Source organism: Nelumbo lutea, chromosome 6 (assembly GCF_056320005.1).
Source record: "Nelumbo lutea isolate HS-2025 chromosome 6, American lotus-T2T, whole genome shotgun sequence".
Classification (NCBI taxonomy): Eukaryota; Viridiplantae; Streptophyta; class Magnoliopsida; order Proteales; family Nelumbonaceae; genus Nelumbo; species Nelumbo lutea.
The window spans coordinates 17,960,033-18,104,211 of NC_142689.1; the positions used below are offsets into that span (position 1 = coordinate 17,960,033).

Here is a 144,179-nt window from a genome sequence, read left to right on the forward strand (position 1 = left end):
TTTGCATCTTTGAAACAATTAAGACCAAGACCAACTAATTATGTGCATGTATATTGGCATATTACGAAGAAGCCCCAGTTTAATGCCTATTTTTTTATGATATATTTTTAATATAATAGTATTATGATATCCAAATGTGTCAAGTTAACTTATAAGTAGGTTTACTGTCAAAGTATAAGTTAAAAGCATAACTACCAAAACATTTCAAATAAAAAATCTCTCTCTCTCTCATTTGTATTGATCAACCCGAAACGTAATGACAATACAACACCACTGTACCAAACACCTCCTAAGTTAGGATGCTTAAAATACATTATTAGTATAGTAAAAAATTAAACATAAACATCTTTTCATATTTTTACTCTTTTATATTTAATTTTTTGGTATTTATAACTATAGGCCTGGAACCTGGCCCAGTCCTAGTCTTATAATTTCAGGCCCGGGGTCTGTGCCCGATCCCAAACTAGAGCCCTTAAGACAAGTTATAAGCCTGGATCAGGCCTGACCAAATCTGGATTTGCTCCGTACAGAGTATACTTCACATGGTCACACACTCACACCAACCTCATAGCACTCAGTCGTGCACAGGAAACATTTTCTGTATTTGTACAGTTGTATGATGTCATTCATGAGAGATGTTTCCAATGCACGACTGCAATGTGGTGTGATGTTGGTGTGAAGCATGCTCTATGAGATGATCTTGGCACAACCAAATCCATGATCATCCAACCTAACCAATGGTTAGGGTCAATCTTAATCAGGTTTTGGGTTGAGGTGAACCTCTCCCCATCTATCCCATTGACATGACACCATTTAGAAATTTGTATTGTTAGTGGTGCAAGGCGGGTGGGCTGGGCTTGGTTTAAGCTCAACCTAAGCGCCAATCCCGAGAATAAGGTCAAGCCTGAAAGCTGAATTGTCCAATAACAGCAGTCGGGTGGGCAGGTGTTTCATCTTCTTCTTTGGGGGGGTTTGGAACAGTAGGTTGTGAAGCTGAACCTGAACGAACCGAGTTAGAATTCGCAACGGACCCAGTATTGCAACCCGATTTGTTCTTTGACATGGACGAGTTACTGAAGACCTTGTCTGACCCGCTTACACCAGAAGAACCCACCGATTTGAACATTGATCAACACCAACAACAGCAGCTTGGCCGAGGATTTGAGAATGGCGGAATCTTGTTTGAATCGACCGCAGAGAACCCACTGGAGTTTCCATCATATCATCGCTCTCTTACTCGACCTTTGCAGTCTAGGGCGTGAATAGTTCTCAGGAATCTCTTTGATATTTGGTCAGTCGCACGATCGACCCGATGAAACTCAATTTAATTAACACTGTACAGATGTACTAATCAAATTGGCTATATATAATGGTGTGTAAATTTTATCTTAATTTCCTTTTCTTGGTCCAGTCCGGATGATCTGTAGACAACATTATATACAATATACACCCGGCTAAACTACCTATCACGGTTGAATACACCAGTGCTCACTGTAGTTCATTCTGGTGTATATGATTTTATCTCCAGCTAATCCGCTCCCTTGCTTGGTCAATATCATTGAATTGTTGTGAGAATTTTCTTCGTATGTTCTTTTTATATCCGATTTTATTTTAATAAAAGATTGTTATATCCAATAAATTACTGTTAATTCTCATTGGTGTACAGCTAGATTTTTTAACCAGCTTCATTGCTCATATCTCTTTTTTATTTTTTTTTTTTGACAAAAAGAGGAAACTCTATTCATATAGAAAAGATAACATGCGGCGAATGTTTGTAGTTATGTAAGTTAAACTTGACCTTAGACGATATATAAGCAAAAAGATGGGCTATCTCATTATATTGTGTTAAGATATGTACAAAATATATAGATTCAGATGACTTCTATGCAGCTGCTCGAACCAGTGAGTTACTCGGTCTGTATTTGTAAAATCTACTAAGGCAGCATTATCTAAATGTACCAAAAGACGTGTTATGTTATTAGAGAGGGTCACAAGTAATCCACTTAATAGGTCTCGAATTTCAGCATCATAGCTGGTGAGTAGGGGTGGTTGCGAGTCGAACACTTCATGAGCTACTCGAGCTCGACTCGAAAATTGATTTGAGTCAAACTCGAGCCCAATTTACAGGCTCGGTTGATAAACGAGCCAAGCTTAAGCCTAATAGAACTCAGCTCGTGATGCATCAAGGTTCAAATTGAGCTTGAGCTTGAAAATAAAAAATATTTTTTCTCAAATAAAAAATATTTTCATACATAACTTTTATTTTTATAAAACATTTTTTTCTCAAATTGAGCTTGAGCTCAAGGTTCTAGTTCGAACCAAGCTCTCGAGCTTGAGCTCGAACCTTATACTTCTTAGGTGAGTCGAGCTCGAGCCTCGTACTATTCGACTCGACTCGACTCGAATCCACCCCTACTAGTGAGAGCCCAAGAGGACCTGCCTTCTGTAATGGTATATTGTTCATTGGCATGTTAGAGAATGAACCCTCATCCTGCATTACCTGAATCTAGATCAAAAGAGCCATCAGTAAGCGAGGATGGAATATTAATGAAAGATAATAGTTGAAGACGAGGTTGCAGTGGCCGAGATAATGGGTACTCAAATTGGTAATTTAGTGCTGAATTTACCACTTGTAAAGGGTCTTGAATAATATTCTCTACTTACAAGAGTCTTTTGTCAGGTTAAGCTAAAGCGTTCAGCTAATCCCAATTCTCTTACATGTGTACCCAACAATTGACGTCTCTCGTAAGTGATTGCGTGGACTACAATAACAAGTTTATATATACAGCTGGATTACAATGTTGGGCAGTAAATCAATGTTTTAAAAACTTATCCATAACAAGTCAAATCATTTTTAGGTCAATGATTTGATCATCCGATCAAATGGATGGCTTTTTTTAATTAAAAAATAATTAAATAAAAAAAAACAGACAAAAATTCATCAATAATTTGACAATTTAACCACCTAGGTCAATGTATTATTGACCAAGTCAACGTTGTTTGGTCTAGGAACAGGTTAAGGATGAAACAAGCCCGGATTAATAGTGATTTGAAAACACTGCAACAAATAGCATGGAAGTGTAAGGATATCTTCCATGGAGTATCTACTCTTCCTATGCATTGCAAGAGATTCATATCCCACCTTCAAGACTAATCAGATACTTTTGCTCCCCATATTTATAATCGGGTTCCCCATAGACTCGCTAAACATGATTTGACTTGTTATTCAGCGCACACTTGGTCTGTAGCACCTACTTTTTTTATTCCTAATTGAGTAATTGTTGAATAAATTAGCCTTCAGGCATTTTCAAAAAGAATAACATGGATTTAGAGTGGTGAACAATCTTAATAGCACTCCAACTGCTGACTTGAGCGATCAAATCATTTAAATCATCCAGCATTTTTTGGTTGTTTTTAATATTTTTTAAATTTTTATCAGAACAGACCGTCCATTCGATTTGAACGATCATACCGTCCGACCCAAAAATCAGATCCTGAACGGTTGATTGTCCTGTTCAATTTTAAAAACCTAAACCTCATGTATTAGTTTATAAAGCATGTAAAGGGACAGGAGACATTTATATTAACAGCACGCAGGGGATATGTGTATTAAAACTTGTATTTGTATGCCTTATTAACCAATTAGTTTGGCAAAAAAAAAAACTAAATAAAAGGATAAATTAACTGCACTCCACCTCAGATAGGTTGACTGCACTCAAAAGAATAAAAAAAATCTGTTACCGACAAGACACTACAGTCTGAGATGATCCTGACATATATTTGCAGGTGTCTGGTGGGAGGCTTGCGGGTAGCGTTATGGTGAATATCTAGACTCTCTGACTCCCAAGTCTGAACCCATCCTATGTTGTATTGGGTTGATAAAGTAATAAAGGCTTTAACCAATGTTGGCCAGGCTTCTCTATCAAAAAAAAAAAAAAAAGGCCAGGCTCAAGTTTCGAGGTTTGGGTTAGGCTCGGATTGTCCCTTACCCCAGCCTCACCCGTAATAACTTCCAGTCTTCTGAAATAAGAATTCAGCAGCAAAGTTTAATGGCTCAAGGTAGGGGGATTCACGGTTTGGTTAATTGAATCGTAGGTTTACTTTTGGAACTGAATTGGTATTATTGATTTTTGCAAGTTAGTAATTGAAATTGAACCAAAACCGATCAGTTAACTAGTTGATTGATTCGATTCATTGATTTTTTTGGTTTTTTATATTTATAATATATTATAAAAAATATAATAAAAATCATAAATATATATATAATATTATAAATAATAAATATATTAAATATTATAAATATATATTTATATATAATCCATATTTATTAATTTATAACATATAGAATATATATATACAATGTGCATAAATATATCTAAAATATATAAAAATATATGTATACCGGTTGGTTCAGTTAACCACCGGTTTTTTATATTAGTTAACCAAAACCAAATTGGAACCTTTAGTTTTTTAAAAATACTGAATCAATTGGTTCGGTTAATCGGATTTTCGATTCAGTTTTTTGGTTTTTCTTGCTCACCCCTACCTCAAGATAATGCAATATTTATTCTTCATCTACCATACAAATTCCAAACTTTGCTTGTTCTTGCCCACATTGAAAGATTAGGAATGGCAATGGGGCAAGGTGTGGCCAGGTTTTGTATGTCCTATCTTTGACTCCCAACCCTATCAGGCCTAGAAATCTTAACCCCATCCCCTTTCCCATGTGAATGGGAATCCCTGAATTTGCCCAGCCCTGCCTTATCATTCTTGCTTACATACTTACAAATTTATTTATTTATTTGAGACACATCTAAAATTTTGTATTTTATAATATAATACACAAAACCCCAATCAGTATAAAAAAAAAGGGATAAGTGGACTGTAATCCATCTCAGAAATCTGAAATTGCAGCCCCCTCCTAATCTATTGGTAGTCCCCCCTATAAACCACATCCTGCCTGTGGATTTAGCATCAATCCACGGTCAGGATTCAGTCCACCCCTAGAAATCTTATCTCCACCCAAGGGGTGGACTGAACTATAAAAACCCCTAAAGAAACCCACCCCTAGGATGGGATGAAGCCCCCAAAGGAATGGGTCAAATTGCCATCTCTAACTAAGGGCCCATTTGGTTCACAGGAATAGGGTATGGAATTGGTCGATTCCAACTGTTTGGTTGGGTGGAATCGGAATCCCATTCCCATTGCTGCTGGAATGGCATTCCCCCATTTGAGGAAATGGTCATTCCCTGCCCCTCCCTTGGGAGTAAAATTCCATTCTTGCTGATTTTAATTCTCATTCCCATTCCTATCTGAACCTAACAGACTATAGGAATGAACCATTCCGATTCCGACTATGAACCAAACTGACCTTAAGAACATACATAAAGTCCACAAAAATATAACTCCTCATTTTTACAGCAACGAGGGAAATCCAATGCCTTTTGAGAATAGGGAACTCTTTCCACTATATTCTGATATTCAAGTCATTTGACTCAGGCGACCACATCACATGGAAGGTATAAGAAGTTTTTCCACAATCCAAAATCAACTCCCCTTTTAACCTTTTTCAAATACACTTCAAGGCAATTGGAGTTGAACCCACTTGCCTCAACTACCTTATTAAAATTATTAAAGATCAAAATTAATAAGTTTCAACTTTCCTATCAAAAATTAGCTCAAATGGTAGAGCGCTCGCTTAGCATGCGAGAGGTATAGGGATTGAAATTCCGCATCTCCATTTTTATAAAATTTTAAGGTGCCGATTAAAATTTAAGGTTTAAAAAATGGGTTTAGACTTGATTAAGTGCATTAAGATATAAATTTGATGTTTCTATCATAAATGTTAACACCAATCCCATGCATAAGTGTTATCTGATGTGATATGATAAGATAATTTCTCAAAATTTTATATCGATAAATCCCAAAGGTTTCTAGTATAAATAGCAATGATACCAAACAAAACCATAATATTCCATATATGTGGTCTACAGTGCTTTTATAAGCTAAGGCATGCAACAAACATATGTGAATACTTAGAATTGCTCAAAAGTTTAAACCATCTAATTCATGAAATTAAGGCTTAGGGCATGTTCCTTTCCACTTTAACTCTAATCTCTTAGGCTCCATTTGGAAGGAGTACAAATGTAGAGCTGAAAACCTTTTTATTTTGTATTATTTTGTATGTATTTGTATTGTATATATTTATATTTGTACTCCTTCTAAACTAAACCTTAAGAGGAAAATGGGTGTTCTATTTTTCTTATCTTTTACTTCTAAAAGAGAAATCTCCAAATTGAGCCTAAACATTTAATTTAGAGATTCCAATTATGCCTTTATAGTTTCAAATGATGTTTCGTAGGTTCTAGTAAAGTTGATAAAGGACACATGTGAATTGCACTCTTCTCGATCATTTACTGAACCATTGGAAAGTTCTCACGGTGAAATATTAATGCATATGTTAAGCCAAAATAAACTAATGTAAGAAGACTTGTGGATGACTGCCATGCTAATTTCATTTTGTATAAAATAATTACTAACCCTATAAATTATGCACTTAAGTCCTAGTTTGGACTTTGGAAGGAGTATAAATATAAATACATATAGAACAAATACATTCAAAATAATACAAATTAGATGATTTTGCGCTCTATATATTTGAATTCGCACTCCTTCCAAGCCTAAGGCCATGTTTGGTTGCAGTGCAATTTTATTTGCACTAGTACAAAGGCATAGAAGTGTAAAGTGCACCTCACACGGTCACACCAACCTCATATCGCTTTCATCCGTGCACTGGAAACATCTCTAGTACTTGTATGTTGTCATCCATGGGAGATGCTCCCAAGGCACGATTGCAATGTGCTGTGATATCGTTGTGAGGCGTTTTCCATGTGGAGAAAATCCAATCTCGGCCGAACCAAGCCCATGATCATCCAACTCAATAAGGAACTGGGTCAATCTTAATCAGGTTTTGGGTTGAGGTGAAACTCTCCTAATGGAACCAATTGACATTGCATATTTTGTATTGTTATGGATGCAAGTCAGGCGGGTTGGGCTGGCTTTAAAACTAAACCTGCCATCAAGCTTGAAAGCTGAACTGTCCAATCAAGGCCTAATCATAATTGAAATTTAATGCACTTGGGTTGGGTTCTAGGGGCCGGGCTCAAATAGGTCAATCAGTCTAATCTAAAATTCAAAATAAAATAATAGATATATGCATGTATCCATGATTTATCCAAAATTAGCATGCAAATATGATTGTATGCATACAAATATTTATTTATAGATGCATATATGTATATGCATGTACGTAGTCAGATTGGACTTGGATTAGGATAAGGTAGGGCCAAGCTTGGATGAGTTTAGGCTATTTGAAGACTAGGCCCAGGCCTGACAAAAAAATAGAAAGAAAAGCTCAAAATTTTAGACTCTTACCAGTCCGAAGACAAAAAAAATCCAAGCCTAATTCGTATAAAACTGTACACTGGGTCTAGCCGGGAACGAATTGGGCCGCCCAAATTGAACCGCTATGTACTGTAGAGGTGTGTTATACATGTGGGATGGATCAGCTCGGGAACGTCGGTTTGGGTTGATGTTCACCATCCGACTTGGCCACTTCAATGAACATCATCCTCTCTACTCTAAATCATACGATTGGATGTCTAGATATTCCTTGATTTATGTTACCACCTTGTATAAACTAACCACTAATGATCTGACCGTCCGATCACAAGTCTATTTTTGGATTGGATGGTCCTAGGAATTATTGGAAAAAGAGGAGCCCATCCGATTGAAGAGACATGAATTGTAACGGAATTAACGGTAGAGATGGTTACTCTACCAACTACCAAGTACTGTAGTCAGTACTCCTAATTCATTTCTAATTTTATGATGAGTAATAAGTGATTGCATTTTACCGTTGATAAAATCTTGACCGAAGAAGGGCAAATTCGGAATTTTGTATTGTTCACGAGACGTAGGAGCGTAGCGTAAAGATAGACGAGTCCGAAACTTTGTAAGCAGTTGTTCATCGAGGCTTTCTATTTCCAAATTAGGACTCAAAATTAACTCAGCTCATGTAAATGTATCATCATCTCTTTCCCTCCGGTGCAAATAACAAACTAGTCTTTCGATTGATTCCTTCGGCAGAAATAAAACTTTGATTTTCTCATTCTGAAACTCTCAAAACCCTAGCTCTCGCATTCTGTGTCGCTTTCTCGCAAATTTTCCTATTTTTTCATTCTCACTGTTCTGTCTTGAACTTGTAGTCAGTCAGAGTAATCGTGATCAGTCTACAATTCTTGATTGCGCAATGGGTCGTAGAAGGATCAAGATCGAGAAGATTGAGTGCAAAGAAAAACTTAATGTATGCTTTTCGAAGCGAAGAACGGGATTGTTCAAGAAAGCTAAGAAACTAGATGATCTCTCCGGTTCCAAGACTGCGACCATCATCTTCTCTCCCACTGGTAAAGTTTTCACGTTCGGCGATCCGGTAGTCGACTCCTTAATCGACCGCCACCTCCTCCTTCATCACCATCAACCGCAACTTCTTAACCAAAGCAGTGTAGCCATTGAAGATGATAACGGAGAAGTTGATTTGAACGATTCTGAAGATCGGATGCAAGAAATCGAATCTTTATTGATGAGAGGCAAGGAGAATGTAATGAAACGTGTATTGGAGCAACAACAGAAACAGCCTGTTATGCCTTCTTCTTCTTGCTTTCAGTCAGCCTTGCTTCCGAATGAATCATTATCTGGAATTTCGTTTTATTCGTCAAGCTCATCACTGGAAACTTTTGGCGTTAACGGTTTTGATAATCCGGTTCAACTCGAGCAACCTGAATCAGCGAGCGCAGGTGTTTCATCTTCTTCTTTGGGGGGGTTTGGCGCAGTAGGTTGTGAAGCTGAACCTGAACGAACCGAGTTAGAATTCGCAACGGACCCAGTATTGCAACCCGATTTGTTCTTTGACATGGACGAGTTACTGAAGACCTTGTCTGACCCGCTTACACCGGAAGAACCCACCGATTTGAACATTGATCATCACCAACAACAGCAGCTTGGCCAAGGATTTCAGAATGGTGGAATCTTGTCTGAATCGGCCGCAGAGAACACACTAGAGTTTCCATCATATCATCGTGCTCTTACTCCACCATTGCAGTCTTGGGGCGTGAATAGCTCTCAGGAATCTCTTTGATATTTGCCCAGTCGCACGATCGACCCGATGAAACTTAATTTAATTAACACTGCACGGCTGTACTGATCAAATTGGTTATATATATGCTATGTAAATTTTATTTTAATTTCCTTTTCTTGGTCAGTATCATAGAATCGTTGTGAGAATTTCTTTTTCATTTTCTTTTTATATCCGATTTTATATTAATTAAGGATTGTTATATCCAACAAATTCCTCTAATTAATTCTCATTTGCCGTTGTGTTTGTGGTAGGCTTGTGGGTAGCATTATGGATAGACCACGCAATTGGGTTGGGTCAATAAAATGCAAGTTGAATTTCGGGTTGGATCAGCAAATGCCTAACCCTAAATGTTCGGGTCAGGGTTGACCCACAAGTCAATTCGGGTCATCCCTAAAAATAACAAAAAATGTATAAAATAAAGAAAAGATACATAAAAATTTTAAAATTAAAGGAATTTATCTTAAAATTTCAACATAAAAAAAAAACTAAAACATTCAACAATTCAAAGAGTAAAGGGAAAATTTCTTAAACCGCCATTGTTTACTTAATTGACTAACTATACCCCTATTGTTTAACTATTGTTTTGTGCTACCCCTACTGTTTGTGAAAATTGACATGGCGTGAAATGCTAATGGAAAGAAATGAAATATCAAATTTGCCCTTCACTATTCTTCAAAATTTCAATATAAATTAAACTGATGAATTGAATATGCTTTTAGTGGATGAATTCGAAATATCTTGCACTACCCAAATGGATTGGATATGCTTTTGGTTCATTGTTACTCTTGAACCACTTGTCAGCTTGAATTCATCCACTACTCAAGTAGAGCTTGTAAGTAGGGATGCAAACGGATAGGATAGGATTCAAATCAAGGTATATTCAAATCTGATCCAATTGGATCTGATAGGACTCGATTTGAATTCGAATCCTATTGGTAAGTCGGATCTTCAGATTTGATCTAGTCCAACTTGTTTTCTTTAAAAATTAATTATAAATTATTAAAAGAAAAATAAAATATATTAATTTAAATAAAGTAAAAACAAAAAAATACAAGTATTTTTAATTATTTTCATCATATATACATATTTTCTATAAAAAAATAAATAATATAATAAATTTATAAATAAATAGCATATATGTGTATTATATATATTTATATTTATAAATATATAATATACTAGATAGGGGTCATCCGAATCTGATCAGCTTTCTAATTGGATCCTATTAGTCAATCTGATCCTGTCCAATCCAAATATTCGAATAGGGATGATTCAAAGTCGACCAAATAAGATCGAATCGGTGATCCATTTACACCCCTAGTTGTAAGTGGGCGGGAAAATATTCTTCTACTAGAAATTTTGAATATATTATCGGATTTTATTATCGATCTTTCGTTGTCAGCTTTACCAATTGCTCTTCCCTATGTTGGAAGCTTCTCAACGTAACTTTGAATGTTCTACGAAAATTTTCAATTGTCGGTTGTATCTATAACGGTTGCATTTGGAATCAGTGTAGTACGCCGATGATGTTTTACACTGAACTGTCATTAAGTGACCATTGTATTTTTGAAATACGTGGTGCAATTGGTGTAAAGTTTTATGTTGATTTTATCGATGTAGTATTTACATCGATAAAATCGATGTAAAACTTTACATATGAAGAGGATTTACACTGATTTACAATGTAAAACTCCACTCCATCCAAATGTGCACAAAATTAAACCGGAGTGAAGTTTTACATCGATCATTATTACACACTCTTTCTAGACATGAACAAAATTGAACCGATGCAAATGTTTACATCGTTCATGATTTACATCAATTTCAAACGCAGCTTAAGATTATATTGACATTCTCCCCCAAGAAGAAAGAGCATACCCCATTGAACACGGGAATATAGTACAACTCTGTACTCCGCCCTTTTCACGGAGCGATACATGGACATTACTGCACTCATACAGCTCCCAACCAGAGAACAATTAACCTGATCTAGGGAACGATATCAGCAACACCAATGATTGAAAATTGGCCAGGAGCGACATCACTAGAATCAACCCCTCTCTCTCTCTCTCTCTCTTTCTCTCTCTGCAGAATGTAGGTAATCTCTTAAGTTTGAAGACATTGGATGTGTGGTGCTCGTACGCACTGTGGGAGGCAATTTCCGACTATGGCCGACGGTTCGGGGAGTGGCATTTCGGCAGAAGCTATTGAACACCATCATATCCTATTGTTATTTTCTTTTACATTGTAAAACAATTTCATGAACCGTTGCAAAGTTTCCTCAAATTTTGGAAAGGTAAAAAGCTTTTGGTTCCTTCAAACCATTTCGGGAAACTTTTTTGCCTGAAAATCGTAAGGGTTAATCTAGACTTCAATGGGTTCTTGTTAAATGGTTTTACTATCGCTTGAATAGGAAAACGACAACCGAACTCCATGACATTCAAGAGCCAATTGCTTTTTTAATAAGTGACTAAGAAGAAGAATTGGATATACTCATTCGCATACCTTTGTGATGCAAAGGTTGGAGCTTTATGACGGAGCATCAATAGTCACCCAGGTCCAGTGTCGGTACTAGAGCCAAAGATTTTCAGCATCAACTCGAGACCGAATCAGCCCCCCACAATGTCCCACAATACATCCCTGCCATGTATTTGGGAACATCTCTCAATGATGACATCATTATTCCTGGTATTATCATCAGGAGATGTTCCCAATACACAGTGGGGATGTGCTGTTGGACGTTGTGAGGGGCTGATTTGAACTCCATCAACTTGCTCCTCGTGTTTATACCAATGACTGGTTCAACCATAAAAGAGTATTTTATGGCAGAATCGTCTTGCCCAAACGAAAAGAGCATTTTCAATAAGGGTAAGTTAGGGATTTTTTTTTTGAAATTATAACAGTCACGTGATGTCACATTTGAATGGATTATGACGAAACATTAACGGTAAGGGAGGAGTTAGGCAATTGTTAGAAACACTAGGAATAACACAAGACAATAGTTAAACAGTAGGGATATGTATAGTTAGTCAATTAGCTAAACCAAAAAGGTAGTTTAAGAAATTTGCCCAATAGTAAATGATAAAGCGTAAAGACTAAATAGTAAAGATGAAAGAGAGAAAGCTTCTAAGAATACACAAATAGTCCCAATTAGACCTAACAATTGGGTCAGTGGGTTTACCCATGACCCAATCCAACCCAACCCAGTTTTTTTTTTCTTTTTTCGGGTTGAGTCAAGTTGGATCATTCTCAAATTCAGGTAGCTAAATATGAAACCCTAACCCCGTTTTTTCAGGTTGGGTTAGGTCAGGTACACCGGTTGGGTAAACTTTTTGTCAGGTCTTGTCATGGGTGACATATCTAGACTCTCTCACTCTGAACCCATCCTATGTTGTATTGGGTTGACAAAATAATCTAGGCTTTAACCTGAGTTGGCCAAGCTCGAGTTCGAGGTTTAGGTCTCTAGGTTAGGCCTGGATTGTCCCTTACCCCAACCAAACCCACCAAAGTTCCAGTCCTATGAAACAAAACTCAACAACAAAGTTTAATGGCTCAAGCTAATGAAATACTTATTTTTCATCTAACACACAAATTCCAAGCTTTGCTTGTTCTTGCATCTCCACATTGAAAGACTAAGAATGGCAATGTGGTCGGGCCAGGTTTTACGTGCCCCATCTCTAACCTCGTACTCAAATGCTCCACTCTGAAATCCATCAGGGTTAGAGATCCTAACCCCATCCCCTTCTCTAAGGGAATTGGGATCCCCGAATTTGCCCTGCCTCGCCCCATCACTCTTACTTGCATATTTATAAATTTATTTATTTATTTGAGACTTACTTAGAATTTTGTACTATATAATAAATATTGTATAATATAATATATATTAACAGTTTAATATGTATTATATCATATAATAAAGTCGGGTTTTTCCCAAAATCTGCCGTAAACCCCAATCAATGTAAAAAAACCACCCTGGGATAGGACGAGGCCCCAAGGGAATGGTCAAATTGCCATCTGTAACCAAAAACATACGGGAAGTGAACAAAAAAATATAACTCCTCATTTTTACAGCCACGACCCACGAGGGAAATCCAATGACTTTTAAGAATAGGTAACTCGATATTTAAGTTATTTGACTTACCTCACATAAAAAGGCGATTACGTATACAATTCAAGGCGGAGCTAAATCAACTTGCGTCAATCATTTATTTGGTGGGATAATTAGATACCACAATACATACATCTCAATGTTTTTATTAAAAATGTATGGGGATGTAGCTCAGATGGTAGAGCGCTCGCTTAGCATGCGAGAGGTACGGGGATCGATACCCCGCATCTCCACTTTTACAAAATTTTAATTGAAGTAGTTGCATGTTTTGATTTAACTTTTTAACATTCATTAATTATTAAAACAGTTATCCGATAAAGAACAACCATCCTATTCAAATTCGTTAGTACATAAAGCTTCTTCACAAAGACTTGAAAACTTTTCAAATTACAATTAACATGATGGCTCTCTCGGTTTTCCACAACCCATCCCTCACCCTAAACACATGAATCGCACCTTGTCCCTGCCTCATACTTTGGCGGGAAAATTGGAGATTTTCCATCCCCGAAAGGGAGTGGAGTGGATGCCTCGTCTCAAACTTGCCTTGCCATTAGGGACGAGGCCAGGACGGTATAATAAGGGTGTCAATGGATCGGTTTTGGATTGGACTCCGTTTAGTCTAAAATTAATTTGAACGGATCAATAAAATATATTGGGTTGGATTAGGCCAATATCTGGCCCATTGATATAAGATAAGAATATATGTTAATAGACCATGTTTCAGTTGAAATCAATCTAAATCAAAATGAATTTTTCTAGATTGGACAGTCCGGACATTGAATTGTACCTGATGCATTTATAATGAACTAACATTGAACTGAATCGGATTGGACCAAATCTAGTCCAATTGACACCCCTACGGGGTAGAGTATCTTGTCCACAAGGAGGAGGGGTGCTCCACCTCAAACCCGCCCCATTGTCATTCCTACAAGCCCATTTGCCAGATCAATGCAACTCGCTATGGTACATGGGGCCATGCCAGCCCCGCACGGCCCACATTACACCTTTAATTGCAACCCAAGCATTATTATCGGATTATATATTGTTAGATAAAGTTGTATTAATTTTTATATTTAATGTTTATTAATTTTTATTATGGTTAAATAAATTCTTGTTAATTTTTATTATTCTAAATTGAATTTAAATGAATTTTATTTTGTATCAATCTTATTATTTTTGTTGGATATTTTTTTTATTTTTACTATTTTTATTCAATTCTATTCATTCCATTCATTTTAAATGGAATTTAAAAATAGGTGCACCATAGAAAAATAATTTAAAATTAAATGGCTAGTTCAAAAACTTAATGAAATATATACTTACTAATACTTGTTATCTTATTTTAATATTATTTATTAATACTTATTTTAATTTCCTAATTTATCCTATTAATATTTTATTTTGCCTAACTACATGTGTTGGTATTGTATACTATTAATTATTTTTTTTTACTACTATTACATATCTAAAATTTTTATTATTTTAATATGTTGATATGATGGCGGACTTTAAGAATGGCAACCGGGCAAGCTCAAGGTGGGGACCATACTCCCACTCCTTTTCCCCAATTTCTAAATAAAATCCCATCCCCATTCCAAATCCTTGTTAGGGAGAAAAATCAACCTCCATCTTAAGGTGATCGGTTTCCCATCCGAATTGGAATAGTATATTCCCATAATCTGTTTGGAATGGTTTATTCCCCTGATGAAATATATACTTACTAATACCTGTTATCTTGTTTTAATATTATTTATTAACATTTATTTTAATTTCCTAATCTATTTTAGTAGTATTTTATTTTTCATAACTTCATGTTTTGGCATTGTATGCTATTAAATATTAATTTTACTACTATTACATATCTATTTTATTATTACTTTAATGTGTTGGCATGGTGAACTTTAAGAATGGCAAAGGGTGTGCTCAAGGTGGAGACCATACTCCCACTCCTTGTCCCCAATTTCTAAATAACATCTCACCCCCATTTCAAATCCTTGTTGGGGAGAAAAATGAGCCTCCACCCCGACGGTGACCAATTTCCCATCGGAATTGGAAGGGTCTATTCCCATAATCATTTTGGTTCAAACAAAAATTGTGATTGTTCAAAGATTCTTTTCTGAATCAATACCTTCCTCTGCCTCATTACTCTTCAGAAATTATTTAAGGAGTGTGAATCAATCAATTGCATACACAAGGTTCGAAAATCACTCTTGTCTCTCTCAGTCCAATCTACTACTGTCTCACATAAGATTTTTTCGGAGACTCTTCAACTTTGTTGGTTGCAAATTCCCGTCCAACGCTCTGTTGTATCCTAGGAACAAATTTTCCTGTAACCCAATAGCAAACTCAGTGGAACTAAATGGGGGCAAATAACGTTTTAAAGACATTGTTTTCGGACACACCTCAGAGCTTCTCCTCCAAGATTCAATGACCCCAATTTCCCAAAAAGAGTGGGGCATCTTTTAGGTTATTAACCGTGGCATACCCAATGAGGTCTTTTAGAGACTAGAAACAGTTAGCAGAGAGTTCTTTGAGATGCCACAAGAAGAAAAGGAAGCCTACACTAGGCCATTAAGCACTTATTAATGATGAAATACATTACCTAGTTGATCAGTTCATGGTGAAGTTCCACCCCTAGTACAATGAAAAGATGATGGAGAATAACAAAATGAAACATGAAAAAAACGGGAAAAAAATTCTACTAAATTGATCACTTAAAGATGAAAAAACAAAAAATAGGAAAAGCAATGATAGGGTCAAATGGCCAAACCCTATGTTTTTGGACGTTCAAAGGGCATGAGTGGTATTTTGAAATCTAACTGGGGACAATTTTGGAATCAAAATTTTGAACAAGTGCTTATTGTACAAACACTTAAAAAGTTGGAATTTTGGGCTTCTCCAATAAGAACTTATTTCAAGCTTATCGCCCAAATGCCAATAAGTGCTTAATTGTGCGGTCTCAACCCAAAATAAGTCTAAACCATTTTTTGCTTGCCAAAGAAAATACCACATGATAGCCATCCAAGCCGATATAGAATTAAATTGGTAAACATCTAGATTAAGACTTAAGAAATATATCAAGAACTGAGTTAAACTAGGGAAGCCAATGGAATCAAAATTCAATGTGCAAGGACTTGCAAAAAATGGAGATCTAACAAAGGGATAGCATAGGAAGATGTGACACACAAACTCTGCCTTAGTGTAGCAAAAAGGGGCATCCTTCATCTGGATTAAACTATGGGTGGTCACAATTCAGTTAACCGAACCTTGGGCTTATTCTTTAGATTGAACTGGTAGTACCGATTTTTGGAAAATTAGTAATTGAAACCAAACCAAAGCCAATCAGTTAACCAGTTGACCGGTTTGGTTAGCCATCGGTTCATTGATTTTTTTAGTTTTTTACATTTATAATATATATTATAAAAATACATTAATATATAATTTAAAACTAAAAATATATATAAAATATTACATTATAAATAATGAATAATATTTATATATTATAAATATATAGTTATATATAATGCATATATATATATTTATAATATAGACAATATAAAATATATATAATATACATACCTATACTACTTTAAAAAGTACAGATGGCCTCAAGAATATTTATGGAATTTCCTAAGGACAAAATTTACCTCTCTTTTTAAATTTATTGATAAAAAATGAGGGCAAATAGGGTAACCAGTTCTTGATATTAAATGAATTGAAAAGAGGTATTTTAAAAATATTCAATGCATTCAATTCTCTCTCATTAAATCCAACACTTAAGTTATTAACTTGCATTCATGTTCATTGAATCATATTTTTAAGTCATTTTTATTTTTCTCATCATTAAGTTTTATTAATTAAATCCATACTTAATAAATTAATAATTCCAATAACATAAAAACTTATACTTTTAAAATCTACCTAGCAAAAATAGTATTTTCATCTAAGTGGTGGTAAGAAATTAAATCATTTTGGGTCAAATGGGTTAGTCCATGTAGCCATGATTAAATAATAAAATTAAAAAAATTGGGAATGTTTTAAACATACATATTAAACAATAATAACTATGATAAATAAGAAATGTTTTTTATTAATGATGAAAATGGAATATAAAATTTAAAACCAAATGGAAATAAAATTATTTTCCTATTCTCTCTCATTATATTTAAGATATATTTTTCTCATTATTAAACTCTTGTAATTAAATCCATAATATTAATTTTAATAGTATACAAATAAATATTTAAAAAAGTAATTTGAAAACAAAACCATTTTCTTCTCTCTCGGTGGTGGGCAAACAATTCGACTATTTGGGATCAAATGGATTAATAAATAATGCCATAATTAAATAATAAAATTTTAAAATAAATAATTATGAATGTAAGAAGTATTTTTGTTAATGATGAAAATGGAATGCCAAATTCAAAATCCACATGGAAATTAAATAATGTCATAGTCAAATAATAAAATTTTTAAAAATAGAAAATACAAAGAATCACCAAAAAAATAGAGAAAATTTTGACACTTATCTAATGTTATATATTTATAAAAAATAAAATATTGGTACATTTCTAATATTGTACATTCATTATATTGAACAAAAATAAGTTTTATACATAAGAAATAATTTTATCAATGATGGAAATGTAATACAAAATTAAATGACAACATAGAAATCAAACAATTTTTATTTTTAGATGGTGGGTTAGTGGTTTTGAATAAAATGATACCATAGACAAACAAAAATTAAGTGTGATAAGTAAAAAATATTTTATATAGTATTAATGAAATATATAATTTAAAGGGGAAATTATAGTCAAAGTCGGTTGCACATTTTAAATTAGGTTGTAGGTTGATCCACAGAAACCAACAAAACTCTGACAACCGGTTCTACATTTCAAATTATAAAAACCTCTGCCATGTCACCGGAGGTTTATGTGGTTGTTGCCAACATGGGATTCTTATTCCATGTTGGACATAGCGAAAAACATATATCAAAATTAGGTTTTAGTTTTCTCCCACCTCCTTTGTCTTCGATTTCCCTTCCTTCTCTCTCACTCTCATAGTCATCTCTCGATTTCCTTCTCCCTTTATCTCTCCCATTCTTTTAGCTTCGATATGTAGCCAAATCAAAACCTCTATTTCTATTGTTCTCCCTCAATCTTTCTCATTCTTGTCCCTCACTATCCTTCTCGGTCAATATCTCCTTCTCCCTCAATCTCTATCATTCTCCAGTTGGTGTAAATTTCATAACCAAGAGTTTCTTGTGAATTTTTATCAAACCGGTCTAATAATTTTTGAACCATACCAAGTTGGTCTCATGTTTTTTTATACAATCTAATTAATACAATATAAGTGTGTAAGAAAATAAAAAAAAAACGATATAGGGAGTAGGAGAGAAACTAAGGGAGAACGATAGAAATTAAGGGAGAAGGAGAGATCAATTGAGAAAAAGAATGAGAGAGATTGAGGGAGAACGACATGTAGAGAGAGAAAACAAGAGAAATTGATATAGATCACATAAATACAAAAACCAAAAACCATTTTTATTTATTTTCAAATCACATAGTCGTTGAGAAAATAAAGATTATTGTGAGTGAGATGTGTGAGGGAGATTAAGAAAGAGAGAGAGAGAGAGAGAGAGAGAGAGAGGGAGAAACTAAAAACTCTTTTTCTTTTTTCCAATCAACTAACATTAAAAGGCAATTTTAGTATAAGCTTTTTGTTGTGTCCAATATGGATGTTGGCAACAGTCAGCATAACCCTCCGATGACATGGCGAGAGTTTTTATAATTTGAAATGTAGAGCCGGTTGTTAGAGTTTTGTTGGTTTATTAACCAACTTGTAGCCTAATTTTAAATGTACAACCAATTCCGACTATAATTTTTCCTAATTTAAAACTATTCCAAAAGCAATGCTATTTTCTTATCTATATGCTAGGTCAATAATCCAACTTTTCAAAGAAACCCATGATGCCATAATTGAATAATAAATATTTAAGTTTATTTTTAATCTTATTGTTACTTTTGTTAATTTTCAATTTCTATCTTAACTATGATACATCTAAAATTCACGTAATTAATATGAAGAAAAATTTCTCACATGCAACATGTGTGCTTAATTACTAGTAATATATTAATTTATGTATATCAATTGGTTCGCTTAACTGATGGCTTTTTATATTGGTTAATTGAAACTGAACCGATGATACCTTCGATTTTTGGAAAATATCGTACCAAAACTAAATCGACTGGTTGGGTTAACCAACCATTTTGGTTTGGTCTCATTAGTCTTGTTTTTTATGATCACCCCTAATTAAAACCCTTTTTCAAACAACTTTGTATTAGTAATGATAAAACCCCGACTAAGTCTCCGCATGAAAAGCTTAAATCTAGGGGTAGCTTCAGTTTCCATATCCTTCTAATACCGACCAATAGGTTTCTATCCAAATGTCCATTTTCCTGCTGCCAAATCATAGTACAAAAATCCTTCATTGTGAATTTTCCTATTGGTTTTTAACCCATACCATTTTATCAGATTGTCCATTAAATATATGGGTCTCGTTTACTACTTGGATATCTACTTTGAGAGAAGGATTTTATTCAATCTTTGATCATTCCAATTGTTCACTTAAATCTATATATATTGGATCTACAATTTTCAAACCCAAATGGTGTTAGATGTAAAAAATGGGCATCTTTTGAACAACACAAGCTAGGTTTCTCTCGCGTGAGGTAAGTAGGGCCATGTTTCAAGAATAGATTGGAAATTTAGAAGATAAAAATAACAAATTTTCCACACAATGTACTATAAGAAAAGCTAGGAGCAGGATAATATGTATAAAAAATGGTGAGAGTAATTGGATTAATGATCAACTAGAATTTTCAAATCATTTTTGCAGTCAATTTGACCATTATTTTCAAACAGATGGTACAAGAAACAATGAAAAGGTCATTAATGGTATTAAGACCTACATTAGCAATGAGCATAATTATGAGATAAGTAGGGATGTCTCGTATGAGGAACTTCTCAATGCCCTATATTTAATGAAAGAACTTAAAACCCTGGGGCCCGATGGTCTTAATGCCTTATTTAAAAAAAGAAAAAAATTCTGGAACATTATTAGAGACTCAGTATGCAAGGTTGTGAAAGCTTTCTTTCACTCAGGGAAGTTATATAAGATCCTCAGTAAAACTTTTATTACTTTTATCCCAAAAAAGAACAACCCAAAACCAGTGGATAATTATAGATCCATAAGTCTATGCAATGTCATTTACAATTTTTTTCCCAAGATTCTTGTCAATAGAATCAAATCTCTGTTGGATAAAATCCTTACTAAAACTTTTATTACTCTGATCCCAAAAAAGAACAACTCAAAATCAATGGATAATTATAGACCCATAAGTCTATGCAATGTCATTTACAAATTTTTTCCCAAGATTCTTGTCAATAGAATCAAATATCTGTTGGATAAAATCCTTAGTAAAACTTTTATTACTCTTATCCCAAAAAAGAACAACCCAAAATGAATGGATAATTATAGACTCATAAGTCTATGCAATGTCATTTACAAATTTTTTCCCAAGATTCTTGTCAATAGAATCAAACCTGTATTGGATAAAATAGTTTCTCCAATTCAAAGTTCTTTTCTTCCTAGTAGACAAATCAATGGCAATATTTTGATTACCTTTGAAATGATCCATTCTATGGGGAGGAAGAAAGGTAGATATGGAATGCTTGCTTGAAAGATTGATGTAAAAAAAGCTTATGATATATTAGAATGGGATTTCATTGAGGATGTGCTAAGAAAATTTGGTTTTCATGAGAGGTGGGTGGGCCGGGTTGTGGAATGCATCAAATCTATCTCATATCAGAATTTGATTAATGGCAAGCCCTCAAAAGAGATCTATCCCACTAGAGGCATAAGACAGGGTAACCCTCTCTCTCATTACATTTTTGTTTTATATGTTCTAGCCTTTGCTAAAAAGTTGGATCAGGAATATGAAGATTTTGGGGATCTCAATTGGATGCAAAATTTCTAAGGATGGCCAAATATTCCTATTTTACAATTTGCGGATGAATGTCTAATATTTGTTGATGCTACTATTCAAGCATGCTTTAAAATCAGATAAATTCTTGATGATTATGCTAATGCATCAGGACAATGCCCTAACTTTGCCAAATCAATGGTCCCTTTTTCAAAAAATATGCCTATGAAGTGTAGGAAAATATTGGCTATAATTTTGAAATTTCCCCTAGGTAAAATAGATAATTAGTAAAATGCTTAGGGCCCCCCATTAATAATTATAGTATTTATTAATTAACAGTAATTAAGTCATTATAGTATTTTATTAATTAACAGTATTAATTAATAAAATATTTTTTGTTAGAATGGGTCATCCGTTCAAACCGGACGATTAAGCTGTCAACCTGGAAACTAGTGGCATGAATGGTTCCAATTCCAGGTCGGTTTTTAAAACATTGGCTAGAAGTATTTATTTTAAGTCGCGTCACACATGAGCTTAATTTTTTCAATATCATCTTTTTTCGGTATCATAGTCAAACCCATGTTTTTATTTTTTTAGCTTTAATCTATCTATATATAATAAAATTGGACGGTCCATGTCTACATGCCTCTTCTTTGAGAGAATTTATTTATCTATTTTCTCCATTTTTTGCATTTTTTTCAATTTTCTTTTGTTTTAAAAATATAGAAAAGTAATAATTGCCTATTTTGATTAGATTAATAAATTTGCACATTATTAGAGAGAGGGAGAGAGACCTTTGGGTTTTCCAAGTCCTCTTATTTTATTGCATGCTATTATTACATTTAATAAAGACATTAAAGAGAGAGAGAGAGAGAGAGAGAGAGAGAGAGAGAGAGAGAGAGAGAGAGAGAGAGAGAGGGAGAGAGACCTTTGGGTTTTCCAAGTCCTCTTATTTTATTGCATGTTATTATTACATTTAATAAAGACATTAGAGAGAGAGAGGGAGAGAGACCTTTGGGTTTTCCAAGTCCTCTTATTTTATTGCATGTTATTATTACATTTAATAAAGACATTAGAGAGAGAGAGGGAGAGAGACCTTTGGGTTTTCCAAGTCCTCTTATTTTATTGCATGTTATTATTACATTTAATAAAGACATTAGAGAGAGAGAGAGAGAGAGAGAGGAGGGAGGGAGTAGTAATAATATTTATTGTATTTTAAAATTTACAATATTTTTAATAATTAACATTATTTTTATTAATTTACAAATTTAATCGTATTTATTAAAATTAATGTATTTATTAATTATCAATGTTTTTAATAATTACAACATTTTATAAATAATTGCCGATATTTATTAAAAAACAATATTAAATAACATAATGCAACTTATAATTTATTTAAAAATAGTATTAACAATTGTAGTATTTATTAAGTAATAGCAATTAAATAATTATATATTTTATTAATTAACAATATTAACTGTACTTTTAATTAATACAATATATTTTTGTTAGAATGGGTCATTCGTTCAAACTGAACGGTTGAGCCATCGACATGGAAACAAGTGACGAAAACGGTTCCAATTCCAGGCTGGTTTTTAAAACATTGGCTAGAAGTATTTATTTTAAGTCATGGCAAACATGAGCTTAATTTTTCCAATATCATCTTTTTCGGTATCAGTCAAACCCATGTTCTTATTTTTGTCAACTCTAATATATATAAAGTTGGTGAGTCCATGTCAGCATATCTCTCCTTTGAGATAAGCTATTTATCTAGTTTCTCAATTGTTTGCATTTTTTCCTATTTTCTTTTTTTAATATAAAAAAAGTAATCATTGCTTATCATGATTAGATTAATAAAGATACACATTATTAGAGAGAGACCTTTGGGTTTTCTAAAGCTTCTTATTTTAATGCGTGCCATCATTACATTTAAAGAAGACATTAGAGAGAGAGAGAGAGAGAGAGAGAGAGAGAGAGAGAGAGAGAGAAGGAGGGAGGGAGTAGTAAAAACAATTATTGTATTTTAAAATTTACAATATCAGTAATAATATAGTATTTTTAATAACTAATAGTATTTCTATTAATTAACAATATGAATCATGTTTATTAAAAATAATGTATTTATTAATTAATACTATTTTTAAATAATTATCATTATTTATTCAAAAACAATATTAAATAATGTACTTATTAATTAATATAATGCAAGTTATAATTTATTAAAAATAGTATTAAAATTGAAGTATTTATTAATTAACAATAATTTAATAATTGCAATACTTTATTAATTAACAACATTAACTATACTTTAATTAATACAATATTTTTAATAATTATAGTATTATTAATTAATTAAAAGTATTTATTAAAATACTGAATTTATTAATTAACAATGTTTTTAATTAATATAGTAATTTTAACAATTACAACATTTTTAATAATTACAGTATTTTAATTAATTAAAATTATTTATTAAATATAAGGGAAAATTTCTGATTAGTACCCTATACTTTGAGCATAGTGACAATTCTGTCGTTAACTAGTTGTTAACCAGCCGTTAAGTGACATTTGAAAAAGACACAAATGCCCTTCAAGTGTTATTTAGTTTTCTTTATCAACCATCTAAACGTTGACAAAAAATTAACAATCCCAAATCACCTTTAAAATTACTTTTGGAAAATATGTTCTAATTATCAATTAACCTTCAAGAAATAAATGTAATTAGTTCATAGTGTATTTAAAATACTTTTTTTTTTCATATAAATTATAAATTATATAATTTAAACATTATAATCCTTGCCTATGATGATTTTAGTTCATAGTGTTACAATAAAAATACAAAAAAAAAATGTCTTTACTATTATGTATTTCCATTATTTCACTTTCACTCAACAAAGCCTGTGCATCGCACGGGTCCCCACTAGTATTTCTCTAAAGCTCAAGATCCTTCTAGAGTTTATTTATTAAGTGTTTGATGACTGATGAGTCAATCTTGGGTGTGGTCAACCTGATCCGAGTCCAAGAACAAGTTCTGCTTGTTGGTTTCATGGTTTATTGAATAAGGAAAATTCCACTTTAGTACCCAGAACTTTGGGGATAGTGTTAAGTTAGTACCCGAACTTTTAAACATGTCACTGCATTATCTAAACTTTCAAAAAGTGTCAATTTAGTCCCTAGTGCTAATAATCCATCAGTTATCTTATCATGTGATGTCATGTAAAATTTAAAAATTTTCAAAATGTCAAAACTACATGGAAAACAAAATATTGTTCATTAATCAATATCTTCTACCTTAAAACTGAACCATAATAACACTGAGCCATAGTTGGACTGACTTGATGAGAGGATAGAGGACGTGAATTCATGAATTTGAACTCATGAACACCGACACTTGACCCATGAATTTGCCTCATTTCGTTTCGCTTCATAAACTGTCCGATACAGAGCATATTTTTCTTCGTCAGTGTTTGAATCTCTTTTCAGAAGCATTTGGTTGTGTATTTATTGATCTCGTATTGGGATTGAGGATTAACTCTAACCTCATGTTCTTTAACTAGCAACAAACTTCTCAAGGTTAGCTTTACTGTAAAAGATGTTTTTCTTTAAGCAAAAGATGTTTTTTAGAATTCTTATAATCCGATTTTTTGATAATTTTATCATTTTTTGGCACTTTTTGAAAGTTTGGGTATTACAATGACATGTTTGAAAGTTTGAATACTAATTTGACACTACCCCCAAAGTTTAGGATACTAAAGTGGAATTTTTCCTATAGAATATTGGTCTATAACTTAAAAGCTGCCACCTCAGCGGTGGGTTTGAAAAACACAAGGTATATTTTGAGAATTTGAAAGAAAATGAAGGATAAAAGAGTTACAAGAACTTATTTAAGTGCTCATGGAGAAAAAGACCACCAAACGCCCAATATGAAATAAGTGTTTATTCTTTAAAATAAGCACCAAAAAAGTTGGGTGCCAAATGCAAATAAGTGCTTATTCAAATAAGTGTCTGTTTTCAAGCATTTATTTTTAACACAAGCACTCCCAAATAATTTCAAAATAAGTGTTTATTTTAAAAATAAATACTTATTATAGAAGCCCAAAATTCTAGCTTATTTTAAAGATATAAATTGAGAGAATTAGGTGGGAAGATCTCTAGGGTCTCACTACCCCTCATCTTTGTTAGTGCCCTCTTTTCATTACCAAAAACAATTCCATCTTATTGGCCATGTTTGGAAGTGCTTGTGTTAAAAACAAGTGCTTATTTGAATAAACACTTATTTGCATTTGGCGCCCAACTTTTTCTAGTGATTATTTTAAAAATATAAGCACTTATTTCATATTAGGCATTTGATAGCCTTTTTTTCCAATAAGCACTTAAATAGCAATTATGGCTATTTTGTCCTTCATTTTCTTTCAAATTTTACGAAAGTAATTTTATAAAAGTACTTTTACAAATGTATTTTTATGAAGGCACTTTAATAAAAACATTTTTATCAAAGCACATTTATAAAAGTACTTTTACGAAAGTACTTATACAAATGACTTTTATAAAAGTACTTAAAAGAAATCGCTTTTACAAAAGCACTTTTACTAAAATACTTCTATAAAATTCAATTATGGATAGTTTCATAAGTGGTATTTTAAAATTCAACTAGGGATAATTTTGGAAGAAAATTTTGAATAAGTGCTTATTATACAAGCACTTAAAAAAGCTGAAAATTTGGGCTTAAAAAAATAACCTTTATTTTTAAAATAAGCACTTTTTTGGGCTTATTTTTCAAACACCAATAAGTGCTTAATGATGTAGTGAACTCTCAAACACTAATAAATGTTTATTCAATAATCACTTATTGGATTTTTTTCTTTCAAAATTATCCCCACTTAACTTTCATAATTCACTTTTGAGCAAATTTCTTAAAGCACCCCTAAGTTTTAGAAAATTGACTAACTCCACCCCTACTATTTACACATTGTCTTCAAGTACCCCGAAGTTTTTTAATAATTAACTAAATCCTCCCTTGTTGTTAGTGTCTGTTAATTTTTATCACAATGTGACACCACGTGACACATAATTTTTTAAAAACCCAATAATACCCTTTGTGGTCGAGTTTGCACTATATCATTCTTTTTCAAACTATAATTCAATAAGCTCCAAAATAAATTTCAGCCAAGCATCAATGTGGTTTATTGTCTCCCTTTTATTTGAACTCAAATGTGTTAATTTTCCCTAATTGGCTTTCCAAATAATAAAAAAAAAACAAACTTTACTCAGGTGGCGTTTGATAACACTTTTCAAACCTCTGAAGACTGAAAATGTTGCTTTTCAGACGTTAGAGGTGTTTGTAAGTGTATCTAAATTTGTGTAAAAATTATTTTCAGATTTGAAATAATAAGACATGGGCTAGGTGCTAGAAGCATTCAGATGCGTTTTAGACTTGGCCAAAAGTCCAATATACCCTTGAAAGTGTTGCTTGCATTTCTCCCTCTCACCGTTCATCTTCTCCAATTGACGTAGCGGTGAACTAGTGACAACAAGTGACTCCTTCGGCGAACTAGTGGCAGCGAGTTCTGGCCTTCTCTCTCTCTCTCTCTCTCTCTCTCTCTCTCTCTCTCTCTCCCTCCCTCCCTCCCTCTTTTTCTTCTTTCTTCTTCTCTTGTCGATGCAACTCCTCCAATGAACTAGTGGTGATGATGAGTTCTGACCTTCTCTCTCCATCTCTCATTTCTTCTTCTTCTCTCGCTGCTACAACCGAATAGTCTAATTTAGGGGTAAAATAGTAAAATTAGTGAATTTTAGATGCTGATGTAGCGCGATCTGGCTGCTCCCTCGTGTCAGATGACTCAGATGATGATTCAGATGGTTCCTTGTTAGGGCCGAGCTGATGTGCTCTGCAAGAAAGAGGATTAGAATGCCCGGTTGTCTTTACCCAGGGTGGGCACTCTGATGCTTAAGTCAAAGAGTGTTTGAGAGTCTTTAGAAAGTGAGAGAGCTTGAGAGCTTGTAATCGTACGTACCTTTATCGGTAGAAATGTGTGCCTTATATAGGTGTCAATGGTCTGAGTCCCCTTACAACGGGTCTAATCTTCTCGCGGAGCCATTTTCGCTTGATTTGGTGAGTTTTTGCATCGGTTACGTGTTTTGTGCAAGGGTTACAATCTGTCCAAGTAACTTTGGGGCGTGTGGTGTGGTAGGCAAGTCTAACGGTTGAGGCATTAATATTCTGGAGATCTCGAGTTGGTAATGTCTCTTCAGGATAAGCTAATGAGCTCGCTCGCAAGTCACCATAAATTCCTATAGCTTAGCCAATCTTTGAGGCAGGTCACTATGAATTAGGAAACCTATCAGTTTGGCTCAACCGAGGTGGAGGTTGGCCTAGACGAGGTGCTTGGGACTAATTTGTCAAGCTGGTTTGTCTGGTCAGCGTCGAGGTGTTGCCTTGAAGGCCACGTGTCGCAATGTGATTTGAAGGACCAAATTACCCCTCATCAGATGCTAAAGGTTTGATCCAACACAAACAACCTTCTTTATTCAAAGCGTCTAAAAAGTCAAAAAACAACAGTCCATTTTCAGATTCCAAACACTTTTAATATCTTTTAAACTTTTCAGATTTCAGATTTCAGATTTATCAAACGCCACCTCACTAGCAGTGTATCTTCTTCATTGGGAAAGGTTGGGCATGCATGCCTGAGCTTAGAGCCTAGAAAAAAAAAAGAGATTGTTAAAGATAATATCTTAATGTTATGCTAGTTCAAACCCGATAATGAGGTCATCTGAGGCAATATGGCAACTACAGCAGTCTTCCTAGATGCATCTCATCACAAGAAGCCTCCAAAACAAGCACAAATCTAAAAAGAAATTGAAGAGATGATTGTTAGGGGTATGGTGCAGTAGGTTTGGTGCTTTCATTTCTATTAACAATAAGTTCATTCAAATGTTTTATTTTGAAAATTTACAGAATAATGATGAATAAAATAGTTTTTTCCATCTTTTCATTAATTGGCACTAATAATAAGGAGGATATAGTTGATTGTCATAAAATTTAAGGATATTTAAGACACAATAGGGATAAAATTAGTCAATTTCGTAAAACTTAGGGTACTTTAAGAAATTTTCCCTTCGAATGTAAAAAGCTAGTTTCTCTTATCGAGCTTCTATTCTCCTCTATAGCTGATAACCAGGTAAGGTTTTCTTCTCATTTTTTGGGGTAAAATACAAAAGCCTCCCCTGAAGTTTCTAACAATCATAAAAACCTCCTCTATAATTTCACTTTAATAAAAACACCTCCTGAATTTTTAAAGAATTTGACAAAAACCTCCCTTCCATCACTAATTTAGACAGAAAACCATTAAATTACAAAAGGGCATCATTAAAATATTTAAACATACTGGAATTGTAAAATTTTCAAAACATTGGTTCCTAATTGAGCTTTAAAGAAGCTTATTCAGTAGTTCATTTTGTTCCAACAACCGAATACCAGTGGCTTGAACAGGTGGTAGGAGTCATGACATTACAAGAACGATTTTTGTTGGCAGTCTGGCAAGTGTAGAAGCCATGAAAATGCTTGCGAAGTTTTTAGCCGATGGCTTGCAAAAGAGACGGGTGAAGAGAGGAAGGTCGCTTATGAGATTCAGTTACTTGTAAAATCAAGCATATTCAACATGTCTTGCTTGGCAGATGCAACGCAATCCCCAATTTATTAAAGCTTCTATCCACGACTAGTCCATCAATACAAGAGAATGCCATGGCAGCCCTGTTGAACATTTCCAGACATTCCAAAAGCAAAATGTTAATTGTCAAGAACAATGGGTTGGGATTGATTTTGGACGTTTTAAGAGGAGAAATTACAAAACATTCTAGCAGTTGCTACATTTTTTTTGTATCTTTAGTTGAGGAGGACAAGAAACTAATTGGAGAAATGCCAAATGCAATCTCTTCCTTGGTAGAGCTGATGAGGATTGGAACAGCTCGTGGGAAGAAGAATGCTTGTGAGGAGAAAGCAAACCACCACTACTGAGATTTGCAGCGGTGGTCAAAAGAAACAAAGGAAGGGAAAACATAAAGAAGAAGAAGAAACAAAAGATTGGGAAGAAGATAAAGAGAGGAAGAGAGAAATAAACGAAAAAAATAGGAGAGGGAAGAGAAGAGCGGAGAGAAAGAGAGAGCTTTGATGAGGTTGTCGTTGCTAGTTGCCGAAACTTTGTTCACTACCGCTGTGAAGAAGATGAATTGTGACTTTTGGTTGCTCTGGCTTGATGGAAGAGAGGACGGACAATGGAGACGGAGAAGAGAGGTGGAGAATGAAGAAATCAAGGACAAAAACCAGTGAGGGGAGATTAGGGGAAGGATTTCTTGGCATTCCCTCGTTTTGCAACAAGAGTAAGGGGAAGCAAGGGCAATTCCAGTATTTTGAAATATTTTAATGATGCCCTAATGATTAATCGGCGGCACTCTTGTAATTTTAATGGTTTTCCATCTAGGTTAGTGACGAAAGGGAAGTTTTTGTTGAGTTCTTTAAAAATTCAGGGGAGGTTTTTATTAAAGTGAAACTATAGTGGAGGTTCTTATGATTGTTAGAAACTTTTGGGAAGGTTTTTGTATTTTATCTTTTTTGGATAAATTTCTTAAACTACCCTTATGGTTTATCTAATTAACTAAGTATACTCTTACTGTTTAAAAATTGACTAACACTACCTCTATTGTTTCTGACAATTAATTAATACTTCTCTTACCGTTAGCGTTTGTTAATAAAAATACAGAAAATGCTATTTTGCCCTTTATTCTTTTTCAAATTTTCAAAATAAGATAGAGAAAAAGAGTTTTGGACTCATCCTGAATCGTTTCCCATCAACATTTCCTCTGATTGTACCCACAGAAATCAATTAATCCGCATTAAGAATTAATTCCTCCCACAAAATAGCTTGTCTATGTCTGAACCATAACAAAATGGCGAGAAAGGAAATTATCCCTCCTACCATTCAAATTATTTCCTTAAATAGTTAAGTAGTAAAGATTCAGCAACATTCCCTAACTTTAAACCAGGCCTCAAAACCCAAACATCGAATTCTAAGAAAAACCCAAATTAAGTGTTAACTTGTATGAAAATAGGGGAAAATTAAAAAAAAAAAAAAAACAGAGCACCGAAGCTAGAATCCAAATATAGTATACCAAATCCAGCAAATAGTCCAAAAACCTTTGAAGGTTGTCAGCACTGCAAAGGCCGAAAAGAACCAGGTGAGTGTTCTCCGTCTCACCGTCTCCATTAAATAACGACTTACCGAAAAGAAAAAAAAAAGAAAAACAAATCGATCATATAAAACACAATTGAAGAAAGAAAACACCCAAAATATATCAGGACAGAATCTTGAGCTTACCTAATGCTAGAAGGTGAGGACGTTGGACTTAACAGCACAACCAGGTGGGCCATAGTCATAAAGACCAGGAACACCATGATACATGTTGAAGGAGGGGATGTAGACCAAGCGCCGCTCTAATGTATTAACGGCAGCTTGGCGGAAAGCATCCCAGTTAAGAGTGTTATGTCAGACTAGAGCAGACGACTGTAACGAGGGAGAAATGCAATCTGTGGAGAGTTGCAGTAGAGGGTTGAGTTCCAATAGGGTTGGAAGTTATAATAAGGGTAAATTGGGTATTTTTTGAAATTATAAGAGTCACGATATGTACATTTGAATGGTTTATAATGTAACTTTAATGGTAAGGGAAATATTAGTCAATTTCAAACAATATGGGTGCACTTAAATTTCCCCTATAATTTTATTTTACCCTAAATTATTTTACCCTAATTGGCGAAATGCAATCTGGGAAATATTTTACCCTAAAATTTACCCTTTTAGGGTAAAATACAAAAACCTCCCTTAAAATTTCCGACAATCATAAAAATTTCCCTTATAATTTTATTTTAACAAAAATCTCCTTTTACTTAAAAAAAAGTCAATAAAACCCTCCCTCCGTCAATGATCAAGACAGAAAACGTTAAATCCGTGATATTTTTTCAAAATGCCTATTTTACCTCTTCAAAAACCGATGGGAACAATGATGGAAACCATCCACCGGCAACTCTATCATGGGCTTAAACATGACGAAGACAGGAAATCTCGTGCTCTTCGATGGAAACAATGGAGCCGTTTGGTAGTAGAAGGGTAGAGGCTCATAGTCAGCATCTCATCTTCGAACTGGTCTACAAGTGTCCTAGTAATGGTTTGTTTGCTCTTGCTCTAAATGCAGGACCGTGCCATGTTAGATTCCTGAATGGAAATCTTTCTCTCTACATATTATCTGCCGAGCCATGCCAGCTTGATGATACAATTCCTGTGAAACCAACAACCTTGATACAGTACATTAAATTCGGGTCAGATGGGTATGTGAGAGTTTAGGAGTGGAACTCAACCTCAGGGTGGACGGAAGTGGGCGATCTTCTGACAAAAGATTTATCTGATGGAGAGTGTAGCTACCCAACTGTTTGTGGGAATTATGGTATTTGCTCAATTGGGCAGTGTAGTTGTCTTGGAGGAACTGGTAGCAACGATAGCTATTTTAGGCAATTACTCCATTTCTTGTGAAGCTTCTGAAAATCACAATTTTCAAGAGTTAAAGGATGTAACTTACTTAATCTTTTTCATCAGTGATGCAAACACAACTGGAACGAGTTTGGAGAATTGTAGGCAGGCATGCTTGAATAACTGTTCTTGCAAGGTTGTTTTGTTTTTGCATCATACCAATGCTTCCGCAAGTAGTTGCTTTTTGCTAACCAAACTTTTTTCATTGATGAACAATGAAGAAAGTATAATATGTCTGCATTCATTAAGGTGCAAATACCAAATGTTTCTTCTGCCCCATCCCTTCTTCTTGAAAAGAAAACAAGCCAGACTGCAATAATATTAGGATCTAGTCTTGCAGCTCTGTTTTTTGTTTTTATTGTAGTTTGTATCTTGACTATTCTTTATAGGAAGAAAAATGAGGAGGATGATTTACACCGAGTACCATAATTGCCCAACCCAGGAGATTCTCTTATCAAGATCTCAAAGATGCAACAGAGAATTTTTGTAAGAAGCTTGGAGAAGGAGGATTTGAATCGATTTTTTAAGGGACTCTCGGAAATGGCACAAAAGTTGCAGTGAAGTGTTTGGATGGTTTGGGTCAAGTCAAGGAATCGTTAAAAGCTCTTTCGATGCAGGAAGTATGCATAATATGAAATTGTTCCTTCTTCCAAATCAGGTCCCAGGTTCATGACGATTCCTTACCCTAAACTCAAAAGTAGCGGGAAAAGGTCGGTATTGGTATTACCAATATTCGCACCATTCCCGTAGTTGTCACTGGAGTTGTATGTCACGGGCTTCATTTTTCTCCACATCTATGCAGCACTTGTATATCGAAATCGAATGCCGTCAATCGCTCTAGTGAAGAAATTGACCAATCGGATAAAGCATGGCCATCGTTCGGTGAAGAATCATTGACCAACAGATGAAGCATGGCCATCGTCCGGTGAATAATCATCGCCGAAAGATGTAAAAATATTTCGTGAAGTGAAATATTTTGATAATTCTTCCTCGTTCGTTTTTCACCCATGCTCATCTTTAGATTGCATAAAAGATGAAACTACGAAGAGGGGGGCAAAGGGCATTTTAGTTAAAATAGGTGTACAATAAATCGGGTAAAATAGGTATTTTGAAAAAATTATCATGGGTTTAACGATTTCCGTTTTGATCATTGACGGAAGTAAGGTTTTTATTGATTTTTATAAAAATAAAAGGGAGGTTTTTGCTAAAGTAAAACTATAGGAAAGATTTTTATAATTGTCAAAAACCGGAGGTTTTTGTATTTTACCTTTTTTTTTTTTATATATATATATGTAACAGGTTTCTTCTCATTTCGTTTAACGATCAATCCTCTTTTTCCTTTTTTTTATTTTATTTTTTTTATCGTTACGATAGATCAACCATAATTTGTTTTTGTTCTGCGATTCAACCTGGCTAATCGAGCTTCTCTTCTCCTCTTCTCCAACTAGCGGCGGCAACTTCTCCTTGACCGATAAACAGGTAAGGTATTTTTTCATTTCGTTTTTTTCTTCTGTCGTTTTTTTGGTCCAGCAATCCTCTTTGGTTTTTGTTTTGTTCGTATACTCTGTTTCGATCGACCTTTTTTTTTTTCTTTTTTTTTTTTTTATGTTGGGTTTTCACAAGTTTGAAGTTGGATCTGCGTCCAGGTTGGTTATACGTTGGTTTTTTGTTTTTCGTTTTGCCCCAAATCCTTTATTTGTTTTGAATTCGAATCTCTGTTATTTTGCCCTAATCTCTAGCAATGTAAATGATTGGAAAACACTGTATTCTCATTCTCAACATGCTATGGAGTAGAAAACACTTTGTGTCATTGTCTCAAGGAAAGCATTCTTTATCTGTTATTTCTTAGAAGAATCATTAAGGTCTCAAAACAATTTTAATGTATTAGCACTCAAATTGACTTGCCAGTAAATTTGGATTCTTATCTGAATAGAGGAAGAGTTTAATATATACTTCAAACTTGGTGCGTATGGGAGACTTATGAAGTAAAATCTTGCAGCATCTGTCTGCTGATCTACTGTGGTACAAAAATCAAAGAAGGGAGGGTAGGAAGGTTGTGCAAGAGAAGAAGGAAGACATTGAGAAAGGGAAAAGGATACTATAGTTATTTCCGTTTTTTCAGGTACAAGTTTTTTTACCGTTTGGAAGATCTCACACTTTCGGTCCTCCATTAGCATCATCACTCGCGTGTCTAACAACCACATACTCCAAAATTGGGGTCTGAGGTACCTGACGCACACTAGGTACGTTATCTTCCTCCTCCTCCTTTCACTTTCCTCCTTAAAAGTTGTGTATGATCTATCATTGTGTTAGTTGGATGGAAAAATACATTCTTAAGTAGAGATTTGTAACTTGCAAGAGGAGATGTATATGTTGCCTCCTTTCGGTTTCAACAGTCTAGGAGATGATGGCAAAGTGTGTCATCTCAAGATGTCAACTTGTGGGATAACACAATCTCCAAGAGCCTTGTTTGATCAGTTCAGGGATGTAGTCAAGGATTGATTATTTTCAATCAAATTGTTGATCATAAACTCCTTATCAAGAGAAAGAGATCTTCTTTGGCAGTTGTGTTAGTGTATGTGGATGATATTGTAGTCATAGCCTCATGTGTATTAATCATGTTGAGATTTTGTAGCTAAAAAATTCTCAAGAAGTTAATTTGTGGGTTCCTTGGAAACTTGCCGCTCGAATCTCACTAGATAGACAAAACCCTAGATGTATCAGCCAAAGCGATTTAGAGGCAACATAGAAGGATTCAGTCTCAGGCGAAGAAGGTACAAGTGTTATTGATTCAGAAGATATTGTAAGCCTGGGGAGTGTAGATTTAACTCGTTCAATGAGTCTCCTGGAAGCGGACAATCATCAAATTGAGCTTCTCTTTTCAAAGGAAGCAGTAGAAGGCATTAAGGAAGTTGGGGAGGACGCCGTAGCTATGAATGACCGTACAATAATTAAGAGATCAATAGAGATACCTCTAGCCGTCCACAACAGACTCAGGAATAGGGAATGGGTTTAGACTGGAACTTGACCTTTGAAACCCTTGATCCGAAGATAGGTCCCTCGACTCCCACTCAAGCAGGTAACTTTGTCCTTTTTGTTTTGGCTGTTGATGTGTGTATTGTGCTTGTAACAGATATTCTAACATCCCGGTTGAATAGACCAGAGCAGGAAGGGAGGTGTGAATTAGGAGCTATGAGTAGTGAGAATGTGAGATGGGTTTGATCCTAAAGAAGAAGCAAGAGGAGTTGGAAGGATTATGGAACCAAATTTGTGCCTTATTGGAGGAGTATAAGAAGAAGGAAGAGGAATTAGAGTCACCTAACAAGACTAGTGTGGGGGAGAGGAGAAAACTTCAGCTAGGAAGCCTAGGACATGACAACCTATAATCTCTTAGGTTATAGAAGAATTGGCAGTTGAAGGAGAGTTGATTAATGTGAAGCAACAAAAAATGAAATGCAAAAAGAAGAAGAGATCAAAGGTGGAAAAATTAATTTCTGATATTGAGGGAGACATTGAGTTCAATGGCAAAGGAAAGAGGAGGAAGGTTCCATGTTAAGGAAGCCTCAAGCTTAAAGAGGGACCTACGGTTAGTGTGTGGCTAGACGAAGATTATTAGCTAGAATGTGAAAGGCTTGGGAGTGCAAGGAAAAGAAGGGTGGTTAAGGACCTCCTAAGGAGAGAGAGAGAGAGAGAGAGACCTAGCATAGTTTTATTGCAGGAAGCTAAGTTGCAGAGTTAGACAAGAGATGGGTGAGAAGTGTGTGGAAATCTAGGGGAGTGAATTGGACTCGGGCTCCTTTTTGGGGAGCCTCTAGAGGTTTAGTTGCTATGTGGAGAGAGGATGTGGTGGAATCAATAGAGTAACTCATAGGAAGGTTTTCTATGTCATTCAAATTGAAAAACTTGGACAATGGTTTTACTTGGGTCTTAACTAATATGTATGGACCAAATAATTATAGAGAGAGGAACAAATTGTAGGAGGAATTGTATGGAATCAATGGGTTATGGGATGGTCCTTGGTGTCTAGGAGGAGATTTTAATGTCATCAAATTTTACAATGAGTCCAATAACCCTTGAGGTGTGATCACAACGATCATGAGAAAATTTAATGATATCATTAATACTTGTTGGTTGAAAGAGATCTCATTGTTGGAAGCTAGTTACACATGGTCCAATTTTTAGGAAAACCTTCTTTGCTCTAAACTAGATAGATTTCTCTTCAATGAAGGGTGAAATAACCATTAGAGGGATTTGGTGGCCAGGGCTTTTCCTAGAGCAACCTCTAATCATTGCCCTATCCAGCTAGGCCAAGAACTCTTAGGATTCAAACCTTGCTCTTTTAGATTTGAAAAGGCTTCATTGCTATCCCAAATTGAGGAGCTCAATATTAAAGAACCACAAGGGACTTTGGATGAGAAGGGAGAGAGCATTGAGAAGAAAACTCAAGAAAGATTTGGAAGATGCTCTTTTGAGAGAAGAAATCACTTGGAAACAAAAGGCTAGGCATAAATGGATAAATGAAGGAGATGGGAGTACTAAGTACTTTCATGTCTTAGCTAATGGAAGTAAGAGGAAGAACTTTATGGCAAAATTGGAAGTTGATGGTGAAGAGATTACAAATCAGGAAGAAATAGTAGGGAGATTTGTGGATCATTTTCAAGTCTTTGTTGATTAGGCCTTTGAATAATAGGTTCGGGATGGAAGGATTCGATTGGCCAAGGTTAAGTGAGGAGAGTGTGAATTGGTTGGAAAGGGATTTTGAGGAAGAGGAGATTAGATAGGCAATGTTCCTAATGGTAGATCAAAAGCTCTTGGCCTGAATGGTTTTACCATGGCTTTTTATCAGGATTGTTGGGATGTGGTGAAAGAAGACTTACTTGGGGTCTTTAGGGAGTTTGTCAATAGACATCAAGTGAGTTGGGGAGTCAATGCCACCTTCTTGGCCCTAACTCCTAAAAAGATATATGCAAGTCACCCTAAGGATTTCAAACTGATTAGTCTGATAACAAGTGCCTACAAATTCTTGGCTAAGGTTTTTCTTTGAGGTTAAAAGCAATACTACCTCCTTTAATAAGCTAAACTCAAGGGGCCTTTGTGCAAGGGAGACAAATAGTTGATCAAATACTAATAGCCAATGAATGTGTGGAGGAAATGAGGAGGTTAGGCTAACATGGTGTTTTTTTTTGTAAATTTGACCTTGAGAAGGCTTATGACTTGGTGGATTGGAGTTTTACTAATTCAGATCCCAAGGAATTGTGGCTTTGGTGATAGGTGGTGCAATTGAGTGAAGAGTTGCATTAGTTTCGCTCACTTTTCAGTGTTGGTAAATGGTGTGGTTAAGGACTTATTTCCAACCTCTAGAGGATTAAGGGAGGGAGACCCCCTCCCCCCCGCCCCCCCCCCCCCTTTCTTTATCCTTGTAGTAGATGTTTTCAATAGGTTACTCTCAAAGGCAGATAGGGAAGAGACAATAAGAGGCTGGAGAATAGGAAGGAATAGAGTCTCAATGACTCATCTCCAATTTTCTGATGATATTATTTTTAGGGGGGGGAGGACTAAAAAAGTGAGGAATCTTAAAGATTTGTTTAATTACTTTGGCTCAAACCTGAAGACAAACCTGGAGAAGAGCAGCATGGTAGGGATAAACTTTGATGAAGGGTTATTGAGTTTATGGCAGAATGTTTAAGTTGTCATGCCGCCTCTTGGCCTCTATCTTATCTTGGGCTTTCTCTAGTGGCTAACCTAATCCAATCCTTGAAAACTTTGAAAACAAATACTAGCGGCTTGGAAAAAGGGCTATATCTCTCTAGGAGGTAGAGCATCTTCTAACCTAAGGAGATTATAAGATTGTTATGGGCCGGTTAACAGACCCAGGCTCAGTGATTTGGTGCTACAATGGTTTCCTAAAGAAGGCAAGCTGGTTAACAAGTAACATGATTGTTAGCTCACATTGGGTAAGCAGGTCAGCAAATGCTTTGGCTGATTATCTTGATAAACAAGGGGTATTGAGAACATCTAAGTAAACATTGTAATGCTTTGTTTCTGGTGCATTGTTGGTTTACTTTCAAGGGAGGTCACACCTCGTGCCTCTCCTTGGGGTGCTTGTAACTTTTCTTATATATTGTTAATAAATCATTTTTCAACTATAAAAAAAAAATGATAGAAAGGAATTGATAAAAAAATTGAGATAAAGGAACTAGGAAAATTGGATTATTTTTTTTAATATCATAGTGCAAGTTTATTAAAGTATTAAACCTCTTGAAGGAAATTGGGAAATTGGGAGTTAAACTTCTTGATACTCTAATTAGCTTAAACCATTAGCTGAGTGTGGATCAAGGATAGCTCCTTGAGGACAAAGGAAAATTTCAAAGGCTTAATTGGATATCTAGTGAGATAGCATTGAGAATCCAATGGGAAAGAAGGTTGGTTAATGGAATGGAAAATGCTCTAGCGAACAAGTGGTGATTAGGAACCAATTGTGTTGGATTTTGTAATCTTCCTGGATAGAGAGGAACGAGAGAGAAGAGGAGAGGAGAGGAGAAGAGACGAGAGAGAGGGAGATTTGATTGGGAAAACAAAAAACTATTGCTGGCCCATCCCAGCATAACATTTATATTGACTTAATGTAAAGAATAAGAGGAAAATACAATTATGCCCCTAGCAACTCCCTACTAACAAACAAATAAGAAGAAAATAAAAGGCACGTGCTAACAGCATATCGGGCTGACAACATGCTACCAACAACTGTAAAATAAAAATAAACAACTCTCACAACACTCCCCCACAAGTTGGGTTGAATATGTCTATCATGCCCAGCTTGTCACATAACTCATTGTGCTGAGAGTATGAAAATCTTTTTGTGAGGATATCAGTAAGTTGTTCCTTGGAATTGACATAAGGGATGCAGATTTCACTTTTTTCCAAATTTTCCCTTATGAAGTGTTTGTCCACTTGAATGTGCTTGGTCCTCTCATGTAGGACAAGATTATTGGCGATGTTTATGGCTGCCTTGTTGTCACAGTAAAGAGACATAGGATTATGAACAACAACTCCAAGCTTCCCTAGAAGGTTCTTTAGCCAAAGAACTTCAGCCACCCCATGTGCCATAGTTCTATATTCCGCTTCAGCACTTGACCTTGCTTCCACACCTTGTTTCTTGCTTTTCCAGGTCACTAGATTTCCTCCCGTGAATGTGCAATACCCACTTGCCGACTTTCTATCATCCACAACACCTGCCCAATCAGCATCTATAAAGACTTCCACCTTTAGGTGATTATGTTTATTGAATATTTGACCTGTCCCCGGATACTTTTTTAAGTAAATGACTCTCTCTGCTGCATCCATGTGTGGTTTCTTAGGAGAGTGCATGAATTGGCTCAGGACTCCAACTGAATAGGCAATGTCTGGATGGGTCATGGACAAATAAATCAACTTTCCCACTAACCTTTAGAACTGTTTCACATCTTTCAGAGGTTCACCATCATAGTCACCCAATTTATGATCAACATCCATAGGAGTATCTGCTAGCCTTGCACCTAACTTGCCTGTGTCTTGTAACAGATCAAGGGTGTACTTCCTTTGAGAAATGAAGATGCCCTTTTTTGAGCGGGCAACTTCAATTCCAAGAAAATACTTTAGAGGACCTAAATCTTTTACTTCAAATTTATATGCAAGGAATTGTTTCAACTTTTGTATTTCTGAACTCCAATTTCCTGTAATGATGATATCATCCACATACACTATCAATACAACAACTTGTTCCCAACATCTTTTCACAAAGAGTGTGTGATCGGACGGACGTTGCTTGAACCCTACTTGCTAAACTGCCATATGAAACTTACTGAACCAAGCCCTAGGAGATTGTTTTAAACCATAAAGAGACTTCCCTTGGCATAGAATCCAAGGGGTTGAACCATGTACACCTCCTCCTCTAGGTCACCATTTAGAAAGCCATTCTTTATGTCCATTTGGTGCAATTCCCAGTCAAGGTCAGCAGCTAATGATAGAAGAACTCGAATTGAGTTCATCTTAGCTACTGGAACAAATCTCTCATCATAGTCAACCTCGTACACTTGAGTGTACCCCTTGGCTACTAATCTTGCTTTGTACCTTTCAACTGTCTCATTCGCTCTATGTTTAACTATAAACACCCACTTACACCCCACGGGGTCTTTCCCCCTTGGAAGATCCACCAATTCCCAAGAATTTTATGAAGGGCATTAATCTCCTCCTTCATAGCATCTGTCAATTCAAGGAATTTTAAGGCCTCTGCAACATTTCTGGGTATAGGGATGCAATCAACTGCATATAGGAAGGCTCGGTATGAGGGGGAAATGTGATCATAAGAGACATACTGGGTAATGGGGTGTTTGGTAGTACTTGACCGGACTCCCTTTCTTTGAGCAATAGGAATGTTAAGGTCATCCACAGTAGGTGCAGGGGTATCAATAGGTGCAATAGGGTTTGGACTTACCTCCTGAGAGTCTGATGGTGTTGGTTGCTCAATGTTTGGTAGCTCCACATCTCTGTCACATTGCTGATCTCTACGGCGTGTATGTTGGAAGACACGAAAGGGGGCAAGGTCCAGAATAGAAGGAAGAGAGACTTGGCGGACCTAAACTTGCTTCTCCTCTTCCACACTACTCTCCCCTTAAGGAGAAGCGGGGAAGAACGGTTCAAATTCAAAAAAAGGCACATCCGTAGAGACAAAAGACTTATGACTGATGGGATCAAAGCATTGGTACCCTTTTTGAGAGGAGGGATACCCTAGAAGGATACAAGGAATGGACCGAGGGTCTAACTTACCATGAGACGGAGACAAATCATGGACAAAGGAACGACAACCAAATACTCTCATGGGAATGGAAAATAAAGGAGGCTAGGGGAACAACAACTGATGAGGGGCCATATAGTTTAGTACTTTGGAGGGCATGCGGTTGATGACACAAGCAGCTGCAAGTATAGCATCCAACCAAAACCTTTTTGGGACATTCATGTGTAACATCATCCCTCGAGCTACCTTAAGGAGGTGTTTGTTCTTTCTTTCTGCCACACCATTTTGTTGTGGTGTTCTTGCGCAAGAGCTCCTATGAATAGATCCATGGGAGGCAAAGAACTCATTGAGCTCACCATGAAAGTATTCCTTTGCATTATCTGATTGAAAGATCTGTATTTCAACATGGAACTACATAAATACCATCATCTGGAAGTCTTTCACAATCTTTGGAACTTCATCTCTACTATGCATGGGAAATACCCATGTATAGCGGGAGAAGTAATCAATCAATGTGATAAAGTACTTATATCTTCCCTAAGAGATTATAATAGTAAGCCCCCATACATCAGAATACACATTATGAAAAGGAAAACTAGATCTTTTATTACTTTAATGAAAAGTTGTTTTCTACATTATTTGCTCAATTGACGCATTTGACACTGGAAATCTGACACTAGACATGACTTAAATAAAACTGGAAACAAAGACTTTACTATTTCAAATGAAACATGACCTAACAGACTATGCCACTAAAAAAATTGACTCTTATTTGACTGAATATATGATTCTGAGGACGACACCGAGAGACCAGCTTTGTTGTCGAGAATGTAGAGACCATTCACTAGACTCCCTCTACCAATCGTCCTCCCAGAAGTTAGATCCTGAACAACACATGAGCCAGGAAAAAATGTTATACTACAGTTTAAAGAATTTGTAATGCTATTGATTGAAAGCAAATTTATAGGAAGTTGAGGGACATGCAATACACAATTCAGGTTAAGGCCATGGGGAATGGATATTGATCATTGGCTTGCAATGAAGGAGAATGATCCATCTGCAAGCCTCACTTTATCCCTTCCTGACAAAAGGTTATAAGTTTGAAACAAGTTTGACTTACCGGTCATGTGGTTAGAGGCCCCTAATGACCCAAGGGGAGTCAATGGTAGTGGTGACATGGAACGCAGAGGCCGCATTACCTGATGTAGACGTGAATGAGGTAGGAGTACCAGTAACTGAACTATCCATTTGTCGCAAAGCCCTACCATATGACTCCAAGTGGTCTCTGAAGGAATTCATGATATCTTCCTTAGGGTTAGAACCAATCAAGTGTTCCTGTGTAGTACCAACAAACTGAGTATCCTTGGTTGCCACATGTGCTGCATTATGTGTTATATTCTGTTTCTTTTAACCTTGCACTTTGCCCTGTTTTTGGTTCTTCACTGCCCACTTGGGATTTCCGTGAATCTCCCAACATGTGTTACGAGTATGTCTCGAGCGCCAATAGTGGGTACAAAACAACTTATCTTTATCATTAGCCTTCTTGGAGTCACTTTTCTTGCCCATATTGTTATTACCCATTGCAGCCAATGCTACTTGTTGCTCTCCCTCAGTTGTAACCATCACACTCTGCCTACTTTCCTCAAAATGAACAAGAGCATACACCTATTGAACCGAAGGCAACTCTTTACTTCCTAAGATCTGAACTCTCAAGGGTTCGTAAATGGGGTTGAGTCCCAACAAGAATGCAAAAACACGCTTCTGAGAAACCTGTTTCTTATAGGCCTTAGCATCACCATCATGTTTCCATTCTATAGTCTGATAGTAATCCAATTCCTTCCACACTGAAGTAAGGGCTGAATAATAGGCAGATAAACTATGGTTCCCTTGTTTACAGGTTGAGGATTCAGCTTGCAACTGGTAAATCTTGGTATAATGCCTTTGCTTGGAATATGTGGTTCTGGCATGTTCCCAAATCTCACTAGCGGTGTCTACCCACATAAAGTTCTTTTTCACATCGGGTTCCATGGCTGCAAGGAACCAAGACATCACCATACTATTTTCTTGGTCCCACCTATCATGTTCAACTGTCTCACACTTGGGTTCTTTCACTCTTCCATTTATATAACCAGCTTTTCCCGTTGCTGTTACATAAAGTTTCACACTTTTAGCCCACTCCAGGTAGTTGAGGCCATTTAGAGGGGTAATTGGCATGGGAAACATCAAGTTTTCACCACCCATACCAGCTGTGCTATGGGTTGGTGTAACCCCAGATGATGCTGGATTATATAGTTTGCCATTGAGGGAGAAGGTCTACACTACAAAAAACAGAATCACAAGTGTACCAGGCCTGATCCTACACAATCAGAATGCTAAACCCCCAAGAATTCTACCTCTGGAATGAGGGAAAAAACACTGTTGAAATCAGTCCAGCAAGTAGGCTAATTCCACTACAGCAACCAGTAATCAGTTCAGTAATGATTTGGCCATTAGAGCATTAGAACTATAGCCCAGAAATCAGTTCAGTTCAGGTTCGGCCATTAGAACATTAGGACTACAGCCCAGAAATCAGTTCACTTCAGGTTCAGGGCATTAGAAAAGCCCAGAAATCAGTTACAGTTCAACTACAGCACATACTCCTGTCTAACACTTGTACGAAGGTGTAAATCAAAAAACCAAGGCTTCACTGCATTGGCCACAGAGGAAAAAAAAAGGAATACATACCCCTGTCAAGGTGCAAACCCAGAAACTTATTCTCACTGCATCGAACTGTCAACTTATTCTCACTGCATCGAACTGTCCAGCATCTGTTCGAAGGTGCAAACCCAGAAAACCCAGAAACAAACTCTCACTGCATCGAACTGTCAACTTATTCTCACTGCATCGAACTGTCCAGCATCTGTTCGAAGGTGCCAGAAAACCCAGAAACAAACTCTCACTGCATCGAACAAGGGGAAGAAGGGTGTTTACAGCATTGCCCTTCTTCTACCAGGGCTTCCTTGGTGTTACGACCAAGGGGGACCCCAAAGAAAACAGTGGCTAGTAGCCTGAAGCCTGATCAGTCTGATTAGGTTTCTTTGTCCTCCACACGTCCAAGAGATCACGAGAGAAAGAAAGGAGATTCTTTACCGCCCAGAACCTGGCTCTGATACCATGTAATCTTCCTGGATAGAGAGAAACGATAGAAAAGAGAAGAGAAGAGAGAGAAGAGACGGGAGAGAGGGGAGATTTGATTGGGAAAACAAAAAACTATTGCTGGCCCATCCCAGCTTAACATTTATATTGACTGACTTAATGTAAAGAATAAGAGGAAAATACAATTATGCCCCTGGCAACTCTCTACTAACAAACAAATAAGAAGAAAATAGAAGGCACATGCTGACAGCATGCTACCAACTACTGTAAAATAAAAATAAACAGCTCTCACAACAGGTTCAATTGTAATTTTGGGTTTGCTGCTAAGGAGAGGTTGCACGTCAGACATCTCCTTCAGCAGTTGTATCTTTTGTGATTTCTCTTCTTAATTAATTTGCTCTATTTTACTTATGGGAAAAATAAAAAAGGACAAGGAATATTTCAGAGGCTTATAGGATGATTACTTTATCATTGCCTATGCACCAAGTGTGATTAGTTAGTACATGCATTGTTACACTTATTTCATCTAGAAACATCAGAAGGAATCACCATATTTGGATTTGTGAGACAATCAATATTTAGAAAAGACATGGTAAAAAACAAACTTACAAGTATTGGACAAGCTGAGTATGAAATAGCTATGCTCAGCTTGAGGGGGACTATCAAAGTGCATATATGCCCACATAAGGGCAAGCTTGTAATTTTACTTTACATTGAGCTACTATTTATTTATACCCTGTTAATTGTCTGCGAGAGTTAATTGCGAACTCAACCTTTCCCTCCCTTCTACTTCTCTACTTGCAATCACTCATATCCAGCAAGATAAAATCCAAGTAGTACATTAGGACGAGATTATGTTATCCTATTCATTTAGCCATCTGCCTCACCCATATTTATAAATGTCATCTTGTTGTTTAAGTAACAAATCTCCGGAATCACTTCCCTTCTATTGCCTTATTGAATTCCTTATTCTTTCTAAAGTCAATCTTCTAAACCTTTTTAGTCTAACTTATCCATATGATTGTATTTCTTGGATCAGGATTATGGACTGATCCTTATGAATAGCTTTAACATGCTTATGAATATCCAAAACGGGTCTTTTCTTAATTGAATTCAATTGAATTTGAATTAGATATCCATTAGTCTAATTGAATTGAATTGAATAGGGGAATTGATATATCCATTGCGCGAAGTGAAATTAAGTGGACTGGTTGACTCTGGTTACTATCGCTTTATTGAATTCAGATAAATAAAAGAAGTGAAAGAAAATGGCAATTGGATTGGAGAAATGTTCTCTTATGGGAATCTCTGTTAATCGTTGCTTGAGAAGCGGCATTGTATTTCATCGACAACTTCTACACAACGGCCCAGACACAGTAGAAGAGCTATTGGAGAGACACGTAGTGAAGAAAGAAAAGAGTTATGATGACGAGGATGAGCTTTTGGCAAGACAACGCCTCACTAGCACCCGCCGAGAGGCTCTCAGCCTCTACAGAGATATTCTCAGGGCCACCCGTTTCTTCGTATGGTCGGACTCGCGAGGTGTTTTGTGGCGAGATATCCTTAGAGAGAATGCTCGACAAGAATTTGAAGAGGCTCGATTAGAGAGGGACCCGGAGGTCATCACCAGATTACTCATTGGTGGACGATATGCCGTTCAGGCTGCCATTGACAAGCTTGTTGAGAAGCAAAAACAACAGATAACACAAGATCAAAGAAATGGAGATCATTGATGATATTGGTAGACCTGTATGTTGTCCCAGTCTATGTAAGAGATGATGTTTTCCATTTCCCTTTGTTTTCTAGATATAATGAAACAAGTTTTTTTTTTTTAAGAAACAAGGGTTTAGATTAATGTAAATCATGCACTTATTTTCTCTGTAAATTTGTTTTTTATTTGTTATGGGGGATAAGTAATGATTATTTTTTTTCTTTGTTTTTTTCCTCCACTTTATCATCGTTTGGGAGAGATAATTCAAGAAAACTAATCTTGTTTGAACAATTCATAGGTGTTTCTAGGAATCAATGTTTTGTTAGTGGATGTTAAATTGAGGGGAGGTTATTGGCTGGATTTGGGAACTAAACAATACAGTAGATTTAGTTATTTATCTTGAGAAGCCATGATGTGAATGCTAAAATGGATGTGTGGAAAAGGATGGGAATATGGGATTAGGAATCAAGTTATCCATAGGAACCTAGGAGTAGTTCCAATAGGTGATAAAATGAATAGACTAAGATGGTTTGGGCATGGGCATAGAAGACTACCAACTGTGCCATTTAGAAAAAGGTGATATGTTACACATTGAAGGGTCTAGAAGAGCTTGGGGTAGGCCAAAAAGGGCATGGGTAAAAATAGTAAAAAATTATTTAAGCACTAATAATTTAATAGTGGATATAACTTCAAATAGAATGGATTGGCAAGACGGGATTCATGTAGCCAACCATGTAGTTGGGATAAGGCATGTATCCTCATCATCATCATCACGATCTTGAGTAGCCAAGAATCTTACGAAAAACATTGCGGAAATCCAAATTCCAAAGGCATCAATATCATAGTGTTTGAGATACAATCAATAAGTGCTTATTCATTCAACACCTTAATTTATTCATTCAATTCAACTTTTTTGTAGATCCAACCTTTTGCATTGCATATCTGATATTTACATTTTACCAAAAAAAAATCTGATATTTACATTGATTTGAGAGGAAAGAGCGTGATGGTTCACCAAGGACAAGATAAACTCATCTTAGTGCTTGATAATCATCTGTAATCGATTAAATAAAAGTTCTCTATAATCTTGATTAAGCTGTATATCTGTTAATGTTTCTGATAGTTTGACTTGTTTGGACATTGAGAGGGCTCGTTACGAAGACTGTGCTCATTAAATCTCCAAGCATGAAGCACCATATGTACTGTTGACTAACCAATGAACCTATAATCAATTTTGTGATCGATCTGAAGAACCAATTCTCTGAAATAAATTATTCATATTTTAGATCAAATCCCTTACTTAAAAACATTTGACTTGTCTTTTATCAAATCATGTCTTGAACCTAATGAAGATGTTTTAAGCTTATTGTTTCTGATTATGTATCATTCTCTGAACCAATATGGAGACAAAAATTAAATGCCCTACTCATCTAATTGATAAATCTTTTCAAAGTCAACCTTTGGTATTGTTATGGCTCATTTTCTCTTAATTGCTTTAGCTGAGCTGGTATGGTTAGTAATCATGTTGTCGGTATGGTTTTATAATCTGACATAGGATTGGTGATAAACATAAGATGATCAACTCCTCAATTGAGAGGTACGTCTTTTTCTTTACTGTTGTTTTCAAATACAGTTTGGAAGAAGGGGAATTCTCTTAGGTTTTGGCCACCTTAAGGAAGAGTTGGTACGTTATATTTGCCCCTTCAAGTAGTGATATCTTAGTCCTCACTGAGTCACCTGACCATACAGGTCTTAAAATGCTAAAATAATCTTCCACATCATTTCTTCCGAGATTGGCTTCTATCAGGGCAAACCTGTGCTCACACCATTCTAATAGTTTTTTTGCAACCTTGCATTTAGAATATCTTTCAATAAAATAAGACACACATGTATGGAGATATTCTCAATGCATAGCATTAAAGGCTGCTCGAATGGGCTTTGCCCTGACTGAAGCCGAACTCATTTTTTCCATGCTATTCTTTGGCAGTTTTATGTTGAACTTTTAAGAACTACTGTTTTATTTTATCTTTTCTTTTGCTGCTGCTATATGATTTATTTGAAAGAAAAAGCCAAATACCATATACCATTTTGATGACAAACAGGTCTTTTGTGTTCTTAATATCCCTCTTCTTTTTACTGTCTTGCTTTAGAAAATGCATGGCTTAAGTTCTTTGTTTTGTTATTTGTTGGAGCTTATAAGGCTTAGTTCTGAACCTTTTATCTGTTTTTACTGGATGGTGAAATCCCATAGGTGTTTTCAAGTAGGGGCAGAGTTCTTAGATACCATGGAATTGATAAAAAGCTTATAAGAAAAGTATGAGGTTTGTCTTTTTATTTATTGTTGTTGGATTTTAATCTCTAATGAGATTAAATCCAATGGGTTTGATTGGTCAATTACATGAGAAATTACGCCTGCACACTTGTTTTAAAATATAACTTTTTTCTTATTAAAACCAATTTTGAACTTGTCCCACAATAGAAAAATACAAGTTTTGTTTTGAATTTTTTTAATAGGAACTGATTTACACTCCTTAGAAATAATAAATGAGAGTATGGAGATTTGCTACCGCGCAATGCGCGCACTTCACTCGCACTTCGCTTGCACCCGCGTGGCTTGCGAAGGGCAACTTTGGCCTTTTCGTGTGATGCTAACTATTGATGTGATCAACATCTACGATTCAATCAGATGTGATCAAAATGCATAATTCAAAGTTAACAGTAATGACCGTTAACTACCTTTTAAACAATCACAATGTTTGAAATTGTGATTGTTCAAGGTGCCTTTCTTTGAAAGAGTACCCACATTTTCTTCATAACTCTTCAGAAACTATTTAAGGAGTATGAATCAGGCTTTTCACACAACATTTTTCGAAAATCTCTCTCTCTCTCTCTCTCTTTCTCTCTTCCGTTTTACTACAGTTTCACAAAAGGTTTCTTCGGTGACTCTTCAATTTTGCTGGTCGTAGATTCTCACCCCAAAGACTCTGTTGTATCCTGAGAATGAATTTGCCTGTAATCCAACAACAAACTCAATGAAACTGAGTGGGGGCAAATAACGTTCTAAAGACAGTATCTTCAGATACGCCTCATAGCTTCTCCTCCAAATTTTAGTGGCCCCATTTTCCAACAATTATTTAAATTAGAGGTTAGAGAAGACACTAGTCTTTCTTGGCTTTTTGCCTTTCAAGTTCAAACAATCCACCCAAGCTGGCCTGACCCAACCCAATCTGAGCCTAAGCCTAACTTGAGTTGTGTTACACTTGAGGACAAACTCAAGTTTATCAATTCAGGCCCAACCCAAGTTATCTTTGGCTAAGCTTAGGTTGGGCCTGAATTGATAAACTCGGGCTTGTCCTAGGATCGGGCCACACTCGAGCTTAAAGTTTGTATATCTTAGGTTGGCCTTGGTTGACCATCAATCCAACCCAATCCGCCCAAGTTGCATCTCTACGTGGCGCCATTCCGTTGGACACGAGGGAAAATTAGTTTAGCTTTCAACGCAGGCAATCCGGAGTTTGATGTATTTATCATTGATGGTTTAACTTGGTCCATAAATGCCTTTCTCCCTACCTTTTACCTTTTATGGAGGATGAAACATCAAAACCTTTTGAGGCGCACTTCCCCCGGTATAAAAATAAAAGAAAAAAAGAAAAAGGGTAAAAGACTTAACATATCATGAGTTTTCAAAAATTTATTTAAGCATATCTGCGTTTTTAAGATAGTTTGTGAGTTACTCCCATTGGACTTAAACATTTGTCGATAAACGTTAGCATGTGGCATTAAATGATGTCTTTAATATTTTAAAAGTCCTATCATGCCCTTCAAAATTCTTCGTAGTTTAACCACGGCATTTCTTTATGTCTGGTTCTGCTGGGTTTCTTTGTATTAGAAAAATTTGGGAGTACGATTGCCTATTTGCCTTGCTCTGTCAAATCACATGAACTTCATTCAAAGTTGCAGAATACAACTTTATACTAACAATAATGTTTCAACCACTAAGTTCTAACATTGAATGATAAATGTTGAAAGACCAATTGACCGTACAAACAATGGTAAGGTGGGGTAATTAGAATTACGACGGTATAGGCAAAAGAGATCAATCTATAGAGGATGTCAAGAGTAGCTAAAATAAGCAAGATAACAGCAATAATACTTAAAAGATGTTTTATATATAATTTTTTTTTTGTACGTAGGGTTAAAGTTTTTTTAGAAAGAAAGTTAAGAGAAAAATACAAAGTGATTTTGGTGTGATAGTAGGTTTTTTTCTCTTATTTTTGTTCTTCGGGTTAAGAGGAAAGGGAGAAGGGGTGTATAAGGGTTAAAGGTTGATTTGGGCTGCAAGTCACGAGATACTTGTATTATTTTTCAGTTTTTTTTCATGGTAAAGAACAAGTTTCCCCTCTTCTGTGGACGTAAGTGTAAGTACATGTTCACCATGACAGCAATGACAATGAAGGCACTAAACCAATACTAAAGAAACACCTGCAATGAGTTCACAACTCCGCACGAACTTGCAATGAGTTCAAAATCATCACAGATTTGCAATGAGCTTAAAGTCATTGCAGGTTAGCGATGAACAAAAAATAATGGTTAGCCAAAAAAACGCTTGCGGCAAGACGTCCAACAGGATTAAGTTGGACACGTCAAACCAGTCTTGACATCATTTGCATCATGTCAGCCCAAGAGACCTGCAAAATGAAGTATCACATGTATATTATGATAATCCTCAAACGAAAAGAAACTTCGTTCTAGAGAGATCTCACAAGACATGTGGCGAACCCCTAGAAGTGTCCCCTTGACAACTGACACTGAATTAAATATTACCTTTCCAAATGGGAATATGACTCTCTTGTCTCCTTCCTTTTGAGACCTCAGGATCTCTCCCTACTAAAGGATGCATGAATCATAACAAACACATGACTCTGTCGATAGAAGTTCCTAGCCTATCCTTATTCCTAGCCTTCTTTTATCCTTCAAGGAGACCACCACTCCTAGCCCTACCACACCATTCAAAGTAGGCGATAAAGTCAAACCACAATCTTTATGTTCTTTGTAGGGCTTGTTTTTATTTGTCTTTGATTGAATTTCAGCATTTTTGCTACTATTAATTTTCTCGTAGTTGCTATTTCAAATACCTTGTGATTTTATACTGTGAATTGTTGTTGTGAGACCCCAACAACTGGGAAATTGTTCTAGAAGCTTAAACAATGATGTTAAACAGAAATTTTGTGTGAGATTAAAGTATCAACAAAGAATTTCAGGGGGGGGGGGGATACAAAGAATAAGGGGAGGTGGGTTGGGATGCTCTCAATTAATTCTTCATGGTCCCTATAATACATAAGGTACATAAATCCACCATTTTTCATTTGACTTCTTCCTGCAATGCATAAGGGTCATTGTTTGCTACACTATCACCGCAGACCAACATGGGTTGTTGTTTTGGAGAAGCCTTGCTTTCTTTAGTCTTCAATTGCAATTAGTTTTTATAAAATATGTGAAAATTTTGAATTTCCATACTAAAGGTACTTATTGATGGTGGGTTGCATTGGACTGACTTTAAAAGCAAAAACGACTCCAAATATAGACGATCCAGGGCGGATGACTTCATATCTTTTTCAATCTACAAATCCATAAGCAAGCCTTGATTTCTCTCTGGTTTTTATTTTATGATTTTGTTTTATTATTGTAAAAATAATAAAGGGTATAATAGGATTTAATGGCCATATGATATATTTGATTTCACTTGAAAAACTCAATTCAAACTCCAAATAAACTAAACAACAACAATAAAAAATCTTATTCCAATTCTTGATTGAACCAAATAGGTGATTCTCTAAGCCTAACACTTGTATTTATTTGTTGTCTTCGTGAGTTTTTTTAATGATATGATAGGGATTACTGAAACCGCACTTACATTCTTATAAAATGGATTGGATCTATGTTAGATGAGTAATTAAACTAATAATCATATTTCACCATTACATTCTCATAATATATAGGTTATCAAATTTCTGGGAAAGAAAAAAGATAAAAATAATGAATACCTGGAGTTTTTCTTCGGCCGCCGGTATTAATAGTCACTAGTAATGGTTGCTGGTCGCCGTCAGTTGGAGAGAGTGAGAGTGAAAAGGATGGGTTCAATTTGGTGTGGTAAGTGAGAGCAATCTGGCGAGAGAGGAGCAGAATGTATGAGGAGCTAATGTCGTTTAATCCATCTTGCACGTTTCAAGCACACATATTTCAAAGATGCGTGGCGCATCCTCATGGTGCGCACATGAAGTGTGTCATGATCGAAGTCGGACTTATATGTTTTTGCTTCTATAATCTCAACTATCCATTTAAGGGACATTTTTCGGGAATGGCTGATTTCTTAGGATAATGTAAGTTTTATACTACACATAACACTATTATTTATTAAAATTTGTAACCTTTTATATGATCATTAATGAGATTTGCATTATTAGTTTGTTAAGCTATGCATATGTAGAGTTCTCATCACCCCCCCACCGCGCCTCGCCCCACACGGCGTGCGACTGATACCTGTCTAGTCACACACGATGGGGGCGTTCCCACGTGCAACGCTAAATGGATGGACGTTAACCCTACCCATTAGCTACAAAACTCATTCATAAGGGCCTTAGTCCGCGATTCTACAAGCTTTTCCCATATTCCCACCCCCTGAAGCTTAAATTGGACCCTCATTCTCTGCCCGAGCTCGGATCTCCACCCCCATCTCCAGCATCGGCAATCACTCCGGTCATCAAGTAAGCTCTAACCCTTGTTTTTTGTCTAGGGCGTTGGCTTTTTCATTAAACCCTCCTTTGATGTTTTGTTTTTCTTTTCAAACCATAGAGTTTTTTTACCCTCTTCCACCTCCCTCTTCGGCACCGGCGATCGCTCCGACCACCGTTTTTTAATTCAACAGATGCTTGGTACAGCATTTGGTTTCTTGTTGCCTTGAGGCAATGAATTCCAACTTTTCATAAGCCCGGTATCTCCCCTTCCTCTAATTCCTCCTCCATGGAAAACATTCCACTGTTATGAAGGGCATCTCTTATTCCTTCCAATTCCATTTCTTCATCAAACCGACCTTCCATGTCAAGAAATCTATTAGGATTGACTTGTTCTATGAGGCCTGAGTAAGAATTTCCTCCATTTCCACTGGTTTTTTACTATAAACAAACCCATCCTCTCCATTGCCTGGACACCCACTTAGGAATGCCAATGGGGTGGGGATCATATTCCTTGTCAAAATAAATTTACTTAAAATAAATAAAAATTGAAAATTAAAAATAAAATTTTAAATATGTTTTGGTATATATAATATAAATAATATATGTATACATAATATCGGGGTCGGGGTCGGGGTCGGGCGGGGACCTCAATCCCCATCCCTGACCCCAACCCCGATCAGGGATTCCTACTAATCCCCGTCCTCGTCCCCACCCCACCAAAACAATCCCCATCCCCTCCCCCATTGGGTCGGGGAAGTCGAGTCCCCTTTGGTAGGGCTGTTCATAAGAATTCCCAACCCGACCAAACCGACCAATTCGGACCAACCCAACCCGAGACAACCGGGTTTTCATCAGTACCAGTCGGTTTCAGGTTGAAAAAATATATAAATCGATATATCGGGTCGGTTTCGGTTTTCTTGTGTGAAAACTAAAACTAACCCGACCCGAACTGAACTAGTCTAATACTAGTTCGGTAATTCCTAGTTTGAGTAGCTTCTTACTTAACTATAACTAGTCTTCTACTAGAACTAGAAGGCCCATTAGGCAATTACAATTAGAATAGGCAATCTATCATAGTTTCTAACTTTTTATAATCTTTTACACCAAATAGACAACCCATTAGGCAATTACAATTAGAATTCAATTAGGTGTCCTTTTGTACAGGAGCAAAACCAAAACCGACCCAACCCAACTCAAACCGACCATATCGGTTTGGCCTATCAGTGGATTAGTTTTGGTTTCCACCTTAGGTAACCCGACCAGGTCGGGTCGATTGGAAAAACCCCAATAAACTGACCCAACCCGACCCATGAACACCCATACCCTCCGAGGATGGGGAAAATTGCCATCCCTACACCCACTATCCTCCCTTAAATCGTCAAAATAAAAAACCGGATTCTAAATGGCAAGGCTAGGACTGTAAAGTGTCCCTCTACAGAGAGGGCATGTCTATACAGTTAATATGAAAAGCATGACTACACATAGGAAGCAACTTTAGTTTGTCTTGCTGTTAAAATTCACATAGGCAATCTGCACAGTCAAACGGCTCTTTTAGACCCATTATCTCTTTGTAGTGGAAAATAGGGAGAGCATCTATGAAAGGTTGATCTAGACCAGAGTCATGCAGCTGGAAGAGCTGTTGCAATTGCCTGTAGAGAGCATCGGAGCCAGAAATTTCCGGGTATCTGTTAGACTGAGATGTCGAAGAGGAAGATAGTTGCTTTATAAGGAATCTGACAAGCAGGTGGAGCAGGCCAGAGATGAAGAAAACAACGGCTGGAAAAACTATAATAAAAAGAACAGCAGGGCTGATTCTACTGCTAGATGATGATGAAGGAGTTGATTCTTTCTGGTAATTATTGTTATTATAAGGAGATGAGGATGAAGATGAAGAGGAAGCAGAAATAGGAGAAAGCAAAGGAGTGAGAGGAGGTGGGTGGGTCAAAAGGCCAACTTTTTCCATCATTTGAATCTGGTTCCAAGACATTTTTAGGGGATGGGTGGGCTCAAAAAACCATCTTTGTTTTCAGCTTTCCCAAAACACAGGCATTCGTAGCTAGGCTAAGAAAAACATATTTTCACGAGTTATGTGTAATTGAAAAACCGGAGAGGGAGGTGAGGGTAAAAAAGGTCTATGGTTTGAAAAGAAAAACAAAACAATAAAGGAGGGTTTAATGAAAAAACCAAAGCCCTAGACAAAAAAATAAGGGTTAGAGCTTACCTGGTGACCAGAGTGATTGCCGGTGCCAGAAGGGCGGAAATCCGAGCTCGGGCAGAGAATAAGGGTTCGATTTGAGCTAGGGGGGGGGGATATGGGAAAAGCTTGTAGAATCGTAGACTAAAGCCCTTTTGAATGAGTTTTGCAGCCAATGGGCAGGGTTAACGTCCGTCCATTTAGCGTCGCACGCGGAAATGCCCCACCGCGTGTGACTAAACAGGTGTCAGTCGCACGTCGTGTGGGGCGGTGATGCGAGGTCGCATATGTATATCAATGTTTCCTTGGAACATTCCAATATACATCTCATTTTTAGTATGAAATTACATTTTACATAAAGTCATAAATTACTAAAATACATTTTTCTTATTCATAAAATTATTAGAGATGTAAATTATATAATTCATATATTTTAATATATATTTGAATTTCCATGATTTATCTATATGCATCTTGAATTTTCCATTGAACCTTGTATCTAAATATATTTCTTTAATTTTATTTTTAATATTTTTTACAATTTTCAATACTCTGGACTATCCAATTTTACATCATATAAGTAAAATGTGATGTTACACTTAAAAAGAAATAACTTGCTATGCTAATAATGGGATACTAAGGATCACTCTCTAACACACCAACTCTCAAAATAAAAAAAAATGTTTTATTATTTTTAAAACCCAAACCTCCCCACCTCATTTATCTTAAAACCCCACCTCTTATACTCACTAATTCATTTTCTTATTTAACTTGGCCCTCCAAAATAAAATTTCGGCTCTGCCACTGATTTTAATCTAAAATCTCAGACCCGTCTCAGGCCCTGTAACGTTTTGATAAACCTCCCATTAAGGTCGGGATCGGGATGGATAGAATACCTTAAAATTCCCGCGAAATTTTCATACTGCGACAGAAGAAACATTGTTCGTTTGGTTTTTGCTTTTGGGTCGTGGGTTTTGGTTCGAGGGACTTCTGAAAATTCGTATGTCTTGGGAAAGCATTTGACACAATCAGAACATGTTTTTATTTTCAGACCAGAAAAACGATCACGTTTTTACTTATTTTCTTCTTTCGCTGTTTTCTCTTGCAGAGCGTATTAGGTTTTGCATAACCGAAAAATGCAATTGTTAGCAACGTTTGGAGATTTTCTTAATTTTGCTGAATGTCTGCTAAGATAGGGTTTATGGTTCAAGGTTGATACTGGGGTTTAGAGACGGAAAGCTTTGATATCAGACATGGTGAGTTAGGGTTTCTGCACAGTTTCTGGATTTTTTTTGTCTTCTTTTTTTGATTTTTCCTGTCAATGTAAGTTGTTTCATTTTTATTCGACAGCAGTCGGATATCCGGAAGTGGTTCATGAAAAAACATGACAAGGGCAATGGAAATGCAGCTAAGCCCGAGAAGTCTAATACAGCCACCTCACAGCCTGAAACTTCTCCTCCAGCTGCAGCTTCACCAGATAAACCTGTAAGTGTCCTGCATTGTCTCTTCTGTTCGAAATACTTGTATAGTTGTATTCAGTTCCAAGGTAGTTCTAGCATCTGGGTTTTAGTTGAAATTTATTTGGACTAAATGGGCGTCCTTTTTTTTTGATCAGTAACAAATAAAAAAATTATTAAAGGTATAGAACAGAGTATACAAATTTACAAGAGGGCAGTCTAGTATGCACTATATACGCCATAAGCTCTTACATTAGGTTTCCTTTGGTACTTCCTCCCAAAACAGATCTCTGTTCATCTTTTGTCTGGCTAAAATATCATCCATACTGTTTGTGCACACCGACACCCACTGAAACATGGCCATCAATTCTGTTGCTAACAATCCGATTTCCCTTGGTATGCATCTATACTCCCATGTTTCTGGTGCTTTTCTTCTTAACCATCCCACTTATCACTTTGGAGTTCCCTTCCATTATGATGTCTTATACCTTAAAATTTTTTCCAGCCTTGGCCCATTCAAAACTGCCATCAGCTCTGTCCTTGCAATAGGGCCTGAATACAAAGCCAATACCTTCCCTCCTCACTTCTGAAGAATCTGGACACGCCTTCACAATCGAATCTCTCAGGATTTCCTACACTGCAGCCATCAAAGTTCATCTTGATAAAATATGAGGCAGGCGGCCTCTAAGAGTTCCTTGCTCCTGGCTTAGCATAAGAAGAATTGCCAACAGTTCTAATTTATAACCACATCATTAAATGATAAACATATTTTTTTGGGGTAATAGAAATAAAATTTATTAATCAGAAAAAGAGAGTACAAGAGGGGAGTGACCAGAAGTCACTCAAGAGAGAAAAGAGAAACAAAATCCAATTCTCAAACAAGAAACCAACCCATCCGAGCCTCAAAATCACCAAAATCCTAGAGCCAAAAAGACCACTAAAAGGCAATCAGAGACCAAGCAAACTCAAAAATACAAAAACTCGACTCAAAGAAAGCACAAATAGAACACTTCAAAACCCACGAGAAACAACAACCTCCCTCAAACAACCAACACCAAAACCACCCTCAGACACTGCAACCTCTAAACTACTAACCACTAAAAACTTGTAGTGGTTTTCTTGGTCTTCAAAACCTTCTTGCTTGGTTTAATCCCTCAAACATCTCGATGTTTTCTTTGTTTTTTAATTCTTCTATTTGCTAAAATGCATGTCTGGAAATCCAATGAGCAAGAGGGGTTCTCTTTTATCATTTCCAACTCAAGCACTATGTTTTTTTCAAAGAACTGGGCATCAACTGAAGCTACAGTTTTTTCACTAACATCCTCTTCCAAAGTAGCTGTGGTTAAGTTATTGTGGCCTTCATCAATTGGCGGTGTATGCAGTTGAAAGTTGAAAATCTCTAGCATTCTCCCTTTAAGGCATCATGTAGTGTTCCTCCAGATCTTGGAACATTTTCCTTGTAAATGGTTCACCTCCCAAAATAAACAAGCCTAAAGCTTTACTTACATCCCCGGCTGTGTCTACAACCTTATTCACTGTGTCAATCTGATGAGTCTCATCTATACAAACTTCTTCCTCATCCTCCTCACTTAGATTTCTCTCCTCATTGGAAGAAATAGCACCATCTTGAATCCTTTCAATTACGGTCTCTGTGAAAAGTCTTGTTTTATATGTTCTTTTCCCATTATAAACTTTCATTCTCCCATCAGTTTGGGTTTTTTCCTTTAGTTCTTGCCCCATTCTTTAATCCCTTCTCCTCCGGAATAGGAATCAAAGCTGGATAGGACTTTTGAGCCTTCACTATTCTTCTCCCACCGACATCTGGATTCAGCACTAGAACCTGATCTACGCCCTCGGTCAACAGAGAATCAGCCCCCAAATCCTTTGGTTGTATACTCTCTAAAATTTCTTCCCCATATTAAATTCAGAGAAATAGAAGAATCAATTTAGCCCAACTCTGATGAACACTTGTGTTCCACAACACTGCAACTGAAGGCAATGCAGTCAACACGCTCTTTCTCTGCCCCCAAAAGCAAAAAAGAGTCTTCCTCACCTTTTCTTCCTTCATGAGGTGAAGTGGAAACAACTCCCAGACCTTCGTGACCCTTTTTCTATTCACATGTCTTCTCCAAAATCATTCAACCTCTCAAGTTTTCTTGGAAAGCATCTCTTCTACTCTTAGAGCACTCACCATTGGTGTAGGAATGTCTCGTAACAAAGCATTTGTATTCGGCTATTCACCCCTTCCAAATATGTTCGTTGTCTTCCTTTTTTTTTGATAGATATGTTCGTTGTCCTCCCTTAAAGTTGTCTCAAACCTTCTTTGGCGGTCTCTGTGATTTCTAAGCCTTGGCTCCCCATCGAAAATTCTCTGTTCAGAAAAGGAATAGATTTGGACCGCAGTAGGGTCGAACTGGCCTTTGACCCGATCCTACTCGGTTCATCAAAAAGACCCCCTTATCAATTGGGCTGGCCCCTCTTATCATTAAATGAGAAAGACACAAAAATTGGGGAAGTTTTAACCTGATTTATCATCCTGACCAAGATATTTTCATCAAATCTTCCTTTGATTGGCATTTATAAAGGAAAGTCCTATTCTATTCCTCCCACAAGACTTAATGAGTGTCCTATGTGAATTTAATCTTTCCGTAGAGATGATGGGTTTGGTTGAAATATATGGTTAGCTCTTCTTGAAGGGAATGGAATAAACATTACTATAATTGATTTCTCGATTCATTGTTTTAAAGATTAGGTTTCTTCTTTTCAATTGTTTCAAAGGAACACTAGAAAGTGTTTATTCATTTTCTTCAGTTTATTCTCCACGAAAGGCTGAAATTACAATCTTCACACAGGTACATGAAAGTGGAGAAGGTTCAGGAAGAAGGAAAACTAGCAAATATTTTGCTACTGATTCCCAGAAGCCAAAAGATGAAAAAGAGATAGAGTGCACTCCAGCTAAAAGAAAGACTGAGAAGAGTAGGGAGGAATTGAATTGTGATGTGAAACCCCCATCTGCAAAGAGAGTTCATAAGGGTGATGAGGATGAGGACTTTGTCTTGCCCAGCTTGAAGAAAAACTCAGCCAAGGACACTCCAACCAAGAAACTTAAGAGTGGGTCAGGCAAGGGTATTGCTCAGAAATCTGTGGATAGTGATGAGAGTGATGAAGATGTCCCTGATGATAAAACTGCAAAGTCTCCTTTTAAGGCTGCTGGAAGGGGTGCTGGTGGAAGAGGTGCAGCAGCAGCACCAGCTGGTGGAAGAGGGAGAGGTGGTGGTAGGGGTGGATTCATGAATTTTGGTGAAAGGAAAGATCCTCCACACAAGGGAGAAAAGGTGAGAAAAGTTTAGCACCTCCTAATTTGTTAAATGGAATGACTTTGTACTTTTTTTGTGAATTTTGATACATGGATGTTGATGTATTCTTTTAATTGCGTTCCAGGAAATTCCAGAGGGTGCTCCTGATTGTTTAGCTGGTCTGACTTTTGTGATCAGTGGGACTCTTGACAGGTATTGTTTTTGCATATGTAATAAGCAGTTCATATACATAGCCTTTTAGGAATATTGTGATCATTATCATTTCTCCTGTCCTACTTTGATGGGTTTGGCAACATGGTCCTGTTTCTCTCTTTCTCTCAATTTGAAGCGTTATTTTCTGTTAAAGATAATACGTACTCTCTATGTTTTGATTGTTAACGTGAGAACAATTTTATTGAATTGCAGAAAAGAGTAGATGGTATATACAAAACTGATTGTGCCAAACACCACACAAATTGCATTGGGCAGCCAATCTCCCTACCGAACCTATCCCCTTTCTTTGATTACACGTCTTGTTATGATTCACTATCAGTGGATCCCCAATACAATTTATCCCTGATAATCCCATGTCTGGTTAGTGCATCCGCCATGCCATTTGGTGATCTTTGTTTCTATGTGAAAGTAGCTATCATCTCCCTTGCTAGATGTCTCACTTTTCTCCAAGTGTGCCTACAGCACCATGACCCTAGTTCTATTTTCTTTTTCCTTTTCTTTTTGTAAGCAACTAAGTTATTTCATTTAATATGTACAGAAGTATGTACTAGACTACTAGTCTTTCATACAACCCAAATATAGGCTAGAGCAACCGACCAGGCCCGTATTTTATGTAAAGCTCCTATTCACCCCTTGTGTGCTTAAGGCATTAAACATACCATTTATCAACCTCTCAACCCACTGTGATGCACCTCTATGTTTCTTGTCAGCCATCTGATTTCCTTAATATTTTTGATAATAAATAAAAAAGAAAATTTATTAAGAGAAAAGAGGAGTACAAGAGAGGTGACAAGATATCACCCACAAGTGAGCAAAAGAAAAAAACCAACAACCCTCCCTCTCCTATGCAAACTATCCAAATCCCAAACAAGTAGATCAATCCCACACCAAATACATTAAAAACCTCAAAAGAAGAAACCACTAGCCCAAGATCAACCCATTTTCAAACCCTATCTACTCTAGTAACTCTACATGCCACCAAAAGTTCAACAGAACCCCCAACAACAATAACAGATTAAACAGATTTTCCTGGATCTTGGACGCACTCATCTCTACTTATCTTGTTGAATTTCTTTGTTTTCTTCACTTTCTCAATAATCCTGATCTCAAACAATCCCATCTCTATTAATCCTTTCTAGTTCCAATGCTGCATTCTTTTCAAAGAACTGATATTTCTACCAACTCAGCATTCCCTTCAGGTCCATTTCCTTCTTCTTCAACTGCTCTCAAACTCTCTTGAATCTCTCAATATTCCTTTCATTATTGCAAACTGCCACAAAATGTGATATATTCTTTTCTTTATCCTTCAAAGGCACGAGGCATCATAGGCCTACCAAATTTTTCTTTCAGCTCCTTAATTCCTGACAGCTTCCTCTCCTCCTATAAAGAATAAACCCAGAACTCTGCTGACCTCCATATCAGTATTTACCACTGTTTCCAAATCAGTTGTGCCTTCAACTTCATGAGTTTCATTGATGACCACATCTTCCTCCAAAGACTCACTCAAGTTATTGTCACTCATTTCAGTTTCAGTGTTTCCACCTCCAGCTTCTTTTTCTTCACCTTCTGATAATGGTTTTGTTCTGGATTTTTTTTTTTTTTTATGCTTATATGTCTTCACCCTCCTTGCATCTACAAAACCCAATATCCAAACCCTCCTCCATTGTGACACCCCCACCATCCTTCATTGCTCCTTTCCCATCTTTTCCTGCCATCTCCTTCAAAGTTTAAACACCAAAACTTCCTTCACTTGATCTCCATAAAACCTTATCCATTCCTCCTTCTCAGTACCTTCCTGTAACTTTTCCGTAGAGATGAGAGTTTCAGACTCCAACACATCTGTGCCAACTAATGATTCCTTTACGGTGTGCTTGTACCTGAACACACTTGTAATCATTCCTCCAACCCAAGGTTTGGAGCGGCGAACTTATCTTCCTTATTTTTCTGTAAGCATCCTTCATCCTTTGGAGTTTGGAATGTAATCATCCTCAAAAATTGAAGGGTATTTTGCCAATTCCAAACATTTTCCCTTCTCTTTTCCATCTCGAACAAATCTTTTTCTGAACTGCTTGTTAAAATTCAAATATTTTTCCTTTCTCAAAGCCCCACTCTAGATCATCACTTAGCCTTTCTAAGAATTTCACTTGCTCGCTTCTTCTGAGTAGTAGAACCCTTACTTTTTCTTGCTGAGACACGGATCTCTACATCACTTTTCCTTCCAATAACTACAGGGTTATCTTCCTTGGAATAGCTAAACTGCAACTTGAGAAGGCTGCTGTGAACCGGAAAGCTAAAACAATTCCCACTAATTAAGACAGGAAGGGACGATGATACATCTTATGTAGCATCTGCTAACTCTCCATTCCCACACATGTGACTATTTAAGTAACCACGTGCCTCCTGGTTTAAACTGGCCAATTGTGATCTAGAATTTGGTTTACTTGAATTGCATCACACTTTCCACTCTACCTAATTCACATGCCTGATAACTCGACTCTTCCTGAAACAGCCCTGTCCCCACATGTGCCCGGCTTTTCGCTATCACATTTATCACCCAAATCCCCTACACGGGCTACACGGCTACACCCATCAGTCTCTTTAACTCTTTTTTCTTGCCTAGCATGTTAAAACTCTTCAAGGTGAAAGGCTTTCCATCTACTCCAGTAGACTGCCTCTATGCATAGCACTTGCTCCAATATTTTTCTTCATTTCTCAAAATCGCATTATTTTTAGAAAACTGGAGCACAATTCTTTCCCTCTTCAGGTTATCCAATTCCAAACTTGACAAACTGTTGGCAATTTGAATTAATCAATCCTTTCAGGCCACATAGACCATCTTCAACCTGTTTGTGTTCCAGCCTGTGACCTCTCCATAGTGCAGCTTTGACCAGTGATTTAAAAGAGGCGAGGCACATTGGCATGTCCCTTTTGAAAATTTGTGCATTTTTTCTATTTACCTTTTATGTCAAGCTGCTGGGCCGGGGACTCTGCCCGGACCTCCGACCAAACCCCTTGAGGCAAGCAAACAAATCCATATCAGAATCTTAAATTTTTAATTCCTATAAAAAATTTATTATTCTATTTGTCTTTTAAGAATATCTTTTATAGTTTTCTTAGAATGAATGAATGAGCAACATTGGCAAATAGGGGGTTTTTGGAGGAGCTTCCATCAAAGTTTACTTTAAATCTTAAGTTTATTGGAGGAACCCAATTTTCCTGAATCACAGTCTTCAAGGATGAAGAATTTGCTACTACAACCGATTCCTTATAATATCATCAAAGGAGTCCTTGAACAAATCCAAAGTCTTTAACCAGTGTGCAGCCTTGAAAGTAATGTTGTCAATTAAATCTTTCCAGGATTTGGCATGCTCTTGGAAGGTTCTATTGTTCCTTTCCTCCCAAAACCCAAACTATTGCTGCTCTTGTAGCTCTCTGCTCTCCACATTACTGTTGCCCTTTTCTTCTGTTGTCTCAAAAATTTTGCATAAAAAAAACATGCAACGCAAGAAGGGGCCAGGGGGTGTCCACCTGCAACCAATGAGAGAAGAAAACCATTTCCAAATACGAGAAGCAAACGAATAGGAATGCCATCACTATCAAGGCAAAGGCAACGGACATTAGGAGAGAGACACCAACTTGGATTCCTTTTCTGCAACAAATCACAAGTGTTAATCTTATTGGGATGTTGCTTTGACCCAATTGGCCAGTTTCACAGCAGTATTCTTAATTGAAACTTCTTTTGTATGGGCCTCCTTCCTAAAGATTCTTGTGTTTCTTTCTTCCCAAATTAACCGAAGGATGATAACTCTGGTGCACCTCCATAGCATCTTCCCCCCTTTCTTTAGAGGGAGAAAGCTATGATCAAAAAGACTCTTTGAATTATTTAAGGCAACCCTGTCACCTACTAGAAATTCACAGCAGTATATGGAAACTATTTAGTAATTTTTATTCTTTTGCAATTTGGAACATTAGTTGTTTCTTTGTTAACAAAGGAAAGAATTTATTAAAAGAAAAATGAAGATACAAAGCTAGGTGATAGGATATTAGGATGTCATCAAATAGAAAATGGTAGAATAGTATAATCGCTACATGGCACCCCTGCAAATCCATTGCAAAGATCCTCATATGTAAACTAAAATGCCTACCAATAAAATCCTAACAACAAACCAAAAGAAGCTGTCTTCCAAAATTACAGACTGTAACAATTGATAAATAAACGCCTCTAAATCATTGTACCCGAATCTAGGGTTAGCTGAAGGGGTGTTGCAGGTCTGCCATTCACCTATGACATCTTCTGTACAGATGGTGATGTAAGTAGTACTGCGAGAGAAAAGCAATCAGCCCTGCTCTTGTATCAAGTTAACAGGTTGTGTAGATTGATTTCTGAAAGTCAATAGTGTGGGAATAAAAGAAGAGAGAAATTTGAAAAGGGAGATGTGAATATAAGTCTTGGTTCCTACACCCCAACCATTTGTTATTTATATGTGAAGAGTACAATTACAAGAATGCTCCTGATTAGATTCTCAACCGTAAGATTAACTACAATGACAATAATATCCTCACCAATTGTAGAACCAACTTAACAGAAACCATTATCGAAACTTGGGATTCATCTTTCACAAAATAACATAAACCAATTTAACTAAGGTGGTGAAATTTGGATGATGTAGTTTATACATTAAAGATTGACATTATTGTGCCATGTTGTGTAATACTCTCTTCATATTCTCCATATATATATAAATGTGCCAACAGTTGGGTGAAATCTTTACTTGACTACTGCTTGTATCTCTCTAACATTTCTTAAAATGGTTTTGTAAACTATATTCAAATTTAATATCGGCCTTTGGCTGCAATGACAGTTTGGAAAGGGAAGAAGCAGAAGACTTAATTAAGCGGCATGGTGGGCGTGTTACTGGATCTGTCAGCAAAAAAACGGTAAATTTATACTTATATCTTAATTTTTTCTTTAGTCTAACTTAATTATATCTATGTATGACTGAAATCTTATATTCACAGAATTATCTTCTTGCTGATGAAGATATTGGTGGGCGGAAATCCACAAAAGCTAAAGAGCTGGGGTTTGTGACTTGAGATTTCCTCAACTGGTCTTTTTTTTTTTTTTTTTCTCTTTTCTACTTGTCATCTTGTTTTTTATGAACTCCTGGAATTTTGTGTAGTACTGCCTTTTTAACCGAGGATGGATTGTTTGACTTGATCCGTGCATCAAAACCTGCAAAACCACCTGTGCGAGAGGAACCAAAGAAGAAAACTGCAGATAAGGCTGTGAAATCACTGCCAAAGAGAAGTCCTAAGAAAGTAGAAAGAAAGGGTATTGAGAAGTTGTTTTCATTTTATATTAAAATTTCATTATTTGTATAGATTACTTGTCTGTGGAACTCTGAAAATTTTTTGTGGTGTAAACTCTGATTGAGGAGATACCTTGTCTTTCTGAGATCTTGGTATATGTTTTCATGTTTCCTTCAGTATCGGATCTGGAGAAGGGATTTCTGGCTATGGACATCATATAGCAATGTAGCATATTTAACTTCTGAGTTACTCCATTTTTTGGTTGAGGCATAAAACAATTACATATTAGGAAAAGTAAAATGGAAAACTGAGGGTACAATGCTGCTTGGCGATAATTTATCAAAAGAAAAAAAACCGCTTGGCAATTAAGCGAGGCAAGCCTCCAAGGGTGCCTTGTTGCCAAGGCATCGCCTTGACAACTATGGATGTGGGACTGATGTTCTGATACGAAATTGATGTAGGATTTGACAACTCTAATACCAGTAGATGTAGAACAATGTTTTGAAATGCAGATGTGTGATGTGAGGTGTTCCACTGCCTAGAGGTGTGAGGCGTAGTTCAGAATGCAAGAGGCATAAACCTCTCAAGAACAAGCCTCCTTGAGAGGAGGAGGAAGAAGGAAAAAAAAAAGAAGAGGAAGGAGGATTTCATTTGTTTTTTGTTGTTTCCTTTTTATGACTGGTATCTTGTTTCTTGTTTCCTTTTTTTTCTTTCCTTTCTTTTTTGCATGAGGCACATGGGGCATATGCCTTAGAGGCATCAGTGCCTTTGGCATGTGCCTCAAGGCATTTTAGGGGCACCTCTTTGGAGGCGTGCCTCAAGGCATTTTAGGGGCACCTCTTTGGAGGCGTGCCTCAAGGCATTTTATGGGAGAGAGTGGCTTCAGGAGAGGTGTGCCTTCCTTTCATTTCATCAGAAGAGCATCTATTAGATTTTCTGACTAAGGGAGTTCTGAAAGTAAAGCTTCAACAAATTATGTAAGTAAGCTGACCATGATTGACATCTATGCTCAGCTTAAGGGGGAGTGTAGTGAGAATGGGACGAATGGGCCTTAGTGTTTTTATCTCTTTTAAGTTATGTTTTAAGTTTATGTTCTTTCTGCTTTGGGCCTTAGTTATGGGCCTCTTTTGTTTTGTTTTATTATTTCTTTAGTGCTGGCCGCCCCATTAAGGGCATCCAGGGAGTTGTACTCGGTTTAAAATTAAGAGAATAAAAGACATCTTGGGGGGGCTGGAGATAAAGGATCGGACTCTTCTCTTCTCTCTTCCCTTCTCTTCTTCTTCCACAAACTTCTGCTGAAATCTTTCTTTCTTCTTTTTCTATATTTTCTGAATTATTGCAGGTGTGTTTCACAACTATAGTAAAATGTGAGTTTACCAAAATAGTAGTTATGGGAATTACTGTAAAGAGTACGTCTGAAAGTTTCCATAAATAGTAATTTTGAAATAACAAAAAGTTCTAAAAAGCAGAACAATATTCTTATTTCTTAAGAGACCAACTAGAAAATAGATGGAAAAACTGAAACAATACCAATATCCTATCATCCAAAAAATTTGAAATTGGTGTAGGAATTGAAAAACTGATTTAATTCTCCATGATTTCTTTCCTTGCTTTCGTTATCTGTCTGCATCATTGATGTTTGTCCAAAGTCTGACATGGTAAGATGAGAAAACGTGGACTTGTGGAGAGACGTCTATGGAAAATTATATACTGTTAGAATAATTCTTTTTTTTTTTTTTTTCGAATTCTAAGCTTCTAACATTATATGCCTTTGTTGCTAAGTGATGATGTTAGATATTACAAATGGTTTTGTCTTGTAGATTAGCGTTCATTTGTGTCAAATAAGCTAGTAGAAAGAGAGGAAGTGTTGTGTAGAAGTGCCCTCAGAAATTGGAGTGTGGGGTGGTGGACTCAGATTTGTGTCTGACATGACACATTGTCCATTTAGGAAAGTCTATGCAACATGCTCATCTCATGTAGCACAAACTATAAGAACTCAAATAAGCTCCATTCCTTCATTGCTCCATGTTTTTGCACTTGACACACATATGGAGACTATTGGAGTGGTCAATTCAATCCTACTATAACTAGGATGAATTGCAGAATTGCCAGTTTGCTACTATGGTATGAAAACTCAGTAGCTCTGAATTACTTGATTAATCAGTCTGAAATTTTAAAAACAACTAAACTATGGCTAGACAAACTCTAATGCCAGAGGCCCCACAGACGATATGTAAATGACCAAATCCCTATTGTCTAAAATTACATAAATATATAACTGACCTGGTTGACCAGGGTTCAAATCTTGGAAACGGCCTCTTTGTACAAGGGTAAGGTTGTCTACATCTGTCCCTCCCCAGACCCTGCATTGCCGGGTACCTTGTGCACTGGGTCTATATCAACGAGCTTTACGAAATCAGCATTTATTGTTTTACCTAGCCAGCCCTTTTCTCTTTCAATTGAGGTAAAAGGACAAAACCGCCATTATGTGGCATTAAGTGACAATATTTATATAATATCAAGAATTTACATATATGTATATATATGATGTATGTATTTGTCTGTTTCCATTTGTTTGCATCAGATATTCCTGTTTTAGAACTAGATCTAAACAAGATTGTAAACTTGGGTAAGGGAGTCCAAAATAATGAGACTCTAGTTGAACACATTATGAAGATTAGCATGGACCACATGCAGAGAAAATATAGAGATTACTTATAAAAAAAGAAAATATAAAGATTCTGCCATGTCTGATTAAATGGAGGGTTGCCATGTTATGAAGGGAAAAACGGAGAAAAGTGAAAAAAGAAAAATAGAAAAAAGTGAAAAAGGTAGAAATAGAAATGCAAGAAACTCACATGAGTATCAATGTGTCAGTGAAGTGGGAGATATGTCTCCTTGTTTTAATACTCTAGATGGATATGAGTGGGGGCCCAATGATGTTATATAACGGGTAACTGTGAATTAGTCTATTCTTTTCACCAAAATAATTATGGGCACATTGGGGGGGGGGGGAGGGTGTTGACTAGTATATGCACATATACATATCTCTATGTTTGAGTCTGTAGGCATGCGAGATGGCCAGATACTGATATCTTCATAATTGTTAACATTATAAAGTTCCACACCTTTTAAAAGTTGCATATGTTTTTCCCCCTGTTATTCTTTAGGTATTGGTGATCTTGGTCTAAATTTCTTTGACATGGAAATCCTAACATTTATTTTTTGCTTAATTTCTTTTGTACTTTATGATATTCCTTCTGACCTTGTTCTACTGGTTTCTATAGAAGATCAAGGAGGCAGTGCTTTGGCAAGAAAGGTTGGTCCAACCAATTCTGCTTCAGGTGTTTCTCTAGCTAAGCAGAATGGCCAAACTGTTGGACATTCACTGACATGGACAGAGAAGTATAGGCCAAAGCTTCCAAATGATATTATCGGCAATCAGTCACTTGTATGTGAGCTAGTTCCTTGTCTTTTCTTTGAACCAGTCCAGTTGCTGGGTTTATGTATCTGTATTTGGAGCAACACATATGAAGTAAGATTGTCATGCAAATCTATGTATAGGTTAAGCAGCTTCATGACTGGTTGGCCAATTGGAATGAACAATTCCTTCACACTGCGAAAAAAGGGAAAGGGAAGAAGCAGAATGATGGTGGAGCTAAGAAGGCTGTACTAATAAGTGGAACACCTGGAATAGGGAAGACTACGTCAGCAAAGGTTGTCAGCCAGATGCTGGGGTTCCAAGCAATTGAGGTCTTCAATTCTCGACTACTTTTCCATTTCAAGAGTGCAAATGTTTATCCAAGTAGTGTTTGAATGTTAAATACATATGCTTGCTTCCCCATTTTAAGCTATATTTTAATTGTCTAGGTTAATGCTAGTGATAATCGTGGAAAGGCTGATGCCAAAATTTTCAAAGGAATTGGTGGAAGCACGGCTAATTCCGTAAAGGAACTTGTTAGTAATGAAGCTCTGAGTGCTAATTTGGATCGGTTAGTGTTACTTGCTTAGGATTTCCCACAGCAAAAATATCCTTTTATTTTATTCTTTTTTGCACTTTCAGGAAGAAGACATGTCTCCTAATTTTTTACATATTTCTTGTTAATTGGAGTTGCAGGTCAAAGCATTCTAAAACTGTGCTAATTATGGATGAGGTTGATGGTATGTCCGCTGGAGATAGAGGTGGTGTGGCTGATCTTATCGCTAGCATCAAGATATCCAAGATTCCTATCATCTGTATCTGTAATGATCGCTACAGTCAGAAACTAAAAAGCCTTGTCAACTATTGTTTGGTCCTCACTTTCCGGAAACCGACAAAACAACAGGTTTTGCATTTCTGCTATTTAAATTTCTTGTTTATTTTCTTTTTTTTCTGGTAAACTCCTTTTTATTTACTCAAATATCATGTTTGAGTGTATCTTCACCTTATGTACTCATGATTTCCATTCTCTCTTCTGCATCTCATTGTTGCATGCTTACTGCAAGTTGCTGCTTTTCAGTCCCTTCAGTTAGGTTTAGAAGGATGAGATTTGTACGAGGCTGATGAGTTGCTCCAATAGGATAGGGGGATGCCACTCCATGCTCACTAAAAACTCATTTTCTTGATTATTGATTCTTGTGCAAGTATGGAGAAAACGTCTGTTGAAGTTTCTTGTGCATGTGAGGTTGAAACTCACCTAAATATTGCTTAGTCACTATGTTGCACAGATATGGCTACTTGTCAAAGCCATTGAAGGGGAAGGAGAAGAGAAAGGATGAGGATTTAAAAGGTGTTACCAAAAGTACCAGAGGCAGAGGCTGTGGTTGTATGGAATGCTGATGTTTCTGTTCTAAGCCTCTGAGTCTGCCAAACCATTGGTCCCTGTGGTGGGCAGGAAGAGAGTGAAGTTTGCCTATTGCTAAGGCTGTTTGTATTTGTAGATTATAACTATTCACCTCTTTGGATACTTGGGAGCTTTTTTTTTTCCTTCCTTTTTTCAGTTCTGCAATAAAAGTCTAATATCTGTCGATTATCAATTAATGTGGAATGCTAACATTGAATCTGTAGGAAAGTGTGGGCCCCACATTAGTGTACTTGTGTGACAGCCTGAATTGTACTTAGATTTAATTAAGTCATTGATTAGGATCAGCTTTCCTAGTAGGATTGGTTTTAATCCTATTCTATCTTATCTAGGATTAGTTTTTAATTATCTTATCTTGCCATGTAAGCATTAAAGTTATAACTAGGAAACTATGTATATAAGTTCAAAGGGTGGGGCGGCTGTTTTAACACAACCAACCACTCTCTTCTCCTAAAACCCTTCCACGAGTTCTTCTTCTCCATCTCTCTTCTTCTCTTTTCTTCTCTTCTCTTTTAATTTTCTTTTATTTACTATTCAAATCTGTAGTCTTGTACGACTACTTGGTATCAGAGCTTGGATTAGGGAGTCTAGTGTGAGTTTGATCCAGCCGATCACATGGGAGTTTCCTAGGGCTGGAAGAATAGAGAAAGCTCTCTTCGGCTGATTCTTGGAGGTTATCTACAGCAATGGTCCAAAGATTGGATTGTGTCCTTGATAACTAGGAAGAATCAGAGGAAAAGAAAAGGATCAAGATCAACCCTTAATCAGTACTGGAGGTGGCGATCAGAATTTCAAAGGATTTCTGTTTGATCAGTACTAGAGGTTGTAGTCAGAATTTCAGAAGATTTCTGGTTCAAGATCAGAGCGTTTCAGAATTTTCTGGTAAGTTTTTCAATCTTTCTTAAGATCGGGAGTAAGAATACCTTGATAAGAGGTACGAAAAAAACTCCAGAAGATTTCTGTAGTTCTTGTTAGGGTTTAAGAGAAAACCCTCGAGTTTCAGGGTTGTTATTGCTTCAGGACTTGTCTCCCTCGACTTCTTTGCTCTCTGGAAGAGTTGTTTCAGCAGGGTTGTTACAACAGAACTGTTATTTCTTGCCTATTAGTCTCAATAGGCCGACTGTAACAGATTTATTTATTTTTTATTACTGCTATTACCTGCTGCAAACCCAGTAGGCCGACTGGTACAATAATTAGGAAGTCTTTTTACTGATTATTAATGGAGTTTAAAAGCCAAGGGGAGGGTGTTTTTGGGACTGGTTCAATTAGCATGTTTAAAAACACCTTCCAGATTACAACTGTAAAGTTTGATGGTTCAAACTACTTAGAGTGGTCCCAATCAGCCATGATGACCATTGGGGGGAGAGGAAAGCTGAACTACTTGTTGGGGGATGTGAAGGAACCAACTAAGGAGGATCCCACTTATGCTAGGTGGATTCGGGAAAATTAGTAGGTGATGACATGGCTGTGCAACTCCATGCAGCCACACATCAACCGAAATTACTTATGGGCAAAAACAACTAAAGAAATATGGGATGTTGTGAAAGATACCTACTCTCAGCCCCTTAATGTTGCTAGGGCTTATGAGCTGAAATTGGAAGTTAGAAATCTCAGACAAGGAGAGAAATAGGTCTCGATTTATTTTTCAACCCTAAAATCTCTGTGGCATGAAATTGACCATCTTGAGACTATAGAATGGGAAAGTCAAAGAGATGCACAGACACAGAAGACAAGTTGAAACTAACAGAGTATTTGAGTTCCTAGTTGGTCTAAATTCTGAGTATAATATTATAAGACAATAGCTGTTAACAAGAGGGGGTGTGATTCTGTTTCAAGCCTATTCCCTAGTGCACAATGAGGAGACTAGGAGAAAGGTTATGTTGTAGCAACAACCTTTCGAATCTGCCCTGGCAGCAGTTAAACCCAAGTCTAGGGGAGATAAGGAAAAGGATATGAAGAAAGAGACTAAGAAAGACCTAGTGTGTGAACATTGCAAGAAACCTAAACACACTAAAGACACTTGTTGGAAGTTATATCCACATCTGGTTCCAGCAAAACTTAGAAACAAAAAGGGGAATGCTAATATGGCTGTTAACATTGATAGTGCAGCCTCAACAACCTCAAGAGGCACTCTTCTAAACACCCTAGCTGCTGTCCGAGTTGCTCTGACACAATTGGAAAGTGAAGTTAGTAACTCAATCTCATCTTCCTCAGCCACCATCAGCTCCTTCAACCTCATCCTTTGCTCAATCAGGTAATCGGGCCTCAACTTATCATGCTTCAGCTCCAGGTAATACAGAACATTCTTGGATAATAGATTCAGGAGCATCTGATCATATGACTGGCTTGCCATCACTTTTCTCTACCTATCATTTATCTTCTGGTAAAGACGAATGTCCATTACTGATGGATCCCTTGTTCCTATTTCTGGCAAAAGAGACATCCAGTTGTTTGATGCCATTTCTTTATCCTCTGTCTTGCATGTTCCTAAGCTTAATACTAACTTGCTCTCAGTTAGTAGCATTACAAAAAAACAGAATTGTTCAGTAACTTTTTTTCCGGATCGATGTGTTTTTCAGGATTTGGAGACGAGGAAGGTGATTGGGACTGGCCGTGAGACAAATGGAATCTACCTACTTGGAGGAAGTGCTCATCAGGAAGATAGTGAAACTAAGAAATCCTTTGTTTCTTAGTCTGTTGATCAGGTGATGCTTTGGCATAATAGGCTGGGTCATTTATCCTTTCAGGCCTTGAAGAGTTTGTTTCTTAGTTTATTTGAATATATTTAGATGTCTAGTTTGAAGTGTGAAAGTTGTGAGTTTGCAAAACATTGTAGGACAACTTATTCATTAAGTAATAGCAGAAGCAATATTCCTTTTGAAATTGTGCATACTGATGTTTGGGGACCCTATCATACTTTAGCCATGGGAGGGTACAGATATTTCCTGTTATTTGTCGATGATTATACTCGGTTTTCTTGGGTTTATCTTATGCGTTTTTTAGATGAGGTTCTTGCATTAACCCAGATCTTTCATCAAATGATTTTAACCCAATTTGGGGTTAAAATTAAAAATTTTAGATTCGGTAATGCAAAAGATTATTTTGCAAACCCATTAGCCTCCCACATACACCACGACAAAATGGGGTTGCTGAAAGAAAGAATAGACACATATTAGAGGTAGCTAGAGGCATTATGTTTACCTCAAGTGTGCCTATACGTTTTTGGGGGGATGCTGTTCTTACAACAGTTTATCTCATCAATCGGATTCCCTCACGGGTTCTTGATATGAAACCTCCATTTACCCTTTTATACCTTGATAAAGAATTGTTTACCATTCCACTCAAAACCTTTGGGTGCATTTGCTTCATTCAAATCCTTGGCCCCCATCACTCCAAACTTGATCCTAAGGCCTCCAAATGTATTTTTCTCGGTTATGCCCAAACTCAAAAGGGATATTGTTGTTATGAACCCACTTTTGGAAAAGGATTTGTTTCAATGAATGTCACCTTCTTTGAGGATAAACCTTATTATCCAAGGGTTTCTCCTCAGGGGAAGAATAGTGAGGCTAGGAGCAGCTCATCAGAAGTTCCTTTACCAATCCTATTAAGTGAAGAAGGGTGTAATGGGGAAGGTTGTCAAAGGTGCAGGGATGTGAGAGTCTATCACAAACGATGGAGATAGGTTGATTTCAGACATCAGTAGTGCATGCCAGTCATGGTCTCCTCTGCAGATCTAGATCCCGGTACTACAGTAGCCCTAGTTCCTTAAATGCAGATCCAAATCCAGGTACCACAAATACTACAGATGAGAGACATCCCAACATGGAGCCTTCACCTTCATTAGATGATCTTGATCTTCCCATAGTAGTTCGTAAGGGCAAGCGTCGTTGTACCACATCCACAACTCACAACATTTCTCAATTCTTGTCCTATGATCATTTGTCTCCCTCCTATAAGTTTTTTCTTGCATCCATTGCTGATATTCCCATTCCCAGAACAATATAGGAAGCATTGGAAGTACCAGAATGGAAAAATGCAATAAAAGCAGAAATTGATGCCCTCATCAGAAACAATACATGGAAGATAGTTGATCAACCTAAAGGTAAGAAACCGGTTGGATGTAGATGGGTATTCATTGTGAAACATACTGCTGATGGTTTTGTTGAAAGGTATAAGGCCTGGTTAGTTGCAAAAGGATTTACTTAGACATATGGTATTGACTACTTAGAAACTTTTGCACCAGTAACAAAAATGACCACTATCAGAGTCCTATTATCTCTTGTTGTTAGTTACTCTTGGCCGTTGTATCAGATGGATGTGAAGTTTACATGCAGTTGCCTCATGGATTTTATGGTATGGAGATAGAAAAAAAGGTTTTCCGGTTGAACAAAGCTTTATATGGACTAAAACAGTTCCCAGAGCTTGGTTTGACAGATTCAGACGAGCCCTTGATAGGTTCGGATATGTGCAGGCCCAGTTAGACCACACCTTGTTTATTAAGAGAGTGGATACTTCTTGGGCATTGAGGTAGCTAGATCCAAGCATAAGATTTTTGTCTCTCAACGAAAGTATGTCCTTGAACTGCTAGAAGAAACAGGAAAGTTGAGAGTTAAGCCTGCTAAAACACCTATTGAACAAAACCACAGGATTAGTGTAGAGGGTGGAGAGCCTCTTGAAGATAAAGCTATGTTCCAACGGGTAGTTGGAAAACTTCTCTATCTTTGCCTCACACGGCCTGACATCGGTTATGTAGTCAGTGTAGTAAGTTAGTATGTGCACTCTCCCAGAACTACTCATTTCCTTGCAGTTGAGAGGATATTAGCATATTTGAAGAGGTCCCCAGGCAGAGGCATTTTGTTCAAGAAAAATGACCACATGAAGATAAAAGTATACACAGATGTTGATTGGGTTGGGTGTGTTGATGATCAAAGATCTACCTTTGGATATTGTGCCTTTGTAGGGGGTAATATGGTCTTCTAGAAGAGTAAAAAACAAAGCGTTGTCTCTCGTTCCAGTGCTGAAGCTGAATATAGGTCCATGGCAAATGATGTAGCTGAGATTATATGGTTAAGATCATTACTTGAGGAATTGGGTATTGCTTATGAGAAACCCCTAATGTTGTATTGTGATAACCAGGCTGCCATTAATATAGCCCATAATCCAGTACAACATGATAGAACTAAGCATATTGAAGTTGACCGGCATTTTATTAGAGAAAGGGTTACATCTCAAGAAGTATGCCTCCCCTACATCACTTTCGACATGCAACTTGCAGACCTTCTCACCAAGGCTGTTTCAAGAAAGAAGTTAGAAGAAGACCTATGCAAGTTGGGAATGACAAACATCTACTCCCAACTTGAGGGGGAGTGTAGGAAAGTGTGGGCCCCACATTAGTGTACTCATGTGACAGCCTGAGTTGTACTTAGATTTAATTAAATCATTGATTAGGATCATCTTTCCTAGCAGGATTAGTTTTAATCCTATTCTATCTTATCTAGGATTAGTTTTTAATTATCTTATCTTGCCATGTAAGCATTAAAGTTCTTTTACAATTGGGAAACTATGTATATAAATTCAAAGGGTGGGGTGACTGTTTTAACACAACCAACCACTCTCTTCTCCTAAAACCCTTCCATGAGTTCCTCTTCTCCATCTCTCTTCTTCTCTTTTCTTTTCTTCTCTTCTCTTCTCTTCTAATTTTCTTTTATTTACTGTTCAAATCTGTAGTCTTGTACGACTACTGAATCATTGGCTTTGAAATGATAGATGGCAAAGAGGTTATTGCAAATTGCAAACAACGAAGGACTTAAAGTTAATGAGGTACGTACCTGACTGAAATTTCTAAATTATGTCTTTGTTTTCTGTTTTGTTTCAAAGAATCTTGATGGATGCTGAGAATTTGTACATTTTCTATTTTGATGTTTACATTACACTAGAATCATTCTAGGGAACTTAATGATTTATTTGCTCATTATCTATAAATATTGAGAATATAAGTTGCTTTCCTTTCAGATTGCACTTGAAGAACTTGCAGAGAGAGTTAATGGAGATATGCGAATGGCACTAAATCAGTTGCAGTATATGAGCCTCTCAATGTCTGTTATCAAATATGATGACATAAGAAACCGTCTTCTTAACAGTGCAAAGGATGAAGACATTTCACCCTTTACTGCTGTTGATAAGTATGCTGTTTTATGCTTTATACTTCCTCTCATCCTCTGCAAGACTTCCCTGTTTTGAATATTTTTTTGCTATTTATTGCTTTTTTTTTTATTGAGGGTGGGGAGGTGTGGAGATTGTTGCATATGGATATTGATAACTGCTTGCTGTTTTTCATTAATGGAAAACTTTCGTTTTCTTTTGATTATTTATTCAATAATGTTCTCAATCTTGTATTGATTGTGTTTCTTGTGTTTCTACTTTCTAGCATGTGGATGGCTTTAATGTACATGAGATGATGTACATTAAAGCCATTACTCAATGCTGGCTTTATTGTTAGGGGTCAATGTTGATCCCAACTATCCTGGGACTTGGGAGGAGTAGACTGGATACGGTCCTAACCATTGGGCTTTGGCATTTTTAACATAAAGTGGCCACTCTCAGACTCGAACTTGCATTTTCATGCTTGCAGCTTGAGATTTTAGCATTACACCAGGTAATGTCTATTTTAAGACTAAGGCAACCTATAGGGACACTTAAGGACTATAAACCACTCGAATAACCCATAACTAATCATTCTATTAAAACTAATTTATTGTAAAGACACCAGAAACTAGAAATAGTAAATCATGATTTTACTTGGTGGTGTACATGGGTAGAATTCAGTAAATCTACCCTAGATTTGAATCCAATCCTGTTGATATTCCATCTAGAATCAGGTATCTGTTGTATTTTGATCAGATTTGGATATTATATGTCATTGATAAATCAAACTAAAAAGTTACCAAAATATTATATTTTATTAATAGAATGGATTGAAAATAACTTTCATAAAACCTAACTTATGAGTCTTTAATGGAAATATGATATGTAAACCAGCTTTATCAATGAAAATATGTTAATTTTATATAGAAATATGCATATACATATTAATATTATGGGACATGGATGTTATTGGATTGAATTGGGATGGATCCATATCTGTTCCAGTTATAAACAGATCTGATTTTATGAGATTCAAATGTGGTTTAATCGAATTATATTTTGAACTCAAATTCATATAACTGTGTATCATTGACATGCTTAATTTTACTATACATAGTAATTATGGGAATTGCTATGAATAGTAAGACCAAAAGTTACTAAAAATAATAATTTTGATTTTTTACTTAAGAATAATAAATTTCTAGAAAACTGAAACTTACCGTAATTTCTATCACATGAATGAACTAAAAATACCAAAATGTGCATAGCAAAAAAATGTAAAAAAATTCCATTGGTTCAAGAATACGGAGAATCTTGATTGTTTCTTCTAGGGATTTTTCTCTCCTTTTGTGCTTGGATTATTACCCCTTTGACCTACAGTGCAAAGGTAGTCATTGTGAAAGATCTGTCATTCTTATTATCAGTCCATGATTGCATCCTTAAGAATGGTTCTCTTTGTTCTCTAAGTTTCTTTGCAACTATTGGTAATAATGACAGTAACGTGAACTGGTGCTTATTATCTTTGTAATAGAAGTGAAGAAGCTATTGCTCAAACAATGGTATAGCTGACCAATTAAGCAAAGATCTTGTGTGGTAATAGTTTGAACTTTGGAGTTTAGTGCTCAGTTGTTGGGCTTTTGTTATTGGGGTTTGTATTTTTTTTTTTTTTTAGGATGTGTTGGATACGAGTTTGTTTGCAGAGTTCAGAGAGTAGAATTGCAAATTTGTTTGGCTATTTGGGAGTCTGGCTGGTTGTTTTCAGTCTTTTTTTTTCGATTGGAGAATCTGCATGTTTTAAGTTTGTATTTTGGGTGGGATGTAGAGGGTTTGGAGTTTGGTTTGTGGTCAAAAAGCTCCTCCCACAAATCCTTCCTTTCTCTATAACTGTAAGGCCTGTAGGTATTAACTATTAAGTCAATACCCATGTAAATCCATCATCTGCATTCTTAAACTTCAGATAAATTCAGAACCAGCCAATTAATTCTATGGATTCCACAGGCTCATTTCTCCACATAGTGACGGCCCCTGAGGTACAACAGTGCTGTGGTCCAGCTAATACTTCTAGAGCTCCACACACTTCTTATCCACCTACTGTCCATATCTGTAAGTTTAGTTTCCTTGCAAGCACACTATATCTAGTCTCTCCTTTTTTTAAAGTCCTTTATTACCCTTTTCTTGTGCTACCCAAACCTTTGACATTCCAACTAACAATCTTCATGAAAACTAAGTAAAAAACCAACCCAAGCCAGATCTGAAACTCCCAATTTTGACCTCTTTCTTCTCTCCCCCCTACCACTAAATTCTAGGTTGTCCTCCACATCTGATTTTAACCTCTCCACCTCCGACATCTTTTTCTTCCTTTTTTTAATTCCTCCTCCTTCCTTGAGTAGACTTTGACATTCTCCACCTCCTTCAAATTCAACCCCATCTTCCCAGTCACGTCAGCTATTTCTTGTTCAGTTATACCTTCATTTTCATTAACAGTTTCTGTATACCCTTCCTTTCACTTAAGTTCCTCTAAAAAACCACAAATCGATTTCCAAATCCTTAAATCCCCTCCTCCCTCCTCCCCCTTCCATCTAACCCCATTCTCTCACTCACTTAAAGAATAACAGGCAATTGTTTGGGCTGCTCAGTATCTATAATAGGTGCAAAAAGGTCACGAGTAGAAAAAATCTGAAAGACACGTGTACCTGGAGACCCTGAGGTTGCTGAGTTGTTAGAACTGCTTCTGGAAATGTGAAATGAAGTGTTCCTGGAAACCCTGAGTTTGGCTTGTAAAAATCAGAAATGGGGTAAAATGAATGAAGGAGGAAAATGCCTTCATTTCTTCATTTTAAATGGTAACATTACCAGGAACTTCAGCATTGGCATTTGATGGAGAACCCCTCACAGCCATAAGTTCTTAATATTGGCCTAGAGAATGGTCATAGCAGGGTAAATATGTTCTTTGCACCTTCCATGTGCTTCCAATCTTAGAGAGAAGTAATACCATGGTTAATGCCTTGGGGTAAGGGAAGAGATAAATAATAATGGATTATTTTGGGGACTGTCCCCCAGGGTGATCCATTGGCATAATCAATCACACGAATGGAATGGGTAGCAGATGATAGCCTATACTTCGTTGTGCTTGGCACGACTTCATTCTTTGTTCATTATCCTTTCATTATATTTAATAATATTTCTATCTGCTATGGATCAGAAAAGGGGGGAAGGGATAGATTTTATCATTTAGCAGTTTTAACTATTTAGTGTATTTTCTTGATGGTTACAATCAATAGTCAGGTGGAGGGGTTACATACGATTTTGCTGGTTTGGTGGATTATTTGCCTAATATTTTCCTAAATTTTTTTCATTTATTTCTTCATTGCTTAGTTCCTTTAGTTTTTTGTTCACAAGGTAAATGAATATGAACTTGGAAGCATCCTTTCTTAAGAAGCTAGGAATGGTGCTTTTCTTCTTTATTTTGTATACCTTTATACATTCTTTAATTCTGTCATGGTCCTCATTGCTTTGTCCAAGAGGTGGTTAGTAACAGTTGAAGTAAGATAAATGTGCATAGGTGCTTTATGTATTTCATCTTAATTTGTTTTGATCCTGGTTGGTGTATAACAAGGTTGAGTGTAGGAAAGTGTTAGGTCTATTTGTGATGTTTCTGAACTACTTATAATTTTATTCTTGTATTTCCCATGATTGCAGGCTATTTGGTTTTAATGGGGGGAAGTTGAGAATGGATGAGAGAATTGACTTGAGCATGAGCGACCCTGATCTAGTCCCTCTTATTATTCAGGTTTCTCTTCAGGCCTAGGAACTTGTATTTTGTATACTTACTATTTCAGTTTTGTTGCTTTTGCTTACTAACATACAATGCCAAAAATTGCTGATGGAGAAGGTGCAACAATTAATTTACAGAGTAAAACAACAAAACTAATTAAAGGCCCATTTGGTTCCCCATAATAGGTGACTGGAATCGGAATTGGAATGTCCAAACTGTTTGTTTGGACAGAATGGAGTTCCGGTTCCCATTCTTGGTGGAATGGGATTCCATCATATGGGGAGTGGCTATTCTAGGCTCCCCCCTTGGGAATGGGATTCCCATTCTAGACTGCTGTTAAATCATTTGTTTCTCTTCCCACTGAATAGTGCTGTTATATCAATTTGATTGGGTCTAATTCCCTCAAAATGAGAGCTTTTTCTTGGGAGGTCTTTTATTGGAAAAATAAACGCTTAGGATATGATGTGGAGAAGAAGGGCCTCGGTGCTGCCTCTTGCCTCACGTTTGTGTCTTCTGTTTAGAGAACAGGAATTCGACCCCTCCTGCATATTTGCTTTTAGTATTTGGAGTTGTTTCTTTACTTTGTTTGGCTGCAGATGGAGTCCCCCTTGGGTGCTAGTAGAAATCTTTTGTCCAAGCTCCTATGATCCACCAAATAGAAGAGGTTGTCCCCCGCCCCCCCCCCCCCCCCCCCCCCCCCCCCCAAAAAAAAAAAAATAAATAATAATAATAAATAAATAAATAAATAAAACAGAGGAAAGAAGATTCTATGGGGATGCACGGTGGGTTACCACCAGATGGTGCATTTGGTTGGAGAGATATAATAGACTATTCAATGATAAACATAATGCTATTTGAAATCTTCAAAGACTATTTTTCAGATGTTATCCTTAGAAATTGGCAGCAAATTACAACCTCTTCATTCTCAAAGATGAACCAGAGGTGCATTTGGGATAGTCTGCAACATAACCGGATGAAATTGAATTTGTATGGGTGTAGTAGAGCAACCTGGGTCCCTCTAATATTGGGGGAGTGTTGAGAAATGAAAAATGGTCTATTCTTGGAATACATTCAGTCCCATTAGGAGTGGGAGGCTCAATCACAGAAGAGATGATAACAATTCTAACTGGATTAAGACTGGCTAAACAAGCCAACTTCAGGAATATATTAATAGAATGTGACTCCAAGGTGGCCATAGATTGGTTGAAAGGTGATAAGACAGGGTATGATGATTCAGATGTGTCCTCAGAGAGATTCAGCTTTTAGTGTCAGAAATGAACTGCTCAATAGTGTAGACTCCTAGATCTGCAAATGTCTTGGCTGATGGTCTAGCCAAGCTTTGGGGGTAATAGGACCAATCTGTTCTTGGGGCTGGTTATCTGCACAATGTATATTGATTGTAATGCTCTCTACATTTTATTTAATGAAATCTTCGTTCAGTTGCTGATAAAATATAATAATATTGGTGATGATGTTGATGATTTCAGATAATTGTCCTAACCCATTTTCTCATGGGCAGAATGAACATTGCTTTTCCATTATCGTGCTTTTATTAAAATTTGTTTGAGGACTGACTACTCTTCCATGTCTTCCATTAACAGAGGACTTGTTTACCCACAAGTATTTGTCACTTTCTTGTGTAATTAGATTTTTTTTTGACTAAGCTTCTCACTGAAATGAGATTAAATATTGGGAATGACATTTATTTAAGTGCCAATTTTTGAACAATGGATGTGGCTTTAAACAGAACGGAATGGAAAAACAGGATTCATGTAGCCAACCCTGTATATTTGGGATAAAGCTTGGATGATGGTGATGAGATCATAATTGCCTGGAGTATAGCATTTTTTTCTTCCATGATTTGTGATTCTAATAGGTTCGTTAATAATGCACAGACAAAATTATGAGATAACTTCACTTGTTTTGCTGTATTTGAACAGACTTCATGTTCAGTGCTTATTGTAGACCATGTTTTATATCTAGATATGTTTTTTACTTGCATAGCTCCATGTTTTACCACCAAAAATGGGATGAAGCCTTCAATAATGAATTTGTGCATTGTATGACTCTAAGAAGAAAGAAGGAAAACTTTAAAACTTGAGTACTGTCTTGATAGAAAAATAATATAAAAATAGCTAGCCACTTAAACTATTTGGGGTTTCCTATTTTTACTATGTTTCAGGAAAATTACATCAATTATGTACCTAGCTTTGCTGGTAAGGATGATAATGGGATCAAAAGAATGAACTTACTTGCACGTGCTGCGGAGTCTATTGCAGATGGCGATATAATCAATGTTCAAATTAGAAGATATCGACAGTGGCAACTCTCCCAAACTAGCTCCTTTGCATCTTGCATAATCCCGTATGTTCACTGTGTTCCACACTGAATGATGTTATTCTGTGTGTGTGTGTGTGTGTGTTTTCTTTTAAATTCATCTCATATATTTGATTTGGTTTATTTTAATTAGTGCTGCTTTGCTGCATGGGAGAAGAGAGACCCTTGAACAGGTAATGGATGCCTTATGTCTTGTAAGATTTTAAAACTATATTTACTATCAGGTGAAAGATGTTCATCCTTGAGCAATTTGTATGCCTTAGTGACAAGTAGTTGATCCAATACCAATATTTTCTACTTGTTCTCTGCTTCCATTTAACAGGTTGAAATGCTAATTGGAAATTTATATTACCACTTCAAAGAGATTTCTGTTTATAGCTTGTGATTGTTGCATAACATTTTTATCTAGCCTTTTTGGTGTAACTTGAATTTAGTATATCAGGTTGCTTATTGAATAATTTGAGGAAGAACTCTAATGACCCAGGAAACTACCAAGTGACATTGTGGTTGGCTGCTCAAAAGGGGTGTTCGGCCTTAAGTGGTTCATATCACTTGATGAAGACTTCCAAAAATTTTGAGATAGGGTCAATGTGAACCACAAAAGTTCACAAGTGGTTATCTGGCTGATCATTGGGATTGGCCACATCATTTGTTAACATGTCAAAAGCTGGGCAAATTGTTCAGAGAATGAAGATGCTAGGTTGGGATTTGGTTGAATATGTTTCTCCACTGCTTCTTAGATTGAATACTCATTTGTGATTTATTATATGCAACTTTGTTGCACTGTACTCTAATATCTGATGTGTATATAAAGGGGAAATTTTGGGTCTTTTATATTGGGGAATCAAATTCAGGAATTTTTGTCTTCATGGGCAAAAAACTGAGATACTGAATGAGGTTGAAATTGGGTATGTTCTGTTGAGTTGAAGGTGCCTTCCTCAGTTCCTCTGAACAGTAGATTGCAAAGATTACATGGTAACTCTGTAACTGAATTCTGTATTAAGGCCAACTATACCAATTGGTTTGCCCTATTTTACCATATAATATATATATATATATATATATATTTCTAAATGAAGCCTGGATATTTCATTTTATTGACCCTTTTGGCTACGGCACATTCTTTTTGGTTGTCTATCTCTTTAGGCTAAAGTTGATTCCAATTCATGAAGTTCTCTGCTATGTTATGAAGTGTTTTCATTCTCCACTCCATAACAAAATGTTTCAATTGACATCATGCTTGCAAAAAATCTGAAAATAAACTAAAAGAAATGAAGAGCAAGAAGGAGTTTAGAAGAAGAAAGAAGAGAATGGAAGAAAGAAGAGAGCTAATCGATCCTCTCGTCAGTCTCCTAAAGCACTTTTATTAGATCTAATTGTAATTTAGATACAATTACAAGGATTTCCTTGGTAGGATGGATAGCTCAATAAAGATAATAAAAATGCAAAACAAGGCTCATAATTAAGGCCCACTAATAAAACACAAATACCACTAAAATAAAAGAAAAGATCTAACACCCATCCGGTTTTGACCTAGTATCTCTACACTCCCCCTCAAGTTGAGCTTAGATGCCTATCATGCCCAGCTTGCTTACATAGTGTTGCAGCTTTTCCATTGAAACACCTTTAGTTAGAACATCCACCAGCTCTTCCTTTGAGGCAATGAAAGGAAGACAAACTTGTCCTGATGCCACTTTCTCTCATGTGAAATGTCTGTCTACCTCAATACGCTTTGTTCAGTCATGCTGTTGCTTGTGAGCAATGTTAATAGCAACCTGATTATCACAATATAACACTAGGGGCTTATCATAAGCAATGCTCATCTCCTCTATAAGTGACCTGAATTATAACAACTTTGAAACCCCATGGGCCATAGCCCTATATTCCACCTCTGCTTTAGATCTAGCTACCACACATTGCTTCTTCTCCAAGAGATAATATTCCCTGCTACCATGGCACTATAACTAGTTCGAGATGTTTTGTCATCTATACTACCAGCTCATTAACATTTGTATAAGCCTCTAACGTCATGTACCTATGCTTGGAGAAGAGAATGTTTTTTTCCTGGAGTTCCCTTTAAGTAACACAAAACCTTCTCTACAACAGTCATATGGCATGCATAAATTGACTAATCACACTGACATCATATGAAATGTTTGGTCGTGTTCTTTGAATGAAGCAATTGGCCTTGGGAGTGGGGATCACTTTCCAAGACCGAGATTGAAGAGCGGTAAAAATGATCAATCTATTTAAAAAGATATTGAAAAGCGGTAAAAATGATCTTGGGCCCAGTTTTCTAAGGGCAATTAAAGGAAGAGTAGCCAAGTTTAAACAAAGAAGCAAAAAAAAAGGAGTTATTCCTAGGAGTCAAAGAGGCAAGACAGATGATTGGGTTTTGGTGATTACGAAGTTAGGGAGTTTTGGAAAGAAGAGTGTGAACGTTGCCGAGTCTGATCAAGGGGTGAAGAAAAGTGGAAGACTAGAGAAGGAAAGGAAAAAGCACGAAAGGCATTCAGCTACGACCATCAGTTTTGGGTCTTTTGTGGTAAAGATTCCCTTTGTTCCGCCGCAAGTGACCGGTTTGTCTGCCACTCCAAACTGGTCTCCATCAGATCAATCTCCTGCCAAGGAGATTTCAGCATTGATAAGTATATGACTGAGGGCTTCTCCCCATCTTAGATTATTCATATCATTCTTTAGTTTGTAGGCCCTAGCAACATTTAACTTTTGAGAATAGGTCTTTGTAATCCTGTCCCACACCTCCTTTGCAGTATCCATCCATGAGTAGTGCTTGTTGATATGAGGTTGCATGGATTCACTAACCATCCTACAACTTTGTAGTTTTCTTGCATCCACCTCTCATAGGCAGGGTTATCCTCCTTTGGTTTCTTCTTACTCCTAGTGATGTACCCCCATTTCCCTCTACTACAAAGTACAAACATGGAGCTTTATTGACTGAGACCATGGTAGATAATTGGTTCCATCTAACTTCATTATGGTTACTACTCCTAACAAGGTCTCCACAGACCCTCCCTAGCCAAACCCAAGTTGTTTCGTCTCACCTTCAGTTTGTTCCATTGGCTAAATGGAAACAAACGAAAATAAAAATAGGGGGATACTAGTCAAGAACCACTGATCTGAAGTCAAAACTACTATTGGATGACCCCAAACTAGGGTTTCACAGAACCTGGCTATCCGGGAGAAAGAGAGAAAGTGTATCTGCCCCTACCAAGAACTTCAGAACCCTTTCATAGCCTAAGTGTATCCCCAAGTTCCATCTTCAAACTATCTCTAGACCCCTTAGTTCAATTACTCTAGTTAGCTAGGCTTTTTAGGAAAATCTCCAAGAACCTGTCTTGGGCCTCAAACTAAGGCTGTATTGTTCTCCAAAAAGCTCCCCCAACTAGGTTGTACAATTTATCAATCAATCAGCCAACCAGTTCTCCACACACACACTGTGTATGGGCCTAAAGGAAGAAACTGAAGAAGGTGGGAACCTGCTCTGATACTAAGTTGTAAATCACACCTGCAATAAAAAGGGAGGAAGAACATTTATCAAAAAAAAAAAGGGGGGGAGGAAGAAGAAGAAAGAAGAGAATGGAAGAAAGAGGAAGAAGGAAGAGAGTTAATCGATTGTTTGTTCCTTTCTTCAGTCCCCTAAGCACTTTGATTATATCTAATTGTAATTTAGATACAATTACAAGGATGTCCGTAGTAGGGTGGCCAGCTCAATAAAGATAATAAGAATGCAAAACAAGGCCCATAATTAAGGCCCACTAATGAAACATAAACACCACTAAAAGAAAAAAAAGAACTAAGGCCCATTCAGCTCAGTATCTCTACAATTTCCCATTGCTCTCCATACACATATTATATATGATTAGTTTCTACCTGCCAGAGTTTAGTTTGGTTTTTCTGTGCTCAGGAGAATATCAGGTAAGTATAGTCTTTGTTTTGGCAGGTATTAGCTTTCCTGTAATGTTAGGCTATCAACCTGAAAGAAGGTTTATGATTTAATACATTATTGACACTAAAGAGGTTAAGGATTTTGAGCAAACTAGCGTTTTAACTTTTATGACTTAGTTTTGGATCATATTGATGAATCTTATGATAAAGATATGAATTGATATGACAATAATTAGGACGTTTGGGATGGGAAATCTATTATTTTGTTTGGTTATCACAACTTTATTGATGAAAAAGAGAATCTAATTCTGAAGTTCTATATGGTTTTAAATTTGTTCGTTAATGTTAAAAGCCTACTTCAATTTTGCAGGGGGAGCGCAATTTTAATAGATTTGGTGGGTGGCTTGGAAAGAACTCTACAGTGGGAAAAAATTTGAGGCTTTTGGAAGATGTGCATGCTCATCTTCTTGCTTCTCGTGAATACAATTCTGATAGGTATGCCAGTAGTTTGCATATGAAGTTAGTGAATACAATTCTGTCTAGGTTTATGATCTAAGATTTAACGTTTTAAAATGCACTCAAGTTGATGTTTTATAAACTTATACTCTGCCTGGGAATTGGTCCTATAGATGTTATCAATGTGTTTGCTGCCTGTTGTAACTTGTAAGCAACACTTAGAGTTTAGCTATACCATGTAATTGATACTATTTTGTCTTCATTAAGTGCTGAGAATGGTTTAAGCAAGCTTGTGGACCTTAGGATGTTTCATATCTGGCAATCATGTGTATAATTCTGGATAATGTAATGAGTTTTCAATCTAAAAAGAAACTCACACATTTTTGAGAACGAGGCATGCATTGAGTAGTTGCTGGGGAAGGCATTGGACAAACTTATTTCGTGGATATTGATTCACAAAGAATTCAAAGGAGTCACATATAGTTCTATTTTGGATTTTGATTATATGTTCATAGATCATTAGACAGGCAGTGTTTTCAATGGATAGATTCAAAGCACCTAGTTGGGGTGTTTTGGATTTTGATTTACAATGGCTTTTTATCAGGACCGTTGGGATGTGGTTAAAGAAGAACTTGTTGGGGTGTTTCAGGAATTTGCAGATAAAAAAATGGTGAGCCCTGGAATTAATGCTACTTTCTTAGCCCCATAGTTGTCAAGGCGTCGCCTAGGTGACTAGGCACCCTTGGCTGGGCGCCTCGCCCAAATGCCTTGACTTTTAGCAACTAGGTGCCCTTCTAGGTGACTAGGCGCCCGCCTAGGCGACTAAGTGCCTGCCTAGGCGACAAAAATGACAAGGCGGGCACTTTTTATAATGTCATTTATATTGATGTATCTTATTAATGTATGTGTTAATACATTTTATTATATGCCATATATATCAATTATATATATGTTTTAATGTTTTACTATTGAAATTTAAAAGATCAAAGGGTTTTGAGGAGAGAAAAAGAAAGAAAGAAAGAAAGAAGGAAAGAAAGAAAAGAAAGAAAGAAAAGAAAGAGGAAAGAAAGAATAGAATAATAAAGTTCTTTTTATCTATTCTCTCTCTCTAATTAAATAAAATAGAAACTCCATCCTTGTTTTTTTTTCTATTTTACTTTCTATCTTGAATATTTATCACATAAAGTTAATAACCTTCTTTAGCTGCTAATTAATATGAATTTGCTCCATTAAATACTTATTATAGTAGTATTATTTTTGAAAATAATGAAATTGATACATGTAAAAGATTTTTATCTTTTAGATGTGATGATTTGCCACATTTTTAGAGGAAATTTAATGTTCATAATAAAGAGAATTGTTATTTTTTCAATTAACATACCTGCTGAATCGTATATAAAACTAGAAAACTAGCCAAAAGTCAGTTTTTTATATTATAAAACTTTTATCACCTAGACGCCTTGAAAACTATGCTTAGCCCTTATCCCAAAGAAGGCAGGTGCAAAGGACCCTAAGGATTTTAGGTCGATTAGTCTGGTGACAAGTATCTATAAAATCCTTGCTAAAGTACTGTCATTGAGAATTCAAGTAGTACTACCCTCCATCATCAGTCAAGCACAAGGTTCTTTCATGCAGGGAAGGCAAATAACGGATCAGATCTTATTAGCAAATGAGTGTGTGGAGGACATGAGAAAGTCGGGGACTCAAGGTTTTATATGTAAGCTAGATTTAGAGAAGGCTTATGATCTTGTGGATTGGAGTTTTTTACTAGAGGTCCTAGGGTGTTGTGGTTTTGGAGCTAGATGGTGCAACTGGGTAAAGGGTTGTATTAGCTCCTGCCATTACTCAGTCTTGGTTAATGGGGTAGTCAAAGATTTTTTCTTAGCTTGTAGAGGCCTTAGACAATGTGACCCTCTCTCCCCGTTTCTTTTCACCCTAGTTACAGATGTCTTTAGTAGATTAATCTCTAAGGCAGATAGGGAAGAGGAAGTGAGAGGTTGGAGGATTGAAAGGAACATTGCCCGGGTAACCCACCTGCAGTTTGCCGATGATTTCATAATATTTTGTGAAGGGGGTGACGGGCGAGAAGTGAGGAATCTCAAAGCATTGTTACAACACTTTGAGAATGTCTCCAATTTGAAGATAGACCTGGAGAGTTGTGTGGTAAGTGTTAATTTGAATGAGAGGACTCTTCAGTCTATGGAAGATTGTTTAGGTTGTCCCATTTCTTCTTGGCCCTTGCAGTATCTAGGTCTCCCTCTAGGGGCAAAGGAGAGTAGATTTTGGACCCCAGTTTTGGAAAGGTTTGAGAAAAGATTGGCTTCTTGGAAAAAGAACTACATCTCTATAGGGGGCAGAGTGACTTTATTGAGAGCTACCCTAGCAAATCTACCGGTCTATTTTCTCTCTATCTTTAGGATTCCTATTAGAGAGGCTAAGAAGTTGGAGAGGATAATGAGATCTTTTCTGTGGGAGCCTGGGGAGGAAAAGAAAGATCACCTAATCAAACGGGAAATAGTTTGTAGGAGTAAAGAGGAGGGTGGGCTGGGATTAGGAAGGTTTGCTCTAAAGAATAAAGCTCTTTTAGAAAAATGGTTGTAGAGGTGGCCTAGAGAAAGGGAGAGGTTGTGGCATGAAGTGATAGCTAGTATACATGGCAGACGGGAAAATGGATGGGATGTGGGTGTATCACGTCAAGCTACGTTGGCATCTCCTTGGAAAGCAATTCAGAGTGTCCTCCCTCAGTTTCTCAACTTGGTCAGGTATGATGTCAATTCTGGTGACTCTGTTTTATTTTGGGAAGATACTTGGGTGGGTACTGTTGTCCTTAAGGATAGGTTCCCGACTCTCTATTCTCTTTCCCTTTACAAGGAAAAAGCTATCTCTCATTTTCTTCCATCTCTTACTTCACCCTCATCCTTAAGCTGGGACTTTGGCTTTAGGAGAGGTTTGAGGGATGTTGAACTTAGTAGTGCTTCAGAATTGTTGTCTCTTCTTGGCAGTGTCTTTCTGGACCCTCTTAGTTCGGATGTGAGACTATGGTCCCCTCATTCAAAAGGTTTTTTCACTTGTACTTCCTTTTTTAAGTCCCTTTGCTCTTCCATGGGACTGTTGGGTTTTCCAACCAAGGAGATTTGGTTTAGACCTGTTCCTCCTAAAATTGTTATTTTCTGCTTGGAGGTGTTTTATAGAAAGATCAATACTTTGGACTGCTTGCAGAAGAAAAGGCCTTTCATGTGCTTGTCCCCTAACTGGTGTGTACTTTGTAGGGTTAGTGGTGAGGATTGCTCCCACCTACTTGTATATTGTTCCTTTTCTAGTGCTATTTGGAGTTGGATTTTTTCTTTGTTTGGGTGCAAGTGGAATCTGTCCACAGAATTAAGTTAGCTGTTCGATCCTTCTTTTTTTGTGTGGCCTACAAAAAAAAGGAAAAATGATGTGCAGATGTATTAGAGCAGCCGCCTTGTGGACAATCTGGGAAGAAAGGAATGCAAGGGTATTCAAAGAAAAGGAAAGAAGCATTCAGACTGTTGAGGATTGTATCTTGACTAGGGCCATTCATTGGTTAAGAACTATGGACTTCTTTCATACGTTTTCCTTTGATGATATTTGGAGAAACTGGAAAGCGGTGGCCAATAATCATACGAGGAAGGACAAGGAATGTGCAGCGTGGAAGCCTCCACCTGAACGTTGGGCAAAGCTGAACTTCGATGGTAGCAGCCAAAGAAATCCAGGCCCTTCGGGGATAGGAGGGGTGCTGAGAGATAAGGAGAGCAACATTTTAGCTTTTTTTTCAGGCCCTGTGGGAATAGGAGACTCAAATAAAGCAGAGATTTTAGCAGCTGTACAAGGTATTCAGATTGCAGAACAATTAGGAGTTCAACACTTGGTAGTTGAAGGAGACTCCAAAATTGTTGTGGGATGGCTGATAGAGCCAGCTTCAGCTATGTAACTGGCTCAGAAGAAATATGACAGTTACCTCTCTTTGGGTGGAAAGATCAGCAAATACCTTAGCTGATGGGCTAGCTAAGCAAGGGACTTCAAGGGATCATTTATTTTGGGCTGCTATGTAATTTTATTTCTGTTTATTCCTGTTTTAATTTGATGTAATACTTTGTTAGAAGAGGTAACAGCTCGTGCCTCTTCATAGGTTTCCTGTATTGACTTAATTTCTGGATTAACAAATTATCTTCATTCATAAAAAAAAATGAAAATATACTTTAACGTTCTCAAATAAAAAAATTGTAAAACCAAGCAAAATATTATGCACTCTGACATTTTAATAAATCTTATAACCATTTGGCACACAACTATAGGAGTTTAGTCACATAGAATGTAACCATACATTGCTACTACTCGTAGATGAATCAGTCCTCATGGCTGCACTGCACCACAGAAAAGGGTTTGCTTGAACCAACAACTTCACATCACTTCTGGACACTACACCTCCTGCGCGCCAAGCCCTCTTTGAACCTTCAAATAGAGGATCTTCCCATGAATTTAAGCACCACAACAAGGTCACTCAGTGTGATCATCAATACTTATTGGTATGATGTTTTTCTCAGGCCTTAGAAGAAAAGCAAAGGATAAAGATTAAAATATGGTGTTTTGAAGTTTATGTGGTGGGAGAAAGGAAGACAGAATTCTGGTGTGATCCGATGTGAGGGAAATGTTAGACTTCCTCCTTGTCCAGTCAGCTACTATAAATAGGTATTTATATTAAGTGCATAAAGTCTAATCTTCTCCCTATGTAAGTTGGGACAGATCTATATTAGATAAACATAATAAACAACTACTTTTCTGACAAGACATAATAAACATATGGGACGGAACATGACTACATAGCAAAACATATAGCAGTAACTTAATTGACATAATCCCCTCACTTTAACATCCTCACATTCTCAACAAGTACAATCTTCCTTTTTACCATCATCATTTTGAAGATTATAGTTGCCTGGTTAGTTCTGCAAATGTGAAGATTTTTCCCTCATTTTGAATGCTGACAATCAGTGTTGCATTGGACTTGGATGTGGGTGTTAGAATCTGACATGTGTCCATGAGTCTGATTTGGTGAACCCATAGGATATGGGACACATCTCACATAAATAATATTTTATATTTTTATTACACATTAAAAATTATGAGATTTTGATATTATTTTTAAAATCCATAGAACTTTAAATGCATGCCAATATAAATAGTTAAATTTCTTTTACCATTTTACAATTGACAAGTTAAACTCTCAGCCTTTGCCTACTTGCCATATGGTCACAGTAGCTTTTCATTATTTTCCTAATTTCGATGTTGATGGAAATGATTCAATAAACAATGGCTCATAAGCATAGTTGTCAAGGCTTTTAGGTGATTCTGGGTGACACTAGGGAACCTAGTAACCTAGGCAATGAGACTTTTATATAATAAGGAGCTAACTTTTGGCTAGTTCTGTAGTTTTGTATATCATTCAGCATACATATTGATTGAAAAAATAGAAATTCTATTTAGTAAGAACATTAAATTTCTTCTCAAAACGTGGAAAATCATCATATATAATAAAAGATAAACATATTGTAAATATATAAGGTTCAATGTTTTCAAAAATAATACTAATATAATAAGTATTTAATGAAGCGAATTCATTTCAAATAGGCACTAAAGAAAGCTAACTTTGCAAGATAAAAATTCAATATGGAAAGTATGAGAGACAAATAACAAGGATGGGGTTGCTGCTTTATTTAATGTGTGTGCGACATGGCGACATTGAATGATATTATAATAAGATGTTTGCCTTATCATTTTTGTTGGATAGGTAGGCACCTTATTGCATAGGAAGGTTGCCTTGAAGTCAAGGTATTTAGGGAAGGCACCCTGCCAAGGGTGCCTTGTTGTCTATGCGACACTCTAACAACTACAAAATTCATAAGTTGTGTCCATTGGAAATTTATAAAATAGTAGTGTTTTATTGGACAGCTTAAATTTCTGGACCAATGTAACATGGAGGTGCTTAAAGTGAAGATTTGTAAGAATCGACACATCGGACATTTTGAAAAATCTGCTTGATTCACATTGTAGCTGAGTTCAACACAGTTTGGAGAGTTGGAGACAAGTTGACTCGTGGATATAAGTTGACTTGTGAGTCCCCTCCAAAGGTTGGGCGTCCAAGCAATGCTGCTGAAAATAGAATTTGCTAAGATCCATGGTGCAGAGAATTATACTTTGCCCCATTGATCAATTATTTGGATATTTTTCCTTTTTGTAGATGATTAATGTGCTGTACCAAATTTTATAGGGAAACCTTGCGAGTTGATTACTTCACTCTTCTTCTGAAACGATTAACTGAGCCTCTTCGGACACTCTCTAAGGTTGGAATTACCTCTGTTGTGGTTTATTTAGTGATTAAAATTTGAACAGCGAACACATATCATATATGTATGGGTGAAATTAATAATTATTGGTGAAATATTACCAGGATGAAGCAGTTCAGAATGTTGTTGAGTTAATGGATGCTTACTCTATAAATCAGGACGACTTTGACACAATCATGGAGTTATCAAAGTTCCAGGTATTACTTTTTTATTGTACATGTCAATATAATTTTATTCACTAACTACCATTTTGTCTTCTCTATTCTTCCTTTTTTTAATGGATTAAACAACCTATGGGTTAACTAAACCCAAACATTACATCAAGCAATGAAAGGTCTAACCAATTCGGAGGAGTGTTCCTCCACTCCATGTGACTAACCTCTCTTGCTGATCTATCCTTTGCGCAGCTATATTACATTGTCGTTTAACATAACTGAAATTAATAAAATTCAACTTCACAACAAAGCTTTTTATATCATTGAACAGGTATATGGAACACTGAGTATCCTTTCAAAGCATTGATTGAAATAATGGAATCCGATTGATTTTCTAGCTGAGAGTATATCCTTTCAAAGTATTGGCTCCATTCTCCAACCGATAGGCATAAAGGCCCATTAACATAAAAACATAATAAAGGCCCACGGGCTGTGTTTATGATCTTTTACTTTCCCTTGGTCCTATTTGCTTGGACCCTCCTAAGCCAGATTGGAGGATTTGGTCTTTGGTCTCAAAAAGCTCTTTTTCTTGTGCTTCCTTTTTCAAAGCTCTTTGCTCTAGTCTACCTACTCGGGTTTTCCTAGTAAAGGAAGCTTGGTTTAGGTGTATTCCCCCCAAAATTTCTGTCTTTTGTTGGGAAGTTTATTATTGGAAGATAATACTTTTGGACAACATGCAAAAGAAAAGACCTCTTTTGTGTCTTTCCCCTAATTGGTGTGTTTTTACAGCACCCAGAATGAGACTTGTTACCACTTATTGATCTCTTGTTCTTTTTCTGTAGCTATTTGGAATTGGATTTTTTATTTGTTTGGGTGTAGTGGTACTTGCTAGCTGAAGTAAAGATGCTGTTTGACCTGTCTAATTTTGTGTGGCCCACGAAAAAGAAAGAAGTTGTTCAGAAGTTAAGGAATATGTCTTGACAAGGGCATTTTTTTATTAATAAGATAATATTTTATTAGAGCCAAATAAGAAAATTACAACAGAGTGAGAAGGTTCTTCCCCCAAAATACAGTCTAGAAATCAGTTTTGTTTCTTCCTATTTTTTTCTTGCATTGCCATATCAGGTCTGAGATTTTGAAACATCTCATTAACCAATTGGAGGATCAATAAGAGGCCAAAAGGGACTGATCGTTTTTCCTTCTAGGAGGTAATTGTGCCTCTAGATGTTGTGGTGGTGTTCGTTTCAGTGGTTTGTTAGAAACCCTCTACTCAATGACTCGAAGAGGGCTGGTTCGTGGACAGGTGTGAACAGAATTCTATAGTCGGTGGATAGCATGGTGTTTTTTCCCCCTTTTGGATTAGATTTCAATTCTGTGAAAGTGCTGATTGGTAGGTATGTGTAGGGACTGTTTTTCCTTCCTATTTATGTCTGATTGTGTGTGACAACAATAGGGTTTTGGTGCTGAACCCTATGAGAATGAGTGTCTCTGCAACAATTAATTAAGTGTAGTGTGGTGTGTGGTGTGTGGTGTAGTGAGTGCTGAATAATGAAGGGTGATCTCGGTGATTGATTTATTTTATTACAATGGCAACAATTGGAGAGGGTAGTGATAATAAAACTGGTGTTATGATTTCCCTTGATTACCTAAGTGTACAGATGACCTCCATCAAATTAAATGGTGAGAATTATGTGCCATGGGCTAAGTTGGTGGAAATTCTCCTGGTAGCCAAGGAGAAGGTAAAACATATGGAGGAGGAACCCTCGTCTGAATCTTAGGGGTATAGTGAGTGGGAATAGGAAGATGCATAGATTATGGCTTTGTTGTGGAATAGCATGGTGCCTAAAATTAGTGTGAATTTTATGTTCTTGGATACATTGAAGGAGATTTGGGACCATACTAAGAAACTTTATTTTGGCCTGATAACACCACCAGGGTTTATCAACTTTATTTGGAGTACTTTAATCTGAAGTAGGGAAATTAGAGCCTAGAGGAGTATTATGCTAGTATGAAAAACCTTTGTAATGAGCTTAATGTGTGTCACCCCTTGACTTCAGATGTTAAGATTCAGCAGCAACAACTTGAACAACTTGTTGTGACAAGGTTTTTAGTGGGATTGAAATTTGAATATGAACTTGTTAGGGCACAAATACTAGGCGGATTTGCTCTTCCCTCTCTTGAGGTGTTTGCCCAACTCCGGAGGATTTCTATTGAATATTCAGAGCATCCTACCCTCTCTAACAAGTCTATTTTTGTGGTGGCGGGAGGGGAGGTTGTGGGAATAGAGGTGGTGGAGGTGGGCTTGGACTTCAGGGAACTGAGGTGGTCCTATGTTTAACTGTACTGGTGGATGAGGTAGAGATTCATGGGGAGGTCGTGGTAGAGGACAAAGTAATGGTCCTAAGAGATGCACATATTGTGAGTTAGAGGAACATACTGTCAACTTCTGTTATGACCTGCATGGCCCACCCAATACTTGGGCCAATCATGTTGTGATTAGTGATGGTGGTACAGTTAGTGAGAACCAACAGGTTGATTAGACGCCTTCCACATTTGCAAGTGCTTTTCGGAAGGAAATGGTGAGTGTCTAATTTGATGAGTATGAGAAACTTCTTCAGACTTCTTCTCAACATAACACAACTACCCTTGCTCACTCAGGTATGGTTTGCTTGGCATCCAAACCTTCACATTGGATTATTGACTCTGGAGCTTCTGATCATATGACTGGGACTCTAGGTTGTTTTCTTCTCTCTCCCAGTCTTCCACATCCCAAACAGTTACCCTAGCTAATGGTTCTACCTCTCCTATTTGTGGTGTTAGTGATGTTAACCTCATATCTTTATCTTTATCCTTTGTTTTATATGTACCCAAATATCCATTTAACCTCATGTTTGTTAGTAGATTGACTAAATCTCCTTTGTTCTATCACCTTTTATCCCTCTTCTTGTGTGCTTTAGGATCTTAAGACGGGGATGAAGATTGGTGGAGGGCATGAAGTTGGTTGTATTATCTTAATGGTGGTGGTTTGAAAGTAGCACTTCAGTCTTCTCTCACTCCTCTCCAGTGGCACTGTAGACTTGGTCATCTGTCTCTCAAGGCTTTAAAATTATTTTTTCCGTCGTTAAGTCATCTTCTATGGATTGTGAGTCATGTCAATTTGGAAAACATCACAGAGTTTCCTTTAGTCCTAGGGTTGATAGTCGTGTTTCGTTAGTTCATTCAGATGTTTGGGGTCCAAATAAAATTGTGTTGTACAATGGTTACAAGTATTTTGTAATTTTTGTTGATGATTACTTAAGGATGACATGGCTTTATCTTATGAAAGACAGAAGTGAATTGTTCTCTATTTTCCAAAAATTTCATGGTGAAATATGTACCTAATTTGATGTCCATATTATGATTCTCTATTTGGATAGTGCGAAAGAATATTGTTCAACACCATTTCAGCGATATTTAGAACAACACGGTGTAATTCATCAAACTTCTGTATTTACACTCCATGGCAGAATGGTGGGGCTGAATGGAAAAAATGGCATTTACTTGAAACTGCTTGGCTCACTATTCATGATATGAATGTTCTCAAGCGTTTTTGGAGTGATGCTGTCCTTATATCATGCTTTCTCATCAATTGGATGCCATGTCTATACTTGGAAGTCAGTCACCTATTTTTTTGATAATTGAATAAATTTTTTATTAGATACCAAAGGTAAGAAGTACAAGCATCCCAAGGAGAGGCATGCGATGCTACCTCTCAAGAATATTTAGATACCGCTTTCCATACTTACTAGAATAAGTTACAAAGATGCCCAAAAAAAGACCTTCCCTGGATACCCCTTTCTTGGCCAAAGAATCAGCCATAGTGTTTGCCGACCTGCTTACCATTTAACATCCACTCATAGTTCTAGTCATCCACTTCACCCTTTTGAGGAGATCTCTATATCCCCATATGACAGTGTTCGGATTTAACAATCACCCTACTACCACCTGAGAATCTCCTTCAATTAGAAGATGTTTCACCCCAAGCTGGTTAGCAACCTGAATCCCTTGAACAACAACTAGTAACTCAGCTCTTGTAGAGTCTCCCACTCCCACCGGTCCTGAGAATAATGAGATAATGTTGATGTCCTTATTCCTCAACCCACCCCCTACTAAAGGCCCAGGATTACCTTGGCTGCTCTTGTCAAATTTAATGATACCTTTTGGTGGAGGTTCCCACTCTACCACGCTTCTATTCTTTCTAGTGGAAGTGTTAGCCACTTCTAGCCAGTTTCTCCAAAGATCATCGAAAGAGAATTCAGCAAACAGGACAAGGTCTTCAACCAATGGATTACTCTAGTTAAGATACAGTCCATCACTTCATCCAAGCTTCTTTCCTTCTCTAGGAAGGTTCTAGCATTCCTTTCCTCCCAAACAATCCATAATATAGCTTCCCTAATACACTTCCACATGATTTTACCTCTTCTTGTGTGCCACCTAAAGGTAGATGGGTTAAACAACATGCTTACATCATACGTCAGGTTCCACCTACACCTAAATAAACTAAAGCTCCAACTCCATAAGGTTGTAGCAAAGGAGCAAGAAATCAATAAATGGAAATACTTCTCATTCTGGGCCTTGCATAGGAAACACCAATAAGGGGAAAGGCATAGAGGTCTCTTCTTTTGCAAGTTTTCCAAAGTATTGATTTTCCCTTAGAAAACTTCCCAACAGAAAAAAAAAACAATTTTGGGGGGAATAGGTCTTATCCAAACTTCTTTAACAGGGAACACCTGAGGGTTAGGGTTGGCCAAGAGGGATTTTAGAAAGGAGGAACAAGTGAAGGTTCTTTTTGGAGGGGGGGGGGTCCAAACTCTTTGATTAGATTTAAACAAACCGATTCGAGTAAAAGAAGCAACTCAAAAACACAAACCAGCTCATCATCCCTTAATCCCCTACGAAAGCCAAAGTCCCAACTTAAAGACAAAGGAATTATTGGATTAGGGAGAAACTTGGAAATTAGCTCATTTTTGTAAATGGAGAGAGAGAATAGAGAGGGGAAAAGATCCGTGAGAGGTTGGGTACCCACCCAAACATCCTCCCAGAAACGAATAGAAATGCCAGAGCAAGCTTCATACCTGATAAACCTAAGGAAGTGAGGGAGAATACCATGTATATCCTTCCAAGGTGTTTTGAGAGTCGCCCGACGAGATATCCTAGCATCCCAACCATTCTCTAAGCAGTCGTGTATGCTTGACACCACCTCATGTCATAATCTCTCTCTCTAGAGGCCATCTCCATAGCCACTTCCCTAAAAGAGCTTCGTTCTTCTGAACTATGTTCTGTATCCCCAAGCCCCCTTCTTCTTTGCTTCTATTGACCATCTCCCATATGATAAGATGATCCTTCTTCGCCTCTCTTGGTTCCCACAAGAAATCCCTCATTAGTTTTTCCAAATTCTTATCCTCCCTTGGGGGAATCCTAAAGATTGAGAGGAAGTATGTTGGAAGGTTAGCAAGTGTTGCCCTAATCAAGGTTACCCTACCCCCTATAGAGATGTAATTCTTTTCCCAGGCCGCCAAACATTTGCCAAATTTCTCCACAATTGGGAACCAGGAACTACTCTTTAGGATTTGCACCTAAGGGAAGCCCTAAGTGGGTTAAAGGCCAAGAAGAGGTAGCACAACCTAAGCACACTGCAATAGACTCTACCTCCCCATCCTCCAAGTTTATTCCGGCTACACAAATTTTATCAAGGTTTATCCTCAAATTTGGTGCATTCTCAAAATTCCGCATTAGATTCTTAAGATTGCCCACCTTTCTTAAGTCACTCCCCTCACAAAAAATGATAATATCATTAGCAAACCAAAGGCGGGTCACCAGAATGCTTCTACCTAGTCTCCAACCCTTTATTAGCTCTTGCCTATCTACTTTTGAGATCAATCTACTAAACACAACAGCAACAAGTAAGAAAAGGAAGGGAGAGAGCGGGTCACCTTGTCTTAGGCATCTATTGGCTAGGAAGAAGTCCTTAACCACTCCATTGACTAGGATTGAGTAATGACAGGAGGTTAGGCAACCATTTATCCAATTACACCATTTGTCCCCGAAGCCTCGCCTTCTTAACACCTCCAATAAAAAACTCCAATCCACTAAATTGTAAGCCTTTTCTAAGTTCAGTTTGCACACAAAACCTTGATTGCTTGATCTCCTCATTTCCTCCACACTTTCATTTTCTATGAGGATCTGATCTTAAATTTGTCTATCTTGTACAGAAGCTCTTCGTGCTTGACTAATGAGTGTAGGTAGAACTGCCTTGATCCTCCTTGAGAGCACTTTTTGCCAATATCTTATGGATACTAGTCACTAGGCTAATCAGCCTAAAATCTTTGGGATGTTTAGCACTGGTCTTTTTGGGAACAAGAGCTAGGAATGTAGCATTTACTCCAGGACAACCCACATGTTTTTTCTCAAATTCTCTTATGACCCCTATCAAATCTTTTTTTGAGTATACCCCAACAATCTTGATAGAATGCTCCATCTGGTCCTAGAGCCATAGCTCTATCCATAGAGAAGACAACCTGTCTGATCTCTTCTTCCTCAATGGTTCTTACTAGCCATCCCTAGGGGTGGCAATTTTTCACCCAACTCGCTGAACCCACCCAATATCTAACCCGCCCATTTACTTGGTGGGTTGTGTGATCAACCTGTCACCTAACCCGTCCATTTAAATGGGTTGGGTTGTGGATAATCGTTGGGTTAACCATTACAAACATTTGTATTAAATCCTTAGCCTTTTTTTTTATTTCCTTCATTTGAATTAAATAATTTATAATTAATGCATTAATTTTCCATTATTTATTGACTAAATTTAGTTTTGTTTTGAATCAACACACTTCACCCAACATAAATCCAAATCAATTTGACCCAAGTCCATACCAGTTCAACGCGGTCTGACCCAATCCAACATATACCGATCTGGGTCAACCCGAATCCGAAATAGACCTCGGACGGGACGACTCAGTACCGCTTTCTTTGCCCGGTTTGGGTCGTCTGGTCCAACCATTATTCACATAGCCCAACTCAACCCAGTACAAGCTTATCCAAGTTGACCCGAATCTGAAATGGGTCAGACCGGGTGGGGTCCGAACCCTAAACCAATTTGCTTGCTTTGCCCGGTTTGGATCGTCCAGCTTGGTTCATATCCGTACAACCTGACCCAAATTTGGCCAAGACCAATTTACTTCTTTTGGCCCACTTCTGGCCAATAGGTTCTGCCCTAAACCCGTGCACAAACCTGATATGAGCCGACCCAAGTCAATCCACCATTGACTGAACTGGTTCGGTCTGGACTGACCGGATTGAACCGGCCTGGTCGGGGTCTGGTCTGGCCGAACAGAACCGGTACAGGTCCAATCGGGTTTTGTCCGACCAGACTGAATCGGATCTAAACGGTTCAACCACTCTTGAACTTATGTGATTACCTCGAAGACAATCCAATTAGATAGTTCAAGTTGGTTTGACCGGTTTGAACCTATGTGGTTCGTCAAATTCGAAACCCGAACATAGTTAAATGGCTTTGCTGCTTGTATAAAAATAACATGCATGTGATGTGATTTGAACCTTCACCACTTATGTAAATAGCAAATACTATTACCACTAAGCTATGACTAGCTTATTTGTTAAAAAGGAGTTAGTTTTTTGTTTTAAGTACATAAATATAAGATTAATGGGTTTGGGCGGGTTGGATTGGGTTGAACCCAATCCATTTAATTTTATATAACTGGGTCATTAACAGGTTGGCGGGTTAAATGGGTTGGGTTGAAACTCAACCCAAAACAAACCCAATTCAACTCGCCCAATTGCCACCACTAGCCATCCCCTATCCATCTCATTTATGATTGGCCAATCCTCATCCTCCACTCTCACCTGATTCTCCAAAGGTCTTTGAAAGATTGATTTGAAGTGAGCCACAAAGCTACTAGCAATATCCTCTTGTGAAGTTATGTCTGCTCCATCAACCTCAATATTTACTATCAAGTTTTTCCTTCTTCTCCCATTGGCCATAGCATGAAAAAAATTTGTATTCCCATCCCCTTCCTTGATCCACTTATGCTTAGATTTTTGTCTCCATAGTATCTCCTTCCTCAACAAGACCTCTTCTAATTCCTTTTCGGTTTCCATCTCACTTCTCGATCCTGCCCACTCATCAATCTTTGGGACTCTTTTGCATCTAAATTCTCAATCTGAGTCATTAATGTAGCTTTTGTTTCCTCCACTCTACCGAATTGGTCCCTATTCCACTCTTTTATTTTGGATCTCAATCTTTTTAACTTTTTATGAAGTCTAACCCCTTTCCATTTCACCCCCGTCATCTCTTCACTCCGCCATTCCTTCACCTTATTCATGAAACTCGGATGGTCGGAAGTAACCCTAGGTAAAGCCCTGGCCACCAAACCTCTCCAATGATTCTCCCAACCTTTATTGAAAAGAAATCTATATAGCTTTGAACAATTTGGGTTTTCCTAAAAGTTGGACCAAGTGAAGATTGCTTGTAGTAAAGGAAGCTCCTATAATTCATAGGAATTGATGAACGATTCTCCCAACCTTTATTGAAAAGAAATCTATATAGCTTTGAACAATTTGGGTTTTCCTAAAAGTTGGACCAAGTGACGATTGCTTGTAGTAAAGGAAGCTCCTATAATTCATAGGAATTGATGAAATCATTAAACTTCCTCGTACTAGTTGTAATGGGTTGTCTAGGATTATTTAACTCTATTGTAAATTTTATTACATTAAAGTCCCCCCTAGACACCAGGTGTCTTCCCATAGGCCTTGGATGCTGTAAAGCTCCTCCCATAACTCATTCCTCTCTCTATAATTATTTGGCCCGTACACATTTGTTAGAACCCATGTGAAACCATCTTCCACCATCTTGAATTTTAGGGATACGGAGAAATTACCTATCAGCTCCTCTATTGGCTTTAGAACATCCTCCCTCCATAGAGTTACTATTTCCCCCTGATGCTCCCCATGAGGGAGCTGAACATCAAATCACTCCTCTTTCTCTCCAAAACCCTCTAACCCACCTTCTATCTAGTTCTGATATTTTGGTCTCCTGTAACATCACAATATCAGGTCTTTCTCTTCTAAGCAACTCCTTAATTAATCTCCTTTTTCTAGACTTCCCAACCCTCTTACATTCCAACTCATGAGCTTCATAGAATCATATCGCTTTAAGCCCTTAAGGACACTAACTTCCCATCAATTAGGAGCTTTCTTTCTCTCCCCTCTACCACTGAATTCAATATCCCCTTTGATATCTGAAATTAGTCTCTCTACTTCTGATATTTTCTTCTTTTTCCTACCCTTAATGTCCACAGACTTCCTAGAAAGCTCTTTATTTCCTGTCTTCTGCTCCATTTTATTGATACTTGCATCTGGTTTGAAATTTTTTGGGGTTACCTTCTTCAGTTCCTCTTTCTGTTTGTATTCCTCCAACGAAGTACAAATCTGCTCCCAAATCCTTTCCAATTCCTCCTCGTCTCTTTTTTTTCTAAAGAAACCCCTTCCTCTCCCCTTCTACCACCTGCTTGTTCTGGTTGCGATGCCGGGACATCTGTTACAGGCAGAGAACCCAGATTAGTAACTGAAAACAAATGGACATGCTTACCTGAACCTAATGGAAGTGAGTGAAGTGGGGTGCCATCTGCAAATGTCATGTCCAAGACCTTCCTTTATTCCTGATTCCATTGTGGAAGTGGACTAGTTCCAACCAAAACTTGCTCACCCCCTGCAGCTGAAGTTACCTCTCTAGCCTTTCCTTTTGTTGGCATCCCTGTGTTAGGTGTCAGAGTTGATTCACGTTCCTTTGGCCTGATAACCTGTGTAGGCTGGTTTAGTGCAGTGGGCTCTTTTATTAGATGAGGTGTGTTCCGCCGAACCTCAGTAAGAGCTTCTAAGTCCATCTGATCTTTATGCGACACAAGTTCTAAAGGGGAGAAATTTTGTTCACTGTTGGGATCTACATTAAACACCTGTTCCTTGATGCTGAGGCCACATGGATCCAGCACCTCCTCTAGAAACAGCAACTTAGTGTTCAAACTTTCCTCGAAGATATCTTTCGAGTTTTGTAGATCTATACTTCCCAAACTGAGAGTTTCTTCAATGTCCAAATCAGAGCACCCTTCATCATCAGTTAGTATTTCCAGCTCCAGGTTATCTATCTCACTGCACTTAACACATCTCGGATTACAACGATCTGGTGAAAGCCGAGCCAATTTCTTTGAAGGAAGCCATTGTAACAAATAATTCACTTGTGCAGGGTCATTCGACCGACTGGAGGAGATTGAGGTAGAAGATGGTAGACCTTGTTTCCTGTCTAGCTAAGATGCTCCCTCAATTACGTGCTTTTTTAAGTCACCACATGTCGGTTGTAGGCAGGGTAAGGCTTGGTTGGGGAGCGGTCTCTTTGAAAGACGGAGAAAGGTCCTGTGAGTAGGGAAAAATGGGAGAGTCTCTCAGGATGTGGGAATAGGAGAGTCGGGGTGTCCTTAGGGGTACTGGATAACAAGTGCTTAGGATCGGATGAATTCTAATACGAGGGGGATCTCTATTTATGGAGGAGATCCCGAGATCCTAAAAGGTAAGAGATGAGGATATTCATTCCGTATCGGGAAAAGAGAATATTTGATCTGTTGTCAATTATATGGTGCACTACTAGGGTTTCGCCACGCATCTCATGAGGATCTTCTCGGGGATTGGCTTTCCTTATCCTTTAGGTCCCTCATTACTCATGTGTGCTACTGCCTTTTTGCACATTATAACTAATCTTGCGTGGCATTGGTGATGTCATCACTTGACGGGCGACGCTTAGTTGGCCCCACGTGGCGACTTGCTGCATCCTTAATTGTCGTGGACTCCACGTGTCTTCGGGCATACGCGGGCCTTGCTATGGGCTCGGTCTGGGTCCCAACCCCCATGCTGTGATAAACCCGCGGCACACCAGCATCCCTGCGATGAACTCGAAATACGTATTGCAGTAATCGCGATAAACCCGCGGGTCACCGAGTAAAGTCAGCATTAGAACCCAAAGAAACCACAGCCGAACCCATCCGAGAGTCCCAAGCTATCGAGAAACATGACTGTTACCTTTCTTTAGGTGGGAAGGTCAGCAAATTCCTAAGCGGATGGATTAGCTAAGGGGCTTCAAGGGAACATTTATTTTGGGCTGCTTTGTAATTTTAGTTCTGGTTAATTCTGTTTTAATTTGATGTAATACATGTTAGAAGAGGTAACAACTAGTGCCTCCTTTTGGGTCTCCTGTATTGCATCATATTTCTGATTTAATAAATTGTGTTCATTCATTAAAAAAAAAAAACATTTGCAAGAGATGGGATTCTCAATTGATAGGCCTATGAAGTTGTACTGTGATAATCAAGCCACAGTCCACATTTCTTCTAACCCAATTTTTCATGAGAGAACAAAGCTTATAGAAGTTGATTGCCACTTTGTAAGAGAAAAGGTGATCAGTGGAGTATAAGTACAACACATGTGAGTTCAGGAAACCAGTGGGCAGATCTGTTTACAAAAGGGTTGAGTTAAGGTAGAGTGGATTACATATGTAACGAGCTGGGATTATATGATACATACTAACCAGCTTGAGGGGGAGTGTTAGAGTTGGCAACATAAGGGTAGTTTAGTCTTTTGTCATTTAATTAAAGGTGAGTTGTCTATTTTGTCTGTATTTAAGTTGTGTGTCCCATAATTAATGTTTCTCTCATAATTAATGAAATTACCGTGTTACTGATCAAAAAAATAGTTGTGCATCCCATACTTAATAAGGGACATAATTGTCTTTTGTGTTCTAATGCACAAACTATAAATAAAATGTGGGTTGGCTGAGAGAGTGATCTTTTTCTCTCTGACTGAACCCTTTCTTTCTCTCCTCTCTTCTTTCTCTTCTTCTCTCTTTCTTTCTTACTTCAAACCTAGGACTGAACCAGTGTTAATCAAAGCATTAACAATAGCTAACACCTTTCCTCCTGAGTCTCCAAGGACACCTCCTAACCCTACCACATCTTGGTTACAAAAGAAACTTCCATCAAAATTAAGCTTCACAAAGTTTGTTGCTGTGGTCTCCACACAATAAAGATTTTTTCCTTAAATTGGGCCGATACAGCGACTTCCTTGTGAGTTCTCAGAATGCCATCCAATGAATACTTGGAAGTCTTCCAAAGTTTTCATCCAATGAGCATCTTTTAACTTTACTGTTTCAAAGATTTCCACCTCTGATCTGCTTTTTTACATTGAAGATCCTTCCATTTCTCTCTTCCCAAATGGACCATAACAAGGCGGCCATAGCTGTTTTCCATAACAACCTTCCTCTTTGCTTTAGTTGCCTCATTGGGATCAAAGAGGCCCACCACTTCCTGTGGGGGATTCCACCTTTAGCCAAACAGAGAACAAAGATGCTCCTAAATACAAAGAACAAAAGGGCATAATAGAAATACTTGGGAAACAGTTTCACCATTGTGTTTACATAGGATGCACAAGTAAGGGGAAAGGCACTTATTTGGCCTTCTTCTTTGTAGCACATCACAGGTGTTGATCTTTCCAAGGATGACTTCCCAGTAAAAGGCTTGAGTCTTAGGAGGGATTGGCTTACTCCAAATTTCTTTCACCAAGAAGTTTGCCCCTAAGGTAGATGGCTGAATTAAGAAGTTAAGGAAAAAAGCACAAGTAAAAAAGTCATTTAGGGAGATTGACCACACCCTGGTGTCCTCTACATTTTGATCCAAAAAAACTGAGTCAAGCCTGGCCAAAAGAGAGATGAGAGACTCACGTTCTGATTCTCTAAGACCCCTTTCGAACCCAAAGTCTCAATTTAAACCCAAAGCAGAGAAACTCAAAAACTTTTAGTAATGGGTTCAGATTTGTAATTGGAAAGTGCATAAAGCAAAGGAAATTGAACCTTAAATGGATGTTTACCTATCCAAAGGTCCTCCCAGAACAAGACTCGGGCATTAGACTCATTGAAAACTTTAAACTCCTTTAACTCTTTTTCATATGATGATCTTCGGCGGAGCTGATCAGCAATGGCTAATACTTCAGCCAAGAAAGATATTGTTAAAATAGTTTGGTCACCTCCGCTGGAAGATATTGTTAAACTGAACTTTGGTGGAAGTAGTTAGGGTAATCCAGGACCTTTGAGTATAGTTTGGCTACCTTTGTGCTTTTTTTGTGCCTTGCACTTTTAAAACACTGCAACCTGTACTAGTAAACTTGAAGGACCCAAACTAGAATTACCTGAACCCGGGCTACCAACCCCTTCAACATGAAAAAATGCACCCACCCAAAGTCTGACCAATTTACTCTGAACCTAACACTGAATCGTCCAAATCCTTCTTGAGTGTTATAGATTTTGCTTGACTTGCCAGGCTAGAACTGCCACCAATTTCAGTCAACTGACCTTTGTGTCAAGAGTCAAACAAGTTGTTATCTAATGCGTCAGGTTATAGGAGGTACTGGTCAGTTCATGAAACATCAACCAACCAGAAACCCTATAGTCACCTTTACCAAAGCTTGGAGAAGCTCTTTCCTCATTATGCCTATTCCTTTAATTCACACACAAAAGTTCTGAAATCAGGACAATTCTAATCTTCATTGGGGTTTCAATCTTCAACCAGGGACCTGGGTAATTCATGATTCTGGACTGGAAAAATGTTTTCAGTATCTTGTGGGAGGTTAATAGATTTTGAGCATCATCTAAAATGATTGAACACTGCTGCAAACATAACATAGGGAAGATTTTGTATCAGTATATAGCCCAGACCTGGGGTTTAACAAGAGCCCCAGCTTTTAGGGGTCTGTCAACAAAAATGACCACTTTTAAATGAAGATAATAGCGATGGTTTTCAGTTATATTAAGAATACCAATGCTAGCCCCTAGGTATTCTGCTATATCCTCCCGGACATGTTCAAGGAAATTGTGGACCTGAACTCACACCTCAGCCTCCTTGATAACCTAATCATCTTGCCTAAACCTGCTCTCCATCCCTTTTGCATCTACCAGTGATTAAAAAGTAGCCATGGTCCTGACCTAAAAATCATCCAGTTTTCTGGAACTAAATTTATAATCAGTGAATGCAGGTCATCCATACCCCACGCAACTCTGATCTGGTTGATGAAATCCGGGATGGGAATTGTTGATATCTTGGGAAAACTTTCCCAATGAAGCAAGGTTCTAGGCCTCTCTTTGTTCTCCCAGAAGTTCTATCAAAGTCAAAGAGATCCACATCACCATATTCATTGTCATTCATCATATTGACAAATTCAACATGAAGGTTATTTAGATCCCCCATCTAAAACACAAATAAATCTCAAAGATCATTAAATAGAACAGAAGTTAGATCATAAAATGCAAAGAAAAGGAAAGAAACTAAGATACCCCAACTAGGGAGACAACCCCAAGAATGGAGAAGAAAGTTAACTCCAGGAACAGGAAAGAAACATACCTGGAAGTGGCACAGAGCTAAACAAAATGGAGACCACCAACTGTTACCAAACTAAATGCTACCATACTAGCAGTTACTAAACCATAACTAAAATCTACCAGCCTATAGATCATTGAGTTGTCAGGCTGTTCATCTATGCCCATGATTTATATTTTGTAATTCCTGTCTTCTCTATTCAACAGGGACACCGAAACCCATTAGATGGCATACCACCTGCTGTCAAAGCTGCATTGACAAAGGCATACAAGCAAGGAAGTAGCTTGCGCGTGGTACGATCAGCTGACTTGATCACACTTCCTGGAATCAAGAAGGCCCCAAAGAAGCGTGTAGCAGCAATGTTAGAGCCAGTGGAAGATACTTCGGCAGAGGAGGACGGTGATGCACTAGCAGAAAGTGAAGAGAACTCTTCAGATACAGAGGATATGGGTGAGTCTTTCTCTTAATGATTGATTAGTTATTTACTCTGAGGATGTGGGTAAGTGGGTTAAATTCTGCAGTGCTTGTAATGTAATGGGAAACTTGAAAACCTGGGTAACATTTTTTTTCTTGTTGTATTGAATAATTCATAGCTCTTGGTGCACTGGTGATTGTGTATAGATTTTTGACATTTCTATCAGTTTTTGATTTCTATATGGTCTATTCACCTTGATTTTTCGTCACTACATTTGCAAATAATCCCATGTTTGATTCATGGTTATGTGTGTATCTTATCTGGTAAACTCTAGTACCACGTGGAAACTCGTTGAACACTAGATCCTGATTCTTCACTGCCTGTTCATACTGTTTTACCTAATAAGCTTGTAAATGTTATCTACGGATTCCTAGACGGCAATTGCATTATCTGCTTCATTCTCTCTAAAAAGGCTCCTTGTGAAGTCATTATTAATGAATTATTTTGCACAGTAAAGTGAGCATGTTGGATCATCAAAAAAGAATTGCTGACATTTCATTTGCATTTTTCTTGTGTCAGAAAATATTGATAAACAACTTAAGATGGGTTTTCAGAGCAACATCTCGAAAGGTGGGTATTAAGTTACCATTTGTTTGTCACTTTAAGATCAAGAAACTTACAAGTCAACGGATCTCTTTCTACACTTCTTTTGTTTTGTTTTTCCTTTATAATTTGGGATCTTGTTTTTATTTTTTGCAGGAATTCAAGTCAAATTGGACTTAAAAAACACGGGAAATTCTAATGCAAAGAAGACACCAGCGAATAACTCGAAGGAAAGCTCTCAATCTGGACAGAAGAAAGGGGGACAGGGTTCTGGAGCAGCAGCCAAGAGAAAAAGATAGAAGAAGACTTAGTAGTTTTAAGGTATTTTTGAGTAGGAAAGCGTATGGCTTCCTAAAATTTGGGGCTGTTGCCATTTGTAAGTATTTCATCACGAACACTTTTTGAGGTTGCTACCATGGTTCACAGTGTTCTATATAAACAATGAAATTGCGCATCTAATGGGAGGAGCAAAATTCCTTAGCATCAAAAGATTACAACTTTGGATATTTTACTGGCGTTTCAAAAAGTACCAACAAAATTTCTATTTTATGTATGCAAGCATTCAGTAACATTGGGAAATTTTCATGGATTTTGTTAATTGGAAAACAATGAGGAGGCATGACAATTTCAGCAAAGTTTTTTTATAAAATCTTGAGAAAGGTATTTGGATTTGATCCCAATCAGTTAAATCAACACTTGGATTTTAAGTTTTTCATTGTATAAATGGAGGACTGGCCATGACAAATTTAGGAGCGTGCTTCATTATCTCAATTAGGCTGTGTTTGGTTTGATGAATGACTCCCTGAAAATTGTTAGTGGTTGCAAGACATTTCATGCTGTTTCAATTAGGCTTATCTGGCGTTCTATGTAGGGTATTTTATGGGTAATGGCCCACAATTGATCAAGAGATTATTTTTAAGTTCCAAGTTCCAGCTACCGAGAACTTTCTGACGATTGGAATGGAAGTGTGGATGGATGCAGAAACGACAAATTCTTGCCAAATCTCGTATGACGATCCTGGGCTCAATGAATTGTGAATATGGGGGATATAACGATGGGTGAGTGGGTGGGTCTTTATCAAGGTTGTGTGATCCCATCCATCATTTTGCTTCATTTCAAGTCCAAAATGGTAGGGCGGGCCCACATAATATGAGAGTTCTTACTGGAACATCACACTCGATAACCGTTGGATTTGGGGGCGGATGGAAGGTGTGTGGATGTTGGGCAACACCCGCGGTGGACAAAGGACCACCGGAATCTCAGTGACGGGGACAACCAAGTTAATGTCGATTTGTCAACAAATTCGGTTCAGGCTCCGTCCCACTGAGTTGCTTAAGAAATGTATTCATGGGCTACGAAAATGGGCCTTTATCTTTTCTTTTGTTTTAGTATAAATATAAAAAGAAGTGATCAAAGTGGCAAGTTGGGTTTTGTGATAAATAAGGTTACCCGCATACATGACATGATACATCTGTCCCTCTCATACCCGCATTGCACTGCAAAGTGCAAACTAATTCATTGCATTAAATTCAAGAGAAATTAACCAAAGAGTGGTCTAAAACAAGCCTGAATCTGCTACTCACAGAGCACTTCTCACACCAATCTCACGTCTCAACCGCATATTGGGAACATCTCCCGCAAGTAGTGTCATTTTGACTATGGAAAAAAAAAAAAAAAAAAAAAAAAGGCACCCTTCATCATCATTTCTGCGAGTTGTAACTTGTAAGGCAGGATCAGGATGTTTTACTAAAATTAAAACCACGTTATTTTTACTTTTCTTTAGAGGGTCTTGTTTTAATTTTCACTTCTCGCTACATAAAAATAACGCGGTTTCTAGATTCCATCTCCAATTCTCCATTCAATAATAGGTAGAAATGCGACTTTGCATGTAATTCTATTTCACCCAGACGAAAGGGAGGCAGGCTGATAGTGAAGAGTGCAAGAAACAAACAAAAAATAATTCAGACAATGAGAGATGATGCAAATTTCACTAGACAGAACAATAATTACAAGTTGGGTATGACCAAAAGAATTTATTATTTGATTAAATTTATTTTGATTTTGACTATCATTAATTACTATTATCAGATTCCTGTCCTTTCTCTTGTTTTATTTTATAAATTATTAATGTATGGCATTGGTAGCTACATGAAAACGAGGGCTATTTTGCGCCTCCGTATAACCTCAAAAGTAAACCCCTCCACCATTTCCATAACATAGTATTGTATTTACTTTTGATAATAAATCTTATGTACTCAAATCAAATAGTGTATTTACGGTTGATAATAAACATCGATGGGATTATTCTCCCCCACCCCAGCACAACCCCACATCCCTTCCTGATTTCCCTTCTTTTAACACGTCCAGGTGCAACCCACCCCTACTCTTTGTCTTGTGGTTGTGGGGGAGAAAAACCATGACACAATTAAACAATATCAAGTAATTTAGGAAAAAGAAAACAAAACCGAAAACCAAAAAACCAAATTAACAATATAAGAAATCAACAGTCGTCTTCCTTTTTTTATACATCCTTCCTCCTACTTTCCGCGAATCACGAGGTATCTGCATTACAAAAACACATGCGTCATTTTAATTAATACATGAAGCTCTCTTGATAAAAATTGCGACCGATTACTACTGGGGTCTGGTCTGGGGGTGGGAATGGAGATAGATACAAGGGAAAAACCAACTTTCTAGTTTGTTGCATTACAGAAGGCAATGCATAATTCATGCTTCATCCCATCCCGGTCTGTCGGGGTCCTGTCAACAGTAAATGATTACTCGTAAAACCGGACCACAGTGGCTTAATCCCCCGGGACCAAGTGCGCTGACACTAATACCAAAAGGTGATATTGGAAAAAACAGATGGTATTGGTATTTGATAGCACCCTTGTGAGTCGTGAGCCAACAATTCAATTTCGCAAAGGCTACATACTTACTTTTGACTATTCATTTGGGTTCTTCCTGCCTGAATAACACTAGCCTGGCCTACAGGCTACAAAATTCCTTGTCATAGCTCACAAGGCAGAAAAGAAATATCACAAACCGGTTCAACCAGATTCCCATGCAATTAATTGAATGAATAATGGCTCATGGCTAGGGACCAACCACCTATTCTGAGTTCCAGACCGTTCCTTAATGAATAAAAGGACCCCAATTATTTATTATTAGTCTTTAGTTCTTCTGTTCCAAAATTTTAATTTTACCCAAACACAATGTACTTGAATTTGACTCCTTAGTAAACGGAAACAGGGGACATTTTCTTTCTTTCTTTTTTTTTTTTAATTTACCTTTGTGTGTTTTTCGTTTATGCAGTAAGAATTTGTATAGGATGGAGCCTTCATTGACAAGCGCTAAACCGAGAACTCTGTCCAAAAGCGCCCAGCATCTTACACGTTACCTCCATCAATTTCCCTGTAATTTTTTAACAACAAATGTCAGCAACACTCGTCAATAACAAAAGAAAAAACTACACACAATAATATAAAATTCAGCCTCATGTTCATTAAACAAACTTCCCTAGTTCCCACCATTACTATACCACCCTTGATTTGCCCTAATTAATCAATTCGTTCAATAATAAAACCCCAAATCCTTATGGCGTCTCAGTCCCTGTTCAAGCACACAGTTCAATCCATTCCCACAAAGCCAGTCCCCCCCCCCCCGAAAAAAACCCTCTAAATCTAATTTCTTCGGGAAACAGAATGACTTAGACTGAAACCACCAAGCTCACCACCTTGTGCTTGAACAGAGACTGAGATTGGAAGGTTTTAAGCTAATGACAACAGGGGCATTTAAGTCATTGTACTACTCCCCTCCCGGCCTACAATGCAAGGAACTGCAGGCTGGAACTAGAATGCAAGCTAGAATAAAGCCTAAAAGGTCTCTAATTATTCCTGAAAATGCCCCTCCGCACCCCACCACCACTACTACCGTCGAACCTAATCACGGACCGTTAATAAACCAAGACCATAAATTATAATCATCACGAGTGACGACGACAAGTCCCAACACCCAACACTACATGGATTCCGGCAACCGGACTCAACGCCTCAATAATAAACGCCCGGATTCCGGTCGCAGCGTCTCACATTTCGGTTCGTTGCTTCCTAAGCTATCGTAGATGCAATGGCGGATTAAGACATACTAATTAGAAGGATGAAATCACGAACCTCTCCTTGCTTTTACAGATGTCTTGGAGGGCTTGACCGTTTTTGTTTTTGCTGTTTTCGTTTCGGGTTTCGACTGTTGCTCTTCTGGTGGGAACAACACACCGTCAATGCCCTGCACTGAAATCCGACCGTCCGTATAGATATCAGGATCGAACAAATAGGCAGACCCATCGCCGTGCCCGAATTTCACAGACCCATCAGCCTCCAGCGCCACCACCTTGTGCGGCAGCCGTAGCGTATCGTATCGGACCTTGCCGAATCTTCTTACAGCGTTGTACATGCTCTCCTCCGTCTGGTATTCCGGAATGAGGTGGTAGTACATGATCTGTTCCGGCGCTCCCGGTTCGCTCAGCTGGTCCGTCGTGAGCTTCGCCATGGCCTCGTCGTTAGGCGCTAATACGGTCAGTACGTAGCCCTCGGAAACCAGTCTCCCCATTTCCGTGGCTAACGACGTCAGGTTCACAAGAATATCTGCCAACTCGTTGTATCCACCGTAATGCAGGAGGGTTTGGATGAAGTCCTTCACCTGGCTCTCACCGTCGAACCAATGGTGAGGCCCGCCCGGCCCTGGTGCAGGTACCGGTGCACTACCTGGAGCAGAAGCCATGGCCTCGTAGATCGGGAGAGAAGGAGGTGAACCGGGAGGAGCAGGTGGTGCCGCCTTCTTCAACCGGTGGGTTCTAGTGTCCACTTCAGGTGCTCCCTCTGGTCGAACGGCCGAGATAGAACTGAGGCTCCGGCGACGGTTGAAGTCTTCCTGCACGGATCGCGGAATCAATAACCGCTCAATCCCGTGGATAACACCATCAGGGCGGACCACAGCGTCGGGGTGGATAACAGTCGCAAGATCAACGACCTTCTTGCCGGAATCCTTACACGTCAAGTGGAGGTGATCGTTGGAAAGCGTCTGATGTCTGACTGACTTAGCTGCAATCTTCGGCCACTCATCCGACGCTATCCGTTTGGGAATAATGTGAAACATCAAAAGAGTCTGAAGGGACTTGAGATTACCAGGCTCGAGAAGGAACCGCTTGAACTCGGGGTCGAGGTCGCGTTCCAAAGCTTCATTTTTGGGAGCGAAAATGGTGATGTTATACTTCCCGACCGCTTCTTCTAAGGTTTGCAAAAGGAGAGCTTTCTCGACCAGCTCGGAGAGTTCGGTGTAATGTGAGTCAAGGAGGGCCACTAGGACAGAATGAGAGTTGATTTGGCCGGAGTTAGACGGGGAAGACTGATTTACACCCGAGTTTTCCGACAATGCAGCGCCGCTTGCAACAAAGAAGAGAAGGAACGACAAGTGGAACAACTTAGACGCGCCATAGATCTCAGATTCCATGGCGACCGAAGAGGGGAACCAGTTTCAGAGAGGTGAAATTTTGACACAAAAACCAGAGAGGCTTGAATCCTCGGATGCTTGTTCTTCTGCTCGATTCGCCGTGTAACTTTACTTTGCCTATTGCGTTTCGTTTTCTTGTGCCCTTCTTTTATTATATTAATGCTTCCGGATTTCAAAGTGGGCTATTAACTAGAGTTGGTAAAGCTTCGTCGGTTCCGGTGAGAGACTGAGGGCGGACACGTGGCGACACCAGGTGAACACAGCAGAGGCCCTTCAGCCTTCAGGCAGACTGGTAATGGGGACCGCACCGCGACTATTGTCAGGGGTGACTCACGGGCCATCGCTCCAGCGATTCCAGCTGGATAGCTATAGTTTTGATTCTTGTACTATTATGCCCTTTATGTCAGTCGGTCGGGTTCGGTACGGGTTTGTCTCCAACCCATCCTAACCCGATCTGACCCTATAGGATTATCCGATCTTGTCTATAGTCTTTTCTGAGATATTTTGAAACTTCAGGAATTTTAAACAAACATGAAAAGAAATCGTAAAGTTTATGGATATGAGGGTAGAAATTAATATCAAATTGTAAAATCAGGTTGAAGATTCAAAACCCTACGTCCAAGTAAGTTTGACCCTAACAAAACTTGAACTAACTAATCAAAACGCTTTTACAAAAAAATAAAATAAAATAAAAAAACCTAAATAGTCAACCAAAATCCTAATTGGACCCTACACCGAATCAAACCTTGATCGTTAACTAGACCCATTGACATATTGGGCCAAAGTCTTGGTTCAGTCTCCAAAAGAGGAGGGTAATTTAATAATTTTGCAGTTGTGGCGTGGACGACGAACTGCTTGAGCTGGGAAAGGGGAAGAGCCGTACAAAAAGAAATAGAGGTGGGGGCCACGCGTTTTAGGAAGCCCGCCAAGCCGAAAAGAAGAAAGCTGAGCTGTCACTGTCTGACGCAAGCTAATAGAAGCCTTGCATTTCAATGTTCTGAGAAGTGGAGTGAGAATAAAACCCTCAAACCAGAACCAAAGGGAAGTAGGAAACGGGGGGCTTAACGGAGACATCTGGCCGTTAGTCTCCGTCATGCAAACCCTATATGGTTAGGTGGTGAACCGGGGTTAAGGAGTGTGGTTACGTCAGAACTCGGAATCTCTGACCTCTCTCCGACGCTTGTGTGCCGCCGTGTCGGTGGGTGTTCGAGGCTTTCCACTTTTCTTTGCTTTGGTTTCTTTATCAATCTCAAATAAATCGGGTGGCGTAAAAAATTGGAAACACGTGCTTTTTGACTCATGGATAACAAAGCTAGACGGGCTGTGTAGCAGACTAGCAGTATAATATTTTGCACGTGGCAACCCAAAGGGTGATATGTTCTTTTCGAGCATTAGCCCACGTGGCAACTTTTTGGAACAAAATCAAAGGAAACTAATTTTTGAACAGTTTTTCTAACCCTTTGATGGATTGCCTCTGGGATAGTTTTATAACTGATACATATGGAACATATTATTATAATTTTTAATATTGCCAAGTGAGCGGTAACTCGATTGGTGCTAAATTAGGTAGTCTCATACGAGATTCTTTTTCAAGCTCTGTTATCGAGTCTCACCAACTTTGAGAAGAGCTATGTTAAGAAATTGAATTACAGCCCCTATGGGGGCAATGGCGAATAATCAATACAAAAAAAAGTAGTTTTTAATATTTTGATCCTTTAGATGAAAAAAGATTTTTATTGTTAAATTGGTAATGAATTTATAAACTAAGCAAGGAAAAATATTAAAATGGAAAATGGGCAGGAAAAGAGAGAAAAGAAAAAAAAAAAGACTCTTGCCCTAGTAGAATTTACAAAAATGTAGAATAAGTCGACCTTTTCTTTTTCTTTTCCCGATTTTTGTTTAATGATAATTGAATCTCTTTTGGTAAACATTTCATGGGATTTCTAGGGTTTATGTACATGTGCTTGGTTCTTTTTCAGTCATGAATTTGTGAAAAAGTCCTTAAGACATTTTATGAAATTTCTTAACAAACTTTTTCTTTCTCACTATATTATGGAGGAACCAAAAAACAGCTCAAGGGGCTATTAAAAAAAAAAGCATTTAGCAAAGGATATACAGAGACACATTGGAAAGATTTTCCTTTGAACCACTTTTTTATAATTTCTTAAATGAACTACAAATTCTTTTAATAATAAACATAGAATTCAATGGGCTTGTTATATGATGGCCAATATCTCGTTGATGAGGACCACCCACTGAAAATTATTTTCAATAAAGCTTTACTTAGGCTTCAAAATAAATAAATAAATAAAACTTAGCTCGGAAGTTCAATCCAAAAGGTGGCTGTTCCTTTTTATTTTTATTTTGGTTTTACATTTGTAATATATATATATACTTTTCAATTTTTTTCATTAACTTATAATATCTTTTGATGCATTTATTCCATGCTATTTTTTCTTCAAATATTAATTTTATCTCTTAAATGCATACCTAAAATATTAGGTTAAGTTTATCAAGATAAGAGCTCACAATGAGTTATTGCAGTTTCAAACCTATAGAGAGCCCCTTGTATATAAGTTAATTTTGGTTAAAAACACTTGTTTTATCAATATATAAACTGTTAATTACTATATACCGTAGTTTTTATTAAGGCCAAGTTTGGAAAGAGTATAAATACGTACAAAATTAATATAAAGTTTTGCACTTTAGGTTGTGTTTGGAAATGATGAAAATAGAGTGTAAATCCTGGTTTAGGGTAAATTTGTACTCTAATTCACTTTTGCCTGTGTTTGGCAATATTACATTTTTACGTTGACAAATGACAAACCAATGCATATTTACATTGATAGTAAAATGTAAAAGTATGTCAATAAAAATGAAGTAAATTTGCGTTCAAGTGTGTTTTGATAAAAAAAGCATATACTTTATTGAAATTTGTGTTTGTATCCATTACAGCTAAAAGTTTATTTGGTAAGAAGGTAAATTTGTCAATGCAAAACTAACCCAATGAGTACAGTGCAAAACCTTGTATTTTGTATGTGTTTGTATCTATATTTTTTCCAAACTGAGCCTTACATATTTGTATTTGTACTCCTTCCAAACTAAGCCTAAGGTCATATTACCAAAATAAATTTCGTTTTTGGTTCCATGGAGCTACCAACCAGTTGGCACCTTTCTATCAAAATGAAGTTCTAAGTTGTTATTTTCGAGTCCGAATCTCCTGCCCACAATTATCTCCACCATACATGGAGAGCATCTCATCCTTTGCAAAGTATTATGCAGGGGGAGATATTCCCAATTTACAGGGGTAGTGTATTGTGGGTAGGCATGGACAGAGCTCTCGTGGGCAGGAGATCCTGACTAACATAAGTAATTATAGATATTAAATATAATCCGGTTTAACTGGGTCAAACTCAATTTATTACCCCAACTAATAATTGGTTTGGTTTTGGATCTGTTTTATAGAATGGATTAATAATTTGTTTGGAATTGGTCCACCCTATCTCAAAGCAGGACCCATTGATAACTCTAACCTAGAGGACTATTGTTTCAATCTTTATGAAAATTTTGAACCATTAAGGGAAGGATCGCCAAAGAATCTACAATTGGCTTTGCATTCTAAGGCAATAAAACTTCAACAGTCCTAAGGATTGGTCATTCAAAGTAGGGCTGTTCACAAGTCGGGTTGGGTTGGTTTATTGATGTTTTTCCAACCAATCCGACTTGGTCGGGTTACTTGAAATTGAAATCAAATCTGACCCTATGTTAAGCAAAACCTACTTGATCGGTTTGAGTATGTTTGGGTCAATTTCGGTTCTACTTAGTGGTGACGTAATTGTTGTTCAAGTATTCATTTATGGCTCTACATTCCCAAAGGAAACCAACATTTCCTTAATGTTTTGTGGCCCATCCATGGATCCAGTTGTGGAGGGAGCAAAGTTTGAGAGACAACTTAGTTAAGTAGGTTGTAACTAGGATAGAGACAACTTAGTTAAGTAGGAACTAAGTAGGTTGCAACTACTAACTATTAAGTCAGTTCGGTTTGAGTCGGTTTTGATTTTCATGAAACCGAACCGAATCATTGGTTTATGATTTTTTATAACCCGAAACCAACCATTATTGAAGAAAACCCGACCGACTCGGGTTGGGTCGATCCGGGTTGGGTCTTCTTATGAACAACCCTAATTCAAAGAAAATGGTTTCTTAATTACTAAGAGATTCCCTAAACCAAAAATATGTGTAACTAGGTAATTACAAATCTGTATTTTTGAGTATTCATTTGGGATACGAACAAATTCAATTCAAAAGTATGAAAATGGGTCTCACCAATTCAATTGTCTAGGTCAACGGGTTACTTTTACAAACCCCAGGATTTACTTATGGAGGGGTGGTCACAATAAATTTGATTAATAATTGCTTCCCATTGACCAAGAATCCCATGTTCATTTTTCATATTTATGTGGGGACTAGGGAAAGTTTATTTTCCTATGTACCATTTATCCGAGTAAGTGATACACATTTCCTAGGTAGATAAATAACTTTTCCACTTATAAGGAAAATTGCCAACACTTGAATGGGATAAAAATACTTCATTTAATAATGAATTTTTTATGACTAAAATAGTCATTACCTTATTTACCTAGTAGATAAAAGAATATTGATAAATGTACGTACGCGAATAAGTATTTCCAAAGAAAATTTTACCCAAATAATATATTTACCCGAATAAGTAACTTAAAAATATAATTGATTCAACCATCTAATTAATTGGAAAGTTGTGACTGAATCATTTGATCCGGAGGCGGGGTCAACAATGTGACGAAAACATTGAACAATAATTGCATTAGGAGTAATGAGTAGCTTCATTTTCACCCTAAGAGTTCAAAGTCTGGCCCAACTTGCATGAGAACTACTGACCATTGCATAGATCCCATTGTCCCACTATTACCAGACCAAACTGTACCCTTAAAATATATTATTGCAAATAGCAAGTAAGCAACAACAAACCAGGAGTCTAAGACTGCCAACAGTCTCAAACCCATAAGATTCTTAATACATGCTTCTCTAATACGGTTGTTTGATAAAAAATAAGAGATATTATCTAAAGTTTATCATGATTTTTTTTGCATCTCTTAAAACTTACCATCACTTTACAAAACCTCCTAAAGGCCTTTTGTCAATGACTTTTATTATCCGAACCTCATTTTTCGTTAAGATTTCTATTACATCGCCATTAGTGATCATTAATAGAAGTTATCTACATAAACATTTGAGTATTTTATATGACCAATTATCTTTGAATGGGCAGCCGAACTTATCAAATATTAATAAGGGGTAGTTTGATTATGTAAAATAATAGTTAAATGCTTATGTGGACAATTTTTATTGATGATCACTAACAGTGATCTAACAAAAATCTTACTAAAAGGTAAGGTTTAGAGAATAAAATTTACTGACAAAGGGCTCTCAATAGGTTTTGAAAAATCATATTGAATTTTGAAAAGTCATGATGATCACTAACAAAAATCTTAACATCAAATAGAACCATTATTTATTTTTCATTAAGCTCAATTTAGAAGGCGTATAAATGCAAATATGTAGAGTGCAAAACTATATATTTTATATTATTTTTATATATATTTGTACTCCTTCCAAATGAGCCTTAAATGATATTAAAAATTTTAACAATATTAAAGATATTAATATAACGCACCACTTATGATTCAATATTCACCTTTAAATGATATTAGAACAATTTTCATAAAATTCACCATATATTTTGCCCTCCTTTATCTTCTCTCCAAACGTAGCTATTGATGGCCAAGGTTCTTATTCCTTAGCTTTCATTAATAATCTTTACCTTGGATGCATTAAAGCACAAAAATAGATCTCAGGCTGTTGACAGTAAACCCACATGGCAGCTTAGATGTGGGACCCGAATCCGGATGTCATCTCTGTGGGTGAACCATCAATGTATTTATTTATATGTTGTCAGTAAACCCACATGGCAACTTAGATGAGGGGCCCAGACCCAGATATGATCATCTCTCCGTGGGTGAACCGTGAACCATGAATCCATTCAATGTATATTTAATGTTTTCTTTTATTTGTTTTAATTTCTGTAAAAATAAAGATGCCAACCAACAGCAGAAAAATGAATTGTAGAGCACACTGAAACAATAAAGCTGCCAACTCCCCACACAAAACAAACAACTAGGCATCTGGTTTACTGACAATCAGTAGCCTATGTCTGTTGGCTAGCTAGCTGATCCAGATTGGCAGTAAACGGATCAGATTTGAACCGAATCTTATATTTAGATTTACATCGGATTCATATCCAGTATCATTAGTTAATGGAATTAAAATTGATCAAACTACTATATAATTATTAACAAAATTAAAATAAAGAATTTTGATATTGTCTGAATCCTTTATTCCCAAAACTAAAACAACTGCCACATCAGCAAAAACATATAGCTTATGTGGTTAATAATTCTCCCTCAGTTGGAGAGAGAATGAGAGAGTTTTACAAAAGTTTCAATAAAGGGTGTTTTATATCTTGAATCATGCGTCCTTTCATAGTGAGACTTTGATTGTTTATCCTTAAATCCAAAAAAGAAAAAAAAAAAAAAAGGAAAAACAGGGCCTAGTTTTATTGCTTTTAGTTGAGAGCATGTTGAAGATATCTCAAACAAAATAATCATGATGGGTATTCTTTTGCACTGAATTGCCAATTCCAATCAACGCTCCCCTCTTACAAGTCACAATAATTATCATATTGTGCACATAAAGGAGAAACCAACCCCCCATAAAAAAAAATGAGAGATTGAGGTACTAGTGCCTTTTTCTTCTAAGACCTCTCTAGTTTGAGCCTTAATAGGTGACACCTTGCGTACCTTATTAGCAACCAGAGACAGAAAGCACAAACAAAAGGAGTAATACAAGTTGATCATCTCAGAAGTCAGAACAAAGGGGCACATGTGCAAGAAGGTTCCTCTTTCCCATTGGGAAATTCAGCTACATGGGTTTCTTCAGCATCTTTTGCTAGATGACTAATTCTATTTCTTTTCATTTGGGTTTGCTTGTTAGCTACCTGAAAAACATGGAGCTGGAATTAGAAAAGATAGGCATTTATGGACCATAGATAGAGCAATACATGGATTCCAAGGTGCTTAGGATATTGCATATCACGTATAAATAAACTAGAAATTGCATAACAAGATCTATTATAATAAAATGGGATCGAATTGACCTTGACATTCGTCATTGAGAAAATGAGCTAAAAATTAACTTCAATAATTTACTATGTATGATAAATACATGGCAGTTAAAACTTTTATTGCTAAGGCTGTGTTTGATTGCAATGCAAATATAAATTTGCACTTCAAATGATTTAAATGTAAATTCTGATTTATTTTTGTTTTAAATTTAAATTTATTTTATTTGATTTCAATACAGATGAAATAAATTCAGACCTGAAGTAGAATAAAGTAAAACCCAAAACAAAATTAAACGCAGCCTAGAAACATAAGTTTTGGTTTTACATTTTTAGTAGGGAAAATAGGGGCCATAACCAATCAAGGTCCCATAACTTGCCATAAGAGAGACAAGAAATTACGAGGAACGTTCTTCACCAATTTTATGAAATTCCTTAGAGCCTGCCATTTCATTGCTATTTCACTAATTTCTTAAAAATATGTTTTGGAGAAAATTGTTGGACAACGGAAAAATTATAATATTTGAATTTTATTTACTCAGTGTGTTTTGATGATAACAATCTCATTGAAAGTACTAATAAAATGATATTAAGTGTGAAGTTGTGCCAAATAATTTCTATTGAGTTATATTGATTAGCAATCATTTATGAATTAGAATGAAAACACTTTTGGGTAACTATCTATCGTCCAATCACTCTTTAAGGAAGATAATTTTGCTATCAAGAAGAAAAAGGAAGAAGCATCAAGTTCCAATATTTTATTGTGATGTAATTATTTACATTAATTAGATTCTAATATTTTATTGTGATACTAGAAAATGATGATGTTATTATTGGGAGATATTCACAATACACGACGGAGATCTGCTGTGGGACGTTGTGGGGGCCAATCTGATTGGGGGTTGATTTGAACTCATCTTAGAGACTATGGACAATATTAAGTTTGGTTCCTAATGTTTGCAAATTCATACATGGACTTAAAAAATGAAAAAAACTAAGCTTGGAATCCTAAGGAAGTGATTTCTAAACCTTTGAAATTAGAATCTTAAAATTTGTGAAGTGGAGAGCTATTAATAATCAACTACCCCTAAGATAGTAGACTAGACAGGTGTCGTCTAATAGTAGACTAACCATGAAGGACTGCAGAGGCTAGTGTCACTTAGGCATTGCTCGATAGTCGATTAATGGTTAGCTATAGTTGATTGTGTCTCAGTCAAGACTGGATAGAGAAAGGAGATTCGTCTCTGTGCATAGTAATTGACTACTAGCTAGTCGATTGCTTGGTGAAATTTTTGATTGTTTGAAGACATAAAAGATCTTTCCTCTTCTAACTTGCTTTGAACATTTTTCAAGTTGGGTGCTCTTATGATTCGTGCACGTCTGTATCTATGGTTCTTAACGTTTCTACTTAGGGTTTCTTGGGGTAGGTGGTCCAGTGGAGGTGTAGGGTGTCTACGGTTTGGTGGTTAGAGTTTATGGGCTTTGTGAATGCTTGTCATCGAATGGTCCAACTGGCATGGTAGTTTGGCTAGGTTTCTGGCTTCTATGGTTATCAGTGTCTGGCTTGTGGGTTTAGTCGTTTGACGTAGTTGATGTGCACTGATGTCTGACACTTTGTTAGGGTTGCTGCTTTGGTGGAGGTTTTCTAGTTGTGATATGGTTGGGGTTTCGACGATTTATACTCAGACCTGAATCAGATCTGATGGGCCAAATCCACATCCAATCCAATTGTTCAATGGATACAAAGGTTTAAGTCCATTGAAAGCCTCAAGTAGAATCTCCACTCCCTTTTATTGTTGATGTTTGTAGTTGTAGAATTTCTTTCTTTTTTTTTTTTTTACGCCTAAAGACAAGTTCATTCATAAATGCTCAGGTTATAAATTAAAAAAATTAACAGAAATGCAAAATACAATAAAAAAAAAGCATATTCCGTGTGCTAAGAGCTATGAACACCGGGCTTGAGAAATCTTTGCAACTGTCACAAATTTAAGAAACGCCAGAAAGGTCAGCTAAATTCTTCCAACAGAGATGAAGCCAGCAAGTGTGTCTCCCTACCAAATGAGTCCACATCAACTACGTAAAACCCTAAAGGAGTATAGAGAAAACAGGTACCATGGCATCCAATCCATGGCATAATTGAAAACGTGAAGCAGGAGAGGCCCAAGATCGCCTCTTGTTACAAAACTCTCCCTAATGCTCTACTATCCAAACATTTTAGGAATGGGCCTCATTGAAAGTTAAAAGTGCACAAAAGAAGTTGTAACTTATAACTGTAGAGATGTAAATTGTGTAAAAAAACTACCTATCCATGTTGTTATAGAGACTGAAACATTTGGAGCTTGAACGTCACCGAAGAGAACTCAAAAATCATCAGAAAAAGGCTTGTCAGGAACAATAACATCATTATAAAACAAATGGATACCCATGATAGACTCCAAAGGCACACCACACACAAATTCGACCAAGGCCCAACAGAAATAAGAAAAAGAGCAGAGGAAAAAACGAAGATTACAATGAATAGAACCAAAGATCCCAAGTCTACTTCATAGGCTTGGATCAAAACCGTCATCTCTCAAACCTGTCCAAAGACCCTCTCCAATAAACACCAATATGAAGAGAAATAAATGAAAACTCACATCCATAGGTGTGAGAAAAAAACTCTCATGCAGAGCATGAGAGAAAAAAACTTGCATCCATAGATGTGAGAAAAAAACCCTCCCATCAATAAAGATACCCTCACGCAGAGAGAGAAACCCTCACGTTGTAGAATTTTACTCTATTTTATCAATTGCAACAAAGGAAATGCATATCTAAACACTGGTTCATTGGTTGGTAAAATATCTAGTTTGACTGAGATATATCAATCCACCACTATAAAAGACTATCGTTGAATGACTCCCATTTGTGAAATTAATTAGCTGGCCAAAGATTAGAAAAATCAAATGATATCAACCACTTATTATACTAATTCAAAATTTCAATTAAGAAGATAATAATTTCAAATTGTCTAACTGAACTTGGGCAAAAGTTCATCTCCTAGTTCGAATTCATTCACGGGTGTCTCCAAAATCCAAATCCACCTTTTTATGAGACAAGTGATAAAATTATTGTGGCACTGTCATCCTTGTAGGGAATCAGAGGCTCTCTGATGATGACTTTGGCCAGTTGGCCCCATCTTTCTAATAATGCATATTGCTTAAACTCCATTACAGTGGGGCTTCTAATTAACCAATGGAGCGAGAGCTAGATCCCATTGAGAAATCTGCCATTCACATAAATTATTCAATTCTTCCAACAAAAAAAAAAAAAAAAAAATCACTTGATCTATTGGACTACCTCCACATCAAAACCATAATATGAAGCCATCATTCAGATGGGCAGAACGCCTTTGTCTTTTTTTTCCTGGATTGATGATATTATATTTAATTTGATGCCCATGGTGAGAAGTCAATACTGAATATATCTTGTACTATGTCACTTCTTTAACAAATTTATAGTTTAAATGTTATATTAGCAAAACATGCAGCCACTACCATATATAGTATCATACTTATATTTTATACTTAAAAAGCAATTATAAATATAGTACCACGTTTCTCTAAACCTTGTCCTTCCTTGCAGCAACCATCTGCATGGACCTTTAATTCTGTCTTCCAATCAGTGGTTGGATGATGTATTCATTACATCATCTCCCCAGTAGATCTATTCTACAGTTTTTACCAATTGTTAGTTGTTCAATTTTGTTTTTTTAACCTAAGAAACAAAAACATGTCCAACATTTTGAGCTAATGACTGTTTGGGGAATTCGCTAAGAAGATCAATATTGAAATAATTAAAGTTCATTAGCTTCATGAATTAATTCAACACAAGTTTGTGAAATATAGTGAATCGATTACTGAACTTAATTAGTAAATCAACCTTTTAAGCTTGGTGGGTGTTTGTCAATATTCATGATTTTGTTTTCCAAAATAATAACTGCCGCATCAACAAAAACAATAACATATTGGAAAACACCCCTTAATGAATCAATATTACAAATTAGATGAACTAATTTTAGATCTAATCAACTAATGAGTTATGAACTAGTGTGCTTTAAGTTTAAGTGGCTTACTTATGTGTTTGAGAAGGCTCTTTACCAGTTTTCTTACTCATTGCATATTCTTATATGAGTCGGCAACTGTTGATGCCATGGTTGATTGCAGAAAAATCTTGAAAATTGGAACCACCCAATGAAGCATGGAAATGCTAGCTAGCAATCCAATCAAAAAACATATTTCTTGAAGTTTTGAATTTAAATATAAAACAGGGGTAGTGCCAGTACTATTGTTGCAATTTTTTCTACCACCAAGGTTGCAGCGGGTGTGAATTCCCTTGAAATAATTTTCTGGCATAAAATTGCACGGCAAAATGTGTTTTCACCCTGGGATGAATATTCATTCTAGGTAGTTGTAACAAAAGAAGTTCGAATGAGCTACAAATCTTGGACATGATGTCAGCCTATGTTCTTCACATTGTTAATATCCTACATGGAAAATTTTGCCAAATGGCTACACTTTTATAGCATTTTTTTTTACTAAATGCACTACTTGAGTATCTTACTCAATTGTTGAATTTGGTCTCTTATATTAAGACCTGATTAGGATTAAGACCAATTTAGGCCTGATTAGTGGGGAGGCAATAAACATTTCGTTATTGTTATGTTTGGTTTGATAGGAAATAAGAGAGAAATAGTAAGTTGAGGGAAGCTCTTAAGGCCAAGTTTGGAATGAGTATAAATGTAAATATGTAGAGTGCAAAACCTTATATTTTGTATGTATTTAAGCTGTACATATTTGTATTTATACTCTTTCCAACTGAGCCTAAGAAATTTCACAGAAAAGCAAAATAAGTGCATTGTATTCATTTTTCCCGTTTCAAATTTGTATATAATAAAGTCTAAAATTTAGTACTTTTCCGCGAGTACTAACAGTCTATTCTCATACACCACAGAAATCACAAATTTTCATGGGTTTGGGGACCCAAAATTCTCCCTTTCCAGTCCAATATATTGCCAATGTACTTTAAATGAGACCCTCTTACTAGTAAATATCGTTTAACAGAATTATTTCATTCTAAAAAGAGCCTTACATAATAAACAGATTACAAATAGAAAAATTGAAAAAAAAAAAGAATTAAATATTCTTTATTTTTTGTTGAAAATTTGTATTTTCGTACTAAAACTTGGTGAAAAAAATGTTCCCGATAATGTTGAGAATGACATAATATTACTTGACTATTTTCCTTTAGTTTCCAAGCAAATAGGATTTTTGGTTAGTGGAATGGTAGAATTTAAAGCTAACAAGCATGAGAAAATGAGAGAGAGATTATTTGCTCTATTGTTTTGCAAGCAAAGCAGCATGTCCAGTCCTAGAAATGGTGAATGTCAAAGGCAATACTTGATTGCTTGCCAACTGATTAAGACAATACTAAATGCTCCAGGAATATAATTTTGAAACCATCCCACTTTAGTGTCGGTGGTCTGAATGAGCTATTTAAGCTCACAATTTATCCTCGAATATGCAGTGAGGAAAAATCTTGTGTGCAGCCCAGCCAAAATTGTTCATTTGTGGAGCCCACTGCATTAATTACAATGGTTTTGAACATCGTACACATTTATGTCTCAGGCAATGTTTTAAAAACCAGGGCCGGATCAGGTGGCTGAATCAAAGAAACTGAAAATTGGTGGTGGTTCGGATTATGGGTGTCAATGGACCGGTTTTGACCCGTCCAATCTAAAATCAATTTTGACGGATCAACAAGATATATTGGATTATTGGATTGGGCCAGTCTAGCCCAAAACGGTTATTAGATTGGATATGACCTGGTCTATCCGTAATAAATTTATATTATATTGAGTTGGATTAAGTCAACATCTGATCTATTGATATAGACCCAATCAACCCTCCACAAGACTGCCCCTCACAACATCCCACAGTACATCCCCGGCTCCCCGCTGTGTACTGAGAACATCTCTCAATGGTGACATCATCATTTCTGGTATCATCATTAGAAGATGTTCTCAATACATGATGGGAATGTACTTTGGGACGTTGTGGGGAGATGATTTGAACTCACATTGATATAAGATAAGAATATAGGTGTCAATGGGGTTAAGTTTGGATTGAAATTAATCTAAATTAAAAAAAAAATTGAACAGATTGGACAGTCCAAACATTGAATTGGTCCGGGCCAAAATAGTCCAAAATATTCATTGGAATGGATTGGATCTGGTCCATTTGTAATGAACTCACATTATACTGGATCGGGATTGGACCAAGTCCAGTCCAATTGACACCCCTAAAATTTCAGACTGAATAAACCACCGGCTTAAACAGAATAACCAGAAATTACCCAGCTTTCCAATTTGACATCTGGTTTGGTTTTGAGAACAGTTGTAATTGTATCGAGTACAGAAGACGGTAATGGGGACCTGTATTACCTTCACTACTTCCATCAAAGTTGAGTTTAACAGCTCCATCATATGGTGGGGATCAGGAAGGCCTAACATCCTCCCTCCATTCTCTCATCAGTTCACCTCCTGAAATGTCTTTAAAGAGGTCTGTCTTCATCCAATGAATCACCCTAATGGTAATGGCTTCAATAATCACATCCAGCTTATTTCTTTATCCAAAAAAATTCTTTGGTACTCTCCTCCCAAATTGTCCAGCAAACTATAGCTCTTGTACACCTCCACAATATTCTTCCCCTCTTCTTTGACCAACTTATGAAAGTAAGAGCAAACAGACTGTGTACATTAAGTGGAGGGTTCCATCTACACAAACAAAGAGAAACCAATCCCAAATTGACAAAAAAGGGCAAGATATTGATAACTAATTTCACCATTAACCTAGCAAAGAGAGCACCAAAGTGGGGAAAGGCACCAAGTAGCATAGGATTCATTTTTTCCAGTTGCACTTCCCAACAAAAACCACCCAGGCAGCATAGGATTACTCCAAATTTCTTTTACTGGAAAAGATAATCCATGACTCACTCGGCTGAGTCAAAGATGAGAAAAATGAAGCACGGGTAAAGGTATACCATAGGGAGAGGGGGTCCAAACCCTCTTATCCCTTTTTGTAGTATCCAAGCACACCCCTCCAAGACCTTAAAGTAGGTTCAAAACATAAGGAATCAAGCTCAGGTAACCCTCTTTGAAACCCCCAAATCCCAATCAATACCAGTTTATGAATTAGATGGGACCATAAAACAGGAAATAGGTTCCTCCCTACCATTGGAGATGCAAAAACGAGATAGAAAATTTTCCTTTAATGGTAAATTGCCCACCCAAACATTCTTCCAAAACTTGACATAGAGTACTAGAATCTGGGTTATATCTGATGAATAATAAGAATAAGAGAAGGATATCACAAATGGACATCCAAGGAGAATACTAATAGTCACCTTTGCCCACAATTTGTCAACTTCCACAACCACTTTGTTTTTGTTTCTTATCTTTTCAAGTTTATAATTCATTTTTTATTTGTGAACTTACTCAACTGCAATACTTAAAATTTTGCAGACTTGCATTTTTTTTTTCTTTTTCATCTGCAAAATACAGGGAATGCTGGTGCAATTTGAGCTCTAACTTTACTAACTCAATTATGCCTTTACTTTTATTGTTATTGTTGTTTAGGCTCAGTTTAGAAGGAATACAAATACAAATACGTACAAAATAATACAAAATGTAAGGTTTTGCACTCTATATATTTGTATTTGTACTCCTTACAAACTGAGCCTTACAGTTATTGTTCATTTACATTTCCAACAATATTTACTTTTCTACAGTTAGTTTTGATAGCCGGTCCATATCACAACTATCTGAAGTAGTAGGCTAATTTCTCTGCTACTTACTTGTTAATGGCTAGTCCTCTCTCTCTTTAACTGCCAAGACACATACCACCAAGTGCAGTGTCATTTACATTTAGGGTTTATTTACGTTAAGTTATTGCTTTTCTTTTCTACAATTATTTACATTTGTTGTTCTTATTCTATATTAACTGTAGACCACTAACCAATAAAAGGTTACAGTTCTTAACTGATTAATTTATTTTCAGCCACTATCTTCTTGTTAACATTCTTTATTATTGTAGTGCTTCATTGTTAACTGCTAACCCCTGTAGCTCTTGCTATATTACTAGTTTATGTGTTATAGTTATAGGTTTATTAGTTCAACAATTTGGTCAATTCAAGTGCATTATTTTGAGTAACTGTTGAACCTAATTGACCAAACCTTCCAGAACTTGATTGCCAAGAGTATAAATTCAGATCAACTCTAAGACAATCAGAGTTTTTAGAGCTCTACCCAATTCACCCACCTCTTGGGTAAGGCCATTGATCCCAATAGGACCATCTCAGCTAAAATGAAAAAGGATTTCAAAAGTGATTTTTTATTTTGTTTTTTGAAACTTAAATTTTAAAATTATGACTTCACTTGTTTAAAATATTCTAACTTTTATTTTCTTATTTGCATATTTAGGCAAAGAAAATGGACTAATGGAATTAGTAGATGAGGATGAAAAGTCATTGATAAATGAGAAATTATCAAATGATCATAAAGACGATCGATTTCATGGATGAATCTTCGATGCATTTAAGGACTAAACGACTTATTGTGATTCGATATTTTATTAGAATGAGAAAATATTATATTAGTATGGAGTATCAGAGTATGGATATTTTGAATTAATATTAGAACTATGCTTTGTAATTTGGAATGGATATTTTAAACTCTTCTAAAGTATTTTGTTTTTTATAGCAATTTGCATTTTTGAACTTCAATGATTCATATTTTGATATTTGATTATTGGATTGCGACAGGTGTTTTCTCTAAATAGCTAAGATATGCTCATTTGATCTCATCTTCTTTTTTTAATTTTTTTCTATATTTTAAAATTTGTATTGTAATATCAAATTCTATATAGTAGTTGTTAGGTGCTCATTATTTTGATTATAGCATTGTTATTTTAGCGTTTAGATCTCATAAGAATAATCTTGGAAGGATTTGAACATACAATTAGCATTTATTAGACCATTATACATTAAATAAGTCATGTATAATTACATAAAAAATACAATTATTTGTTTTTTCATGTTTTTTATTATTTATGAACTATGCCCATAATTTTTAATTTTTTAATTTGAGGCTTACGCCTCACCTTTTTGGCAGCCAACGACCCCGCATCTGCCTTTTAAAATCTTGACTAAATTACATATGTATTTCTCCAGCAAGTTAACCTGACGCTATGTTTGGTTTGATGGAAAAGGTAGGGAAACTCATACAAAGTTTCTAAAGGTTTTTTTTTTTTTGATAAATAAGATTTGTAAAGGTTTTCCTACCTTTCCCTACTTTTTTCCTTCAAACCAAACAGTGTAAGCGTACTTTCCAAGACAAAAAATGGAATGAAGTAATTGCATTTAGTTATCCAATAACTACTTCGGATTTTCTAGAAGCATCTTTTGAAATTATTTACTCTCCAAAAGCAGTCAATTTCCAACTGTCCCTGAGTCAAAATTAGCAAAATATATCCAAGGGTAGGTTCGAACTATTTAACAAATTTACAAAAAATATGCATTTGTAGGCTTGTCCAAAGTAGGAGCTTTTTTCTTTTTCTGCTTTCTTTTTATTTACTATAACCACAAATGCTCTTTCAGTATGTGAATACATTACATACTAGCCTGAACTGAGCAAGTGCATTATGTCGATGGAGCAGGAGCATCGCATATCTAGGAAAATGGAGTAAAGCCTGAAAAATTATAAAAAAAAAATGTTTTAAAGGGAAATCTAAGTTTTTCACAAATCAAGAAAACAAAAATAGAGATTTAACACAACTAGTTAATATGATTAACAATGCAACCATGAACAAAACTCCCCGACTCAAAGTTCTCTATATCATTAACTAGGCCAATAAAATTTTGGCACCCACTACTGGTGCCAACAAAAGACAGGCCTTAGAAAATGAATAACCAGAGACGAAGTGCTAAAAATCAGCAAATAAACCCAAATAACTGAACTCTACAATGTTCCACAAGTTTCTCCCTACAGTTTCTTGCATCTGAAAGAGAAGATTATAGCAAGTCTCCAAGTTGTAAAAGGCACCTGGATTCTGATTGGCAAGTTTCTGAACAACATAGTGGAATCACATGTCTATGCAAATACATATTTTCAGAAAACAAAAGTGAAAGCATTGTCTGCAAGAAAGTACAACAATTGAAGCTTAATTAAATAAGAAATTGCTTAAGGTGTAAGAAGACTCAATTTGGTAAATTTTGTTTAAAGTTGTAATACAAATCAAGAGTCATGAATAAACCTATTAGTTGACTGACAAAATTATATAAAACAAATATGTTTGGCACACATTAACCAACTATTGAAGAAGGTATTTTCTGCATGGTAGTATAAACCGGTGGTCCTGTTGGGACTCTTAACGTAAATTGAAATGCATGCCATCAAGAACCAAGGCAATGGTGCATTCCTCTTAGGGATCTTACCATTTCCGCAAGTTGAGAGCCACCCTTTTTTTTGATAGGTGAGAGACACCCCTGCTTAATTGTGAAAACACTGTGTTGTAAATATAGAAGGGGGAGAATGGAACGCTCAGTATTTTGAATCTTCCCTCCAAAACACTAATAAATACAAACTGAGTCAACAATGAAAAATGAAACATGGCACCGAGGGTTGTAAGGACGGGAGAAAAGAAAAGAGAGAAAAAAGAAAGCTCATATGTAGCACCAAACTAGGAGTAGCTCATGACATCAAGCACCAGAAGTGCCAGTTTCACTTGCTAAGAAACAAATGCACAGGAAAAAACAGGTAACATACAACTTATAGAAAAAAAAACAAAGAAACAAAAAAAAAAAAAAAGGATAAGGTTAATGGAAAATGACAGGTATAGCAATTGAGGATAAACATGTTTAAGAAGATTAAAAAGCTAGGTAATGTAACAATCACAAGACAAACTGAAAGCAAAGAAACAAAAACAAAAAAAAGGGATAAGTTTAATGGAAAATGACAGGTATAGCAATTGAGGATAAACATGTTTAAGAAGATTAAAAAGCTAGGTATTATAACAATCACAAGACAAACTGAAAATCAAAGTCAAAACAATTCAGCTAAGAAAACAAAGAAAATGTACTGAGAAATGTCAAAAACACCAATATCAAAGACTCACCTTCATAGATGGAGTGCTTCGGTAATATGCCATGTTGAAATAATGTAGGACAACTTAATGCGAACCTGAACTTGCAGCACAGTAAGTTGATGTATTGCTGTCATTCAAAGGACTGCTACCACGGGTGTTTTCTGCAATACTCTGGTTATTGGGCTCTGTGACAGATGAACCCTCTAAGTTATTTGGTATAGAAGCTGTGGTGGCTCTGCTATTTTGTCTGGTTTCCAGGCGTTCCATCATACTTGATACTCTAGCAATTCCTGCATTTACTTCTCTCTTAACTTCAGTACTGAGATCTGCCATGGATGTGCTCCTAGAGAAAAACCTCTCCCTCCAACCTCTTGTGCTCTTTGAAATAGAGTCTTTGTATCTTAAATAAACAAAGTAGTATCATATAATGTTCCATAACCAACTATAAAGCAAATGGGAACCACCCAAAAAAGCATATCAAACAAAACATAGAATAGGATATCTTTCAGTGGATGGAGCAGGGTATTTTCTATGAAGATTTTTTTTTTCTTTTGATCACATTTTTCAGTATGAATTATACCTCATTGACACTGCATTGAATCGAGATTTTAAAGACTCTGAAAATGATTGGAATTCTGAAGGTCCTGATCTGTCTTGGTTTACTGGAGAAGAGTGACCAGCAGAACTTCTATATGAAAATGATCAATAGAACAATGTTTTAGATATAAAGTGAAAATAAAAATTTGAACAGCTGAGACGAGCAAGTTGAGAATCAAGTTGTTAATGAAAAAAATACCGATTGTTAAAGGATAATCCAGATCGACTGGATCCAAGAGTGGTAGATCCAGATGCTGATGAAGGAATTTGCCCATCTTGTACAGGAGATAATTCTGGAGTTTGATTAGATGGTTGTTCCCCTATGACTGTAAGAGGAGCAGAAGGACTAGCAACAGTAATTGCAGGAGCCTGCTCATTTTCCCCTCCCCTCTGAGCTAGAGAAGCAGTAACGGCACCAGCAGGTGGACTGGGATGAGTAGAGAACACCAAGAACTGTGGTCGACCCTGACCACTGGCCCTACTGCGCTGTCCTTCCCTTCGGGCAATATGATGAGCTCTCCCCATAGCAGCAGCAGCAGCCAAGTGCTGTATTATACGTTCTTCAAGTTCAGCACCATTTGAACCTACTGGTAACTGCATTAACAGGAAAATAGAAAATCAAATCAGAAAAATAGGACAGGAAAATAGAAGCATGATTCCAGGCTTCCAGCTAGTAAAGATGCAGCACCGACATGCTGTAATTCAAAATCTCCTAGGGTGGGATGATGAAATATCGTGGCATTTCGTGGTGGATTAAACCTAAAGGTCCTCTCCCGTTCTACTGCCTCAAGCAGTTCTTGACTACACAACAAAGACGGCAAATAGTTCCCATCAAAACCACTGGTTGTAAAATAATTAATTAGAAATGAAAACATTGAATTGAATGAGATGAACCTGGTTGGATCCTTAAGAGTGATGGGTTGCCAACACATGGGACACTGCGAGCTTCTCTGACACCTACAAGAAAAATGAAGCGAACTTTCAATTTCTTTCCCTTTTCTTCTAATCAGTAGTTTGCAAGGACTCTTCTAAACGGACAGAATACCAAAATTGGACATAAGGAGACAGCACAAATTTTCTCATTTTACACCATGTTCTTTTTCTCATTGTTCTTCACTGAATAAAATATTTTTTTGATAGGTAATAGAAATTTTATTAATTAAAAATCACAAATCAAAGGATACACAGAACAAACTCCCCACAATGAGGCCCAAGGTGTAGCCTCTAAACTGAATTCAATATTTTGACACCAAAAACAGATTAAATTCTACCTTTACCCCTATCACCCAATGTTGGTGAATATAAGATTGTTATATCCACTTACGCGCTATCACCCAATGTTGGTCTCAGCTATCTAGGATCTTAGGAGGGGTGGAGTGGATATAAACCTAACCCGTGTCATTTTTTGCACAAAGTGGCTACTCCCTTATTGTCTAACCCATATAATGCTTATTATTGAATGGAAACAATTAACTTCTGCATTATCAAAATCTAGCACTAAGCCCAGATTATATAAAATCAGATGTTTCCGTACCTATTTGCATTCAGATTTAACAGAAAATTGTAGTAAATGCCTTGGAAAACCCAACACTGTCCAGGCTACATAGCAGGGACAATACAAAACAGCCACAGGCTGGAGGCTGAGCATACAAAAGCACAAAAAATGAAAGAAGTGATTACAAATGAGCCCCAGGACCTGGCTTCCCCAAATAAACCCTTGTCTACTTATGCCAGATCTTGCCAAGCTATCAGCTAGGGTTTTATCCATCCTAGGAAACCAGTTAAACAAGCAGTTCAATCTACTTCTCAAGGATTTGGCTTCCCTTACCAAAGCTCTAAACCTCCAAGGAGATTCTGCTTTGGAGCTTATACAAGTAAATAACAACTTGGCAATCTCCTTCAATAATCGCATAATGCAATCTCCTGTGTAGCTTAATATTATGGATCCTCTTTCATCTTACCACTCCTTCCACTCCAGACTAGAGGGTTACCTAAACAACACCCATCAATAGTAAGTTTGAGTCTTCCGACCTCAAGGGTATGCCAAATAATCAACCTTGTTGACTTTCCAAGTTTTTTTTTTTTTGGATAGATAGTGACTTTCCAAGTTATTCACTAAGAATAATGTGCCAACCTCAAGATATGATGATCCAAATAAAGTGGATTAGAAGATCTGCAAACAGTATGGCCGATGGTTTTGCCAAACAAGGAATTCAGAGACAACCCATGTTTTTTTTTTTGAAAGGTAAAAAGAAAATTTTATTAAAAATAAAAGACCAGGTCAAATACAAGCACCTTCCAGGTGTTAAGATAACACCCGTCCAACATACATCAAAAAACAAGATCAAGAGCACAAAAATAAGAGGAAACAAAGTAAAGCCCCCAAACACAGCATCTTAATCATCTCCTTCAAACAGATCATCTTGCTCATCTCAATCCTTCTCCTATACCACCGATTTCTCGACCTGTCTCTCCCGTAACCCCCTAACCTTCCAAACATTCAGAGACAATCCATGTTCTGGGATGTTTTGTAAATAGTGGGATAGTTCTTCTTGGGCTTCTTGTTTCTGCCCACAACTTCTTGTTGTATATGTTCTTTTTAATCTAATGAATCAATTTTTGTGTTTCTGATAAAAAAATAATAATAACTTTCCAACCTCTAAGGTCATCCATCCTTACACCAGAAAACTCTTCACATACTAAAATCCAATGTGCAACTCTTTAATCAGCTCAGTTAGATTTTCCATATCAAGTTCATCCCCCAAACACCCCACAACATTTATACTATGCCAATAACAACTTCATTCTTTTGGTTTCTCATTCCAAAATATCTTGAGAGAACAGTTCAATAGTATTCTGTGGAGCAACCCAACTTCTAACAAATAAAGATAAGAAATGACTCCAAATTCAGCTAGAGTAAATAACAAGAAAGAAAAAGATGGTTAGAACTTTCTCCACTAAAAGCACACATTGTGGGGATAAGAACCATGGATTTCTTTGCCTTTGGAGTCTATCACACATGCTAATGATTTAAAGAGAGGTAGGGGAGGACCAATCAACAAAACTAGAAGGGGCTTTTCAGCTTTCAGCCAGTGTTCTACCAACATCATCGTCAATGCAACAACATTTCAAACTAGCAGCCTAAACAAGCATCAATAATTTGGCCTGCTGTCTGGACCAAATCGGATATTTCTACTACCAGTGATGAAGAAAAAATTGAATGCCTATTTAAAATACATGAGGAAACTGGAAACCATTGACAAGGCTGATATTTTCATAAAAGTTATTTACCAGTTTGCTTAATTCTGCAACTCCATGCTTATTACGCTGTGTATAGATATATTAAAGAAACCGTATAAATTAATATTGTTTTGAACCTTTGCATTAATTATAAAAAACTATATATGTAAGGACTCAGAGTACAAGGAATACCAAGATATTTTATTAAACAATGGTCACCAAGAGTAGCAAACAAAAACAAGCTTCATTTACTCCTCATAAAAAGAGAAATTTAAAACTCCTAGAAAATTAGGCAAATAGAATTCTCAACAGTGATTGTATAACCTATGCCAAATATTGGTATAATATTCCCTCAATTTTTGTTAGGGGAAAATGGTATGAAGCAGAGTAAAATTAATGAAGCCTCCCATTGTTCGTTTCATCAATTACAATAAATCATATCTTTGGCCTTTCCAATGGAAAAAGAGAGATTGGATGGAACCAATTTGCACCAAAGTCAGGAAGGAAAATAGCAACTCATCAATTCATGCTCTAGTCTACCAGACCATGAATAACAGACTTCATTGATAGTAGTTCAACAGGGGAAACTTCTTTTTTCTTGTTGATGGATAACTGAAATTTTCATTAAATAAATATAAAAAAGTGTGTATATTCCAGCACCGGAGCACCCCTGTGCTGAATGCCCTCTTTACATTGTGCCCTTACACCCCTGTTCTACTTCACAAATATGCTAGTCTATCAGAACATGAATAACAGACTTCATTATAGTAGTTCAACAGGGGAAACATCTTTCTTCTTTTGATGGATAACTGAATTTTTTATTAAATACACATTAAAGTGTGTATATTCCAGCACCCCTGTGCTGAATGCCCTCTTTACATTGTGCCCTTGCACCCCTGTTCTACTTCACGGATATGTTAGAGAAAATTTACAATTGACACATGAAAATCTAACTTCTAATTGCTCTTTGCTTGGCAAGTGAATCTGCTAAACAGTTTACAGATATTTTGACCCAACAAAATGACAGAAATGTAGCCTCTAATTCACCTGACAGTGTCTTTATCTCCATTATTATGTACCTGTATTCCCATACTCCCCTGTTTGTTAGACAGTGCATTACTACTTTTGAATTTCTTTCCACAATAATGTTCCAGAAATTCATGTTCCTCCCTAGCATTAATCTCTAAAGTACATCCATTAACTCCACCCTCAAAGAGTCACACACTCGTATCATCCCAACAACAAAGCAGTGATGTTTCCCATAACATCCCTATATGTAATGCTCCACTTATACCTGATGATCCTGGATTCCCCAGAGTGCAGCCAGCCAGTCATCAAAGTTCATCAGTTTCAGTTGATCTCAACTCAATGGCCTCTGTTGCTCCTAATTTAACTGACTTAAACTAGAAACGCAAAATGATGCCTAAATACATAGAATATGTGGAAATTGAGAAGGAAAAGGTCCGTTTTTCATCTTTGTTCTTTTCTTCTGGGGGCAATCAACAGTCTGATCAACCTAGATTGTAAGGAAAATACCAAAATCACTATATAAAAGCATTATAGGTGGAACAATTAAATTCAACAGCAAAAAGTCACAACTAAATTCTAGGAGACAGCAATCACAAGTGCACATCAAATAAGAAAAAATGAATTTCAGACACAGTCTGATGTGCCTGAAAAATTCTATCAGTTGCAAGCACAGGATGAAGAGGGGAGAGTAATTTTATATTTTTGAAGTAAACAGTCAGATTGTACCATTCGAGAATGCATTGAAGATGAAACTCATGCTTGCAGCTAGTGACCTGCACCAACAAAATCGATAAATCGAATAACAATTAATACTCAAGAAGGAAAAAGAAAATTGTGAAAAATAGAAGAGAGAAAAGTCCATGAATAAGGATTAAAGTATGGAGGTAAATGGATTTCACTGAAAAATGATAATCAAATTAGTTACAGTTGAAGGATTGCTGTCACAGAACGCATCAAGGCAAATACTGCAAGCGTCATCACAGGCATCCTGTATTCCCCCTTCCACGAAAGCAGCAGCGGATGTCAGACTCTCTACCTTCTTAGTCTCATCCATCGCTGAAACCTACAAAATCCCAGAACCCAAAATTAGGTCAGCTAAAGCCTTCCCCATTAAAGCAATGAAGTTTGACGAACACACTGGAAACAAATGAACACCTTCCATATTTTCAATCAAACTCGATCACCATAATCAACCAATAAATTTGCGATGCTGGAAACTTCAGTGAAACCCATTCCCAAATGCAACAAGATAGAAGCCCCTTTGCATAATTGCATCAAAATTCAATCTTCAAAATCAAAATCAACCGATTTTGCAAAATCCGAAGAACCAAATCTTTCCCATGTAGAATTTACAAAAGCACCCAGAATAACGAGAAGATCATAGATTAAAACACAACAACGATTCAGAATTCTTGTTCACGAAGGCGGAACCAACAGCAAGGAAAATCCCAAGTGTGCCAAAAAAAATAAAAACACGAATCAACAAGCAAAACCGGCACTCTGGGTCCGGGTGATGGGGGGAACCGAAAGCCAGATGGATCTCGAATCGAGAAAACCTGTAGAATGAAAAATAATAAAATAATAATAATAAAATAAAATTTGAAACATAAACACAATTCGGATTTTACCTCCATTGAAGCTGGTCTCGATCGGGGTTGAGGATTCGAGAAATCGCCCTTGAAATTCAAGACAGAGCTCGAATTCCAGAGAGAGATCGCTCGAGATCCATCATAGAGAGAGAGGGGGGGATGGGAGGAAACAGAGAGAGAGAGAGACCTATATTAGAGAGAACGAGAGACCAAGAGAGAGATAAGTAGAGATGACACGTCCGTCGCTTGGCACTGATAAAAAAAAACCGGAGCTCTCTCTCTCTGGCAAAGCCTCAAGCCCCTCAACAACATTAATATTTGCTTAGCACAAAAATAATAAAAAATAAAAATCTAATTACATCTCTAACTCTAACGAAACAGATCCGGGTTTCGTCTCCATTTTGACCCTTATTAATTTTAATAGAATATTTTGACCCTTATTAATTTTAATAGAATATTTTGACCCGTATTTGATGGTTTATTTTACTACTTGTCTTCCTCTCTCTCTCTCATCCCAAATTCTATGGTGATGATCATCATTGTCATGATATGGTGTAAATTAATCTTCACTCTTTTAAACCTAATTTCTTAGTAGAATCAAGTAGGGTTTCTCATTTGATTCCTTAACTATACAAAAAGTATAGGGCCCATCAGCCCTTTGACTAATTTATAACAAGAACGTTTTATTTATGAAATGCATGCAATATAGAGTTACATACATGGAATGTCAGCCCGATCCGGTCCGGTTCAATTGGTTCAACTGGGGTTTAGTTAGTAAAGCAGTTCGGCTCAATTATTATTTGCCTAGCATTTCTGCATTTGTTCCCTGCCTCCATTTGGGGTACATAGAATTCACAATAAGAATTTTATTTTTCTTTTTGTTTACAAAATGCATGTTATGGAGTAAGGGTGCATATGATGTTAAGTGAGGTCCTTATAGGTTTTATTCTCTAATATGCCCCTTCAAACGAAAGTTCATTGGGCTTGAAGTGTGAACAAGCATAGGCCCATTCATACCTTGTGCTGAAACTTAATTAATTATAATGGGGTGGCGAGGGTCGATCACTAGACCACTTGGTCAAAATTACTCTTATTAGGCATGTAAGCGGAGTGAATTCGAATTGAATCATGTTATAATCGAATCCGAATTCGATTTACAAAACTGATGATTCAAATTTGGTTTGATATTCGATGGGTACTCAAAAGTAAAAATTGAATTCAAATTCGACTTAGATAATCGAATATTCGATTAAATCGAATTCAATAGATTAAACCTAATTCTTGAAACCAAACAATTGAGCACTCTCATTCCCTTTGAATGAACTACAAAGAAAGGAGAAAATACCTTGCTTCATTTGTAACGATCTATGGAGACAAACCTTATACTATGAATGATGAAGATAGATGAAGAACAAGGGGAAAATAAAAAGAAAACAAAAAACTAATAAAACATAAATCAAATAATAAGTCTTCGATAACATAGAGAAAGCAAGACAGATGAGAGAGAGAGAGAGAGAGAAAAGAGAAATGTGAAAATATCTTGTTTCATTTTTAATGATCTATGGTGACAAGCCTGTCTCTATGAATGATGAAGACATACGAAGAACAAGGGAAAAAATAAAAAGAAAACAAAAACCTAATAAAATCTAGAACAAATAATAAGTCTTGGGTAACGTAGAGAAGGCAAGAGAGATGTGTGGGGGGGGGGAGAGAGAGAGAGAAGAGAGAGACTTTTACAATCTTTTCGTATGCTGTAGAATCAATGAACAATAGTTGCAACTGTGAATGTAACACTTTTGCTTCACCAATACATGACCTTCTTTGCCTTTAATATATGCTATTCATATTTTTGAAATCTCTTATGAAAAAACTAGTAAAACCATATGGTAGGGGAAGAAGATAGAAGGGAGGGAAATGGGGAACTTCGAAACTGGCTAAAGGTCGGAGATGAGATGGAGTAGGTACTAAAGTTAATTCTCCTTTTTTATATAATAATGTATCTAATATCAAAAAGTTAAGACACTTTGGCCGAGTTTTTAAGATATTTATTTTTCTTTTATTAAAAGTCATGACACTTATAAATCATATATTATATTATATTTATAATAATTAAATTTGAATAATTATGAATCGAATCAACGTATATTCGAATTCAATTCGATAATTTAATCGATACAAGATGTATATTCGAATTCGACTGTTCACACTATTCAAATTTGATTACTCCCGATACCGAATTTGATGAAGTACAAAATATGCCCACCAATAGATGAAGCATAGAATGTGCTCACTCCCTCATGTTTGATCAGTTTGCGGCATAGGTCAAGTTGTTATGCTGAGCTGTGAGGCCAAGCTGGGGGCTTGAGCTAAGAGCTGAAAGGAAAGAGAGGTTAAAGTGCCTGGGTAAGTCTTTACCTAGGAGGACACCTCGATGCTTAGTCAGTGAGTAGTTCTTATAGAGAGAGTGAGAGAGAGTGTGTGAGCTTATATGCGCATACCTTTTAGAGTGGCCCTGGAGTTTTTTTATAGCTACCAAAGGTCCAGGTGCTATTGGGCAACATCTCAAAGCTTCGTTCGGAGTTGTTTCCTAAATTCTGGGGTGTATTGGTCAGTTGATTGCTAGATCCGTGCAGTGGTCACAGGTCGCCTATTGGTCTTGAGGCGGTCAACTTTGTGGACCGTTCCCTGTGTTGCGGTTATAGCATTTATGGGGGCATTGCCCGCAGGACTGTTTTGGGTGAGCTGGGTCTGTCGGAGGGTTGAGCTCGCCCTAGCTTGGCCACGTACTAGATAATGACTACCACATGTCACTTTGGCGAGTTGCTCTGCTATGCTGGACGTTGTGGGTCGAGCTAGCTCTAGATCGACCATGTACCTGATGTTGACTGCCACGTGTTGAAATGGCGAGTTGTCTTGCTGAGTGGGATGCTGTGTTGTTGTCAGCATCCATGTTCCCACCGTCAAGTAGGTTGACCAAAATGCCCCTCATCAAAATTTGAATTCAAATTCAAATACTGTTGACACCCCTAGCTTTGATACCACCTCAAAGAACCATCCAACCTAAAAGCTTAAGCTGTTAAGTGAGGTCCTTGAATAAGTTTTGTCTCTAACAATATATATCCAAAAATCCTGCAATTAAGTTATTCCGGTAAATACGAATTAAGATAGGTCATTAAAAGCCAACTTAGTAAATATTAGCTCAATTGGGCCGAATCTTGTTCGCATCAAGACCACCAAAACTTAGACTGAATGTTTGATGGAACCAATAGATTCAAGATTTTCTGTTGTAATAGAGTTACTTGAGTAACAGATTGCAGAGCTGTGGTTCTACCCTCAAGTGAAGGAACTTTAGTTCAACCAATAATGAATTTATATACTTGGAACATATAATAACCAACCATTAGAGTGATTCCCATGCAATATTTATCTGTTGCACTGAATTATCTAGCTTGAAATAAATTTCAACTATATATATAATTTTCAAAACATTTGGTTATATTTAAATGACATAAATAATTCATTCTGAATCTCTCATGCCTTTGCTGTGATGAACTTTAGTTGAGCTCCAAAATTCTGAATTTAAGTGATATTGATACTATGTCCAGTGATTGTCGAAAGCACTTGAGCTTTCTATCTTTCAAACTATTCAAGTCCCTTTAAATTAGCTAATTGACAGTACAGTACTGTATTACAAATAGAAAACTAGACGAACAACAATACCATTATGGCTTTCAATTTATTATCTTTTGACCCTTGTTCTAGACCTCAGAACTCTTTATCTGCATCTAGTTTCTATAGCCCTTTATTCCACCAATATAGTAACTGACTTCCATCATTTCTTTTCTGAAACTTGAATATGGAAACCATTAGGGAGCGATATTCCAGGAGTTCTAACTATTTCTCCTCCCTTGATTGCTGTCCACCTGTACTTTGTGACCAAGAAATGAAGAAACATCTCCATCAACATCTTGCTAAACTCTGCTCCTGCGCATAATCTCATCCCTCCACCAAAAGGATTGAAATTCTTTGACCAAGTGTTTGATCCACAGCCCTTTTTTTGAAGAGGGAAAAGATATGATTATAATTAAATACAAAATATGAAACCGATCGAGATAGTATCTGTATTAACAACCAAATTTGAGCCAAGTATGAAGAAATACACAAACATACCTCCCATCTCCATGGATTGTAGGTAAGGGGATCTTTATACTTGCTAGGGTCGACATGAAGAGTTAGTGGACAGAGAATGATTGTCCAGCCTTTTGGGATTGTATATCCTACACAACAAATATATATCTATAATCTATAATATCTATAAAAGTATGAATAGGTGTGGTTGGTTTCTGGAATTTTTACTAGACTTAAATGCCCCATTTCTAAGTTTTGAATTGGGCCATTAAATCATTCAACTCGGGAATGCTTTTGACCATTTTTTAGGTTTTTTTCTTTTTTCTTTTTTATTTTCCTATCATAGCAGGCTGTCCGTTCGACCTGGGAACCGGGCCCAGAATATCCGATTTTAAAAAGCTTGGATCAGAGGTAATAGCGCTGGGAGATGCAACACGGGAAACAACATCGCCAATCACCAATTCACCATTACAAACAGCCCTATCAATCCTTTCCCTTAGGGTGTGTTTGATTGCAGTGAAAATTTATTTGTATTAGTACAAATGCATGGGAGTGTAAATGTAAAAAAGTGCAAATTCTTGTTTAATTTTGTTATAGATTTTACATTATTCTGCCTCATGTCTTAATTTACTTGAAACAAAAGTACTTTATTTGTTGTTTTGAATTTTACTTTATTCGCCATGATTTTACATGAGTGCAAACTTATTTGCGTTGCAACCAAACACAGCCTTAATATATTAACCCAGCCCTCCTGTTAGACGATGTGAATTGATTTCCATTAAAACCCCAAATCCAAAAAACCACAACACATTGGAAGTGAGATGCGCTACGCCCAACAACCACCCTCCCTCCCCACATTTCAGAAGCCACCATGTTGAAATCACCATAAACTAACCATGACCCATACTGAAGAACAATTTCTTCTAACAATGCCCACAAACAAACAACCACGATCACTAGCTATTAGAGGGGCTCCCTGACCCAGAATATTACTATCCATCCCAACATCTTCCCTTTTCTTCTCATTATTAATTGCCTTGCCTATCACCAATTTTATAACATGTTCCAATTACACATTAGGAATAATGGGATATATTATGAGATTGGTGTGAGGAATATTCTATAAAGAGTAAATCCCAATTTCAACTCGGGATAATCCAACCCCCAACCCTGGTGTGGGATTTGATCTCAAATCTTCGCTACAACCAACAAGAGGCTACACTAATAGGAGTGTTCATTAAAAAAAAAAAAAAAAAAAAAAAAAAAAAAAAAAACCTGAAAATTTGAATCAAATCGGGAAATCAAATTGAAAAATGCGATTACCCAAACAAATCAGTATATATGCTGTTAATCACTTCATTCATCACTCTCAATTACAAGTATTAATATCAAGATGTAATGAAATTGGTGAATAGGTGAAATGACCAAGAAGACAAAAAAAAAATAGTCTTTTATATATATATATATATATATATATATATCAAAAGTAGTCTATTTGAACAACAAGTCAACAACAA

The 144,179-nt window shown here is 36.9% G+C and overlaps 4 protein-coding genes, 2 long non-coding RNA genes, 1 other non-coding gene and 1 pseudogene across 32 annotated transcripts; 3 read left to right on the forward strand and 5 right to left on the reverse strand.

The window, feature by feature from the left end:
* Positions 1–13,464: 13,464 nt before the first annotated feature.
* Positions 13,465–13,537, forward strand: TRNAA-AGC (transfer RNA alanine (anticodon AGC)). The gene has a single exon. It is a non-coding gene; the product is annotated as a tRNA-Ala (tRNA).
* A 19,433-nt stretch (positions 13,538–32,970) lies between these two features.
* EMB1793 (LYR family of Fe/S cluster biogenesis protein) lies at positions 32,971–45,662 on the forward strand. Of its 8 annotated transcripts, none has more exons than XR_016100547.1 (3): positions 32,971–33,348; positions 33,869–34,112; positions 44,944–45,662. XR_016100547.1 is itself a non-coding variant. In XM_088948933.1 (3 exons), exon 3 carries the CDS (start codon positions 45,046–45,048, stop codon positions 45,508–45,510), a length of 465 nt encoding a protein of 154 aa, XP_088805059.1. In that variant the 5' UTR covers positions 33,212–33,348; positions 33,992–34,112; positions 44,944–45,045; the 3' UTR covers positions 45,511–45,662. The 8 variants fall into 8 exon arrangements, 6 of the variants coding, with proteins under 6 accessions (XP_088805060.1, XP_088805063.1, XP_088805059.1 ...); XR_016100548.1 differs by having other exon boundaries at positions 33,179–33,348; positions 45,023–45,662; XM_088948933.1 differs by having other exon boundaries at positions 33,212–33,348; positions 33,992–34,112.
* LOC148847674 (uncharacterized) lies at positions 41,229–43,890 on the reverse strand. The gene is made up of 2 exons (XR_016100549.1): positions 41,763–43,890; positions 41,229–41,526 (listed from the first exon to the last, which is right to left on the reverse strand). It is a non-coding gene; the product is annotated as an uncharacterized LOC148847674 (long non-coding RNA).
* Positions 45,663–49,933: 4,271 nt separating the features above from the next.
* On the reverse strand, positions 49,934–54,547 carry LOC148847675 (uncharacterized). Of its 2 annotated transcripts, XR_016100553.1 has the most exons (3): positions 54,444–54,547; positions 51,533–51,653; positions 49,934–50,176 (listed from the first exon to the last, which is right to left on the reverse strand). It is a non-coding gene; the product is annotated as an uncharacterized LOC148847675 (long non-coding RNA). The 2 variants fall into 2 exon arrangements; XR_016100552.1 differs by lacking the exon at positions 54,444–54,547 and having other exon boundaries at positions 51,533–52,153.
* RFC1 (replication factor C1) lies at positions 52,124–108,761 on the forward strand. Of its 7 annotated transcripts, XR_016100551.1 has the most exons (24): positions 55,211–55,416; positions 55,525–55,672; positions 55,767–55,901; positions 58,726–59,208; positions 59,315–59,382; positions 64,266–64,341; positions 64,423–64,484; positions 64,584–64,735; positions 68,001–68,164; positions 68,278–68,466; positions 68,584–68,705; positions 68,831–69,038; positions 75,321–75,374; positions 75,567–75,736; positions 79,398–79,488; positions 81,656–81,837; positions 81,944–81,983; positions 86,087–86,211; positions 92,143–92,321; positions 92,462–92,534; positions 92,642–92,734; positions 107,367–107,610; positions 108,155–108,205; positions 108,335–108,667. XR_016100551.1 is itself a non-coding variant. In XM_088948939.1 (23 exons), the coding sequence occupies exons 2-23, from the start codon at positions 55,670–55,672 to the stop codon at positions 108,475–108,477; spliced, it is 2,928 nt and encodes a 975-aa protein (XP_088805065.1). In that variant the 5' UTR covers positions 52,124–52,252; positions 55,525–55,669; the 3' UTR covers positions 108,478–108,761. The 7 variants fall into 7 exon arrangements, 6 of the variants coding, with proteins under 6 accessions (XP_088805065.1, XP_088805069.1, XP_088805067.1 ...); XM_088948939.1 differs by lacking the exons at positions 55,211–55,416; positions 92,143–92,321 and adding an exon at positions 52,124–52,252 and having other exon boundaries at positions 108,335–108,761; XM_088948943.1 differs by lacking the exons at positions 55,211–55,416; positions 92,143–92,321 and adding an exon at positions 52,124–52,252 and having other exon boundaries at positions 68,004–68,164; positions 108,335–108,761.
* Positions 53,230–54,348, reverse strand: LOC148847677 (RING-H2 finger protein ATL46 pseudogene; annotated as a pseudogene).
* Positions 108,762–110,405: 1,644 nt separating the features above from the next.
* On the reverse strand, positions 110,406–113,863 carry LOC148847678 (fasciclin-like arabinogalactan protein 17). Its single transcript, XM_088948944.1, has 3 exons — positions 112,351–113,863; positions 111,469–111,592; positions 110,406–110,740 (listed from the first exon to the last, which is right to left on the reverse strand). The coding sequence occupies exons 1-2, from the start codon at positions 113,684–113,686 to the stop codon at positions 111,519–111,521; spliced, it is 1,410 nt and encodes a 469-aa protein (XP_088805070.1). The 5' UTR covers positions 113,687–113,863; the 3' UTR covers positions 110,406–110,740; positions 111,469–111,518.
* A 16,517-nt stretch (positions 113,864–130,380) lies between these two features.
* LOC148847679 (E3 ubiquitin-protein ligase RHF2A-like) lies at positions 130,381–139,083 on the reverse strand. Of its 12 annotated transcripts, XM_088949434.1 has the most exons (11): positions 138,574–139,083; positions 138,101–138,501; positions 137,871–138,008; positions 137,672–137,718; positions 133,571–133,633; positions 133,369–133,477; positions 132,876–133,270; positions 132,660–132,767; positions 132,110–132,479; positions 131,038–131,129; positions 130,381–130,684 (listed from the first exon to the last, which is right to left on the reverse strand). In XM_088949434.1, exons 3-9 carry the CDS (start codon positions 137,997–137,999, stop codon positions 132,164–132,166), a joined length of 1,167 nt encoding a protein of 388 aa, XP_088805560.1. In that variant the 5' UTR covers positions 138,000–138,008; positions 138,101–138,501; positions 138,574–139,083; the 3' UTR covers positions 130,381–130,684; positions 131,038–131,129; positions 132,110–132,163. The 12 variants fall into 12 exon arrangements, with proteins under 12 accessions (XP_088805560.1, XP_088805562.1, XP_088805559.1 ...); XM_088949436.1 differs by lacking the exon at positions 131,038–131,129 and having other exon boundaries at positions 132,660–132,764; XM_088949433.1 differs by lacking the exon at positions 131,038–131,129.
* Between the last annotated feature and the right edge of the window lie 5,096 nt (positions 139,084–144,179).

Coding starts and splice junctions, on each gene's coding strand:
- EMB1793 (XM_088948934.1), top strand. CDS start 45,046: ATGGCAATTGGATTGGAGAAATGTTCTCTTATGGGAATCTCTGTTAAT.
- RFC1 (XM_088948939.1), top strand. Junction 59,383..64,265: donor ATCAGTGGGACTCTTGACAG/GTATTGTTTTTG, acceptor CTGCAATGACAG/TTTGGAAAGGGAAGAAGCAG. Junction 64,485..64,583: donor ACAAAAGCTAAAGAGCTGGG/GTTTGTGACTTG, acceptor AATTTTGTGTAG/TACTGCCTTTTTAACCGAGG.
- LOC148847678 (XM_088948944.1), bottom strand. CDS start 113,686: ATGGAATCTGAGATCTATGGCGCGTCTAAGTTGTTCCACTTGTCGTTC. Junction 111,593..112,350: donor ATCTGTAAAAGCAAGGAGAG/GTTCGTGATTTC, acceptor AAAAAATTACAG/GGAAATTGATGGAGGTAACG.
- LOC148847679 (XM_088949424.1), bottom strand. Junction 137,719..137,870: donor GTGACAGCAATCCTTCAACT/GTAACTAATTTG, acceptor TTGTTGGTGCAG/GTCACTAGCTGCAAGCATGA. Junction 132,480..132,659: donor TTCAATGCAGTGTCAATGAG/GTATAATTCATA, acceptor TGTTTATTTAAG/ATACAAAGACTCTATTTCAA.